We start from the raw sequence: 144,179 nt of genomic DNA, 5'->3' as shown, positions 1-144,179 counted from the left end.
AAAGGCAGGTGCTTCCTATCCAGCTGGATAAAATTCAAGGGCAACCTAATAAACCCCTCTGCATACTCTACGATGGCTTTACTTCGTTTAAAACTGGCACCGGTTTAAACTTCAATATCTCGGACTCTGCTCCGGCTTCTTCCCTGAGATGACAGTGAACATGGCAGCGCTTGGAGGAATTGCTGGCTGCAGCACAAACTCAGGCTGTATGATTTTCATTAGCATTAACGAGCATCAAGCAGCTGACGTCCTGCTTAGGAAAATGACTGTATCTCTAAGTATTTGTCCCAAATCGACGTACTAGCGGAACAACGGGCTCTGCAGCCCTGGCTTTCTCAGCTCTGCAAAGGGACTGAACTCTCCCAGGGTTTTCCTTCTTTTGGTCTGTTTTGGTGATGGTGACATTTGATAACAAGCTTGTGTACCATTTGGAGTCTGCTTTCCCAGCTCCCCCAGTCACGTCAGAAATCTATTTGGTTTTTCATTTTAAAAAGCCCATGGCTCCTGGAGCTCTAAACTGTATGCAAAATCTCTCTTTGGTTTTTAAGATGATTTTATGAGTCTCTCATCACTGCAAGGAACAGCCTGAAAAAGTGAAAAGCACTACACAGTCCAACCCCACGTAGCACAGCCAGCCGGGAAAAGCACCCCACGTATGTTTGTTTTTAAAAAAAAAACCTTGATGGAGATGTTTTTTCCCCCAGTTAATCTCCAGATGCTGTGGGGCCTGACTTACAATTTTGGAGTGGTTCAAAGCTTCTGGGAGAAGGAAGCCAGGCCTGTGAATTGCCTTCTAGTGAAGTTGGGGAGATGACAGAAGGATGCTTCAGTAAAACGCCCAGCAGCGCAGGCAGGTCCCCTGTGCAGCGGCAGGAGCTGTTGCTCTGCCCGCGTCTGCAGGCTGGATACCTGCCCTCACCCCACGGCTGAGACAAGGATGCTCTGCTGACCCTGCAGCTCTCAGCCATCTGCCAGCCTCCTCCTGCACCGAAAAGCCCGTCCCTGCCCCACCGGCGTGCCCCATGGACCAAAGTCCTCAGGGCAGTCACTGCCTGCAGCTTGGCTGACGTTTCGCCCGTTGTAGGAGGAGGTACCAAGGAGATAACTGGAACAAGTGGGAGAGAAAGGGAGGTGGGTTCATCTTCCCCTGTGGCCCCACTCTGGCCACCATCAAGCTTGGTCCACCAAGCTTGCACGTTCTGCTGCACGCATTCAGGGGTCCCAGAAGTTTGTTAATTGAGCTGAATTGAGTGAATTTATTACTGCGCATCAGTGAAAAATCAAAGAACTGCTTAACTGAGAGCTGTGTGAGCTCTCACCCCGCTTTGCGGTCAGCAAAAGTCAGCAGAAGTTCCCTCTGCCCATCCCGTCATCGCCGTCAGCCCTTGCGTCACCCTCAGGGTGAGGGGTGATTCATGGTCTCCACCACGCTCCATCACCACTAGATCTCCAGAGAAAACCTGCTGAGCTCTGCGGGTCTGGCGCGGTTGGTGTTCGCAGCTCATCTCCGCCGGCGGCCACTGACATTAGTTTTCACTGGCAGCCATAGCTCACACTGGAGTCCGGAGAAATGAGGCCATTGCACCTTTCAAAGCAGTGTGGTAACTGCGGGGACGGTTTTATTCTCTCTGTAGCCAAGTGAGCAAGAGGCAATAAATAACATCTCCATCCAGGGAAAAGGCAGACGTTATATGTAACGGGGGAATCCAGCCACGGTGGTGAGTAGAAGGACTGGCTTCTAAGGAGAGACTGGAGAGATGAATAATAACATATATATCTTAGCTAAATGACAGTCATGAGAGGCAGAACTTGAATCTATATGTTTTTCAAGAGCATATCCTAAGATGAAGAATATTTAGTGACAGGCCAAGGGGACAGCAGTCAAGAAACTGATGGTTTTTCAATCTGTCTTAGTAAGAAAAATAAAGTCCATGTAGATATACTGGAAGTGATAAACGCCAAGTAAGGAAATGCCTGGAGAGTCTGAACACAGACAAAGCAGCCAGGATGGAAACAGTAAGTTTGCCTTCGTGGTGAGTGGCAGGGGATGGCTTATCACAGGGTTTTAATCATTCATGTTGAAGTAGTACCAAAGAAACAACCAATACCAGACCAGAATACCAGGTTGTATACATCCTGCAAGGTCTTCCCTGCACTGAAAATTGGTAGTTTAAGGTATTGAATGAAAGGCGAGGGATGGAGACAGGCAGACACCAGCATCTTACGAGGGAGGACCAGGCAGCTCTTGCACTGCAGCAGGCAGTGGGCTTTGCTGTCAAGCCCTGGGTGAGGAATTTAGAGGGCAAAAAATTATTTGCTTGGGCAGATCTCCTTCCTCCTGACAGTGAGAGGGAGCAGGGAAGTTATTTGTGCGATAATCTGAGAAGGAAGGACCAGCATGTCCATTGTGATGACATACCGTCCTGGTTTCGGCTGGGATAGACTTAATTTTCTTTCTAGTAGCTGGTATGGTGCTATGTTTTGGGTTCAGTATGAGAAGAATGTTGATAACACACTGATGTTTTCAGTTGTTGCTAAGTAGTGTTTAGACTAAGTCAAGGATTTTTCAGCTTCTGATGCCCAGCCAGCAAGAAGGCTGGAGGGCACAAGGAGTTGGGAGGGGACACAGCCAGGGCAGCTGACCCAAACTAGCCAGAGGGGTATTCCATACCGTGTGACGTCATGCCCAGTATATAAACTGGGGGGAGTTGGCCTGGGGGGGATCACTGCTCGGCAACTAACTGGGCATCAGTTGGTGGGTGGTGAGCAATTGCATTGTGCATCACTTGTTTTGTATATTCCAATCCTTTTATTATTATTATTATTGTCATTTTATTATTGTTATTATTATCATTATTAGTTTCGTCCTTTCTGTTCTATTAAACTGTTCTTATCTCAACCCACAAGTTTTACTTTTTTTTCCCCAATTCTCTCCCCCATGCCACTGGGTGGGGGGGGGAGTGAATGAGAAGCTGCGTGGTGCTTAGTTACCGTCTGGGGTTAAACCACGACACATGCCTGCACCATACCCTCTCCTTCCAACACTCTGCTCCTCCTCTTGCAGAGCTCAGTAGATGACATAGGGTGAGCTGCCACCCATGTGGGCTGGGGGAGGAAGACCTCAGCCCTAGTTCTGGGGGCACCCAGGCATGGCCCACTTCTCTGGACCCCTTCTTCCATATTCAGGACAATCTTGGGAGCTCAGGATATGTTGAGAGGCCACATTTGCAAGCAAGGAGTTGTTTTAGGCAACAGTAAGGGACCCGACCACATCAGATGAAAGTGCTAGTAGGAAAGACAGAAGGGAGAAGCCATTCAGGAGCTTACAACTCTCTTAGAGAGGAGGAGAAAAGCAAGGGGAATTTGGCACCAGCCATGAACCCCCAAGAGGCAGAAGCCTGAAGCATCTCCTGTGATCGCAGTGAGTGGCACACTGTGCAGGCGTCCTGGACGGATGCAGAGCTAACCTTTTTCTACCTTTTTCCATTCGTTCCCTCCTTGGTCCTTTCACCCACCCATGACCTGCTTCATCACAGGGGCTGGGAAAGAGCTTAGCACAGAGATGTTCTCTCTCCCCGTCTACTGGCAGGACCCACGGTGCTGAACAACACAACGAGCACACCCTGCCGTCCCCAAAACTTCCTCCCCACGGAGCTCCTCTTGAGCTGCTATTCCCTTGGAGATGTCCATGAGCCGCCTCAGCACCGGTAAATCGATGCTGCCTGGATGTGCATGTGACACAGACCGGGCAAAACATCCTTGGGGTGTTAAAGCCCTAGGTGGTGTGCGGATGCTGACCTGCCCCTTTGTGTTATCCACCCTGTCCGGGAGAAGGAGAGGACATATCCTGCTGGGATGTTTCCAGGATTATCCTCTGACTCTGCTGGCAGCTGCTCTCCATGTCCCACCGGCTCTCCCAGGCTCCTGTGTCTGTGAATTTCTAAACCACACACTCATTTGACAAAAATCACTGCACTGCACTAAGCGCGGTTGATGCACTAAGACAGTATCTTCATCTTTAGAGATAAATACCTGCATCCCAAGTGCAGTTTGTATTAGAGGGCACAGTCCAAGGAGCCAGGGTGAAAGTACCCCAATTTCTAGCTGTGCTGCCAACTTGTTACATGCCCTTGGTCTATTCACTCAAATTCTTCATCTCATTTTCCCCATGTATAATGGGGGGTAAGGATACCACCTCCCCTGAAGCTTTGCAGAAACAGGGTCTATGCTGTGTAAAACACACACTATATGGGGCAGCGCAAGCAGAAATGCTTCTCTGTCCTCCATACACACTGAGGGCTCACTTAGAGAAGGCAAAATCATGAAGCAGCAAGTATGGGAGCGAGAGAAATCTAATATAAAACATTTTTTTAAAAGGCAAGTATTTGACTTGTAGAAGCTGTCAGAGGATATTTAATGACAAACTGAACATGTTCTCTGTCCCATGCTGATCAAAAAACCTGAAAAAGCTCTAATCAAATGCTCCTGAGCACTTTTTTCCTACTGTAAAAAATGGAATTTAATTAAAAAATGGAGAGACAGAGATTCAGCTGACTCAGTGGGACTTTGGCCCCTGCCTCACAGAGCACTTGAGGACACGTTTTAAGTCCCACCTGATGGCTCTGGAGTATCAGCTACTGGCTGGCTCCAGGGTGGATTCCCCACCATGTTTAAGGGCTGTGCTGGTGGGGGATGGATTAAAGCATATGCTTAATATTAAGCATGTGCCAAGCATCTTGCTAATTCAGGGCTTTTCTGAGAAGGTGCTGGTGTCATTGTTTCTCCTTGGAGCCTGTCCCTGTGCACGTGGGAGCAGACACATCACAGTCTGGAAGAGCAAATATTTTGCAATGCTTTTTCCAGACACTAAATTCAGGACAAATTTGTTTGGTTTGAATATTTTGGCACTTGGGGATGTAAAATTCCCCCATTTCCATTTTCCTCTGCTTTCCACTTAGAACAATATCAATATCAAACTGCTCATGGACTGAGCTCTCCAGTTTTTGGGTAAAGTAAGTCTATAAGCAGGCAAAGGTATTTGCAATAGCCCAGGGCAGAGTTGGGCCCAGCACATCTTAATACATCTGTAGCTGCACTGCTTCTGGAGCCAGGATGGGTCCAAATCGTTCCCAAATATCCCAACAGGGGCTGAAGGTAGAGGGGCCTGTGTTCATTCTGCTGCTGGAATACCTCTTCCCGGACCTTTAATGGCTCATGCCTGCCAGAGAGGACCTCCAACTGCCAAGGAGGAGATAAATGGAATTAATAACTTGGACTCAACCTCATGAGCAAAGAACCAGCTGCACGGTTGTGCCAGAGAAGACCCCTGGGAGCCTACAGCAGGACACACAACCCGTGGGACAGATGGCAAGAGCTCCAAACAGCCTGCAGAGATTGCTCCCCAGGGTGATGGTACTGATGCCTGGAAGGATGCTTTAGTCCACTCTCTTGTCCTGGGGTGCTTTCAAGCCATCCCTTGTCTGTGGGCAGAAGATGTGTTTAAATCCCAGTTGAAGGTGCTGGAATAGCAGATAGCCGGTGGCTCTGGGACCCAGGGTGGGATACCAGCCTGCATTTAAGGGGTCTAACTAGCAAATCCGACTTCTTCTCCCATGCTTTCTGCCTGCCCAGCCTGATACTGTTCCCCTCATGACCTGTGCTGCTGAGGAGCCCAATGCTCAGACCCAAAACCCGTCACCACTGCCTGTTCCTTAAGGGACACTGGAACAACCTGCCTGACAGGGAATGTCATAATTAACGCTTCCTGTACGCTGCTGAAATGTTAACGCTTCTATTAACACACTTTATTGACTTGCTTTTAACACCACAGGTGGCTTTTCAAGAGCTCAGGCTTGATTTAAATCACATCCACTGCTTATTGCTTTAATTATGGAAATGGCCAGAGCAAGGGAGCACATTTCTGGAGCCAGACTCTCATGAAAAGCAGGCAGGAGGCAAAGCTGCATGGTTTTACTTTCTGAGCGGGTATATGGAGATCAGGAACAGGAATGGGTGTGGATGCCTCTTCACAACCTGGCTCAGTCCTTCCCCAAAGTTTTAGCATGGGCATAAAGAGAATCCACAACTCAGCATTTTCTAGCTGTGTTAAATTGTGTCTGTGGTGGAGCTGGGGTGAGAGATGCAGGGACTCTAACCTCATCCTTTAGCTCAGAGCTGAGGGCTGTGACCCAGCTCTGGCCCCACTACTGCTGACAAAACCTGGATCCCATCAGGTTGGAAAGCCGCTGAGGCATAAGACCAGAGCTCCAGCCTCTGGACACGAGCAGGAGCCTCCTCCCAGTCCGTCTGCAGGGAGATAACCGGTCCCAAGGCTTCACTGCTCTGCTCCCGACTGGAAAACCCAGCCAGGATGAAACAAGACCTCTGCCGTGTCAACCCTCCCTCGTGTTACCTCTTATCTAAATATAGCACTGGATCCTGCAGGGAAGGCAGCTCAGCACAGAGGAGCAGAGCAGGCAGGAGTTCCTCCTTCCACCAAAGGGAAGGGAAAGGGGCACGTCTTCGCTCTACACCTTAAAAACTGCTGCACTGAAGGAAGCTGTAGGGGTGCCTCTTTGCCTTTTCAGGCACAGCATCCAGCATTTCACTTTCTGGGGTCTGAGGCTGGAGCAGCCAGCGTCTGCACAGAGAGAGGGTGGAATACGGGATACCCTTGTGTGACCATCACTGCCTCTGACCCCATCATCCCAGTGCAAGAGGATGGGATTTTCCTACCCCACAGTGCCTGTGGGTTTGCATCCAGCCCTTGGTTTCCATCACACGGCCTCTGACGTCGCTCTTTCTGTGTATCGTCTCCCACCGCCTGCTCCAGAGGCATTTCACAGCGCCTTCCAAGCCTCCCCCAAGCAAGTTCCCCTCCATCCTCCCTCCCCTTCGCTCTTCCACCAGCTCTCGGCCTTTGAGAGAAAGCCTTTCTTTCTCCCCTGTTTTTATCTGCATACCATTCATCGCATTCAGCCCTTGTGCTGTCATGTAAAACTGTGAGGAATGAACCGAGTGATAAAGCAGCCGGATCCAAAGCATGGAGGCTGCAAACCCCCTGCTTATATTTCAGAGCCATAATTTATACCCTTCAGCAATGGGTTAAGTAGGTCATGAAAAAGGGAAAACACCAGAAAAATATTCAAAAAGCAGCACCCCTTCCTCTCCCTCCTCCCTCACTGCAAGGGACCTAAATCACAACCACGTTACCTGTGTGCTGGGATGCAGTCATTTATGCCAGGTATTTTTGGCATTGCCTCAGCTACGGCTGTAAATTTTTATTACTCTGGCTGAGCTGACACCCTGCCAGAAAAGTTTGTTACGGGATAAACTGAGTTGCCCTGGTGTGGGGCTGTGGGGTGGGTGGCTGGTGGATGGCGAGGGGGATGGCAGGGGCTGCATGTGACGTATTGGCTGGAGCTGGAAAATATTTGTCCATAGTCGCTGTCAAGCTAAGGGGCTGCTAGACTGAGGAAAGTACCGTCCCCCGAGCACAAATGTGGGAGGAAGAGGTGAAGAGCAGGTCCTCAGAGTTAACACAGTTAAGGACCAGAAAAGATCAGCCCACGGGTACAGCCTGGTACTTTCCAGAAAGTTAGAGCTTATAAATCATTTTGACAAAATAATTAAAGCGTGTACATGCTATATTTTATAATCCTGCCTCTCGCCTGTAATACCCTGGACCATAGTGCCTCTGGATACAGTGATGTAAAAAACCAAGGGAAAACCAGTCTGAGATACAGCTGAAAAGTCTATTCTTGCCCTTGCAACGTGAAGCCCCGAATCCAGAATGACTCCAGATCAAAGGTACTACTCTGTATCAACGCTGCTGTAGCTTGGGTGACTCCATCACAGCTGAGGTCTGCTGAGATCAGAATCTCCATCACGAGTCAAAAAGTGGGACTTGGTTGTCTGACTGCATCCTCCGTGCTACTTGAGTGGCAATCCTGTGGAAGACAGAATAAAAACTGAAGGCATAAATAGCCACATTCTTAAAACCATACAGTATTTAGAGAGAAATCCTGTTGCTGAGGCAATTACACAAATGCACATATGGATTCAGAGCTTACCTGACCTACAGCTTTCAGCGATGGGCAGACATCGTTATTAAAGTTCATCAGACCAGACTCCATGATGTGGAGGCCAGCTGAAAACATCAGAAGGATGTTTACTATTTGGCTTTGCTCAATACAGTCATAAAAGGGAGAAATAAAGTAACTTAGCACTAGCCTAGTCCCTTGGGTGCAAGAAGAGCGTTGGCCCTGGGGGTTTAACAAGGAGGTGACCCAGAGAGTTTGGACAGAAGGGAATGGCCCCTTGTTAATGTGCAGTGATGAGCCACAGAGGTCTTCAGGAGGTTTTATTTCTATTGTGGCCCCTCTGAGGGCTAGTCCAAAAATTAATAATCCAAAATTATCGTAGGAGACCATTTTACTGGGGAAGAAAGAGGTATACGGGGTTCAGACATACTGTCAGATCTTGTCTAAGGGAAAAAGGTGCAATTTCTCAACAGCTTCATCTAGGCCACCCTAAAAAAAAATGCAGCGAAAGTAACATGAAAAAATAAAGGGAGCAGGAGGAGAGGGGAAGGGGGAGTCAGCCCGCTGTGAACCCAGGACTTGGCCAGGAGATGACCACCACATACCAAATCAGCAATGCAGGCAGAACAGCTCGATAAATGAGGAACTATTTAAGGAGGAAAATGAGACAATTTGGCTCTAAATTATTTGACTGACCCAAATAACAGCAGGAAGACTAGGTTGGGAGCTTGCTTTTAAAAGTTTCCCCTTTTTTTGGTCTAGACTTGATCAGTTCTGTAACATACACATTCACTTCCCTCTCCCCTTCCACATCATCTGCCAGTGAGTGACATTTCAGTGGAGTGGCATCCTACTGGTATATAAATGAAGCTTTTATACATTCTTGGAAGAGGTAGTCGTCTTCTGAGATTCTTGGAATTCAAGTCAAAGATGAAAAAAAAATTATTTTTTTAAACCTGCAAAACTTTTTTTTTTTCCTAACAGATGCTCTATGCAAATGTTGAAATAAGTGTATTAATAACAAGCTCAGCCATCTGTTTAAATAATTTCTCAGGGGGGGGAAAAAAAATTGCAGCAAGAGTAACATGAAAAAATAAAGCTGGGTAGCAGGTTTCAACAGGGTATGTCCCAGCAGATTACATGGACTAATGAATGAGGCGGTTACTGCATGGAGCAGCCCCACATTCAGCAGAACTGACGGATTTCCAGCGACAGTCCCAAGCGCTGCACCTTGCACTGCTATCGCTGTGAGATCACCCTCTATCACGTTAATTGTAATTCCTGCAAGACCACGATGCTACTCAGTCTTCCCCAGTATAAAAGGCCTGATGCAACATCCAAAGACAGCCAGCTCAGCTCTCCATCCCAGCATCCCATCGGAGCCGATGGAGAGCTATAGGCACTTAAAGGATGTGAATCATCTGCCCTGCTTTGGGATGAGCTGAATGAGGATGAGCTTTGGCATGAGCTGCTGGGGCAGGTGTGCGGGAAGGCTACAGGGCAAGGGAGGAGCCTCCCAAATATCCTAACCTTGCTGCTAGGTGGGAGGGAGGAGGGCAGAGCCAGCGGGCATCATGCAGTGCCCTGGAGGCTATGCAAACATTGTGGAGGTCAAACCTTCTCCAAGAGCAAGGCAGGAGGATATGCTGCCTTCCTCCGTTTCAGGACCCTGCATTCCCATAGGGGTCCTCCATCCTCAAGCGGGGCACGGCAGTGATCAAGCCACAACCTGCACATTTGCTCCCCAAACCTGTTGGGTGTCCCCCCCGCCCGCCACGAGCTCCCCCATAGGTGCTGAGCAACGCCAGGGAGCGGAGGGTGAGCAAACCTGCCCGGCAAGAGGGTGCTACGGCACTGCCCACGCAATCAGTGCCAAACAAACCTCCAGCAAGGCGAAGGCTCATTAAAAATAATCAGCAGCCCTTTCAAGCTCCAGGAAGCGGTGCTGCTGAATGGAGCGGCTCTGAATGCGAGCAGATGAGGGGAGCAGCTGCACGGAGTTGGCGAGCGTGCAACCGCGCCGGGGCTGCACATCTCCGGGGCTGGTGCCTGCACCCTGCGCTGGACCTGCTTCCCATCCCAGTCTCTCCCACCAGCTGTGCCCGGACCCTCCACCTCCCTCTCTGTAAGGTGGAGGTGGACTTAAGCGTGCTGATGTCTCCCGGCGACAGAAGAGCTGCAGGAGAGGTGGACGTTAACGCTCCGAGCGCTGCTTTCCTGTTCCCAGCGTGGTTCCCTCCATGTCCCAGGGTTTCGCATCAGGCCCAAGCACTTGTCTGAACTCTTCCCTGATGGCGCTGAAGTGAGGATGGGGAGAAATACATCAGGCGAGGCAAGACAGGGAGTTGAATTGACTTCCATAAATCCTCGCTCTCCAAACACAGACGGAAGGAACAAACAAACAAGGGGACTCTCCTCCCCCATCCTCTTCAAAAATTCTCTCTTACAGAAGATTTTGGGGGCCAGCAGCGTGTGAGGTGGAGGGTCTCACCCAGCCTGAGAGACCGGTCCTCAGCCATGGGAGGGGATGGTGAGATGCACCCCTCACCCGCAATGCCCCAGCAGAGAGATGGCCACACTCTGCCCATCACTGCCACCTCATTGCATCAACCCAACCTGGACCTAATCACCTTATTCCAGTTCTTGTTTGGGTTTTTACGGCTGCCAGGAAAAAAGGTCACTCACGAGACGTGCGAGTGGAGCTCAGCACCCGTGACTTAGGGCATGGGTGGTGGAGACCGGTCCCAATGCAAACCCAGTGTCAGTGGCCACGTCCCTGCCAGGAGCTTCATGGATGGCCCTTAGTCCAGGGGAGAAATTTTCTGCGTGTTTCTGGGCAGATCGGACAAGGCGTTAGGGAGTCTAATGAGGCATTGAGGAACTCCGCTGGGCTTGGCTCCCAGGCTGTTTTTCTAGTTTATTTTTGCCTTGGCTCATAGTTCCCAAAACATCCATCTACCCTCAAAGCCCAGGCAGGTCTGCAGGGGAACGACGCCCTTGGCTCATTTTGGGGAGGGCGTTATTTTCCCACATAGAGCTGAGTCTGCATCCTACATCTATACTAGAAAATAAAATGGGTCAGGGCTGGCTTTCTGCACCTCACAGATCACATCCTCACCCCAAAGAGGGCTGCAGTGTCCTGCCTGCATGTTGGGAATGACGCCGGGTACCGTCTGCAGGAGAATTAATTGGTCTGGGACAACGCACATGCCATGGATCATGCTGTGGATGACCACAGGAGCCCACACTCTGGCCCTGGTCTTGTTTAGGTTAACAGTCCAGACATAGCTGATGTGCTTTTGAGACAGAGACAAAAGCCTTTAAAAGCCAACATCAAAAGGGCCTTCCAGGACTCTTCTCCATATTATCATTTAAACTTAAGCCCTTGTGTTAGGCCAGCACAGTGTGCTACAGCATCAACCTCAGCAAAATTAAGCGGTAGCTGTTGACCAGTCCCTGCTTCACACTTCCCAGTGCTGAGGGGCAGAGCAGAGAGACCCATGGACCTTGTCAAGGTGTCGTGGTTTAACCCCAGACAGCAGCTAAGCACCACGGAGCCGCTCACTCACTCCCCTCCACCCAGTGGGATGGGGGAGAGAATTGGAAGGAAAAAGGTAAAACACACGGGTTGAGATAAGAACAGTTTAATAGGACAGAAAGGAAGAAACTAATAATGATAATAATAACAATAATAAAATGACAATAATAATAATAAAAGAATTGGAATATATAAAACAAGTGATGCACAACCCGCCGACTGATGCCCAGTTAGTTCCCAAGCAGCGATCCCCCCTAGGCCAACTCCTCCCAGTTTATATACTGGGCATGACATCACATAGTATGGAATACCCCTTTGGCCAGTTTGGGTCAGCTGCCCTGGCTGTGTCCCCTCCCAAATTCTTGTGCCCCTCCAGCCTTCTTGCTGGCTGGGCTTGAGAAGCTGAAAAATCCTTGACTTGGTATAAATGCTACTGAGCAACAACTGAAAACATCAGTGTGTTATCAACATTCTTCTCATACTGGATCCAAAACGTAGCACTGTACCAGCTGCTAGAAAGAAAATTAACTCTATCCCAGGTGAAACCAGGACATGAGGCTAGAAGTGGATTTGCACTCGCTCAGTCTAACTTCCAAGTGGCCACCATGCAGGAACTTCCATCTGGTGCTCATGGCTTGTTTGAGGTACAACAACCTCTTTCAGAAGGATAACCTAGCTTGATCAAAAACCAGAAAAAGCTAATTTTTGCCTTCTTTCCTCAAATGTACAGTGAGGTTAAATCTGTAAGTTGCCAATGACCCATGTTGAGGAAGACACATTTGAAGCTGCACGTGAAGGTAGATAAACACAGTATTTTAGTTTGTAAGAGTGGGAAACTGGATCTTTTAGTTAACTGTCTTTAATGTATGTGATAGGTTCTCCCTTTGGAAAGCTGAAACATCTGCTTCATTCTTTGGACGACTCGCCCCGTGGCACCAACCTCAGAAAAGCGATTCCAGTGGTGTCAGATATAAGTGACCTTTAGTTGTGGGGAAACAGCATTAGTGGGACTTCACGTTGTGTCCAGAGCAGTACGTCGGGAAAAATGAGCCTTGCAGCTGAGGAATTCAGCTGACAGTGCAGCTGCAGTGCCATTTCACCCCATGCTGTTGGGAGAAAGTGGCCAGTGCCGTTACTTATGTGTCATCCCGTTGCTGTAGATGCCTTGCAGGTGGAAAGGAGCTAGGATGCCTGCCGCAGCCACCCCAGAGTTTCTCTTTGCGAATGGCCACCCAGTGCTGGATCCAGCATGATGATGAATACATCCCATCAGCATCTTACGGTTGTCTCTAAACCCAACCTCTAAAGCATGGTCCCAGGTGGGACCTACCCCCATGGTGAATCCAACCAAAACAGCAGCAAAGTCCTCCAGACATGGAGTAACCATGAGTAGAAGCCACTCGTAGTCACGAGTGGAAACATTTTAAGCTTCTCTACCCCCTGCCTAATTTGGCGTGTGAATCTATCAATCAGCTTTAATGACACTGCTTGAGTAAGGCCATTTGCATCACCATGGAGGTCCCAAAGGATGAAGATCGGAGCGATGCAGCAGCATATCGGCCCCATGGGTAGCAGCACCCCGTGTGATGCCATGTGGGTGGGATTTCCAGAAAAGTCGGAACACCTTCCCAGCGAACATTCAGGAGACCCGACTTGCCAAGGGAGAGCTTGGCCAAAGCTTTGGGGCCCAGAGGAGCCATGTTACCCCCCCCACCCCCAATATCTCCTGCTCTCTCTCAGGAAATAGCCATTAATTACCAAAATATGAAGGCACGATCCTACCCACATCTGGGTGACAGTCACCTGAGGGAGCCCAGGTAAGAAGATCTCACCCTTCAGAAGGAGGTGCCAGTTCCTCTCTCCCAAAAAGAGAAAAAGCGGAGAGGGATGGGAGCCCTCACAAGGGCCTCAAGGACGTGCCTCCAGCCGGGGGGAGTGAGTCCAGCCCCTGCCATCCCACCCCAGCCACACAGCTGCCCTGCAGAAAGCCCCATCCCATCTTCTTTGCCTTTAGCTGCAGAACACACCTCAAACCTCTAGTGTGAGACCCGGGCTGAGAAACACCAGAGATCAGAGAGGCGAGTGAAGCAGCAGCAAGCAGCTTTTATTTACTGCAAGCACAGGGAATGGGGAAAGATGAAGCTTTCCCATCCAAGGATTTTTTTTTTTTTTTTTTTTTTTTTTTTTTTTTGGAGATGCAAGATGGATGATTAAAGAAATTCCCACCCTGTTTGCAGAGGACATGAGCATTTATGTCCCACCCTCTGGGCAAATCTTAATGCAGGTGATCGCAATTGCCATTCAAAACCAACCCTGCAGTTTCCCTTGCACCCAGAGCCCCTTCTCTCATACCAAATTTTTTCTCATTTACCCTAGCATGGGCAAGAGTGATTCCTTATGAGATAACAGCATAACCCAAGAGGCTCGGCCTCTGTCTGCAAATGCATGTAAGAAAACTCCCCTGCACACTGCAGCTAAACTGAATCACTCTGGGCTGAGACAGAACAGGCTTTCCTCAAATATTGAGAGAAGATTATTCTCTTTTTTTCTCATTTGGAGCTTTCCTGATCTCTGGCCATACAGGTCTGTTCCTCTTTCATCAAGGTGGGGAAGAAGATGCCTAAAATCAGTGCAAAAAAAGGCTCCTTCCAGCTGAGAAGCCCTGGGAAGGAAGATTATTTCAGTGCCAAATCTGCCACACGGGCTGTCACACTCGTCCCTGCTCCTCCCCGAGCTGTCTGCTGCTGAACACAGCCCCAAATCCTGACCGTGAAGCCGCCGGTGTTGCTCAACAGGTCACCAGAGCCTTTACCTCATCACTCCTATGAGTCATCTTGACTCCTTTTTTACAGAGCAAAGGCGAGGACTGCCAGGCTGGAAGCAGGAGAGCACACACAGCAGTAACAGGACCAAAAAAACTCTTCTAACATTAACAGCAGGTGACAGATTTTCATTTGCTGCCTTGTTTTCCCTTTCACTATCACCCCTTTGCCAGTGTGCCTCCCGTGCCCTTTGTTTTGTGTTTCATTGGCGGGGGGGGGGGGGTTTCTTTTTAAAAGCAAAACAAAAAAGCACATTTTACACCATCCGCACATGCAAAAATAGCCAAGGGAGCCTTGAACAGAAGCCACATTATGTTTGGAGCGGGTTCCTCCTGCCAGGCGTGACGTGAGACTCCTTTCCAAGTCTTGGCGTGTTTCAGAAAGGGTCCATCCTTCCTGCAAGCACTCAGGATGGCCAGAGCAGCGTAAGATATTTACTACCTCGGGGTCACAGTCCCTAAAGCTCACAGGTCCCGTGGGGTGTAACAAGCTGCCTGGGTCTGACGATGGACACCTACTATTGATCCACTGGGTGCTCAGTGGACGAAACCAGGCGCTTCTGGAGGTGCGATTCATCTGGCACATTTTGGACACCTGCCTCTTGGCATTCACTAGATCTCCGTGGCCTGCAAAGGGAGATGACATGATGAAATCCAGTGCCGGTGCCTACCCAGGGCATCTCGCTCCCTGTGCCTGGGAAAAGCAAATGGAGACACCCAGACACCAGCTGGGAAGCTTGTTCCCATCCCCATGCAGGAGACCAGACCAACCTACAGACAGCCCAGCGCAAGGGGAAAGGAGACCCAGGCAGCAAAATATCTCAGCAGAGCTCTGGACCTCTGAGCGCATAAAGTATTAGGATATTCCCTAGCATTTGGGTGCATAAATATTAAATAAACCGCAGCGAGGAGGAAATAGATGTCTGCGCTGTTGGCACCCTGGGGCAGGGAGCAGGAACTGGGCCGTAGCGTACATCCCAGTACAGCCTTGCGTGGGCTTGGACAGCAGCACCAAGCATCCTTCGGGGGGTTTCTGCTTTCATACGGCAGCCCCTGAGGTTTCCTGCTTGTTGTCTGGACCAAGACACTTAGCAAATCCCATGTAGCTAATTACACTCCAGTTCAATGCCTCGTAGCCTCTGGTACCATTTCTTACGTTAATTAGCAGTACCCAGCAGGGGAGCACGCATCCCCACCGTGTCTTGCTTGCTTTCCCCTCATCACAAGTGAGAGATGAAGATGGCTGATGGGAGCTCTCCTCCATGTCCCATGTTGATGGGAGAGGGGGACATGCTCCACCACACAGCCAGATTTGCTGCACTCATTTTTTTTTTGTGGTACCAGAAGCAACTGGGTCGGTGGGGTAGAAAATGTCCCTTGTCAAGACCTTGCATGCAGCAGGAAAACTCACGAGATGGGTTATGGCGTGAGCGGCCAGTTAAAGAAGAAACAGATACCCCTTCTCCTTGGGCCAACTCTTCTGGCCACGTTCCCTATGGCATTACCACACTGCAGTGTTAATGTCTGTGCATTAATTTAGTCTAGATCAATATTCTCCTGGTCCTGTGAGGGCTGGCTCAGCTGGCAGCATCTGAAGCCCCTTGACGGCACGTGAAATCTAAGCAGCACTGATGCAGGCACAGGTGGGGGACAAGCAGCCACAGGGTTTGCTGCAAAACCATTACGTCTTGGCTTGGGAGGAGGAGACTGGAGGCAGATGATCTCCAGCTGGCACAATCCCAGCGGTTCCTTGGCACTGAGCACACAGCCGGTGGCATGGGGCATGAGGAAGGCTTGCATACAACCGCAGCTGCGAAACAGAGGAGCCTGGAGCCCTGATGGGCTGAAAAGCCAGGGGAGTGAGTGCGGGTCTCAGCCGCTGCAAGCTCACCTGTAGAGGTGTCTCCAGGATGGTCAAAAGGAATTGGACACACCTCGTGGGGCACCTGCAACCGACACACTTCTTCTTTCAGCCAGGAGACGGTCAGACACTAGGGCTCAGACCCAGGTCGCTTGGCTGGTGGTCCCTCAGGCTGGGTCTTCAGTTCCAGAGAGGATGCTGGAGGAAGCGTGCGGCAGTCGTACCTAACCCCGTAAAGGCACTAGAGGCCTGAGGGAGGTAGAGATGACCTGCAGAGCGGCCGGCTTGGGTGCAGTGTTGCCATGAAAGCTGGAGAGCTGCAGAGCAGGCAGCATTGGTCTGGACCTGTCCTCTCCTCGGCAGCAGGAGGACAGCATCCCCAACTCGTGACCGCCCGTTCTCCAGAAACGCGTCCCCGCGGTGAGCACCTGCAGCCAACGGGAGGCAGGGTCTTTCCCTCCAGACCTCTCCTCCCGTGGGGGTCTGCAGGGACCTGACCATTTATACCAGCTAAAATCCAGCCAAACAGCTGCCGGGGTCCTGCATGGTGAAAAATGCCCAAACTCCAGCCCGCAGCTAGTTAAAACCCATTAATATCCACAGGCACCCGGAGCGTGGGGAGGCCGTGGGACACCCACTCACCAGCGAAGGTGCCGGGGTCTTGTCATGGCTCCCTCGCCATCTGGCTCAGAAAGCTGCGGTTGTTGCCGGTCTCCACCCCACCCCAACAAATTTTTTCTTTTCTTCTTGGATTAAACAAACCCTGCGGTGTTTCCAGCGTGACTAATTCCATAATGACAGCAATATCCCCTGCCTCCCGTGCAGCCCAGGAAGGTGCCAAGCGCCATTAACGTGCTGGTACACATTGCTATTGCATAATCAGCTGGATCTTCCCGGGGGAAAATGAGCTGAATTAGACAGTCTCCTTTGCTGGAATAGCAGGGACCAATGGGGATTTCCACAAGAGATATTGTTATAAAAGGAAAATCCATATGACGCCGTCAGAAACAGCCTTGAAAAACTGCTGTTGTCTGACAAATGCCAAAAAGGAGTCTGTATCTCTAACACACATTTATGTGGCTGTGAAAGTGAAGGGGCCCTTTTCTTCAGTCCTCCCATGCTTCATACGCTGTTACTCTCACACGCTGTGTCGTTCTGTTCGTTTCTTCACTCCAGGACTGAACCTACGGCAAAGGGTGCAGTAGGTTTTATCCAACGCCGCTTGAATTGAATTGAGTTGAAATGTGCCCCGTGTATCTGTTCCTCACCCTGGGCTGTTAAAGGAAAGTCTGGACAGCCCTGGGACCACACCTGGAGAGGCTGAGCACAACCCCCAGGCTCCTGGTGAGATCTCGGCACGATGTTTTGCTCCTCGGATAGCCCATCTCTGCAAGGAGGGGTGGTGATGTGATGTGGTGTGTAACATGCGGCTGTCACATACCAAAGAAAAGGACTGGCCTAGCCTCTGTCCCATTATCCCAAAGCAATTTTGGATAAGTAACTAGGTAAAGAAATGAATTCATTATTCCATTTTGGCAAGGAAGATGCTATGCATAAAGTCTCATTACTGATGCATTGCCACAGAAATGTGTGGCAGGAGGGAGGAAATCTCACCTGCAATACCTCTAACGTAATTCCCTTCCTTGTGCCCAAAACTGAAAGCCAATGACTGGAAATGCAGCTGAGAAAGGCTTTAACTTCCAGCTATTAAGTGTTGAAAACTGACACACCTGATGATGGATAGCAAAGCATCTCTTTAACTTCATTACAGTTGCCAGCAATAACAGCCTTTGCTGGCTCTGAATTCTGGGCTGGCTCTCCTGAATCAGGGGCAGGCAATTCCCCATCCCCTCCTCCTGGGATTCACGGCTCTGGGTACAGCCCTACACCGACGTTCCCGTGTACCCCTGCAGTCCCTCTTTGCTCACCTGCTACATTTCCCTGACTTGGAAGCACTGACCCCTACACAGGATGTATGAATGTTCCGGACAACTCTGTTTATTATTAATAAGTTTCTATACATGTGTGAAAATCCCCGTAGCTCCCTGCAAAATGAACCTCCAGATGCAGATTTTGTATTGCTTCCCTTGGCTGGCTTTCCCCTCTCTGCAGAGCAGAATGCAAACGGGTTTCTAACAGCACATAGAAGCTAATGAAAGAGGGACCAGATCAGCCTTTGGGATCCTTTTTTTCTTGTGACCAAAGGTGTTTTCTAAGTGATGGCCGATCAGTTAATTGGAAGTGTTACACGCATTATGTCCTGCCCACCATGGCTATCGTTTCATAGCCTGAAGAATGGTTTGCTCACATCAGGTTGGTTTGGGAGATGGATGTTGGTTAGGATGTCATCCAAGTAAATCCAAGACTCATGTTTAATAAGAGCATTCAGTGTTTGTCGAATGCTTGTTGAAGAACTTTTCAATGTTTTTAAGTACGATTATCCCCATCTTACAGAGAGGAGACAGTGAAAGGCAGACCACAAGTGGAACAAGCGCAGAACTGAGACTAACACTGAAATCACGACTCCCAGCACGGTGCCTTTCCCTGTGATTCATGTAGGAATCAGGAGTACAAGAAGGTTTTTAGGTGAATCTTTTTTCTGGGGAAACGACAGCCTTCCCAGGTTACCACCAAGACTTTTATTTTTTATTATTTTTCAGCTCAGCCAGGCTGGATGAATTGTCCTCCAGTGTAAGCACCAGAGCTGCCTCTGATGCTGCTCTTTCAGATAGCTTTGATCTACAGCACTGCAGTTGCCCAGGGCTTTTTGTTGGAGTAACTGAGCGCAGAGCTCTTAGTTTCCTCTCCGAAAAAGAAGTCTTCCCCAGGCTTTGGTGTACACATGTCCAGAGAGCCATCACCATGCAGGACACACACACACACACACACACACATATGCTCTGCCCCGCGTTCATGACACCCACTTCCACAGCTCCTGTGCTCTGCTTGACTTGCATCGGGGATGTAAATTCCCTGTCGGGTGTGGAAGGACCCTGGGCATGTTTTAGACTCCTACCTGTTGAAAGAGGAGGGGACGGTTAATACGATGGTTGCCTGGACATTGTCAGGTGGTTCACACACACACACACGTACCCCCTCCTTCTCACAAACGGCCCGTTAAAGGAAATCAGATTGACTTCCACTTTATTTATCGTCACCATCACTTGCTCTGCCTTGTCAGAGATTGATGACTGTTCCCAGTATTTGCCCGCCCAGACCTCAGTCAAGAAATACTATAAGGCCCCGCCGTCTCTTTCGAGAGATGCAATCACAGAGCTATAGGCAATCGGCCAGATTAATTCCTGATTACAGCGCAGAATATATGGCCAGTGATTTCTCAAATCCTACAATCAGCCATTTTAGGCAGCCATAAAATATAATACTGCTCATATAATGACTGAAATCCATCTAAAACACCAGGAGGATTTAGTTCCTTCTCCTAGGGATGACTCTCCACTCCTCTGACCTTCCTCACTGATCTCTTCTGTGTGCTCCGTCGGGTTGAAGTCCCCGTCCTTGTACCCAGGGGACCTGCATGCAGCATTCAGGATGAAATCTTCCAAGCTCTCCATAAGCATGATAGAAACACTGCCCTGATTTCGAAAGCCAGGGTAACTCCGGGTTTTCCTGGCACATTTTTCTGCTGTCTCTTGCTGACTTTGTCACACTTTGTGGGCATGATTAGATGAGGAATTAATTGGTCAATACAGGATTGCCTGGGAAAAGACAAGTGAGAAATGCCTTTCATAGAAAATCAAGCTGGATTCATTATTTGAAATCACAGGAGAAGTGCTGTCACAGGACATATTTGCTTGGTAAGCCAAAGAAAAAAAAAAGAGACGAGGGTGAACACTTAACTGGCTGGCTCCGGTGATGGCAGATCCCCGCCAAAGCCCAAAATGTCAGTGCTAAGGCTCCCTCTGTGCTGCTGGGCCCCTCAGTGTCCTGAAGGAGTTAAACGAAGCCCTAAAATCTCCCTCGGTGCCTTCTCCTAGGGGCTGCCTCTAGCAGGTAGACCTGCTCCCGAAGGATTCTATCTCCCACACCTTCACGCCCTGCCCCAAGCAGTGTTCCCAACCCAGCACCTCCACAAGCGCGGGAGCCGTCATCGCTCCGAGCAGCCCGCCGTCCTCTCGCAGGGGGCACGGTCTCCCCCAAACCGTGGCCAACCCCAAGCCCCTCTCCGTGCGCCGGTGCTCTGCCTGCTGCCAATCCACACCTCAGCCAGCCGGCAGGGTGGCACGCTGCCCGCTCGCAAGAATTCTGCCGGCGTCCCCTGGTCCCCAGTGCCAGCCTGATCGCCGGGGGCTTACAGCTGGGGTCCCCTCACCCAGCCACCGACCCTTCCAGGGGGTCTGCGTCCCAACCTGAGACACACGCGGGTGGCCAAGAGAGGCTTTCTGAGGTCTCTCCTTCCCCCTCAGCCCCTCTCTCAGCACGAGGGATGCTCGCGCGGAGGAGGAAACATATGGGCGGTTTTGCTGGAGAAGCAGCGCGCCGCGTGGCACCTCTTTCGGACATCTCCCTCGCTGGAGACCTTTCCCATCCTTTTATTCCCGTACGTGGTGGAGAGCTAAACCGCTCCGCAAGCATCAGCTATTTTTAGAAGGCTGCACAGCCAGAGACACCCTTTCGCTAGCCAAAGTAAGAGGACACCAAATGGTCCTGACCTTTCTCTCCGAGGCCCCATGTCGGGCCCGTGCATTGAGCAAAGCGGAGAGTGGAAGGAGGGAAGGAAGGTATTTGTGTGTATTTGCTTGGCCGACTGCCCTTGCCTGAGGCTTGAGTTTATATAAGGAAGGTGAGGACACTACACAGGGATGAAGGTTTGTTGGCCATCCCAGGGTTCGGAAGCTCAACTGACAAGGTCATGGGTTTGAAAAACGCTTTCAGAAACCTTCCCAGCAGGTCTCTTGGAAATGCTTCTCCTCATCTCACCCAGGTGCCAACCTGAGCATGCACAGTGACTCTACCTAGAGACTCTCCGATTTTTTTCCTGTGTCCTTATGACACCCCAGTGCTGCGGTAGGAGCACCACTGTGGTTCTGCATGCATCCGAGCCATCATTTAAAAAAAATAATACAAAATAGCAAGGGATTGATCCCTGCGTGCAGATAGGAGCCCTGAGAGGCAGATAAAAGGAGTCCCATATTTGCTCTGCCTTGTGCAGAGCCTCAGTTGTCCTTCTCCCTATTTAAATTACATTTCACCTCATCGAGGTGGGGTGTTTATTTCCTTACTATTTGATGTCACCGCTCCTGCAACTGTACGCTGCTGTGACCAGCTCCGGCTGGACGATGTCTTGGCTTCTGTTTGCAGGCTGGTGTTTAGCAGACAGCCCAGCTCTGCCGCACCAGCCCACCTCCCTTCCCTTCCTACCCCTCGACGGGTGATTGCACGAGGCTGGACGCCGCAGCCGGGGTGGTAGATCCAGATTTGAGCTATCCAGGTCTGGTCCTTGCTTTTCCAATGGACTTTGGAAACAAATCAGTGCCATCCTCTCCCCCTCGGGTTCACAGCTGTCAAGTGGCACTGTTTCGGTTAAAATGATGCTCCCTGGGCACGGAGCAGGGTCCTGCGGTGCTCGCTGCTACACTAACATAAGAAAGGGAAACTCTGGCTCCAACAAACTTGCAAGATAATTTTAAGACAGGAGAGAGCACACCAGTGCAGATTAATAGGGTAACAAGATATCTGCTGTGCCTTTTCCCCCGGCTTTATGACCTCCTCGCCCATCAACGCACGGCAGCGAACACAGCAGACCGCAGGCGCAGCAAAGGACCCAGGCGCGTACCACAATTCAGATAATTAATATCAACAGCCTCTCTATCGGCCCCAGCCCTTGCTTGGATGTGAAAGCCACGCCAAGGAAGCCTTTAACGTGCCTGGAGCTGCTGTAGACAATGGGGAGGCTGGATCCCCGGGAGGGCAGCAGGAGGAGAGGAGGAGTCGATGCTCCACGACCCGTCAGCTCTCCCGAGCATAAGGATGCCTTTGTTTGCTTCTCCTTTAGCCTCCTGTTACCCAGAGGGGGAGAGGCAGGAGACGGCAGAAACCTGGGATTTTCAAACATTTTCTGAGTCAGATGCAGCGGGAGAGGAGGAGGAAAGATTTCCCGCACCCGGCCAGGCTGAAATAAACGGGCTGGAGAACGTGCCGTACTTGCCTTGGCCAAGAGCAGAAATCTTGCCTGATAAACACAAGTGCCCGTGCAAACCCTTAGGGACTTGGGGGTCCACTTGTTTTTTTCCCCCCAAATCCATCACGGGCATCACCTTGCCTGCAGGCAGCATCACCCACAGCCTCGCGTTAGCGGGGGTATCTCAACGGGGGCTGGAAGTTTTCCTCCTCGCAGCCAAGGGATGTGCAAACCAGTCGGCTTCCCACTAGCCCAGGCACAGCCTGCCCCTGAGCTGGGGGTCCCCCCCTTGTCACGCCGTCCCTTCCCCAGCTCCTGCCTGTGTCGGGGCTGGAGCAGATGGAAAAGTTTTCTGGCCCCAGGGTCTGCTCTGAAACAGAGCCTCCCTGATAAGTTTATTCAGAGGTTTGTCAATGTTGGGGTTTCTTTTTCACCAGTTATTTTGGACAGAAGTTTTAAATTACACCAAGCGTCTCCCCCCTCCCTCCTTTTCCTCCTGTGCAATTGTTGTATGGGACTGGAATTACCTGAATGTTGAGATTTCATCTGAATATCAGGAGGAAGAAGGCAAAAATGCCATTCATTATCTCCAATTGCTTTTATTTATCAGGTATAAAAGAGCAGCTGAAAACTAAACAGACACTTGGGCAAGTATGTTCAAAGGGGCTGCTATCATTTAATGGATTAAATGATAAGGAGTTTTAGCATGAGGTTGAATTTTGGGTGATGCTGGCAGACAGCTCCAGGGCTCTTTTTCCAGGTCAGAATGAAAAGCTGAGGACAACTGTTCTGACTTTGGCTAAACTCAGTCAAATATTGCAATGGCTGTTCTTAACTTGTAGGCAGCTCAAAGGCAGCAACAGCAGCTCCAAACCTGAAGGAAAGGATCGCATGCCTGAAATCTTGCCTGATTTTTTCCAACTGTATCATCTAGTCTAATAAAAGACAGTAACTCCTCCTCCCAACCTTGCCTTGCTCATAGCCTGAAAACACCAGAGCTTCAACAATGCTACTATAACAAAGGGAATGAGTCATTCATCAAAGCAAGCATTCATGCTCGCGACCTTCAGAAAAAAAATTCTGCATATTCATTTATTCTTGTATTTAGCTAAAAAGATCTGTTTTACCTGTACCAAACGATATTTAAAAAAAAAAAAAAAAACCAAACCAACCCCCCCCCCCCCCCCCCCAAAACAACAACAACAACAACAACAAAGCTGTGGCTTCTTGAAATTCAAAATCTGGGTGCAAATGGCTGAAAGATATATCTGGGCATGAATAACGTAATTTTTCAGCCATAAGCAGAACAGTGGGAACAAAGGACTTGCCAAAGGATTACAGCTAGAGCAAGCTCTGGGGAAATCATTTCAACAGCTAGACAGATGTAAGGACACCCAAACGTCAGGAAATAGCACCCGAAAACTGACAGTATCCAGATTTCCTGAGCATGCCGGGCAATGAGGAAGCTGCTGCAATTTCATACCGCAAATACTGATCGCCTGCATACAAAAAAAGAAAGCCACGTGGCTTGAGACATTTTCTCGAGTGACAGAGATGTCCTGACCACAAGGTGGGCATGTTGTCAGCTGCAGAAGTTTAACAACACTCCGAAATCCCTTTTAAAAATGGGTTAATACACATGGCCTCTAGTCTACAAGGCAAGCAGATGCTCAGGCTTCCAAGACACTTCCCTGGATCTTCATAAAGCTTTTTTTTAAGGTGGAATCCATGCTAGTTTGTATCTTTAAACACTGGGGTATGCTCCCAGGACCAGCATAGCCCGGAACTGCAGCGGTGCAGAAAGTCAATCCTCTCTGACTGCTGTCTGAACAAGGTGTCTTCGCCCCAGCACCTGAAGAAGTAGTGGGTTTTGGTAGCTTCAGTGAATCTTAATTGCACCCGTCCAAAAGTAGTGACCTCAGCTCTGCTAACCATAAAACACTGCTCACTTCTTGGGCTTAATGGTGTGTGGCCTGCCAAGGAATCTTTTTTCTCCTTTTCAGAGACAATCTGTGGGAATTTATTGGCTTTTTAAAGCTGTCTGATCTTTCAGTGAAGGAAACTAATGGAATATCAATGACACCAGGTATTTGTCACAAGTATCATTTATGCAGGAAATATGGGTCTGGCTCAGGAAAGCTCTCCTGCACATGGTTAACCAATTCCACGTGCAGGTCCAGGCGGCAGCTTGAATCAAACCCATGCTTCTCTGCAGCTGCAGGCTTATCAGTCACTACCAAACACAGAAAAGCAAAAAGCATTCCTAATTCAGTTAACTAATTCAATTTAAAACCTCGATGAGGACAAGGCAGCTTGAATTTTCATGGGAGGTTGAATTTAGGACGACACCTTTGCAGCTGGAAAGAAGAATCTTTGGTTGATTCTAAGCGCCATTTCAAAACCACAGGTCAAAAAATACTTTTAAAAAGATGAAAACATTCATTTTCCTATTTTTTATTGGCATCTCATTTTTTTCAGCTCTAACTTTTCACCGAATTCCACCCTATTTGGTAAAAAATCTGCTCTTTCTTTATCTCTTTCTCACGAGTTAAGAGTTATCTAAAAGAAAATGCTATCTAAGATGTGTCGTGATAGATGTGAGTCTTCAGTTTTTAATAGAATAAAGCTTTATACACATGCTACATGCTTATGGGGTCATCCACCTTATGTGGAAGACTTGAGCCTGCTTTGCCGAGGTCTCGGTCCACAGGGCATCATCAGAACCGTGACCAGGTCCCCAATGCCGAGATGTGCAAACATCCCACACTCAAACTCTGGGCTTTGGGACGCAGATCTGCTTTCAGGTTTTCTTCCCAGCATTAAATCCAGCTTGGCTTTTCAAGAGCCTGATAAGGACCATGCCCAGCAGTGAGCCTTCCCGCAACATGGTGGAAAAGTCCTGCACTTTAAAAACATTAAATGTGCCAGGAAGAAATAAGCAACATGGCTCACTCCTCAAATTTTGTGCAACAGTGTTTGAATAACAGAGGGGATGGAGGCAAAGGAAAAAAAAGGCCACTTTTGTGCTCAAAGACTGCAGAAATGTTTAAGTACCTGAAGCTTCATGTTAAATTAGTGCAAAACATGGTGATCTGCTGCAGGGTTTGGATTTCAGCTACTGCAAACCTCAGGGGAGAGGTGAAAGGGAAAGTGCAGTCCTTATTTGGACCTGAGTCTGAAAACAGTGAATAAATTAAGCCCAGGATCCTCTAACCCCAGGAGCGTGTCAGGAGAAGCCTCCATATGAAGGCAGCAGGAATTTCCTGCAGAGCTTTGACAGTGCAATTAGCAGCGGGACTTGATCGGGCAGGGAACGAGAACAGGAGCGAAAGTAGCCAAGGGGGGATTATTTGCTGGCTCACGTACTGCTGAGCTGCAAAAGCCTCTAGCGCTTACATTCGCATAGACCTCACTTAAACCATGATGCCCTGTCCCCCAAATTTAACCCCCGGTTTGGTGCATCGCTGCTACCGCTTGCATCCGTCCACCAGCCCACGGGGGAACCGCTCCTGTCGTGCTCGGCGAGCTCTTAGCACTTGCCTGATTTCATGGGGAAACGGGGCTGGGATGGGAGCAGGGCTGGCCCGACACCACCGATCCCTTTAATTCCTCTGTTCCTTCACAGGTACCCAGAAATGAGCCGGAGACCCAAATTATGGTGGAAAGAGGGTTCAAAATATAGTTTTTTTTCTGGGGTCAAATGCTGTGACTGTGTGTTCTGTGGGGTTTATGGACTGATCCTTAAAGCAGAGCATGGCAGTGCTGCAGGTTCACGTCTGAGCTGTCTCTAGGTATATCTATGTTAAATGCTGGCAGTTCCTGAAACAGAGAGCAAGAGAGAGAGGGAGGGAGAGAGCGAGCGGGAGGGAGACGTGCTACAGATACTTGCACACTAGGAGATCACATGAACATGTTTAGTATTTTTCCAGTATTATCAGGGGAAAATATCATCCAAGAGGCATAATTATATCTTAGGTTCCCCTTTTTTACCAGGCTTTTTAAGCAGTTGTTTTGTTTCGTTCTTCTCCTTTTTCTATTTTCGAATTAGAGCGTTTGCAGAAACAGGAGGAGGATGACAGTTAACACAAGAGAAAAGCCATGGGTGCTTGAAAGGGAGAGAGAGGGAGAGAGATGCTGCTGTTCCTCACCATTTTGGCAGAAACCAGCACGGTTCCAGCCGTGCTGCTCAGGTTTGCCTTGCACCGAGTGTCCTTCACCGCTCCCCAGACCCTCTAGTCCAAGCTAAATGTCCAAGACCCATGATGCTGTTATAGCCACCAGGTTCAGGTAACCGAGTTCCTCCTGTAGATGGAGGCTTAGGCACCTGGCTCACATGAAGACATCTACACAAAAGCAGCTAAATTTAGGCCTTATTCTGCAAGCTGACTCCCACCCATGGTAACTTGCATAGGGATTCTTGCTTGATGCTGTGTCAAAGGAAGAGAGAACCTCTCTGGGTTCCCACCACCCCAACATACCTGGAGCTCCAATCTCCCTGCACCATCCACAAGAAGTTGGTTAAAGCAAGTCAGACAGGTCGGATATTTTGCAAACCTCCGTCCTGACAGGTGAGACGTTCACCCACGGTCGCCATCGGTCAGGCAGGCTCAGGGAACTGCTCTCCCTTCTCCCTGTTGTCGCTCGTAATCATTTTGTGCTGCTCCACTGGCTCAGTGCCGCAGCTGGAAGGCAGCAGCCCTTCCAGCTGATGCCAGGGGAGCTGGGAACACAGCACATTTCCACAAATTAAAGTGCCCAAAGGCACCTAACATTTCACGCTCGTTCCTTCTAGGCTGTCACCACAGTAACAGGGGGCTTCCCAAAAATAATCAACAATACGATTATGAGCCGCTCGCTTGTCATCTTGTAATTAGCAGCTACTCAACATTTTGGCTGAAAAATGGTACCAGCAGGCATTGATAGTGGATGTTTCAGAGGGGAGTTTTACACGATGCACCTTGTCATTGGTCACCCGTGGGCATCTGTGGTGCGTGGAGGACAGATTCCTTCCCGATGCCAGGATGCTTTCTGTCCTGAAGCATGAGATCTGATTAGAGCAGAGAACCATGAAAGCTATTATGGGTCGTAAAGTCACTGAGGTATAAAAACCGCTATTTACTGTTTGAGATCCCAGCTCCAGCCATTGCCTCCTGTGGCACAGACAGACACCCTCCAAGGAAGAATTTCTCACTGTTTATTCTCAAGGCGTGGAGGGGGGTGATGTTTACAGCAATGTTTTTATTCCTCGTTCCACTGACGGGCTCTGACAGTGTTAACCTCTTCAGTGAGGATGTGCACTCATCTACCAATCTTAGAGAGATGTCATTGACCGAAATCAGCTTTGCACTTTAGGATTTGTCAAATTGCAATTTTACTAAATGCTTTACTGGTTGCAAAAATGACAGTCCCGACGAAGCTAATGCCATGACCCACTGGCTTCATAGCAGTGTGACCAGACCCCTTGGTCCTTTCATCTCCTCAGGATTTGCATCTATTGAGATATATGTCACAATAATTTTTGATTTTGTTTTTTTAACAGCATACTTCTTTTCTATGTTTTCTGAGAACTTCAGAGCTGCGCCTGGATCATGTTTTCAAACTTTCTTCCATATTTACAAGGCTCGGAAGCCTTTTTTTATGTCTGCAATTATTTAGTTCACTGAAGCAGCACTCAGTTTGGGGGTGAGGAACACAAGGACCAGGTATTTCAGGTCTCACAATAAAATCAGGTGAGAGAGCAGCACAAATAAGCTGCAGGGCTGCAGCAAGGACAGGGAGAAAGGACTACTCGTGCCACTCTGTAGAGGGGAAAGAGCCCTGCGAGTGCAGAGGTTTGGGGCCCAGACCTAGCTGGACTAAGAGCCGAACGGGAAAAACGCCTGTTGGTCCAGTAAAGATTTAGTAGTATCAGATCTCCTAGTCCTTACTGCACAGACACCTTGTGCCATCACACAAGACGGTGGTCAGAGCTCGGAGGAGCCAACAGAAGAAAATCCCACTGATTTTAGCTCATAAGGTGTTAAGTCCTATTCATAAACCCACGTGTCAGCATTAGACACTGTAAATTGCTAGAAAATACCAGCCCAGATGCCCAGCAAAGAGATGCTGGTTTTTTGCATGACAGCCATTCTCAAAGTGGCACCACTGGGAGGTGACACCACTGAAGCACACCTGGATGATGAGCATTTGTGATGAATTAAACTCCCACTGCCCTCCTGTTGTCTCTACAAATGTCCCATTAGGATCTAAGCAACAGTCAGAATCAAGAATGCAAAGACAATTACGCACTGGAATTTAAACAAACCATTAATTACCAAGATACTCTGGCAGATGATGGCTCCAACAATGCTTATTACAAGAACCTTCATCAAGTTATCTGCTTTTTCATGTAAGCAGAGGTAATGATCTTAACTGAGAAAAATAATTAAAAAACATATAACAAGATGTTTTATTAATGACACGCACGTCTCCATCGCTCTAAGAAAATTGGGCAATCTGTTCCTACACCACAGCTCTCCATCAAGGGTTTATATTTACCATCACTTCAATAACAACTTGTTAAAGTGCTATCTCATTCCCTTGGGTTGGCTTGAAGGAGGAGGGGACGAAGGAAGCATTTATTTATTAATGGTGCCCATTGAGGAGCAGTTCCGTGGCACAAAGTGGGGTAAAAGAGGAATAGAAAAAAACATTGCAAAGAGGATCCCGGCTTAGCTCATAGGTCTGATTTTAAAGAAGGGCCTCAGCAATGCAATAACAAAATGCAAATTACTTGAAAAAAAATGTCTAGGAAAAATACTTTCTCCCCCCCAGAAAAACACCTTGGTTTCTCTTTACAAATCTAGGTCTGTTCTTAGTTGAGCTGCTGTCAAAGGTCTTCAGTGGGAGCAGGAGCAGACCCATCAGGGAATTTGTAAGGTTTGGTGAACCCGAGTTCAGTGATGGGACCGCAGAGCACAGCCCTGGGACGTGAAACCCATTTTCATTGCCCTTCATAGAAAGCATGAGGTTGACGTGTCTGAAAATTGAGGTCCTCTCTTGATGTCTGACCAAACCCTCAACAAGGCAAGTTTTCTAGACTGGTCCGTCAGCTCGCCTCGGTGCTGCGTCCAAGGACTGCACACGGGAGAATCCGCTCCTCCCGTCCTCAGGCTGGCACTGACAGTGGAGCCACCAAGGAGATGACTCACCAAGGTGCTGAGCACATTCACTGTTCCCACTGAACTCTAATTTGCTTAATCACCACAGATTAAAGCGTGTCTAATTAAGGACAGGCGTTAGATCTGATGGGGACCCGATTCTTGTTCTGTTCACATACTAGCTGGCTGGGCAAGTCCAGTGTCCCTCACCTAGCTTCAGGCTTTCAAACTGAAATGTTTTCTTCCTTTTCCAACAGTTCAAAGCGTACATTTCACCTAAAAGATGAGGGTATAGAAGAACCCAGTTTTCAGATCCCAAAAAATATTTTAGGGGAAATTTTCTCTCTGTCCCAGTTATTTACACAAATGTGCTGGGTCCCAGCAGGGATTCAATAGCTGTGCTTATGAGTGGGCTGAAGAAGCAACAAAATATTTTTATGAGTAATACAGAGGGAAGCTCACTCGCCACAGGCTCACTGCCCGGCATGACCATAGCTCTGCATGGAGACCAGGAGGGACCAGGACCCTTCTCTGCAAGGACTGCTTTGCCCTGCTAACCTGATCCTTACTGAAGGTGCAGCCCTAAGCGATGGGGCACTGAAATCAGTCCCACCTCTTCCACATATTGCTGCGTAGCCTTGAGTGAGTCACTTAACCTCCCTCAGATACACATTGTATGGCTAGGGAGGCATGGATACTCCTCTTCTGCCATCGTTTGGCTGATGGGATTGTAAGGTCTCTATGGTGGCATCCATCTACTGCTAGGTGTGGACACATTTCTGACATTGGAATAAATAATAATAGCAATATTTGGCTTCTCTAAGGCACTTATCACAAGCAGATCTTGAAGCACCTTCTAAAAGGTGTAAAATTTCGTTACTCTTGATTCGTAAATGGGGCCTTAACCCTGGCAGGAGTGTCTAGAGACTACCACAGTGCCTTTCATCCGCTGTTGTCTTTGAAATATAGTAAGCAACTGAATTGCCTCATAGGATCATCCAGGGCTGAGGGCCACAGGTGGTTCCTGACTCTCATTCATCAGAGCACTTTCACAGCCATGTCTCCCTGACCTCCAGGAGAGCCATGCGCCCGCTTAGTTTACAAACAAGCTTCAGAAGGTGTCCGCTGGGCTGGCACGCTGGAGGAGCTCAAGTTTCACTTCCCAAAACGATGAAGCACTTGTTTAGCACTCAATTGGTTGGAAGGTGCCGCGAAGTTTTTTAACCCTGCCAAGGTCTCACTGTGAGAAAAGACAAAATTGTTGAGGTCTAGTATGATCGGGGCTTTTCTGGGTAATTAAACGTAAATAATTCCAACAGAAGAAGCACTTGCCTAACGCTGAGATGAATCAAGGCATGCACAGGACTGGGCAGCACAGTGAGCATCGCAGCCGCCCACCCTCACACCATCATCGTGTGGCCAACCCAGCCTTGAAGACCTGCGAAGGGTCTCCCGTAATAGGTCACAGCACGGATGTGCCAAAGCCTTCCCAAGGGTCTTGCAGGTCCCTTCCAGCATGGGTTGGGTTTGCAGGAGTGACCAGCAGTGTCAGCTTTCTAGTTAGAGGAAAAGAGACTGCTGCAAGGTCAGGCTGGGAAAGCAGGGTGCTGCAAGCACCATCTCTGTTGCAAACGCAGCGATGCCGAGGGAGGGAGAAGCGGTCTATCAGCCGGGAAGAATACGAGCCCAAGGCCAACAGCAGGGATATCTGCCCAAGAAAAAGCAAGAAATCTCTCCCCCAGCAGACCCTGCTGGCTCACGGTCTCGAAGAGCCGGTGATTCGGAGGATGCAGAGACCCGGTGCCGGCAGCGCCCCGAGCCGTACGCAGGGAGCCATGCACAGAGGCGGCCACCGCGGCAGCGGGGACGTTCGTACGTCCCCAAGGCCCACCAGCCCACGCGTGTTACCGCGAGGCCCCGACACTGCGGGCGCTTCATCGGGATGCCGGGCGACGCTGAAACCGCATCCTTTCAAAGCAGAGAAGGAAACAGCAGGGAGCACACGTCTGCTTGTGACCTGGGTGACACAAGCCTGCAGGCACAAATTACATACTTTACAAGTGACATTGGCTGTCATGGGGGGAGGTTTGAGTGAGGCTGTTTAAAATTCAACTAAACTCTGCCTGGAAAGGGGACGGCATGTGGGCTTCTTTTCTTTTTCACTCCCCGGGGTAACACTGTGATGTTTCTAGCAAGGAAATCCCTCTCCTGCTCCTAGATTTGGCAGTGGGTTTTGCCCCAGGGATGGGATTTACATGTTGCATGTGAATCTCTGGCTGCTTTGCAAGCTCCAGGCCAGAATCCCTGTCAGTAAGCATCATGGGAATTGACTTATATCATCAGAGGGTCTGAGTTAGACCAGCTAGAGTTACACAGCTCAGGAGATACTCAGTAGATTTATCCTACCTGCTCCACTATGCAGATGGAGAAACTGAGGCACAGTGACTCCATGTGCCTTTCCAGTGCACGCAGTCGTAACAAGAGGTTATAAGACGTATCTGCTCACCTTGTTCACATCATCTGGAACAGCATCCACCTCCTCTTTTACACTACCTACAGTGAGAATGATGAAAGAAATGGTAGCCATGCACAGAGGCTCCAACTTGGATCAGAGGCACGAGGTGATAGTGAGTAGGGGGTACCTTAGCACTCTGTCATTCAAGGTTTTCTCTTGCTTGATGTGCAATACCCAGCATTAAGGGACTTCCCTCTCACTCAGCTTCGAATCCTACTGACTTCAGGTATCTTATATGCCTGTCATCTTAGCATCTCTCCCATAGGATATGAGGCCAAGATCATGACCAGTGACGTTAGTCATGGTGTTGGGAGCCATTCTGAAGGAGATGAGACCACCTGCTAGCCGCACAATTACATTCAACCTTCCCTCCTCCGAACTTTTCCCATTGCCTCTTCTAAGCTGTTGTGCAGTTTCAAAGGGGGAGGCAGAGAAGACCCAACATCCTGCTCCAAAATCTGAGGTAAAAGAAGGTATTCTGAACAAAGTGCTCAGAACACTTCAAGAAAGGCATCTGTTCTGGGCTATGCTGAAGCAGTTGTCAAAATTCAGAGTTGGTTCCACCAGGAGAAATTATTGTAGGATCAAGATCTCCTCCGTGCAATCCTGTTCATTGAGAAAGTCTTTTTTTCTCTAGAAATGGTGGAAAAGAACTGAAAGCTGTTTCTGAGTTCACAGCTCCAATCCATGTTCCAGATAACTCAAGACATGAAAGTCAAATCTATTATTGCTTTCCTTCTCTCCATTTTCTTAGCAAATGCTAACAGCATTCCTGTGACTACATCCACTGGATATTCTCTCTCCAGTTTTCTGGTCTTTCTGACTCTCTTTGGACATACACACTTTGATATACAGTTAAACTTTCCCATTCATATGTGGCTTGCACAAAGCTTTGCTTTGATTTGTCGTAGATGGCTGTATCGCGATGATGCTGTCAAGTAAGTTATCTTGTAACATGGAATTACTTAATAATTTGCTCCATTTGTCCTCATTGACAGAAACAAGGTGTTCAACCATGTGTTAACTCAGTTCTTAAGAATTTTAAGCGATCTTGCAAGGCCTTGAGCAGCTCCAGCTCTTTATTTTATCAATGGGATGATCAGAATACATGACTCATTGCAGTGCTAAAGGGCCCTTCAATCTACTGAAGAGAAGCGGGACATAAACTCAAGCCAGAAGTTCAAACCAGGCAAATTCAGATGAGACAATTACCAGTCACAGGGAAAATCTACCAAAGGAATTGGTGGACTGCCTATTTCCTGAAGATGCAATTCTTCTGATTAAATGACTGTATCTACAAGGAAAAACCAATGCTGACTCCTAACTTGCTATGCACCTTTCAGACCCTGTAGAGATCTAGTCTATGTGGTCAGGAGAACCAAAGGGTTATTCTTGTCTTCCTAGAGAAGACATCTAAAATTGGGCAGATGAATCATGCGCTTGGAGTGCACATTTCATACCACCTATGGTAAAGGGAGGCAGGATTAGCCACATTAGATATAGCTATCTATATTATGAATGTTTAGTTAGGAAAGAAGAACTCCAATTTTGGTGCTCAGCTCAGTTTCCAAACAGACATGTCTAGTGCCCTTTGTATGTTAGGTATCTGCACACATATCTGCTAGCAGATATGATAAAAGATCTATGGAGACCTGCACCTCTTTGGAATTTCATTTCAGTCTCCTTTAAGTCCTTTGTCATGTCTGCCACTGCAGATGCCATAGGTATCCTAGGTATCAACATGTGGGATAGTCTAAAGCATCTCACATAGCAAAAGGTGCCAATGCTTAGAAAACTGAGTCCCTCCTAATGCGGCCAAAAGAGTTGTTCATCTGACCAAATGAATCACTCTCTGCAGTCCATCGACTGGATGGACAAGATCTCCACTGACTGTAACTCAGACACTCAATGCTCACGTGGACACCATTCTGCAGACACTGGAATTTAGCTGTCTCCATCTGTGAGCTGAACGCTACCCTTCATATCATGCAGGGAGCTCAACTCTGTTGACAACACATAGATATCTCACACCTCTCGAGGGTCTTGGGGGTATCTTGCCCAACTTCCAGCAGCTGCTCCAAGAGGGAGGGAGCCTGTATGCCTGCATCATTTCCTATATCAGACCTGCGTGGATGCCTCAGATTCCCACAGCATCTCACAAAAAAAAACCCCCTACACTTCTATTTAGGCAGCTGAACAGTGCCCTGTATGTTTTCCAGGAACAGACGCATTACTCAAGAATGCATTGCTGGACACAATGCAAAAATACGTGGGTGAATTTTTATGGTGTGTGTATACAAGTGCTCAGACTCAAAGATCAAATGGTGTTTCTGGCCATAAAGTTTCTAAATGCTCCTTACCTAACTTACAGGATGTTTGCTTTGCGCAGTTCATTGGTGTAGACAAGACACTTTTACCATGCTTTATCACAGGATCTCAAAGTGTAAATGATTTATATAAATACCAATGTTTATTCTATCAATGGGAACACTCAGTGAAGTTAAAATACAGTCAAACAAGATGCACTAGGACAGAAAACCACAAGCTGCATTTCATGCATGTCCATAAACAAGCTCAGCTTATCAGAAAAACAGGTCCAAATGTGTAAGGGGGCCAAAGCAAGCTCTTGATTACATAGCTTCGAGTCTATAGCCAATGTGACTATTAGACTCTTTTCAGATGAGCAAGTTGTAATCCATGTTGGCATGTGTGAAACAAGGAATTGGTGGCACTCATTAAGAAAGAAAAGAAATGGAAAAACATGAAAAACAAAGTAGCTTTACTAGTGTTTCCAGTGTTGAATCACTGGCATTCAGGGCTGTGGCCAGGCTAGGGTGAGAAGGCATCTAATTTGGGTGCCCAACACTGACAAATCCTACTAGGGAAAAATGCTAGCCCTCTTCCCCTGGAAGCAGGGGGAGAAGGAGGGTTAGAGCTCAGCTGCCACAAGGAATTCCCTTTCTCCACCCTCCCCAGGAAAGCCATCTCCCTTTCAAGCTCCCCACTCCACCCTGGCCAGATCCCAGCACTCTGCTCCCAGCCCCACGGGGAGCCTTATCCATAAAGGCTGTTCTTAAGATGTTCAACTCCTCCTTTCCCAGCAGAGAGGGAAAATCCTGGCTGTTTGGAAACCAATGGCAATATTCTCAGAGACTACGGGGAAAGCAGAAGAGGGCTTCAGCATTTTCCCCATCTTCCTGTGTTCAAGCCCTTACTGGTGCAGACTGGGAGCAAACTCTGGCCCCTCTCGCCAGCAGTGCTTTCCCCATAAAAATAGGAGTTTCCAATAGAACAAGTTTTCCGTAATTGTTCCTGGCAGGCGTTTCACCGTCAGCTTCTCCATGGGCAAACCGGCTACCAGTCCCTCCACTAAAACCACAGCAAACAAGGTCTGGAGAACAAAACGCGAGATGACAGGGAGAGCCTTAACTAAAAAGGAATAAAGGAAGAAAAAAAAAACCAAAAAACCGCAGCAGGCGCATAATCAAGTGAACCAAGATGCTCGTCCACACTACCAACGGCTGGGTGACAAATCCGCCCAGCCGTGGTGCAAGAGGCAGAGCAAGTGGCTCAGCAAACCATCCAGGGGCTGAAATTCAGCACCCTACGATGAGTCGCTGGGGCCAGGACTTGAATTTGGGATGGCTGGGAGTGAAGAGGACAACCTAGCGCTGCCTGCTGCTCCTGCTTTCTCCGGGGACGTGCCTGTCACCCGGCTGGACCAGCACTAGAGGGTAACAGTGAGTCAGGCTGCTGGAGCCACTTGATGGGACAGGTCTTGCTGATGGAGATGGAAGGGTTGGAAGTGGTGATCCCAGAAAGGTAAGAGCAAGCAAGAGCAAAAGGAGGGGCAGGTTGCATTCCCCTCGCCGCCCTTGCTATGGGGCACTTGTGGGGCCGGGTTGCACCAAGGAGAGAGCAGCGGGTGTGCTGGGAGGGTGTCCCCGCGCGCTGGTGGGAGAAGAAATGAGGTAGCATCAGAAACGGGTCGCTGAGCTTTGCGGGAGCGCAGGGCCATGGGGTGGAAGCACGGGGAAGGGGATGAGGAGCCTGGCGGAAGGCGCTTTCTGCCCCACACGGGACGATTTTGGGCAAAGAGCCAGCTTACTGCTCTGCTTCTGCACACAGAGCGGGACGTGCATCCGCTAAACTCCAGGCGCTATTCTCAAAGCCCGGGTTGCTTGTATTTAGCAGCTAAAATCACACGTTTTTGAACACGTAACGCACCACAAGCCCAGTGTAAGGTGTAAACCCACGGCTTGCTGCTTCTTCAGTTCAGGACCTCATCTTCTGGCCACGGACACGCAAAGCCCTGCCAGCCACCTGAGCTGCCTGCCGTGGCAGGAGCCGGACCCGCTGCCCGTGTCGGTTGGCGTCGAGCCTAAGACCTCATGCGTATGCAGAGCATACAGCAGATCGGCTCTTCTTAAATAGGGCTTGTATTCCCAGAGGGGCTGTGCCCAGTCATGAAGCGCTTGTTAAAGTTGTGGTGAATTATTTTTTCCTTTAAAGCTCCAATATTTTTTGAATCTTTAATCAAAATTGTAAAGCCTAAGAGCAGGTTCTCTAGAAATTGATGTTAGGTATCTAGTGGTTAGAAAGGACCAGCAGTCAGGACTCCTGGGTCCCATTTTCAAATCTCCCACTGACTCTTTGAGTGACCTTGAAGAAGTCAATTAATTTCTGTGTCATTTTCCAGACAGGTAAAAATGAGGAGATAATTCTTCCCCACCTCGCTGGGGGATTGTGAGACTTAATTGTTTGCAGGGCACTTTGCTATCCTCAGATGAGAGTTAAAGGACTGTCACTATACCATAGCTGGAGGAAGGCTGAAGCTCAGCATGGAAAGCCATGAATACTTCAGGACCGAGACTGCAGTGCTCAGAGGGCACATCTGTCTTTACGGCAAGGAGGCAGAACCGCTCGACCCTGCATCCCATGCCCTATACATACAGATAGCAACTTTCCAGCCGAGAAAACCGGCAGTGCTCTGCACTGGAGGTCCAGCTCTCCCCATCTGCCCCAGGCTTTCATCAGCTCTGGAGGCTGATGTCTCCTTGCAGTCGTGTTATGGAGCCAGAGGCAATGAGAAGGAATGAGCTGCCTCCATCCAGAGCCACTCGTACGCGTCCATCTCGCATCCCCCCAGCCTCCCAGTTTTGGCACGTTTGCCGATCCTCACCAGTAATGTGCTGATACCTCACCAATGGGGACACATCACCAGCTGGCAGCCTCTCAGCATCCAGCCACAGCTGTGAAGTCCCATCTGGGCTATCAGCTGCTTTGTGGAGCCTACCAAAAAAATCCTTTAGGGCCTTAGCTTTGCTGGAAAACTGAATATTTTCAGATATAGAAAGAGGTGATCCTTTTCCTGGGATGCTCTGTTGAGGTCAGCGGAGCTGCGTCAGGCTACGGCAGCCTGCCCTGGGGTGTAAATGGCTCCTGTAGGAAAGGATCTCTGAGTTTATATACGTGTACGTTTATTTTTGCCTTGAAGGGAAGCTTGTCGCTGCCCTGTCTGCAGAGCTGATCACTGCACAGGTTTCCCTGGGCAGAAGAGAGGAAGAGGAGCTGCCACCAGGGAACTCCTTCCAAATTAACCTACTTACCAGGCGGCTCTCCTATCTGCACTAGGAGAGCGGCTGTTTGTTTGCTTTAGGCCATTTCTATGCAAGGAGTAACTAGAGATGAGCAAAACTGAGAAAATTTCTGCTCCCATGGGAATTTTCAGCCTTTCAGAGGTCAGTTTGCATCTCAAATCAGGCCAGTTCAGCAAAATGAAATTCTGGTTGAACTCGCTTTAAAAAGTCAGATTCTCCCTGGTGAAAAAATGGAATCTGGCGAAAGAAGAGGGGGGAGAAATGGGGGAAATTTTCTTTTACTTACAGGAAACTTCCCTCTTAGAGAAATTGTATTTTTCACTTGTTCCAGTCCCAAACTGCTCCAGAACTAATGCCAGGAATTCCCTCATCTATTTATACTCAGTTTTGCTGTCTGGGGCTTATTGTACCTGGCATTTACTGTGACATATTACCGTGTTGCAAATAATACCGGGAACATTTACCTTCTGGAAGTATTGTGGAGGGAAGGTTTCCAAAAGCCCTTTGTTAACCTGCTGTCACCAACCTGCAGGGACCGTCCCAGGTCCCTTCCACCCTGCCAGCAAGGGTCCAAAGCCCTGTGGCTTTTTGAACGCTGCAGCTGCAACAGCGTGGGTGTATTTGGGGGGGGCTAAATGCTCTTTGTGCTGAAAAAAAGCAGCAACACTGTGAATTTCTGTCAGTTTTGCCAAATGAATTCATTTAGAATTGAAAAACGTAAGTTGCTTGAGATGGATTTCACTATGAAATGTCTCTTTGTTCAGAGATTTCCTTTCGCTCTGTTTTTCTTCTTAATGTGAAAAATGCTTAAAAACGAACTGAAATGTTTTCTCTGGGATTGAGTGAAACTTTTTTATTAGATCAAGAACAATATAGATGTGTGTAATTATCTTTCAGCATTGCCAGCAAACCAAAACATCTCTTACTCACCTCATTGTAATTGAAAGCGTCATGGGACACCCCGTTAAAATTGAAGCCGTTTGCAATTGGCTTGAATCCAAACAAATAACTTAACTGAAACTTTCGTTTTTACACAAGGAGCCATGAAAACATTACCATAATGAATATCTGTCAGAGCTCACTTTGGGGGACAACTGCCAAATGGTGGTTCTGAATCTTATCTCATCAACACTGCTGTAATTATGAGTAAAATCAGGTCAATGGATTGCTGCTTTCTTTGTATTAAGCTAACGTCAACGTGAGGCAGACCAGATCCGGGATGAGGTTCATCTGCTTGCATGTAAATGTCTATATTTGAGCTCCCTTTGCAGTCACAGAAATCTAGTTATGACAGTCCATGGTGTCTAGGGAAAAAATCACCTCCGCCCGAAACATGTGTCTAAAACTCTGGCTAAACCACACCTTGAAAATATGTCTCTACGCCAACTGCAATAGCAGCCCAGGGTGACCAGCTCTGATAGAGACACTGAGGGTGTAGATATGCAGGTGCCTAAATACAGGCATCTCGTGCCATTTGGGATGCCCTGGTGTATCTCACCTGGCTTCTAGTCGCCACTCAAGAAGAGCCCAGGTCTCACACAGGTCCCATCTCCTATCTGCCAGCCTCATGCAGAGGTCTCTGATAACATGGGACACCTAAAGTGGCACTTCATGCCTGATTCATTCCCCTGAAGTTGCATGAGATAAAAATCATTCCCAAAGTCCTCAGGACATCAGGACTTGGAAATGCAGGATTTGGCAGTGCTCCTGATGGGACCGCATTTCCAAAGATGGATCACGTAACGGCAGCCTGCAGCATGACTGTCCTGCCCAGATTTTCGGGAGGTTACCCAGCTGAATAAGTCAGTCTCTTGCTACCTTACATAAGACACATAGCGAGAGGAGGAACTGCTGTGGAGACTGTATGGTGCTTTCTTGGAAGAGCCCTGCATTAACTTCCAACCTTTTGCCACCTTCCACATAATCGCTTCCATGATTTTCCTGCTGACAAGTCACACCTCTTACTTTGGGGGGGCAGCGCCATGCCAAACTGCCCTCCCTCCTTGCGACGGCAGAGCTTGCTTGCATGACGCTAGGAAGCAGGAGATTTACACCAGTGGGATTGCACAATCACCCCAGATAAGAGGAATGTAACATGTCAGCAGTGTCCATGTCTTTATCTCTGTAGGAAAGACATAGAGGAACATGCAGATTTTTATGGGGTCGACAGAAAAAAATATCCTTCCCCTGCAGTTTTTCTGAACATGAGTGGTGTAGAGTGGATAGCACCATTTGACCAACAGCCCCAGTGCTGTTTATCTGCTATTAGACCAGAGCCGGCACTGCTTTAAATCACGCGTTTCCCTTTCGCTGTCATTTATAATCAACAGAGATATTTTATGTTTATATAGCTTCCTTCATCCTAAGGATCCCACGGTGTGTTCTAAGGCATGATCCAGATGCAGCTCTCCTGTTCTGCAAGTAGATCGGCTCACGAGGACATCATGATGGGCTTTGTCCAGGGTGAGCCCGTCTGGGCTTTCTGCCCTGGTGGCTTTTTTGCTCGTGGGTGTTCTGGTCAGTGGTGGTTTCCCAAGTGGTAATGGAAAGAAGCACAACCATCCCATTCAGATTCCCCTGTTACAAAATACTTCCTAGAGGACGGTTTGAAAAAAAAAAGGTATGCCCCAGGGCAAGAAACTCATGAAAGCATGATTTCAGCAAAGGGCCATATGTGCAGACGTTTTAGGGATCAAATTCACATCCTATCTTGGAAAGAGGGCAAATCCGTCTCCGGAGATGACTGACTGAAGTGAAAATAGACTGAACAGAGGTTTGATTTTAAAACCCTGAGATCCCGTGAAAACTAGATTGTAAATCTGAGGCTCTCTAACCAAATCTGGATAGCTCAGCTGTAGATGTCTATCTCTGAGCTTATTTGCTAGACCCCATTAGAGTGCATGAAGACAACCAGGGTCTTTTAGGGCATAACCCAATAGGGCATGTCTTGCAAATGTCTACTTTAGGATGAGGTAAACTGCTGGACTGTGAAGGGGGTCCAGGATGACTACTCAGAAGTAAATGTCCACATTGCAGATGTCTAAAGTTAAGAGAGATGAATCTTACCAGTCTGTACCTTGTAGCAGCACCTGTGAGCCCAAAACAGAGCAAGGGATCTAAACAGAAAACAAGAGTCCTGCTTTCACCTTGACCGACACCTTTGTGTTCTCTGTCCGACACCATTCAGAGCAATGCAGGAGATCTGGCAAACAGCACTGGGCTCTTTGTTGCTTTCGATTCATATGACAAGCCAGTGAAACAAGCCTTGCCAGACAATCCCTCTAAAAGTAGTCAAAAGGTTGCTTAGTTTAATTACCCAGGCCAGAAGGTGGTATACGAATCAGCAAGTACAGAACCACTGATTCACACATACCCAGAAATAATAATCTTGATATTTAGACCACTGAAATAAAAAGAGTAGGCTGGAGATGGGATGAGAAATCGTAATCTTTAAAACACGACCCATTTTAATGTTTCATTGGAGATTATAATGAGAATTGTGAAATTACAGGATAAGATGCAAGTTTCCTATTTAGCAAATTAAAGAGACGTTTCTAGGCTTTCCAGGAGCTTCAGCCAGCTTCAAAACAGAGTGGACCAAAACTAAACATCACCCACACTAATCACAGTCCTGGTCAGAAGAACAGATCTAAGAATACTCTCTCTGAGCACCTGAGTCACAACTGATGGGAGTCTTTCCACTGACTTCTCTGGGTTTTGGACACATGCGGAGCTTTTTCCCCTTAGACGCAGATGACCTTAGACCCGTGCCTACAGCTGCTAATAGAGGCAGTGTTTGCCTGTCTGCATTCCAGAGCTAATGCACATTCCAGCCCATGCAGAGGACTTTGCCTCACCGCCGATGCACAAGGTCACCTCACCTTTGATACTCTGCGTTGGTGTAAGGCTATCCGAGGAGGGCTGTGTAATGACTCAGCAGCTCGCTGTCTGCTATGTTTCTCTCTTTAACTGGATTTTTTGCTCCAGTGAAGCTGTTCTCAGAATGGCTGAAGCTCACATGCCCGATCTTGAATGTAGCGAGAGCACAATTATTCAGCAGGTGTAAAGCCGGCTAATGCCAGTACAGCACAGCTCAGGCATGCGTCAGGCAGGATGATGTGTCAAATGATTGTTGTTGTTGCCACGGGAATAACAACACAGGAGAACAGCATCACGTAACATCACGGCAAACTGTCACATGTCCGCAGGGCACCTGCCTTCACCTGCTTCACCTCAGCTGGAGAAGGGGACCGTGATTTGGAGACACTGCGTACGTTTGGGAGAAGTTTTCATATGAACTCGATGAGTCCTCTTTGTGCTGCTAAACCAGAGCAGTAACTGATACTCCTGAGCTCATGAGACATGTACCGGCATCTTAAGATGGCCAAAAGCCACAAGACAAGTGACCAATGGAAAGACAAATTGCAGGGAGGTCTTAAGAAATAGCACATAGACCAGGTATGTCAACTGCTTCTTAGCTTCCCACTGTCCCTTGTGGGAAGGGTCTGGCCATCTGTTTTAGTCCCGGGATGGACTCATGACGTCAGCCTGAGCAACCTTGCCACCTCCACTCTTTCCCCAACGAAAGTCTAAATCACACAGCTGCCTCAACAACAGCAAAATGTGAGAGGTCTCCACATAACCTAGACCAGAAGGGGAGATATGCATGAGTCAACGTGCGACTCAACAGCCCTAAGTGGGCCACGCTAGGGACTTTAGTAGAAAACTTGCCTAGAGTCTTGCCTAGTTTTCCTTCACTCCATATCACTGGCACTCCTACAATCACTACTACTAGTAAACTCCCAGCAATCACTGGCCAACCTACCACCACATCACACAGCTCTCTTCAAACACCTTTAGAAGGACATGGCTCTGAAGACACCACAGGTACCCCCAACACACTCGCTGCATTAGTTGTCCCTGAATTTCAAGCATCGTTGACGTACACTAATTAGTACTGTTGGGAACTCTTGAGAAATGCACGGACAAATACTGAGAAACTACTTAATGCCAAAAAGCCTAAAATATCTTGGCTTTACCTAGTTTATACTGTATCATAGTATCCAACTTACAGCACAGGGCACAAAAATAGCTTCCAACGATATTATCACTTTGTTATAATGGGCTAAATTCAGCCCTGAGGGGCTGTAGAAATTAATGGAGTTTGGCCCAACATGTGGTTAATGAGGATGGTCTATTTCAAGCCCATAAGGTACCACACTTCTGCCACTACAGATTGGCTGGGAATAATTCACCTCTTCAGAGACACTGTATTCACTTCCAGCCCTGGCCATGTTTGCTCTAAATAGAGGCAGCAAAAAATAGACATCAAAAACAAAAACATTTCTTTCAAACTCCAAATGCCTCTGGCTCTGATTTTGATCTCGCATGCAGTAGAAGCCCAAGTGAGTGGAGAGGTTTATTTCTCATTTGTGCCAGTAAAAATGAAATGGACCCACTATGTTTAACATTGCTTTAGAATGCAGAACATTTAAGACAGTATCTAAACACTTAGAAAATGTTAACCCTGATTAAACAAGGCTGACCTTTACTTCTTCAGATCTCTTTCTACGGATGATCTCTTTGCATCTTTTGATTTCTGTAACCACCTAGTTCCTAACCTCCCTGCCCATACAGCTAAATCCACCTCCCCAGAAGTCCCTTTGCAGGAACTTCAGAATCAAACTCATTCAGCATCGGATTTCTACTTCTGCACAACCCTGTCCTCATTTCTAGAAAGCACATAAGCCCATGTTCACCTATTCAGACCAATATGTAAGCGTTTATCTGTAAGAAGAAGTGCATAAGGATGCTTTCTTGGAGCGTGCACTGTTGCTCCCTCCTCTTGCATCTTAGTCTTAGCCCCTGGTTTGAATTTGGTCTTTATGTCTTTGCCGCAGCTTTTTTTGTTCTGAAACAGGGCACAGCCAGAGAGGCTCAAAATATACCCTCAATTCTTGTACCCAAATTCTCCATCATGCCCTCTATTTTCCACAAACACGGAAAACCTCCAAAAAAGCAGAATGCCCCCAAAAGTACTAAACTGCTATTCAAGTGGTGTCGGATTCTCCAAACAGTCTTGTCATTTTTAATGTAGATGATTTGCGTAAAAGATCTCATATATTCCCTCTTTCTCTTACAACTTATCTCAGCTATTCTTAGCTGAAAATGTAACTGAGGAAGGATCTCCCCTTCTCCCCTGAATGTCTGAATATAGCCTAACAAGTTACAGCTACACCTCTTCTAGTGGAGTAAATTGTGCCTGGGAGCACTTTATGGTCCAGAGACCAACTACCACAGTCTGGCTGTGTCCATACTATCAGAGTCCTTCAGCCTCCAGAAAAGGCTGACCTCATCCAAACTGCCTATGGGGAAACATCCCTCATCCATGTGAACTTCCAAACAGTGACTGGAGACTGTTCGGGACAGCGCTAGGTGGCCTGGGCCAAAAATTGTGCCACGGATCATTCTAAAAACCGGAAAAAATTAGAAGGCAAATTGTAAGGGGTCAACACCGTTTGTTTCACTATTGTAGATGTGTCCATTAAAACTTTGCCATCATCACCAAAAAAAAAGACTGGATCAATTTTTTCTGGACTACTTGCTTTTAGCTTATGGGTTGTTCTCCTTTTCCCAGAAAGAAAAATGTTCACGGCTGATAAAAGCTGTGCTGAAGTGGAGCACATCCGCATCTTTCCTTTGGGATAAGCATATGATCATTCCTATGGCTCATAACCTTAGCTCCCCAAACTTGCTGTCTTTCAGCAAAATAGCTAAAAGTGCGACTTGGGACTGTAAGTATGGACTCATGTAGACTACAGCTATGTAGATTAGGACTTTCTAGAGAGGCTAAAGAACTAAATGCCCAGCTCCCTTCAAACCCAAACGCTCTACCTGGTCTTCAGTGATACAGACAGTACTTCCCAACAGCACCATGTTCCAGCAGAGATGAAGGGGAGGATAGCTAAGGTATTCTGTTCGGTGTTTTACCACCTCCAAGCATACTCCATTAATTACTCGGATCACAATGAAATAAAGAGCTGAATTGAGATTCTCATCTACTTAGTCATTTGTTAACTTCTGATAAAACTGAGCTTTGTCTTCTTATCTCTCTTTGCCAAACAAAGAGGCCAAGGCCAGCAAGTGAACCTCATCTTTCACACTACTCACCTGATTCAATCAGTCACGTATTGTAGTTGATCATTACATTTTCTAGATAACTACTTGCCCTCTATTCTATGATGTAAAAAATGTTCGGTGTGCTAACCAGCATTTGATGGGAAGGAGGAGAAAAGACAAAGCTCCACGGATACCGTATCTTTGTTATCAGTTTCATTGGTGTAAAACTGGCAATAATTTAGCAATGTGTTTGGTCCATAATCAGCAGGAATAACTCGTCTCTCTAGAGTGAAAACATAATCTTTATCCTCAATATACAGCCATTATACCTCATTCTCCATGGACCATTGTAATACAAAAGTTTCCCAATGAACAAACTTCATCTTATTTTTTATAATGATTTCTGAATCCTCAAAATATGAACCCAGTCTTCCTTCAGGGAGATTTGACTCCACTTACTCCACACAATTCAGGTTGAAGGCCTAGTCCTTACTCATGGATGTTTTATGTTTGTTGGGAACTACCTCTCAAATACAACCACTATCAGCTTTGCTTTTCTGGCTAATGTATCTATTCATATCTATCAGGCCTCTTATTTGGAAGATATTGGGACTTTGTTGAGAACAGGCTGACATCTCTAGCCTACAGTCTTTAAAGTCACAATTCCTAATTAGTCACTAAATTTAAAGGAAAACTTTGAAAATGGACTTTAGAAACTTCACCGTCAATTCTGAAAATCTCAACTTTGGACAGATGCCCTCAAGGTGGAAAGAGATCTGTATTCATTTGGAAGTAGTGATAAAGTCTTGCTCTCTTGTAAAACAGCGTAATTCTGGAAGCAGATTTAGTTAGTCCCTGCAACTATTTCCTTTGGCTAAGCGTAGATTTACACATATGTAACAAATTATGACCTTTCTCCCACCTACTCCAAAGCTTTGGCACCACGTGTATTTATAGCATTATGCATACAGTAAGCAATCACCCTGTAAAATAGGAAGGCAACTCCAGAGAGTGAGTCGTTGCCAATAGCAAAGAACTGGTTAGTTAAAAGGGTGGTTAACGTTCTTAAATACTAAGTGGTTAACAACATGTCAAGTGGCTGTTGAGAGAATGCTTGTATTTACTCAGAGGTCAATTATTCACTCATAAATGTCTTGGTTTAATTTCCTTGTAGTCTATTTCCTCTATTACATATTCATAATCATCTTCTCATAAGTTCTCCTCCTACAGCTACTAATTATTCTCTATGTTCACCACATACTCTTTTTTTGCCATATAGATGGTGAATATTAATTTCTGTAGAGCAGAGATTTTTTTTTAATTAAAGCAATGTTCTTTAGAAACAAATGCAATAACCATCAATTAAGTTTAACAAATAAGGAAAAGTCATTAAACAAGAATGCCAATCAAGATGCTGAGCCGAAATTCAGACGACATCAATCATACTTCCGTTGTTGTTCCAAAAGGTTGATTTAATCAATACTGAGTCCACAGGGTTTCAGTAAGGGAACCATTCACACACATTACTTTTTATTTCTCTGGAAGATGCAGTTACCAGCTCTGTACCTGGGCAATCAAACAGCATCTCAGCTACTCAGGAAAAAGGTGTCCAAAAGATGTGCTCCACGCAATGGGCTTCCAAGAAATCAACAGAGAAGACATCTCAGACTTTGCATGGTGTCTTCACTCCCCCACATGAACAAGACCAGGTACAATGAACCGAAGCATTTGAAATACATCCCTGAAAATAGGGGCTCACATTCTCTGGGGACTCAAAACTATTTACTTCTACAGGAGACAATCAGGTGTCATTCCTTTTTCAATTATGATCTTCCAAAAAAAAAGATGCATGAGCCTTTTAAGGTCTGCAAGGGAGTTTTTCTGCATCAACACTTCCCTATTCTGTTTAATCAAAGTAGCTGAGAGGGAAGCACATGGTCAACAAGAAACTAGAACTAGATTAAGAAAAGTGGTCTGGTGGGTCTTGCAGAATTCAATACTTTGGATCTTGGCTTCAAGGGAACGGGGTAAGAAACGTGCAGGTCTGGACACTGGGTATCACCAAGTGTTTATTTCATACAGCTACAGGTTACATAGGACTGAGCAGTTACACATGGTTATTCATACTGTAGTTACACATAACAAAAAAAAAAGCATACAATAATGTGCACCTTGCCAATTGTGTTTTAAATACCTATTTGGCCCTGAGCAAGAAAGAAATAGTAACTTCTGCGGTAGAGCAGTCTCTTGGTCCAGAAGTTGGATTGTGTCCTAGAGCTATCACATAGATCTGCTTTCCAGAATTGCGGCCAGACACACACAACTCCCATTAAAGTAATTGATTGCTCTGTGAGCTTAATACTTCAATATCCCAGGATCTATAGATTACGATACAATACGCTGTATCATAATATATAGCAAATAGCATTGAAGTCAGTTGGCACGGGCTAAGTAAAGACCAAACAGAAGATGGATGTTAGAGTCCAGAAAGAGGCACAAGGGATATGTTAGAAGCCAGTAGCCAGCTGTGCAGAATTTAACCTGTCTGTGATATTTCTGTGAGGGCTGCAAGCAGAAAATCCCATCCCATTATCTCCAGAGAAGGAAGAAGGATCGTGAAGAAAGAAGGGTGAATTATTAAAGGATAGGCCAAGTATGACTTAGAGCTTATTAAAAAGGGAGGAGGATGGGTAAGAGGAGAAACAGCTTGCTAGGCTGGTTCTATTAAAATCTAAGGCCAGATCCTCTGTGTAAATTAGCATAGCTCCATTGACTCGGGTTGACTGCTTGACTTCTCTGGCTTTATGGCAGTTTACCAGCTGACATTCAAGCCCATTAACTTGAAGCATTGCATGTTTTCCTTTGAGCTTGGTCTTTGTTTGTTCTGCCCCCCACTCTTTTTTTCTGCCAAAACTGACAAAATTCTTCAGCTGAAACATCTGAGGAACGACATCTCATCAAAGATGGACGTTTCCATGGAAATATCTCTTTCAGATGAAATTTTTTGAGTCTTTCACAGATAAAATATAAATAACTGGTTGGACAAGTTTTCAATAAATCAAAATAGAAACTTTGCTGGAGAAGCTGCAATGTTGTTTGGGTTGCATTTTTCCTCTCTTTTCTCTAATAAAGAACATACAACGCCTGAAGAAAAGAAATGACCAAAATGAAAATTTGCTGAAAACTTCCAAGAGGAGACAAAACCATATGTCAGGTTATTCCCCGACAGATGCCCACATTTATAGCCCTGAGGGCAGAAAGAGATGATGAAGAGCTGGTGGCAGTGAATGCAAGGCAGAGGAGGTAGAGGGAGAGATAAGCGCTCCCAGCTTCTCTCTCGATCAGGGCCTTTTCTTTTTTCTCCCTCTTTTCCCTGCTCCTCCCTTCCCACTCATTGCAGCTAGTGCCTCAGACCGTAATCTGCTGGAAAAAAACCCAGAGCAAGCTGTGACTCCCCTGCACCAGCCGTTGCTGATCGAGAGATCCTCTGACATGAATCTAGAGGGATTTTTTTTTCTCATTTTGAGCACTGATTTACCCATACAAATGGACTGACATTTAATCATATTGGGAAATACATTCCAGGGGTGAAGCTGCTGTGGCTGTTTCCCAAATGTGATCCCAAGGAAGAAGAACTGGTTATGGAAGATTATGCACTGAAAATGATTTTACAAATGCATATGTAAAATAAAATGCAGAGTTCTGTTCAAACACATAGAGGAGTCTGACCACAATGGAAGTTGGTTAACTACATTCCTGAGAGTCTCCATTGGAAGTCTCAGCCCAAGAATACTAGAGTGAGTAGGAATGCATCCAGGATCCTGGACATATCCTACCACCTCCACATCTGCTAGTAGTCCCCATGCCCCAAAATAGTGCTGGGGAACCACACTCGGAGGTCTTACCCAATATGTGTAATGACAGCCAAGGCTGTGCTTTACAATGCAAAGACAGTATTGAAGATAACAGATTCAGCTGAGTATTTCCAGGGCTTTACCTTACCACCACTACCCAGAAAACTCTCCATAAATGAAATGTTCCAACTTAGTCAATCCCTGCTTCTCAAAAATGCAGTACCAGCTTCCTTGGCACACTTCAGAACAGCAAAAAAATGTAAGAAGCCTCCTACGACTGGGGAAGAGAGCTAGAGCTACCAGCTGCTTTGAACATTTGTAGAGGAATACTTGGGGACTGGGTTGCAAATACACCAATATATTCCACTTTCCAGGAGCCTGAAGTGTGTTTGGCAATATACAGGAGAGAACTGTTGTTGGTGTGAAACCTCAACTGGAAGGTTGACTAGAACAGTGCATAATCCTACACATGGATGAATATGGTCATGGTATTTTATTGCTGTGCACAAGGTCCCATAAAGAATGTGTCACTTTTCCCACATGAAGAATAAAAGATATGTTTAAATCATTGCTCAGCTTTAAGCAGTGCTTAGCTGCTGACCAGTGTGGATATCCCGTCTGATGGAGCTAAGGAAAAGACATGCAGATTTGTCATCACTGTCAAAGTGGTTTCCTACAGCAAGTGCTAATGCAGAATGAGACAAGAACTACTTTGGTGGAGGCAAACTCCAGCTTCTCCTGTGAGCTAGTTAGGTGAGGGCACCCAGATTAACAAAAAATAGTTTGTTAAACCATAAATGCAATTAAAACCAAAGAGACTGCACTGGGGATAGGTGTTATTCAATGTGTGTGAGGGGGTGCCAGAATCCGGCTCTGAATAGTTTCGATTAACAAACCTGAGTCTGAATTGTTAGAGAACTGTTCATTTCGTTAAGCCATTATTCATGGCCTGTGACTGGTCATAAGTAATGTTCTGCATCCTGATGAGAGGATTGAAGCTTACACTGGAATGATGAATGCCTGACAGCAGATAATGAATAGTGTACTTCCCTCACAATTCACAAATGCTCTAGGGTTTCTGAATTGTAAACTACCAGGCCAACTCACTGAACAAGTACATTGAAATAACATTCTCAAAAGCAGCAGGATTTCAGCTCTTTCTCTATGGGGTAGTTTAATTTCCCTAAATCAAAGCAGTACAGGTCAAGCAGGTGTCCTAGCGCTGCTTGTTGGTTTTGTCTCAGGCACAGGCAGTCTGCAAATACAACCAACCCCTCAGCCACAAATTCCTCCTTCGGGAGAGAGCTGGGGGGTTCCCCACGAGGTCAAAACCCAACTCTCCCAAAAAGTACTACCACTCTGTGACCCAGGCACTTCCACTTGTAGTTGGAGCTGCATGAATACGTGCAAATAATAACCCACACGGTCACATAAATAGCAGCCAATGGAAGCCAAGTAATTCATTTATCAATATATTGGCCAACAGACTGCCTTAATTATTTAACTATTCTGGTAAAAGCTAATGCATAAAGAACTTAAATGCTGCATGGATGTTGCACAGGGCCTTCAGCCAAGGGGAAATTTCACATAAAATGCCAGGCAGTTCAAAGTCTTCTCTGCATGCAAATGGAACAGAGTACACTACTGCTACACAGAGCTGCAGGATGACTAGCCAGGGGCAAAGAATTGCAAATGATGCTTGGACCAACACATTGCGATACTGTTTTCCAGTTTTATCATAGTCTCTAAACACCAGTTTGGCTTGTACCCAGTCATATATATCTCCCCAATGGAATGCAATGCAAGTATGCAAGGAAAATGTTTCATTTACTGACCCAAGGGAAAGTGAAATGTAGAGTAGCTGTCAAGCGAAGCTTGGAGAAAATCACCCAAGAACATCAAGATGCACGTGTTGCAGCTGAACATTTGATAGACAATCACGTGCAGAACACTTTACCCACAACAGACAAGAAAAAAATTGTTTGGCTTAAGATACTTGTACTTCCCCAGTCGATCTTTCAACCAAGCTGAAGAACCAATTAATTGAATTAACATGGCATATCAGTCTCCAGAGCACTCAACACTTTGCAACTGTGTGAAGTCTGTTGCTGTGGCAGGCCTGCCCACACGTCTTCAGCTAATAGCTACAATCTAGTTGCTTCCATGTCTTTGCTAGCTGTAAATGACAGCAATGGCACTCATTAACTTGGTGGCTTGGGACAGGCTTCAAGTTGGGAAAGGCTTATGTGAGAATCTCAGTTCAGCGGTACCCTGCTGGGGCAGCGGCTCCAAAAATAAACAAGCAGAGGCTTCCCACTGACCCACTGACAGAGCATCAGTTACATTTTTACACTTGGCACCTTTTTAACAAATGATTGCACTGCAGTTGCATGAGGCAATAGTACACGCTCTGTGAGTCCTTTGTGTTTGCTCACAGGGCTGAGCTCCTGCATCCCAGGGGCCACTCGGTGCTTCTGTTTCTGATGGGTGGGTGATAGGACCAGGAATTATGGACTTTGCCAATCTTCCAGGAGTAGTACGCAACTTATCACACCATATTCCTTCCTGTGTCTTTACCGGGTTGATTTTCAAGATCTTAAAGGACAGTTTCAGTCTCAGACTGGAGAGGTAGCAGGTAGTCCCAACCCTGCCAGAAATTGCCTATGTAATCTCAGTTGAATTACTCTTTCTATGCTTCGGTTTCCCACATGAAATTATATCTCCTTTTACACTTTAACTGCAGATCTTTAGGCTATGGGTCACTTCCTACTACTTTTTGTACAGACTCCAGCACAGTGAGAGTAATTTTGACAAGATTATTGAGTTATCTTGATCTCACCATCAAATATTTGTATTAACCTCAGTTTCATCCTAGTTATCCTACGTAAGCGCATCTTCCTGATGCTTAGACCCTTCTGTTACTTGTAGATATTTATCAGAGAACCTGTTTCATGGCCCTTTTACTGCAATACAAATTCTACAGCGAAAAGTGTAGGATATTACTCCAAACTGTTTGGGGATGGCCAGTGTCTCCTGCTCTGGGAGTCGCCAGGAACCAGTCAAGCAGCAGCACTTCCATAGCTTTGCATATTCAGGAAAGCAAAGCTATGCGGAGCTCCTGGTGTCCACTGGACTCCTTTTCATTACACAGGCGGCAGAAGGAACACCTGGAAAAGAGAACAATACTATTCCCAAGCACAGCCACAGAACTCCTTTAAACTACCTCTGCTTTTCCAATATCTAAAGCTCCTTTCTCCAACAAATGCCGCCAACTTTCTCTGCAGCTCTCCAGCAACCAGGTGCTGAAGGTCAACCCACATTTGAAATGCCCGGCTAGGAAATTCTCTAGGGGAAAGCCACTAGGATTGAAATGATGAGAGTTGTTAGGAAATCCTTAAAGAAAAGCTCCTATTTCCTACCCTTTCTGTGGTTCATTTTCTTTTCCTCTACCTTACCACTTCCTCCATCTACCCTTCCCCCTCGTAGCTTGTGTACAGAAGACATACATGCCTAAGGCTCCCTTTTGTTACACCTGCAGATACTCTCTCCTCTTTTCCTCACTCAAGCCTACCCACTTTGACTCCAATTTCTCTACTTCCAGCCACACGGACCACCCCACCACATGAGAAATGCTCTTTCACATTCTTGACACTCTCATGTTCCACTAGTGGCCGTCTGAACAAAATTTCAGTCAAATAAATGGTCAGAGTGGCAAGTAAGCATAGCTCCAAAGACTTCAAAGAGTTTGTGGTTTTCATGCTAGCATTTTTTGTGGTAGTCATTCACTGCTAGTTAGGTCTAGTATCAGCCTTAACCAATCAAGCCACTTCACTTTCCAAAGCCAGCCCATAATTAAAAAAGGCCAATAGACTCTCAGTGATGATGCAATGATGTGTTCTCAGGTGCTCTTCTAGGCATGAAGCCAAGTTACCATTTATGCAATTTGAAATGAATGGCATAAAATTAGGCACAGTCTAGAATTTCTCATTGCGATTCTTAATCGTTTTGACTTTATTTTTCCAACAGTCAGCAGGTTTTTCTTCTGAGAAGTCCTTTTAAAAAAAAAATTAGACGGCTACTTACCATGACTATCAGTTGACTCACATGACAGGACATTGCACTTACAAGAACTTTCGTGTTCCTCAGTCCTCCTTTTCTGTTTCTCAATTAGGCCAAATTCTACTGCCTTTATTCATACTATTGCTTTATTTCATAGCTCACACTAATGATTTCAGTAGTGACTCCTAGAATAAATTACCACTTTGGTGTGCCAAGATGACCTGAAGTCCTTGCTGAGGGCTGTTTCAGGCCTTTGTCATGCCTTTCTTATCCCGTTTCATCATCCACAAACCCAGGACTTTCTCACAGCTCATCAGCTGGTTCCCCCAGAATTGGTAGACAAACACCTTCCCATGTTTACTGTGCTTAATGGGAAAGCATAACCGCATCACTAACGTGGCATGAATCTACCATTGCTCTTATTAATTTAGCAAACCCATCATGTATCTATCAGTAAGAATGGCATTTGTTGTCCTGTTTCAAGGACGCAAGTTTTATGTGACAAAGGTTGTGTTGGTCAATGCCTCACTGAATCAGGTATTACATTAGTATTTCCTACATTTGGGGAATAAAATACACAGCTTTAAGAGTGGGTACCAGCAACTGAAATGAGTATTCGTTTAGAAGCACGTAAAAGTATGAACCTCTACGAGTTACCAAAACATCGTGTACCTATCCTATTTCCCTCTAGTGAAAGTCCAGCCAATTCAGCAGATCACTTTTAAGTGCCATGAAGATACCCACCTAAGCTGGTGCACAAGGTAGAGCTTAGTTATGGAGCCTCTTCTTGGAAATCAGCTGGGACATTTGCAAGTATAAATCATGCAGCAAAATCAATTGCTTACCAATCATGTCTCAGAAAGAATACCAAGAGCACAAAGTCAAATCCCCCAAAGATAAGGAATGCCAGAGTTAAGATGATCATAACCTATTCTGGAAAGGACAACCTGATACGCTTGATGCTACGTAGCCTCAGGGGAATGTGCAGTTAACTGGTTACCCCAGTGCCCTATAAAATCTGCTCCCAGGCTTTCCACAGTTGCTATTAATAGGAGTTATAAACAGTCATGGAACCATAACACAAGATTAGCTGTTATTATATCTGTTTCACAGATAAACTATCTGACAACCAGTAAAACTGAAATGGAAACCAAGCCTCTACAGCTGTATCAGTAGGAATGCTACAGCAGGATACCAGAGAAGAGAGTACTCACAATGGGTAACCAGATAAGGGTAAAGCCAAGTTTTAGCCTATTCTACTGCTGCTCAAGTGAAACAGAAGTACAATAAAAAGTGAAGTCCTGCTACTGTTGTCATGTCTCCACGGTGGTCCCTTGATGACACAGAATTCTCACCTCATCTCTCACCAACAGCAAAAAGTCATAGCATGGATACAGTCTAAGGCTTCAGCTAGACAAGCAATTACGCTACTTGAAGTTGCTGTTGCCTCCTACATGGTTGTTTCTGGCCCTGTGGTATTGCTTCTGTAGTTTGAAAGACTCAAAGTAAGCCCTAATCTGGTTTAGGCAGAATTACTTAGGCTAAAGAATTTAAATAGTTGCCTTGAGTCAGCTGGTTTTGACTAAGCGGGAGCTTTCTTACGAATGCCTCTGCTAGCTGAATTCTGGTGGCAGCTCACCTCCAGCTCCAAGATGCTGATGAGCACCTTAGGGAAGCAGGAGACTGTTTAAACTTGACCATATGAAGCAGAAGCTGCAACTAGCACACCCAGTGAATGGGAGACTTTGCCAGCCTTTGAAAAGGCTGGAACATGATTTGGTTGCTTGCTCAAAAAAACCCCAGGCTCTCTTACAAAGGTTTGCAGCTATCATTTGCAATTAGGGAGGACTGGATATGTCACTTGTAGGTCACCAGGTGATGAGCTCTACAGAGCCTTCCACCTGTTGGTCATCAGTTGAATTCAACCCAGCATTTTAATTATAAGTTCACTTCACAGTGGGTTGAGCGCTTTTCAGGCATCATTTCTCATGTGGGTGTCTAGCATCTGGCACAATCAAGCCTCATCTCAGTTGGGTTCCTTAATCAAAGTTTCTGGATCAGGAGTCTATACGAATCTGGGGTTGAACATAAATTCTTAGTGTTAGTAAAAACCCGTTCACCTTATCTTGGGCACTAATTTAATCCAAGCTAAGGACCCACATTCTCCACTATCATATGCGCAGTGAAAAGTCAAGGAGAATAAAAAAAATGAGAACTCAAAATTTGCAGTGTTATTTAAAAAAAAAAAATCTTATTGGGGAGCAAGAAGGGAGACAATTTATGTTACAGTTTTTGGAAGTGGGTTTCATGAATCTTTCTCAGCTTGACAGTAATACCGATTCCTCCCAAACAACTCAGCCTGAAACAGACAACTCATAATGTTAAAGTTAGGTATAGTTACAGTTGACTGAAAAAGGGACCTAGAATGGAAATTGTTATGCAACTGCTACTTTATGTATTGCTGCCAGATCTGAAAATAATACTAAAAGCAGCCATTTTCTTCTGATTGATTTGGTACTCTCTTATCCTTCCGTCGAATGACAATAGTAACCTCTAAATGATAGTATTGCTTGGAGTTCTCATTTCTTTTTTCACAGTCAAAAAGAAATAAATACATTGTATTCAAAGGCACAAAACCTTTGGAACTCACAGCATTTGGTGAAACAAAAAGTGATCAAATAAGTACTAGTTTAATAAATTCTGATATGCACATATATTCCAACAGGGAATATGCTATGTTTTACTTTGGTGAAAGCAGAGTCCCAGCACACTTAATGCTCTACTGTTTTCTCATCAGAATCTCTTATGCTATATCAAATAGGTCACTGCGCTGAAATCACAGCTACATTTTAAGTAGATTGCATTAACTTTATGAATGCATCATAAAATAGGAACTCCATAACTTTGTATTGACACTGGTTTACTGTTGCAATTTACCACTGTAATGGCACTATTTAGGAAACAATGAATGAACTGCAATGAGATAATTAAGGAATAATCTCCATTACTTCGAAGTATACAAAGCAATAAACAGCTGCCAAAACTGATTAATAGCTAAAGTGAAGTTAAGACATTTAATCAATCTAATAAACCGTTTATTGCAAGAATATAGCGGCTTACACTAACTATGAGACATTTATCTTATTGATACATACAAACTGCAGTATTTTCCTTTCTTTAGGATGTAATATCATGAGACCTTGGTTGTTCTTCCATTAAAGTCAAGGATAAAACTCCCATTGTGGGCCCAGGGTCAAGCCTTCACTGAGCTGATATCAATGAAAATAAACGGTTCCTTTTAAATGTAGAACAGTTTTGCTAAAAAACATTTTTTCCCCCATTATAAAACATGCTATGGCATTGAAACAGGGACACATTTTAGCAGCAAGGACAAACGTCAGGAGTCATGACGAAAATCTGGATCTCCTACTAGCTTGTACTGCCATTTCCTGCAAAGTATTGTTTTGTCTGTGCCTCCACCTCCTATCTGTAACATGGAGATGAAACCATTCACTTGTTCCACGGGATTATTTAGGCTTTAGTTTATGCAGCATATAAAGAAACAAGAGATAGAAGATACTGTACACACTTCAGAGTGTCTCTAAAGTAAAAGCAGAAAGGAAACAACGGTGGATTGCTCTTGATTCTGTTACACCTGTCTCATAACCAGTACAGGAATGGGAGTGAGGGGGGTGGGAGAGGCTGAACAACGCTGCTTAGAGGAAGGGACCCGTTTCCTATGTTACGGCAGTGCTGCCCGTACAAGTACAGCTGAGCTTCCTGAACTTCCATTCTGCTTCCCACTGCCCTGCAAGAGCATGGACTGTCTACAGCTCCTAGTGCGCCACCAGTATCCTGTTTTTCTGCTCTCCGCTTTAGACTGGAGGGGTAAGGGAGCCTGCATGACAGTAGCAAAGGGACAAGCACAGGGACAGATATCCCCTTCTGGCATGTTCTCTCACCCTATTTACGCTTAATATATCACCATAAATAGCAGTTCCCCCTCTAAACTGAAGCAAGTACCAAATTCCTTAATAAGATGAATAAACAGCTAGCTGTTCAAATGGAGTTTTACAACTTAAGTTGCAAAAACAGTCTTACCAATATTTAAAACATACATTGGTTCAAGGTGAATATCATATTTGTCAAGCCTTGCAAAACATGCTTTTCATCAGACAAGATGTTTGTATCACCTCATCCCTGCATAGAAAAGAGGCATTAGAGCACACGTTCTCATACCATACGTTATAATTGCCCTTTCCCTGCAAAGAAGTGGAAGATGTTTTTAGTGCTGGATGACTCTTGAACTTGCTCTGAAGCAACCCCTTTGTCTTAATGCTAGTAGGAAGCTACTTTGGTTTTATCCAAATACAAATGTTGATACAGAAACTCATATCCAATAATAACAGAGGTATGAATTTATTGTTTCAGCAAAAGCTTCTATGCAAATTAACCCTCAGATAATTAAAAATGCCTCCAGTGCCTGGGCGGGTAAAAGATCAAGCACTTGCTGGATTACAACATAGCTAGTGCTGTGATAAAGCTTCATAATAGCTTAGGAGCAGGAGCACTCAACCTTTACAGGTAACAGGACTAATTCCATCAGCCAACATGTACTAACTCCTATTCATCTGTGCCCGATCTAACCTGTAAGGGACTGTTTGTAACTGCAAGACTCTTCTCTTGAGAAGCCAAAGCTAAATAGCAGGTTGAAACTTGCACAATTGGATGCAATGCAAGCAGTAGCATTGCACTCATTCCCTGTGCAAGTGTTTGTCATAAGACGGGCAAACCTAAAATACAAGTCCCAGAAACCTGCAATACTGGTATCTCTACATGTATTGCTGTTTAGGGAGTGTTACTTTGTGAGAGAAGACACAGCTAGATTTTGAACAACTTTTTTTACATTGAGCAAATGCAGCAATTTGAAGACTTGCAGCAAAATGTTGAAATGTGTTGACTATAGGAATACACTCACTGAGAGTGAAACAAGGACCCAGAGATTTAAGTAATTTTCCCCAGAAACTAGATGCGGCACTACCGCAGATTAGAAATTCCTCGAGGCTGGGCCCATAGTCTCCCTTTGCAGTAAAGCACTGCAACAAGAACAGGTGCTTGCTGCTCCTGGAATTAAACACAATGGTCATTTCTGCAGTCTAGCTTGGCAGCTGAAATGCCATGTTTTTGCTACTGTTAAGTAAAACTGTTCAGAGGTACATATGTATTTTTATATATATACATTTTAAAAATGGACACAGGCAGTGGCTTTCTGTTTCAGGGCAAAAAAAAAAAAGATAGTTGCAACCAGTATTACTTAAATTCATGTTGCCTGGGTCTATGCCAGCTACAGAAGGATTTTCCCCAATTAGTTAATGGAATTTAAAATGGTATCTGTCCTGTTTGTAGCAAGGTTGCAGTAGAGGCTTGTATATACATTAGAAATATTATTTTTTTCCCTAGGAAAGAAAGGGGGTTGCCATTCCTTATTTACATTAAATAAACCACCATGCTTTCTTAAAGGTTTTCTCTTGATTCTACACTCCAACAGCACCGTAAAAAGAGCCATTATTCTGGGTGGCCTCACCCACCTCCCTTCCCCACCCTGGCTAATGGCAGGTACTTGAGGAAGGCAGGAGGAGCAGGGCACGCACTCTGGAGTCAGTCTCCTGATGCACCAGCAAACAGCAGCATTGGGAATTCCTGGAGAGTCAGACGTGCCTTTTTAAGACGCTCTAAGGAGAGGAGAAAAAAAAAAAAAAAAAAGAGAGCATTTTCTCTGAGAAAAGCTGCCAAGACTACCCTCAGTACCTTCTAGTCACACACTCACCTCTGAAAAACACTTCACGGCCACCTGCAAAAATATTTCACTCCCCACTGGCCTCTCCTCCTCCTCAGACAACTTACACCCGTTCCCGAAGGAAACCGGCCCCCGCTCGGCCCAGCGCTGACGCGGGACAGCCCTGAGGAGGGGAAATGGCGCACAACCCCCTTTCCCGCCTCCCCGAGGCCCCACGGCTCCGAGGGCCCCCTCAAATCAGCGCTGGCCCCGCCCCCTCCCCGTCGCCCCGCCCCCTCCGCGCGGCGAAGAGAAAAGCCTTTTGTACGCAATAACAATAGCCGCCCCCCCCCCCCCCCCCCGCTGCCAGCGCGCCGACTCCTCAGGCGCCTCGCCCCGCCCCCGCCGCCCTAGCCCCGCCCCCGCCGCCCGCGCCGTAGCCCCGCCCCCTTGTTTACCGCGCAGCGGGGCCCGGGCGCTGCCCGCTCCCCGCCTCCATGTTGGAGCGTCCCGCGGCGCGGGGGTGGAGCGGGGCGGGGCGCGGGCCGCGCCGGGCGGGCTGACAGGCGGCGAGAGCGGCGGCGGCGGCGGCAGCGACGACGACGACGACGACGACGGCGGGCTGTGGCGCAGCGCGGGGAGCGCGGCTGGGGCGCGTAGCGCGGCTCGGCTCGGCCCCTTTCCCCTCCCTTCCTCCCCTCGCACCGCGCTTCCCTCCTCGCCCGCGCACGGCGGCGGCCCGTGACCCGGGAAAGGGGGGAGGAGGAGGAGGAGGAGGAGGAGGAGGAGGAGGGGGCGGCCCGGCGTCGCTCCGCCGAGCCCGCAGCGCTCCCCGCGGGCAGGGGGGTGGGTGGGTGGGGGGCGCGGGGATGAGATAAGGGCGGAGGAGGGCGGTGGCGGGGGGGGGGGGGTATGTAGGGAGCGGGGCGGGAGGGGGGGGAACGCTCTGCTCCGGGGGAGGCCCCGCGGGGCGGCTCAGGTGGATGCGGGGGGCGGCGGCGGCGTGAGGCGGGGGCTCGCCGCGGGGGGAGGCGCGGCGAGGCGAGGCTGAGGCGCGGAGGGCCGGCGGCATTTCCCCCGCCTCGGGAGGAGGAGGAGGCGGCAGCTCCGGCGGGGTCTCGGGGGGAGCGCTGCGGAGGGCTTCCCGGAAGGGTGAATTGGATTAATTGTATTTATTTTTTATTATTATTTTTTAAGGGGGGGGGTTGGTTTGCCTCCCCCCCCCCCCCCTCCTCCTCTGTGGAGAATTGGCGCCTGGAGGAGGCGGCGGTGGCAGCGCTACCGGAGGGGCCCCTGTGCGCGGTGCTCCCCCCCCCTTCCCCCTTCCCCCCCCCCTCGGCTTGGCTTCGCTCCTGGAGAAGTTGGGTTTTTTTGGTTGTTTGGTTTTTTTTTTTTTTTTCTTTTTTAAATACAAATCCACATACTGAATTTTAAACAAACAAACAAATCCCACCCCCCCACACACCCCCCCGCACACAAGCCTGCCTCTGGGAGGGAAATAGCCAGGTGGAATCTCACTCTGTTTCCATGGACAACCCGTCCATTATCACCCAGGTGACTAACCCCAAAGAGGAGGAGATCCTGTCCTGCACTCAGGATAAAGGTGAGCTGCCTTCGGTCTTTCTCCATGGTTTTTTGTTTCGTTTTTGTTTGGTTGTTTTTTTTTTTTTCTGGAAATCGCTGCTTAAAAATGCACGTAGTAACAACTTGCATTCTTCAGTGACCGTATAATCCTCTCTCGAGGCTGCTGGGAATAGAGGAGGGCTTGTTGGGTTTGGGTTTTTTTTTTGTGGGATGAAGGTATTTGCATGAAGGTCTCTGAAACTGCTTGCTGGATACAGCCGAGAACTTGTTACAGTGTTTAAATACTGAATTTAATCAGCAGTTATTTAAATAAAATACTCTCGTTCCTTGAGGGTCCGCAAGGTAACTTTGTAAGGTTGTCACTTTGCAGTTAGTGCCCTGCTTCAGGGAAGGGATGCCTGTGCTGGATGTGTTGCAAGGTTTTGAAATCTCAGCTCTGAAGATTTTAATTGTTTTTGCCCCATTTTTTGGAAAAAAGCGTTTCCCGGTTTCTCTCTGCTTTCCTGTATTTCTCCCTGCCTCACATTTAAGAATTTGTGTAGCTTTTGGGTTTGTTGTTGAAGGATACTCATGTGTCTCGGAAAGAAACATGGGCTACTTTTAAAAGCGGGCTCTATTTACTGTCTAGATAAATAGCTGTTGCTTGCATAAGGCATCACACTTACGTTGCCTTTTACTCCAAAATAAGTTGAATCCAGCCTGGCCAAAGGAGCTCCTTCTCCTCAAAAGTCTGGACGTTGATGATTGCCTTTAACCTGCTTTCCTTTTGGAAGCTCGGAGGGGTCTTGGGCTGTAAGTGGTTGTGTCCTTACAGCTGGCGATGAGAAAGGTATGGGTAAGCGGCAGGGTTCAAGTTCTGGGGAGTTCTGTGTGATTGCTCACAGATTTTGGAAGTTACTTGGATGTCGAGTTTATGCTTTGTTACAGGCAGTGCTGGTAAAAAGGGCAGAAAGGACAGAAATTGGAAATAGAGTGTGTGGCGATGGTCCCTAGTAGGTATGGTAATAGACCTCCTAATAGAGTGGTCTTCTAAAAATCGTAGATTGATATATCTCCCCCTAAAATAAATGCTTTTAGTATCCAGAAAGCTTCCATTTTTGTGTGGCTCATCTTCTAAATAGTGAGGGGTCCTGTGTCATTGGAGAAGTTGGTCCCTGTTACTTTCGAATGAAAGGCTGTATGTGAAATCTCTGTCTTCTCCTCTCACCAGTGCTGACTGCAGAAGAAGTATGGAGGTAGATTTTAAAAAAAAGAAATGCCATCAGGGTGGGGGGTGTTAGAACAAAAAAATATTTTTCTGTTTGGTATAGGAGTGCTCATGTAACTCTCTTGAATTCGTATCGCTCGTGAAGTGATAACTTCCACCGTGAGGCCTTGTTTGTCTCAAGAGATTTATGATGTTTTCCTCCTGTTTGTCAATGCTGAGCATGGGGTGTCTACAGTAAATAAGGTGCTGGTGCTGTGCCTACGTTGTCTCCTAAGACCTGGTTTGGAGCAGACTTATGTGATACTGTGCTCAGATGTTGTTGTGGTCTTAGCCTATATTATTGTACATACTGGAAGAGCTTCATTAATGTTGTTAGCAGCTCGTTGAAATTTTAGTGTAAAAAAGCCAGTTGAGACAAGTAGAGGAAAATTTGACAGCTCAGAATAAGAGTAAGCATCCACATCAAACAAGTGTCTTCAGAGTCCTCGGTACAGTGAGCTACTCTGCGTAGCGAAAATATGCATATAACTTGCATAACTATGCAGTAACTTGCATAATATGCATTGTGTTCTTGCTATTGGTTTGTCTTTGGCAGAAAATCATGATGGTCTTAATTGCATAGCAGGGGCTTTTCAGGCTGCGTGTTAGCAAGGGTGGGCTGGGGGAGGGTGGAAGGAGGGTAGTTGGAGTTCGAGACGAGGCAACTTCAGTATGATCTTAATATAGGAGGTGGATTAATGTTTTTTTCTGTATTTTTTTAATGTGGTTAAAGTGCATGCTTTGGATTGACTATGTGCTCTGTGGTGAGACTCTCAAATCACGCCAGAGCAACTTTTGCAGAAAGAGAATTGCAGGTCTGTCCGTCCTGGGCTCTGGAGGGAGAGTGCTGCTTGCTCCTACCTCTTCCACTACAGGTTTTCCCACTGTTGGAGGTACGGCGCTTGTGAAAACCCGTTGCGCTACCTACCTTCCTTGCGTGATTGCATATCGCGTCACCCAATTTTCTGTTAGATTTCTTAACAGTTTTAGTAAAACCTTTAGGTCCGGTGAGCTATGAGAGAGCCCGAAGCTGAGATGGTGAATACAGATAGGTTCTTAGTGGGAGACTGATGTTTAAAGTGAGTCTTCACTGGTAATTCAGATTGAACTGAATGTGTTGGTACAAAATGGCTAACAAATATGTTAAGGCACAATGAATTAACTCTGTATTTAACAAATACAAGAATCACCTGAGCCTATCTTCTGAAATTTTGTAATACAGTGAATTACAACAGCACTATGCTGTGTGAGCAAAGGCTGTCCAGTTTAATGAAAACCTGCTTTTTCCTCCAAGTTTAGCGTATGGCTGCAGAAATATGTTCCAGGGTACTAAGTGGCATGTAGTGGCTTCGGGAGTCAGGGTTTTCTTAGGGTTTCTGGGACCTTCTGTTGGTGTTTCTCATGGAAAAAAAACCAATTTTTTTTGCTGTTGTTAAGCTGGAGAGAAGCGGTTTTACAGTAGCTGAGCAACTGCTAAATAATGCATGTGTATACCTTCAAGTGTTTGATTTTTTTCCAAGATTTTTTGAAGCTTTTAATCAGCTGTGAGTCCAGCATTTCGCTTGATTTATTTTTTTTAAATGTATTCATGTTTTAAAAGGAGCTTGATGTGCAGTATATGCTTATGCCCTATTTCTCTTGTGCAAGGGAGCGCGATTGGCAAGAAACAGAGCTGTTCTCTGGTTGTGGGGCACTTATGTTTTTAGGCAAATACTGTGCTTTAGAAATAAAAATGCGCGAATATTTTCTTGCTAGTCCAGATCTATTAAAAATTAGCTTTTAAGATAAGTGAAGCTGTGACAACTCATTAAAGAGGAATTTATTAATACTAAGATGGAATTGTTAACATTTATTTTTAACAAATAGTAAAAAATTTCAAAGGTGGGAAAAAAACAGATCTTGGTACATGAAGCATTCCCTAATATGTTGCCACATGGTGGTGCACTGTATTTAGTTGTCTGTCAAAATGAAAGCTGAGCATGGAAAGTTGCTACAATCATATTTTATTATTATTGTAATGTTTGTTCTGAAATGCCTGTGGTGGTCATGCTCCTGGAGGATTTTGGTCCCTATCTATGTCGTTAAGTTAGTTCTGGGAAATAGAAACTTACTTTCTCCCAATTGGAAGTGCTACATAGGTGATTAAAAATATTTTGAGCACTAAATTCATGGAGGATTTAATTCCCTGTTAGTTTCTTAAGTAATGAAAATAGTAGTTCTTCACAGAAATATTTTATTTTGTGGTCATTTGGCACTTCTGGAAATTGGAAGCATTAACAAGACTTTTAACTTGAAATTAAAATGGAGACATAAGTATGTGAAAGGGGGTTTGTTACATCAGTGATAAATGTGAGCAACTAAGAAAAAATATAAATAAAAACTACAAAGAAAAACTGAAAATCTAAATCTCTACTGAGTTCTACAGATAAAATCAACTGTTTATTTTATAAGGAAAGTATTACTTATTAATTAGTTTAACAGTGACCTCTAACGTAAAATCTATACAGTTAAATCTAGAGAAAACAGTGCAATGCTGACAAGCCTTTGCACTGAGTGTAATGTAGAGAGAGTGATCATGGATGGGTAATAGGCATTCTGTCCAAAGAAGTGAATTCCCTTTTTTTACCTAAATGCTTTAATTTAATCTTCATAAATGATACAAATTCTTGGCTGTTTCTATGTGCCAAATTAAGTAGTAGCATAATAATAGTCCAGTCCTTCTTCAGGTACTACCTTCAGGCTGTGATGTTGTGTTTTCTCTCTTCAGATGCATCTTTCCTGACTTCTATAAAATTTGTCTGTCAGCTGAGCATCTATTTTCAGTTATTTAGGGTAACTGAATGTTTTAGTGTCCCTACAGAAGTGTATTTTTTTCTGCAATAAGTTCTTTGAAAAAGGTTCACAGTGGAACCTAAACCATTAATTTTTTTTAATGAACAGTGTAATTCTCTGAGGATGTTTTTGCAAACAGGCAAACTTTTTTGCCGCCTTTTCTTTCAAATAATATTGGAGGAAAAAAAAAAAAACAAGCGACGAGACCAGTATTCATTGTCATTTAAAATAAAAGTTCTTAAGATCTCAAGTTAAATGCCAAAATAACTGTCTTTAATTGTGTCTTCAATAAAAAGCATTTTGAAAATATATGAACATATTTTGAATATTCTTTTTTGCCATTACATCACCAGGATTCAGAGTACTCGAACATTTGAACGTATGTTAATATTCCTGAGACACTCTCTCAACAAATTTTTATAATACTAACTTCAGAATTTTAACTTTAAAGTAGTATTAAAGAAAAAAAAAAAAACAGATGTGGAAACCACTCCAGCACTACATTGGAATGTGAATTGCTCGCAGAGGGTAAAATTTTAAATCATTAACTAATGACATAGTTGTTATATGAAACCAGAGTAACCATACAGTAGGTTTTATGTTCCAGGGAGACTGTAGTAACCTGTAGTAACCCAAGATTTGATGTAGGGTAGCAGTTAACAAGCTGAAGTATACTGGCAGTTACATGAATGATAATTTGCATGAATATCTAATATTCAGTCCATGTCTGTAAGCTGCAGCATTATCATTTCTTCGTAGTGCATGTCATGTCAAATTCATTTTTGTTTCAATGCAGTGATTTAACTAAAGTGTTCAGAAGTTTAACATGCCTTTAAAAAACCAAAGTTGACCTACATTTTGTCAATTCAGTATTCAGAAATGCAAATAGCGTTTTCTGACATAATCAGTAAAATGCAGTGTGATCGATGCTACACTTCATCTTTCAGAATTTAATCTGAACATCACAAATAAGCCTTGGGATAATGGGTCCATGTTTGTTTCTTTAGAGAGATACCAAACTAAAATGCTGAGAAAGTGAAAACTAAGAGAAATGAACTCACTTATTTGGTCAGTGTTGGTGAAAGACGTTGTTCCTGTTTGCCTGGTAGACAGGTTTAACTGTGGGAAGCTTATTTTTCCATCACGGAACACTTAATTTATGAGTTTTACTATCTTGTAAAAGTCATCTTTCAAACGTGAAAATGGTTACAGATTAGTTCTAGCTCGCAATTTTTATATATGTTGAATCTTAAACACTCACTCTGTAAGCAAGTGCGCCTTTGTTTTCTGCTAAATTTTGCATTGAAAGAGTTGTTGGCAATGACCACTGTGGTTGGTGCTCAGTATTACATTTTCCATTAAAAATCCAGTTTCAGGCAATCCTGGATATGGAAATGTTAACTTGGGGAGTGACTCTGTCCATTACTCAAGCCTACCCGACGGAGAATTTGCATGGATTACTTTGAATTATATTGGAAGTGTTTCTGTCCGCAAGATTTAACATTTCCCTTTTTTAAAAAAAATAGGAAAAGCAAAGATAGGTCTAACTCCCTGTGTTCTTCCTTGAGTTTTTACCCATTGTGTGGATCAGTAGGGGAAGATGTGGCTCATCCCTCCTTCTCCTCCCTGGCTGGGGTATATATCTTGCTGGGAGAGAAGCTGGGCATGTGGATGTATGCAGGACCAGGAAGAAGAGAGCTGCCGAAGTGCTCCAGCCTATTTGAAGGACAGAGCGGAGGGTATGAAGTCCTGGCTCTTGAGGGCTGCTGAGCCCAAATGGGCACTGATAGTGGGAGAGGGAATAGGTTTAGTGTCTACTATGGACTCCTGACCTTCTCCGGCCCCATCCATCCTCGTACCACTCCAGGCAGTGGGTACTCTCACGATGAAGTCAGTGGGTCTGTGTCCAGCCAGTTGGGTGGTTGCGTGTGTTCCCGTATCCCAGTTCATAAGTATATCCAGAAAGGGGCAGGAATCTTTAAAGCTGAAATAAGAGAACGGCTGATAGAGCTAACGAGCAAGCGCATTTAGCTGTTTAAAGACCACATCTGGATTGCTAGAAAGGGTTGTATACCGTTTGATTTCTTTCAGCAGTGGAGACCTGCTTGGAAAATCTCACAAAAATGCTCAGCAGCATCTCTGAAGTTTTTATGTGTCTGTTCTATTGAATGATATTGATAAAAGCTGTATTTTCAGTGCTCATCTTCCTGGCCAGGAGGCTCAAATAGGATAACATGGTATCAGTGGGTTTAAATGCTTTGCTGAACTTCCAGAGCTTTTTGTCAGGGGCTGTAGGCAGGCACAGGGGAAAGATGCCTTTTGTGCTGTAATGTAGTCAGAGACGTTTTTAAGAGTTTCACGTTGGAAATGTTAATCTTCTACAACTTCTACTTTTGCCAGAGTTTGATGGGAGCTTGCTTTATTTTTTACTTGGAGAGGTTAAGGTGTAAGGTGGACATAGATGTGATAGATACAGAAGGCGTGAGTAGCATCTAAATAGATGAGAGTAAAAATATGTTTTACTGTGGTACCATTTTGGCCTTTTTTGTATTTCTAGAACGTTTGCTACAAGACAAGAAAAATCAAAGTGAATCCTTGACAGTCCAGTCCCTTCAGTACCAGCTACTACTGCATAACATAGATATTAGCAGTAAAAATACCAGCTTTACACAAATGAGCAGAGAAAGTTCTGTGCATGGCATTGGGCCTACATAAAGTTTGTAGGCTTTATTCAGTGTGTCATCAAAATTATCACTTGCATAAAAGTGCCACATCTTGTTTTCTTTGTACAAGATAATGAAGTATGATTTGTAAAAAAAGAAAACCCCATTATTAGAAGTGATAGGCTGTACTAGAAACTGGAATTCCATTACCTAGAAAATTTATTGTGAGTTACATCTGAATAAATATATGGTAGACTTGGATTCTAAGGATGTTGGGGTTTTTTAAATGAGATTTTTTTTTTTCTTCTTTCTTTTTGCAAGGAAGAACTATTACTCTCTTCTGAATGTTTATTAGTATATTTAAAGCTTGACAGACAGGGACAAATAAGATACTGAAGGGCATATTTTGTACAGAAGAGCAACCCCAAATGGAGGATGCCTGATCTGTCAAAACCTACTGTGTCTGTAACTTCTTAAAATGTTTATGAAAATTCAGGACAGTTTTTTAGGAAACATTTATTTCATGAATGCCAACTTGAAGTTACTGTTTGTATATTGATGGTTTTGTTTAAAGTCAAGTCATCTCTCATGAGTAACTGGTCAGCCAGTTCTGTCAGTTGTTTTCTGCTACTGTTGTAGGACCTCCTTGTTTTCTTGGTAGAAAGTGAAGTATTGATTTTTATTCACTGCCATGCTCTTCCCCACCCCCACAGCTCTCTTGCTTCCTGAGTTGTCCTCCAGGATTCCCACCAGAATTTGCAGTAAAACTAATCTTGCTGTTTCCTTGTCTGCTGTAATCAGCAGTAAAATTTTAATCTTTCTTGTTTATTTGATGATTTGCAAAGCTTGGTCATCCTTGGTGTGTAGCGCTCCCTCCTCTCCTGGCCTCTGGGAGTCAGAGGGAGAGATGCATCTGCAGTACTTGGGGATGAAGTCCTAGCCTCAGAGAACATTTTGGGGTAGATGGATCAGTTTCCATCTTCAGAGCTGTCAAAGAAAATTCTGCCACAATGGATGGTATTACAATGGACACATGTAGAAGAATCCAGGTATGTTTCTTTGAAGTAATGTTAGTAAAAGAATTTTTTTTAAAGGTACGAATTTTGTACAAAGTTGTCTGGAGCATGCATTTAACAATTTGCATGCAGGGCTTCTTTATTTTTGTCCACAAAGCTGTTTCGTATATACATGCCTGAATATTTACATACTTGCATTGGTTACCCATGCACGTACATGTGGTTACTGAGGATCTAATTTTCAGAAAGCTTTGGTAAGGTTCAAAATGGTGGGCATAGGTTTTGAAGTTGTTTTGCAGTCTAAGGTTTGCTTGAACTGTGAAGTTGGCAATTATTCCTAGTGATATTTCAGATGGAAGTATTCTGCAAAGGAGTGGTCAATAGTGACACATTCCTAGAAGATATTTAATAATTTATACTTGGTTCAGCCAAGCACATTGAACGATGTAGTATTTACCACCTGGAGAGAAAGGAACTTTTAAGATTATAAAGGATCTCAATAAACCTTCACAAAAGCCTTGCAAATTTAAAAAAATAGGCTTATGGGACTTCTTGTAAATGAAAACTAAAATTGGTTAAAGATACACGTTAACAATTTGATGAATGCAGTGTAAAGCAAAGCATTTCAGGAAAAACAGTTTAAGCATGTATTTTATAGGGATTTTTTTGAGTGAAGCTTTGACCTTTGTTTTTTTTTTTAATTCTCTCCCTTGCTGTATTTTGCTTTCTTGCCTTTTTCTCTTGTTTCTGGATTGTAACAGCTGCCTCTTTGTGCTTTGTGCTGAAGTTTAAGGGGCTCAGAGGTGTTTGGCACTGGTGGCTGCGTCCAGGGATAGTTCTGGTATGAGAAGCTATAGTAGATGTTTGGGGAGTGAGATGGTGCGGTGATGAGGAACCCTGGACCATACTGCATGGACAGATTGGCCCCTGGCAAGTTGGCCAGAATGGCAGGAGCTATCTTATAAGGAGAGACATTCTCTATGTTTCTTAACTCCCTATTAAAATCTGGGAAGATAAAGGTCTATCGTCTTGTGCCTGATGCAGGATCACCATTAACGCCAAGACATTTATTTCTTCTTCATAACAATTGGTTAAAAAACTTGAGTGAATGTTGTGCTGTAGTTAAAGGGAGGAGGTGCATGAAGAATAACAGATAAAATAAAGTATGTCAGGGCTTTTTCCACAGTACAGCACAGCTTCAGAATTAAAGGCAGAATATCCCATTTGGGTAAAAGGAAGTGTTTGCTCATGCATCATATGGTTGACCTGCATAATCCTTGAAGATACGGTTGCCAAAATAGTTTATCTGGGAATTTCTAAACAGGATTAACTGACACCAATTTGCATTTATTATAATAAAAGTAATCTTTTGAAGGTACTGAAAAATAATATTATGAAGGTACTGATAGTATTTCAGCATATGAATTGTGTGTCATCAGTCAGTAGGGGAAGGAAGGGGAAAAATGTCTTTACATAGTGACCAACTGAACATGTCAAGTATCTGTACTTATATTTATTGTGAACTCTCACCAATGGTTTTCCTGTGATGGGTTATGTGTGCTGGAAGATGATTCCCTCCGCCAAGTCATTTGTTGGCCAGTTGCCAGTTCTCATGACTTTTTATGATATGAAGCTGATTTTCTTGAGAATCAGTTGAAAATAATTTGAGAGTTTTGGAAGGGGGGGGGGGGGGGTTATGTTAGTTGGGGAGTTAGAAAAAGAAAAGGAAAAGAGTACTGAATGCAATCTACAGTGCAATTCATTTGCTAATTACACATTGACATAAATTGAAAAGTCCCAGAAGGAGGGGGTTTACAACATGACTGTAAAACAATTTGCATCTGTGTAGAGGTCTGTGCTTATCCACAAAGGAATGAGATTTTAAGTGGATTTGTTTAATCGTGAGTACATAGTTGTGGGACTCCTTTTTCCTCATATTTCAAAATCTCCTGTCTTTCTGGAAGATTCCCTCTTGCGTTGAGATTAAAGATGTCGAGGAAGCGAGTATGGTGAAGTTTAATGGAGAATGAAAGTGAAACCTAAAAAAAAACCAAGAAATGTCCTTCTTAATTTTAGAGTGGATTGAATACTTGAATGTTTCTGGTTCCAGATTATCATGATAAAACTGACAGTTTAATGCAAACTGTGCCCTGAAATTCAAATTCCTTTCTTTCCTGCCCCATAAGAAATTTGAAGCACTCCAGCCAATTCTTGCTGTCTGCATTGGAAAGGATGCTAACAACTTAGACACACTAATTAGTATTACTACAAAGAGCATTCACTGTTAGTATGACGATAGTTTGGGGTGTTTTTTTCTGTAATTCTTTCAGACTGTTGGTGCCCAACATGTTAGCCTGGAGTTGCCACCACTTTTTCTTCTGTAAATATGTTATGACAGGAGAAAGGATAAAAATTTGAACAAAACTGGAAATCAAACTTCGCAGTTTTGAAACAGAAATCTGTTCAGGTCTCATTCCTTTATTTACTTGTACTACTACTGCTGCACTTTATAATAAATTACCTGTTTAGCATCGTTCTGGCAGGCAAGTGAGCTCTCAGAGCACAGTGTTTTTAAAAATGTCACTACCTCAGTTGTTTTAGTAATGATGGATTCTTTTCAATACCTTTAAATCAAACAGTTGTTTATCTTAAACATAATAACTAAATACTGTTACTGTCTCATGTTATAAAACTGTAATGTTATTAAAAGGAGAGTAATTAGCTTTCAGACAAAAGCTGCCCCAGGTGCAAGAAACAACTTCAATAGATTCCTAAGAACCAGGTGCCCTAGATCCATCAGTAAGGTACTGTTTCCATTAGATGCAGAGTAGCACTCAGTACCTGCAGTACCACATCTCAAGAAAAGGTGAGGTCAGAGGGAGGTTTCACTTTATAATTTCTGTTCAAAGTGTCCTTTCAGGAAATGTCCTAAATAGAAAGAATGAAACTATGCTATTTCATTTTGCACTGTGTAATATGCTAGATTAAGGCCTGAAGTGCAAAACTTAATGTTGACCTTGCGCTATTGAGGTTCTGATGCAGTACAACTTCCACAGCAGTTGTGAATTCCCGTTGCACCACACGGTTCTTATTTTTTCACCCCATGACCCAAAAGTATTTCTTTCACCAAACTCTGTTTAAATAACACTTGCAATCTTCCTAAATTGTATATCTAAAAATATTTATTGGAGCTTTGCGACAGAAAAAATAATTCCCCTGTGCTCCTAAAACCAAGAAAACCAAAAAATGACACACACGCACACACACCCCCCGCAAATCAAACAAACCAAAACCAAGCAAACAAAAAAATTCCAGTAATATTACCAGGGGTATAAGCTGTGAAAAGGAAACTAATCATGAAAATCTCAGAAGGCAACGTTGTGATGATGACCAGAAGGGCATAGCAGTATGATTTTTAGCAAGGTAACCTGGCACTTGGTCTGTACAAAACACACTCCAACTCCTTGAGAAAGTGGGATGTTAGTGTACAAGGATATGCATTTGTTTGAGTAGTGTTTGTACTAAAACATAGAAGTAACACTGGTTTTGCTTTGGAAATGTCTTCAGTGGATACTAAAGAAAGATAAGAGTAAAATACAGCTGGGCTGACTCATTGCATAATATGCTCAGATAGACCTAAATTCAACATGTTACAGTTAATATCTGTTTAGTTTAGGCTTTGTTTATCCTTAGTGCTGTGGACGGGGGGATGTTGGAATTCACTAAGTAATTTTAGAAGTCGATAGGAAAAAATTCATTATTTTTTCAGCAAACAGTAATGCACCTACTACTTACCAGAATGCTTGATTATTTTTTTTTCCTTTGCTAATGGTGCAAGGTTGAAGTAAAATGTTTCTATTGACCACTTTAAATTACTGGTTGGAGTCAAGGTGAGAAAACAAAACCAAAAATATATGGTGGTGTTTTTAAACTATTTTCAAGTAATTGTCAGCCCAATACTAGCTGCTCTTCTAAAAAAAATTCTGCAATTTTTTATTGTGAAGTTGATTTCTTAAGTCCCACTGTAGGTGGGCTTTGTATGATAAGCCTTCAAGTAAGAAATGGCTTTATCTTCTCTTCCGCTAATAAGGTCAGTAAAGATTTCTGTTTTGGATAATAATGACACAGTTTTGAATGGATAATTCTGACTGGAAAACAGGTTCACAGTTTCCACATTTTTAATAGCTGATTAGGTGATAGTCAGCTAGCTGGCTGTTACGAAATATTTTACAGGATTAAACAGGCTTTCTTGCTTTAATTAAGACCATATGTGTGCAGCGACTGTGAATGTCTGGGAATCTGTATCCTGTATTTTCAGTTAAATAGCTGATAAAATGTTGCATTTGTGGAAATGACTACCAAGTCCAGTAGGCAGATGTCTTTGAAAGCAGTTTTGGTTTTGCTTTCTCTTTCATCATACAAAGCAACCAAACGTTTCTTGAGGTTTGATGGTCTTGCGCTGTAACAAAATAAATTCTGTGTATTTTCTGAACATGATAAGGTTACTGTTTGGACCCAGTATTCAGAAACACTTTTTTTTTTTATAAATATCAAGTTTACCAAGTGGCAAAACACCTATAAATTCTTATGTTTTCTTTGCAAAGTCTGCATGGGTTAACTTCCCTGTAAACAGTTGTCTTGTGTATTAAATAATAGTAGAAATGTATTGAGCAAGAGAGTTGAATATAAACATGTTAAATTCTTGATTTGTGTTCTAGTGAAAGGTGGCATCAAGTATTTACTGGAGAAGTCACTTTTTAATTCTTCTAGAAAAAATTAAAGCATATCAACTGAATGGAGGACTCAGATGCTTAACCTGAAGATACTTCTTTGGCAATGTTTGGGTAAAACTGACCGCTAACACCTTTCCCTCTGGAAAACATCATGTCTATTCATATCACTTCCCAGAGGTTAAATGCAGCCCTTGGAACAGTCACAGGAAATAATACCAATGTGCTTCTAAACCATGACCCGCCTCTTGGTCGAAGCGGCCAAATAGGCCACTTTTCTTGATTACTGGGAGGACCACATATAATTATTCTCACTCTGTGTGGAGCCAAGGAGGTGCCAGGAGATGTCCAGGGCCCTGCACTCACTGCCCATCCCTACCTCCCTCCCTGCTGGCTGTTTGTTTTTTTTTTGCTGTGTGAATCAATACACAATACACTACCTGTGTATTGATTTCAGCATTTCGGTCCTTTTTGAGAAAAAGCTGAGCCAGATGTTCTGTTGTCCCTCAGCTGAGGATGTGTGACTGAAAGAGATGGTGTGCTGCTCATCTTTGATGCTGTTAGTTTGGCAGTATTTTCTTAGAAACAAGGCTTTCTGCTGTCACTAGTATTTTAAGTACAGTCATTTGCCTTGCTTGGAGGAGTCCTAAATAATGCAGTACTTAAATATCTGGTAGAACTTTTTCAGTCAGATACTCGAGCTGTTGCTAGCAATGCTGGAAGCGTTTTCATGTCTGAAAAATGGAAATGTTGCTGTACCTTACCAGGTAGTCAGGAGCAGAAGAATTTTCCTTCCTTTGGTTGATAAAGTTAGAAGTCAGGGCATCTTCCATTTTGTTCAATGTGTTTGAATATTTTTTCGATTTTGGGGTTTGTTTGGGTTTGTGGGTTTTTTTAATGACATAATCTTTAGTACTCAATCAGAATTAACCTGTGGCTTTGTCATGTGTGCATGTAAATAAGATGGGTTTGTTCTAATAATTGGTGGAGGAAACGCAGGGCCTTGTAGGATGCAGTTGATTGCACTGTTGTAGTTGTCTGCTTTAGGATGACATGAATCATGTACTGGAGACTCCATTAACAGTAAAGGAAGCATGCACAGTTTTTTCACCGACCTCTGTGCTTGGCTGTGTGCAAAGATAGGTTGAATGGAGTTCAAAACCCTAATTTGACAATTTTGTCATGAGCTCCGCACGCTGTACATGCCGCACTGGTGTTTGGCTGCACTGAAATGTAGCCAGGGATACAGATTTGCAGAGTCCTACCGTTTATCTTTAGCCTCTCTTCAGAGGAGGAGGAGAAGAAGAGGGAAAACTTGGCAAAAAAATTTCAGCGGTTGTTGGTGGTGTTCTGCTTCTCTAAGTTTAGCAGTGTTGGGGGTGGTTGTTAAAACGGGCTTTTCAGATTTTGAAACCCGCTGTTCTGAACAGCGTTAGGTAACGTGGTGCTTCAGCGTCCTGGAAGTCCGTCTATGCTGCAGCTTCCAAAGCCAAAATACCTGGCTGGATTTAATCAGTAATGCAGTAAAAATGGAAGAGATTTAAAAACTTCCCCTGTTGCAGACAAGAATTGTGTAGTTTGCTCATCGGTAAATTTCAGCAGCATATTTAAATTGCGATTTGTGGAAGTTTCATGTCACACTGAAGTCATATTGCTTTACTCCATAGAGGCAAACCTGATCTCAGCATCAGCAGGGGTTTGTTGTTTTGCCACTGTAGAGAAACTTCTCCTTGTGTCTGTTGCGCAGCCCGGAGAACAATATAGAGGGTTATGGAAAGGCTGCATTATTCCAGGGGCCTTTCTGATGCTTTTCACAGTTTCTATAGGATGTTAACAAATCTCCCATTGCAAAAAGCTGCAACTGAATTTGATACAAAATCACCTCTGCTAATGCCTTCTCTGATGGATTTTGTAAGCTGGCTTCCTGAGTGAGTACCACCAACACTTCTATATGCTTACCCTTCAGCATTTCCACAAAATCTGTTATAATTATCTGTTTCTGAATTAAATAAGTATACTTGCAAGATCGTGATCCTTTGCGTAGTTATTTATGAAAAGTCTTTGTAAGAAACTTTTAGTTCCCTGCTCTTCTGAAGTCTGTAGCATCAAAGGGAAATCAGTACTCAGTTATGGAAGGGAAAGAGGATTCATCTGGGAGATGACCAAGGCTGGCTATGTTGAAGGAAATGGGATCCTGTTGTGGAAGGAAGGGGAGAGATCACACATACATTAGTATTTTAAGTGGGATTCTGACTGGATTCATCTCATACTTGTTGGTAGTCCATGGTACTGCTAAGGAAAAAAAAGAAGTCCAAAGTGTGCATCCCATTAAAAGAATTTATATACTTCTCTTTTAACATTTATATTCAGGAAGCATAAATTTACTGCACTCATAGCAAAATTAAATTTTCATAGCTCTTTAGAACTAAGACTCTTTATATTTTTTTTTATGAATTTCATTTGACATACTTCCAGTGGTTTGGGTCTTAGCTTCAGGTTGCTCTTATCAGTGGAGGGAAAGCCAATAGCGATAGAGAGCTGCGTGGCCATGCCTGGAATAGGGGATCTGACCAGTGCTCTTCTCACAGGGCTTCCATCTAGTACCCGTCTTCCTCCTTTTGTGAACTTAAAGCTGTAATACTTTGGAATCTTGTCTCATCCCGCAGGTATGTGTGGCTTGGCACCTGTACAGGACTTTGTGTGAGCTTAAGCTCTACTTCAAGGGGAGGCATTTTAACACAGGTACTTGCTATGCGTTTTGGGTTGGGGCGGTTGAATTTACAGCCAACTTTAGACTTCTGTTCTGAAATTCTACTTTAGGACCAGATTAAATCATTCTGTAAACTCAGCTGTATGCTTAGTGGTATAATTTTAATGATGCTGGTCTGTGATACTAAGGATAAAATTTAGCTCGCTGCTGGAGCTTGACACAGTAAGATTCATGATGAAAGTTTGCAATTTGGTAAACATTTACAAAGCGTATAGCAATTAGTGAGATGCTAACGCTTTTCACCCTTTTTCTGTGATCAATGATTAGCAAAATGATGTTTTATTTCCACTGGCAGGCTATGATATTGCTCGCTCTACCTCTACTATTAATGTCCTAGGAAGTAATTTAAGGGAATGAGGGTGACTAAATAGTATGGAACTGGAAAAAGAAGATAGGCTGATATTTCTGGGTTAAACAGAAAACTGAGAAAAAGGAGAATAAGGTAGCTAACATAAAACTGGAGGAAAGATGGATGAAAGCTTTTAAAGAATTCAGTGTGATGTAAATGTCAGTTTAAAAAAAAAAAAATCACCTTTCAGATGTCACACAAGCCCTTTTTAGGTTTTCTTATTTGGCAATACAGTTTTTCAAGATAAAAATACTAAGCTTTAATTTTCTGCTACATAAAAAAAATTTAAAAGAAAAGGCTTATTGTTCATACAAGACTGGCAGATTGATGTTAGAAAAGGATTATTTTTTTTTAAGTCTTCTTTTAACCCATTAGTGGTATTTCAGTCATTGTAAATACTTGTGTAGAGTTCTTTAAATAACTGAGAGTTAGTTGTTACATATGTATGCAGGAGCACAAACTATACGTAAATACCTGTTATCCACCTTTAGGTAACCGGGTTTGTTATTGTGGTAGGTGGTGTCCAGGCTTCTAGCACCATACCATAATTCAGGTTGGAAGGGACACCTGCAGGTCCTTGCTCAAAGCAGGGCTGAGGATGCTCTGAGCGTTGTCCAGTCAAGTTTTGAGTAACTCCAAGGATGGAGATTTCACAGCCTGTCTGGGGCCCTCTTCTAGTGTTCAACCACTGTAATTCCTGATATTTAGGAGGAATTTATCCTGCTGCAACTTGGATCCGTTGCCTCTTCTGCTGTTCTTGTGTACCTCCAAGAGTCTCACTCCATCTTCTCTGTAACTTCCCCCTAGGTAGCTGTATCTGCTTAAAATGTTAATCTAGATATACAGAAGAATAATAAAATGCTTGTTTGTCAGATTTTGCCCTCTTCCTCAAGCAGTTCACTGTTCACTTAAATATCATTTGTCTGCAAAGAGCTTTCTCTTCCATTATGTTTGTAGTGATTTTCAGTTTAAAGCCAGTGCTTCATTCTTTTCTCTTACTTGCTTTGGCTGTATTTTTTCCTGAAGACAGGAAGATACTGTAGCTATAGGTTCCCCACTTTGTGAAATAATACAATTTTGTCATGCTCTCAATTACTCATCTAAGCCATTTTTTGCTTTAGCATAATCACCTGTTGAAAGCACTTCTACTGTGCATGCACAGCTTTTAAAATTTTCTAGAATAAACAAAATCCCACTTTCAACAAAGTCATACTATGTGTCAAAAAAATATCAACATCGTTAAGTCACTTAGGAAAATGGAAGCTGAGTTCATTTGAAAGGGATACTCTTTTCCAGCACTCTCTTGTTAAGGATTTGACCTGCTGGTTCTTGAGACACTCTACCCAAGTTACTGAGTGTTTCAGTAAATACCTACTATTAATCCATGAACTTTTTTTAATTGTCCAGAAAAATATTTGGATAAGGGTGAAGACGAAGGCAGAATCGGGCTGACAAACACTAGTGCTTTTATGCCTATGCGTTGTCCAGTGTTTTATGTCTGAGCTATAGTTAACACCCTCCTGCTCCAACCCCACCGCCTTTTGATTGGGTTAATTTTCTCACAAGAGAAAAGATGGGAACATAAGGTCACTGGCAAAGAGTTCTGCCAGTTTTAGCAGATTGTGTAATTGTGGTTTACATCTTGAACATGTTGGGTAAGGACTGTTTTGTGTTGGAGTTACAGCTACAGCATAAAACTAAGTAAGTAGGAAGCACACTTTTACAGTGTTGTAGTGCCTGTATCTGTTCATTACAGTAAAAGCCAAAACACTTAGAAAGCATAGTCTCTCTGGAGAACAAGAAACAGGTAAGCTCAAGAAATGCTGTTAATAAAAATGTTGCAGTGGTTAGTATTTTAAGTAGAGCAACAGCATGTGCTTTCTTCAAAACCAAACAAAACTCTCCAAAAATGAAGAAGGGGAAAAAAAAAAAACACCCAAACCAAAAAACCCAACCAACCCTTCCTGGCTTTTTTTTTAATCTGTTTTGTTTGAAGCCATCCTACAGAATACCTAGAGATGCTTAGCTATGGTTGTAGACAAACTATTTTTTCTGGATATGTATTTATGTGAAGGTAATACTGGTATCAGTTCACCTTTTCAAAGATGGAAAGGGAAATAATGAGATGTTGTTGATGATGATGCTGTTGTTATTAAATTACATGTGTTTTTCACTCCTTTACAAACATGTTCCTAACTACGTAGTGGTCTTGCTCCTGAGTAGTTTGCTGTTGTTACGCAGTGTATATTCATACTCAATCTTGAAATCAACTTAAGTTTGTCTGGATTTAAAATTTAGATGAGATCCTTTGCCTCTAAAATTCAACTTTCTCTGTTTTAAAACTTGGCAGTTCATGATATCCTGCAGCAATTTGGCGTGGTGGTTTGTTATATTTTCTGTAAAACACACAGAATCTGAGCCTATATAATCTTAGTGGTAGTAGTTTTGATAATGGCTCTTATACAGTGTAGTATGAATGTGAGGAAGCTTGGGGCACTAGTGTCACTGCTCTACTGAAAATTACGACTGAGGACTTTAATGGTATCAGATAGTTATGGTCTCCCTCCAGAAATGACATGATGATCCATAAATAGCTCAGTGTTCCTGAACAAGAAGCTTAAATAATGGGTTGCTTTTAAATAAATTGCCATCTGACAACTTTTTACGTTTTTCTTGTGTTAGTTATTTTTTCCCCAAATGTGTAATGATTTAAAATAGTTTTTCAGATTGTACTGTAACATGTGTGGACTTCATGTAGAGCAGGTTGGGTTTTGAGAGAACAGCAGCATAGACGACCGTAGTGGTTTGGGGTGCTTTTTCAACCCTTCTTTCATTCTGCCTGTTCTTATTTTCTGTGCCAATTATATCTTACGTCACCAGGAAGTTCTGCAGGTCACATAAGAGACGTGAATGTCAGGCTGGAGTTTGTATCCTTCAAAATATTCATCTTTACTCTAATAAACTGTTACCAGCATTTGCAGCTGACATAAGTCCCCTCTTTTCAGGACTGTGCTTCCCTGATTTTCCTCAACTGTAAAAATGAACTGCTGATAGTCATATCTCCACAAAGGTGCAGGAAGAGCAAGGGTTAAAAATTGCAACAAGGCACAACTTACCTCTTGCAAAATGCTCTTCTGAGGTTACAAAAAAACAGCTGTTAACACTAAGGAATTTTTGGTGGTACTAGTGCTGGGGTTTCTTTATATTTCTATTTTAAATTTTTTTAAACTGTTGCGGATAGGATACTCTTTCTCTGCTGCTTGAGTTTAACTTTCCCAGGACATGTAGGATGACAGTGTTTTAGGTACTACTTTTTGCTCTAACTTCTAATTTTAGCACAGAACTTCCAGAGGTGAAATAGTTTAATGCTTCATACAACCTGCTGTTCACACAGCCTCAGGAAGAATGTACATACTTTATTATTATTATCATCATCATCATCATCTTAGCATTTCATCAGAATGCCATGAACATTAATTTTCAGTACAGAAGATTCAAAAAAAATTACAGGGTAGATATTCCTTTAGAAAATCTGTACCTCATTTTAAAAATTCCTCTGAATCCTGTCTTCAAAGAAAAAAAAATATAAAATTCCTTTTGTATCTCCCAATAAAATTCTGATATATCCTTTCCTTATCGTCACCTTTACCTTTTGCAGTGTCCTTTGTTTTATTGCCGTAATACCAGCTAGGCCATAACAAGCCAACTCTTTCTTTAAACAGTGTCATGATAGTAGGTTGTTTATATTCTGTTCGTTCTGTCACATAAAACAATTTGTGTTAATTACTGCTTTGGTTTCTCACATTATTTGGGCATACAACTCTGTTACACTCAATAGCACATTTTCTGATTGTTTGTTTGTTAGTTTGTTTTGGTGACAGTATTAGCATTTCACTCCATTGTTTTGCTTTAAGATTAACATAATGTCAAGCTGCATAATAAGATACAGGCTTTATTCTCATGTAGTGACATGGCAGGAGAAGGCAGATCATAGTTTTGCAGTTTATTCAAGAGAAGTAAAAAAAATACAAATTAAAAAATCTCTGAAAGTAGATTAGCCAATTGGTGCTCTCTGTTACAGGATAGCAAGGCCAAAAGTGAAGCATTTTACAGTAAAACTCATGTTCACAGAGTTGGATTATTTTTCCATCTTTTCCAAATGTTGCAAAACACTGAGTGTTAGTACTGAAATAATCCATGTAGCTAGTTTTTGCATAATTTGAGGGCAAGTCTTCTCTGATTTACCAGCCGTATTTGGTATACTTTCATAATATATTGTGCTGTATGTCTCTGGTATGGGTAACTAGAGGTCTCTAATAACTGCAGTTTGGTAGATTAATGGTTAAAAGAGTGTCTTTGCTTTTGGAGGCAAGAAGTTAATCTTTGATAGCATATTTTTGATGTGTTACTGAAAATCATTTTGTACGCTAGCTCTGCTGCTATTTTCAGTGCTTGTTGTGGGGCTCTTTTCAGCAAAACTGCTGTCAATGATAGCCCTGTGGAAGCAAAAATAGCAGCTAATCAATGTGTGTTTTATCCATGGAATTAAGCGCTTAACTTAAAAGGAAAATAGATTTATAAAAAAAATTAATAAAATTTTCCAGTGTGATGTGACAAGCTGCTGCAGCCTCATCTTCTCTGTTTCCTCGTGTGCGTTTGGCCCCCTTTCTGAACATAAGTTTAAACAGGGGTTGTGTCTGGTGGAAGAAAGGTTGTGTATTTTGGGTTTGTCTTTTTTTTTTTTTTTTCCTTCTTCTTTTTTCTTTATGCTTCAGAGGGCTTTGCCTTTAAACTGTGATTCTGCATGGAGCAGATCATGGTTGTTTCTCTTCTGGTCTTTCATCAATGGCATATTCTCTTCAATTACTATCTTGACTAGTACCTGAAAAATGTAGGACACTAGGTTATCTGCTAGCAGTGCTCCACATAAAGTTTACCATAAATGCATTTGGAAATCCTGTACTCTGAAGTATTTCAGAAAAGTTGCTTCAAAAGTTCTTGAAACATACGGGGTCTCCCTTGGCACGGAGACTTGGGATGCAGTCCCGGTAGTTGTACATCCTGGTCTGCCACTGATAATTGATGGGCTTCTCATTTCCTAAAACAAGTGGTATGTTTGGAGTATCATTAATGTTTATTTCTTACATTGCTGTCCATGAAAAATTGTGTTCTTAACATGCACCTACTTCTTATTAAAATAAGATCACAGCCCTGTTCCTTAAAAAAGGCTCATTAGGTCACTTCTGGAAGTATATAGAGTCTGACCTCTTATTGTCATCTTCATAAATGACACTGGTTTTTCTTACGATTCATCCTTTTCTTCCCACTCTGATTTCATGAGGTGTCTGTAGAGACAAATGTACCAAACAGATTGTTAATTGTTGCGGTTGCTTTTGCTGGAGTCTGTAGTAAGACATCTCGTGATGGAAAGGTGGTTGTACATGTTGAAAACCTGATAGATGAACATGTCACCGTTGACGGGAAACATTACAAATGTGCCTGTAGTTATTTCATTCATCACTACAAATGCGATTCTCTTCATCTGCTTGGCATGCATATATATGTGCAGAACAGCTGAACATTTAAGCATGCCTGTGTGTCAAATGATAGTGTAGATTGAGCATGGTGGTAGAAACATTCTTTGTTACAAGAGATTGTTGTAAGTTTGGGTACCTCCTCTGTTAGCTGTGTTGTGTGGAGCCAATGGTTATTGCTTGAAACGTGATGGGAACATATTGGTGTCCATCTGAGCTATAAGGGTAATTGGTCTTGAACGTCCCTTCTATTTCCTCTTTTATTAGGAGTCCTTGAATTCTGCAGTTCTTTGGTTTTTTTATGTTTAAGCTTCCTATTACATTGAACATTTGGATTTATACAATGCTGATCGGAAGTAGTGTGCTTAAAAAAAAAAAAATCAGCTTGGACAACCAGAGTATAATTTTTATCTGTTCTTGTAAGGATGCTTAATACTGATTAAAGTGTTGGTGGTCAGTTTATATTCTACCTATAAGAAAAACTTCAGGGAAATGCATAGGTGTTTCACTGACTGCTAGGCTTGTGGACTTTTTTTTTTTTTTTTTTTTTTTTTTGTACCAATACTACACACTGTCTTCAAAGATGAATTAAGAAACAGTACAGAATTGCACAAAGTTTGTTTGTTTGTTGCTTGGTTTCTTTTAAACCCTCTCTCCCAGGCATTTGAGTTCAGAATCAATTTAGAAAAAAGCTTAAAACAAACAAACAAAAAAAGCACTAAAAAAAACCCCACCAAACAAAACCACTTCTATTTCAGTGTGGTTAGTCACAGTGGAAATACTGGTCTTGGTGACAGCTTTCTTAAAGGGAGCTGGGCAGCTTTCTCACTCAGGCAGAAAAGGCTGTAGTCAGGTCCTCATTTGATCAAAAGGGGAAATATGTCCTGTTGAGAGGTACTTATATGAGGATTTGAGCAGAATTACAGATCGCTTTTGTGTGTTAGTGCCTCTCTGGCACTTCTTAGACTCTGAAAATACAACCTAAAATTTTCTTGGTAAGAAAGATTCATCCCTTAAGGATTGATATGCACCTCTCTCAAAATAACTTTCGTATTTCATCTAGACATGAAGATTTGTTAGAGCAATTATTTCTTAGAAATATCCGAGATGAGTTGTGCATTTGTGAAAAAGGATCAGTGCGATGCGCCTATTTGCAGCAGACATGGTAAAAGCTGCAGTTGTGAAAGGAGGGGATCTGCAAAGGGCAGGAAAATGCAGGGTCTGTTACAGGAAGAAATTTCAGTTTTGGCCAAGTCCTTCACCTGTGACAGATGACACCTCTTTAAGCCAAACATGAACTCTGGAGATGCTGGAGTTGTCTTTTATGCAGGAAGAGCCAGCCTACAGTCTGCATTCACACTGCGCGTTTTGTAGGATGGACTAAGATGCGCTTTGTATGAACAGGAACAGTGACAGTGATGTAGAGCACATAAATAATGTTTGCACTTGCTATTTGAAGACTGCTGCACTCTACTATGGTTCATCATAACAACACACCTTCAGTGCTGTCCTTGCTCAGTCGTTGTGTGGCAGGACAGTGTCAGCTTCAGGAGTGCTCTCTGTTAAGTGGTGAAGCACCCAACGTCCTTGTGATGGGTCTTTATGACATAGTAATTAAACATTTGAACTTCATTTATGGAGTTATCAAGAAAGACTGAGGTGAAATGTTAGAAATAATAAAACTTACTGTAAAACGGTAGCACCAGACAGCTTCTCTAGTGGCCAAGTTTCGTGAAAACACGTCTCTTGTTAGCATAATAGGTTGTAAAAGTGAGCACTGATGATGATGTCAGTACAGTCACATTGTAGTAGATAGTTTTTCTTGGACATCTTTGTATCCTTACGGTGCTTTCACTCAAGTACCTGATAGCATCTTGCAATTAGCACGTGCCTTATATGCTGTCTAAGAGTCCGGAGTGATTCAAACCACAAAAGATGGTGGTGAAGTGATTTTTGCAACTAGACACTTGAGTACAGCAGGACACATTGTCCAGCACATCTTTCTAGTGTTCAAACAGGCTTTGATGTAGGAAGGGCAGCTGAGAGAGATCTGTAAAGGCGTGACTCTGAAATTATAGGTGAGGAGGCACCAAGATCACAAAAGTGGAGGGTGGTTTGGGAGGGGTGACTGTGAAATGGTGGCATTCTTCGGGGGATTCAAGGGGGGAAGAGGGGGAAAGAGAGCAAAAAAACCATTAAAATCAGTGCACTACAAGATGGCAAACCTCAATAAACTCTGAGAGGTGGGAGACACGACTCAGAGTGTTTTTATAGATGCAAACCTGAAAAAAAAGAGGACCTAAGATAAGGTGGCAGTTTAACAGAATTTTTTATTATGGAGACAAGCACAGACTGTCCCAGTTCAAATAAAGAATAGAAAATATAGTAACTAACTAACTGGACACATTTCTCCAGCATAAGAAGGAAGGAAGCCTGCGGAAAGTCTGACCTAGTTTCCAGTAGGGGTGATTTGAGCAGGGATAAGTATAAAAGAATATTTTTGCTTCTCTGATATTTTTTGTTGTTATTTTTTTTTAAATTAATTTTTTATGTTCTGTGACTTGTGCTTGCCAGAACATGCACCTAGCAGTGGCTGTGGGGAGTACAAAGAATCAGCAAGTATTGTGGTAATGAAAGGAAGACAAAGGATTTGGTCTGCTGCTCAGCAGGAAGAGGAAGTTACCAACTTCTGACACTAAAATATTTTATTAAAATGGGGGAAGGGAAGCTTGTATCAGTCTTTGGCTAAGACTTTAATTGAGAGCAGATGGCAAATTAAATCACTGGATGCTTAGTGGCTGGTGTGAAACTATGCAACTTCAGAGCTGTGAGCTGTTACCTTTGACACCTTGGGAAGAGTAAATAAGCATCTAAAAAAACCCCAGAAGAATGAACATAATACTTAGGCTGCCTTATTCATAATTTCTAATTTCAGTTTTCAGAGAGGAACATGGAAACATAAGAAATATTGCAAGAACCCAAGGAAACTGATAATATCCAGCAGATTTTTCTTTTAAAAAATAAACCACGTCAAAGAAACTGAACTTACGTCTGTAACTTGGTAGCAAGGAAAGGAAAAACCAGTAGATTACAATGAGTTGAAGTGAAGCTTTTTAGACTTTAAACTAGAAAAATGTGGTCTGCATATAAGCTGGTATAAAATGGGTGCAGAAATCTTTGCATAGTGTTATCAGTAGTTCAGGGCCTTCGAAGGGATGTGTCAGGTAGGACTGTGCAGCAGTCTGTTCTAGGTCTGGCACTGGTCTGTCATAAGTGACCTGGATGATGCAATGGAGAATGTACTGAATCTGCAGGTACTGAAATAAAAGACATACTGGGTGTTCCCACTAAAATAGAAAGGGACTGGATGAGCTAAATGTATATCCTGTGTTTTTCATGTTACTTCATCAGACTATTTCAAGATTTTGTGGAATAATCCACTGCAAAAGCTGAGAAGAAAGGACAACTAGTTGTGTTGCTACTCCATAGAAAATCCTGAGATATTTGTAGTAGTCAAATTTTACACGCAGCAGTAAAAAAAAAGATATATGCCTGTTTACGCATTCCAACGTGACAGCTGATTTGTAAGAACGGTGAAGTCGTCCTGCTGTACCCTGTTTTGGAAAGACTTCTTCTGAACTGCTGTGTTAAGCTTTAAGCACTGGATTTGGATTTGAGAGCTTTCCAAGGAGCAGGGAGAAAGAAATCAGACTAGAAAAGCTGACTTGCAGTGAAAAGCTGAACAAATTGAGAACTTTGGGGGGGGGGGGGGGGGGGGGGGGGGGATATCCTGATATTTATTTAATTATTTATATATCTGTCAATAGTTTCTGTGACTGATGTGACTGCAACATTTCAATAGTTAGTTTGCCAACAGAAATCACAGTACTGCTGATATCGGCATAGATTTTTTTAATACAGAAAAGGTGTGTTGGTGTGGTTAATTCTGCGTGTAGTTAATCCATGTATAGTCACTTCTTTTCTTCCCACCTCTTCTTGCTATTACATTATTAAACATTACATATAAATGGCTATGGGATCTCTGTAGTTGAACGTGAAATAAAGGATGAGCGTTTAAAAGCATCAGGTTTATTCATACCACTGGAAGCACCTTGAATCAGCTGGTCAAACGGCCTAAAAGAAATCAGTTCACCTGGCACTTTAAGCAGTAGCTCTTCTTCCCTGCCTTTTGAGACAGTACCTTTTCTCTTAGCCGTATCAAATGCTTTTTGCAGAATACCTTGAGGGACTAATGGTAGGGAGGGTGCTCTAATACATCCTCGTTTTGCGGTGCCCTTTGCACATCCTGCGGTACTTTTGGTGAGTAGCTGGAGTTATTCAGCAGACCACAGGCATTGGAAGATACATCAGCTCCTTTTGATGAGGTTGTCAATACAACAGTCAGTGCTTAAGTCAACTTAAGCTGCTGTGCTGTCTACATCTTAAATGCTATAAAACTATTGAGAGTAAATCCAGTAGAAACCGTAGTGGAGTTGGCTGCTGATCTTGGTCAGCAACTGAAGGAATGGTGAGTCTGGGAACCGGGCAAAACTACCCTTCTTGAGTACCATGTATACAATTAAGCAAATTGCAGATGTCTTTATGTATAGTATAGTAGTTCTACCTAGAGTCAATAATTGAGGAAGTGCCAAAATAATTGGAAAGGATGACAGGAAGGATTTTTTTACTCTATTTTAGGCCATGAGGTTCAGGAAGAAGGATTTGAGGAAGCTGCTGGGAGGGGTGGGGGTGGCAGAGCACACAAATAACCTTACAAAATGCTACATTTCAAGATACAGAAATTTGATGCTTGTTTGTTCGGTTGGTTTCCCCGCCCCCCCCCCCCACCCCCCCCCGCCCCAAACGTACTGGGGTGGTCCTGGTAATGTTGTAATGGCCAAGAGAGAGGAAAAGGAGATTCACCCTCTTAGGTTGAGAAGGAAACAAGCTGTTCCACGGATGGAAGGGGCTGATGGTAGAGTCCAGAGACTGGCATGGAGTGAGCAGGCAGAGCAGTAGAGGAGGTAGATGCCTTAATGCAGAGAAACTGCTTTCGGACTAAAAGAAGAGAAATTAGAGTTGTAGACTGCTCCTTCCTCCCTTTACCCCATCGATCTGTTGCACTGGGTTTCCAGGCTGCTGTAGCCAAGCTCTTCTGCTTGCAACCACATCTTCCCCATCTTCCTACCCGTCTCCCACAACTCTGCTGTTGCTGCCACTTCCCCAACCCCGCACAAAAGCCAGTGAAAGTGCTCGAGCGCAGCTGCATCTGGCTCACATAACGTGACTGAAGCGTAATGCCGAAACGTGAATAAAGATAATAGGACATTTGTGGTTATCTGGTGGTAGTGGCGTCGCAAGGCTTGTTTGTACCTTTGGATTTGGATTATCTGTTCTCTGTCTTGATTACTAATGTTCAGTGTGTTTGTTCAGCTGCAGGAATTTGTTAATCTTTCTTTCCTTCAGTTTTCTTCCAGAAATAGGGAGAAATAATCTCACCATGGAGAAGTTTAGCAAAGATTTGATTGCGAGAGCTTTTGGTGCTTTTTCTTTTTTTTTTTTTTTTTTTTTTTTTTCTCTGGGAGAATACATTTGTAGTGGTAGCTGGAAGAGAAGAGAACTGAATGTGCAGGATTAAGCTTGAGGCCCCAGCTTCCTGTGTAAGGGGAGAGGAGCTCACGAAGCCGAAACGCCAGCCAAAAGGAAAAAGGGTAATGGACAAACATAGACTGTGCGGTTTGCCACGCTGTGTGCCAGCTGCTGCTGGGTGGACTTCCTGCTGTGGGACACGAGTGACATTTGGGGCAGTCACTGTCTGTGCAAAGCTGCTCGTTCCCTGTGCTGAACACAGGAGCTAGATGAGGGCAGCTGGGCAGATCGGCAGTTTCTCGTGGTTTTAACTGTTCAGAAAGCAATAGGGTTTTATTACTGAGAGGGTTTAGGTAAAAGAACTCCTCATAGGAATTTTATTATTTAAGACCAAAGCACATGTTGAAAAGTAGGAAAATAGTTTTTGGGAAAAATAACACGAGGAATTCACCGATCTCTAGGTTGAAGAGTCACAGGTTTGTAAGAGGCTGTCTCTTGAACACTGCAAAACCAAGCGACTTGGGAGTGCCGATTCCAAAAGCTTGCTGGGACCTCACTTCCCTTTGAAAACTCAGTTAGAAATGTGTCTTTGACATGGTTTACAGCTCACTTCTACAATCTCTGATCTGGGAACTGATCATCAAACAATGTTTGCTAGCTAGTTCTCTGCAAGCCAGGCACTAGAGAGTCTCCGTTTCCCATGTCTTGCACCTTAGAATTTGACTTGTAGGGAAAGTGAAGAGCCACCTGAAAATCCAACCCAGAGTGAAATCTTTGAATGCCAATAACTTAATGATAATTTTAAAAGGTTTTGTAATAAATTAGCTAAAGAATAAAACTTTTCGTTTCCTACTCTTGCTGTGATAATGAGCAGAGTATCCCAGCTCGTGTGGAACGCAGTACCTTAAAGAAGAGAAATCAAAAGGTATCTTTAAAGGGTAATTGGGCTGACGATTGGCTTAAACCTGTAGTTGCAGCCCTACAGTTGAGTCCGTAACATTTCTTCCAATCACCTTAAAAAAAAGTGACTCTTTTGCCCTTGATATCCTCCCACATTCTACTCATCCTTCCAGCAGAGATAATGCATAGAAATGAAGACAAAGTTTGTGTTTGTTGTATTTGTCCTTTATTCTGCAGATTGTAGTGCGTGTGCTCCTTTCTCAAAGGACACCTTGTCCAGTTCCTTCAGTGTCGTTAACTTGCTGGTGGCTTCCTGGAAAAGATACTTGAAGTCTCCAGGGAACTGAGCTCGGCGATACTGCCTCCTAACGCAGTCTTGCCAGACGCAAATACCTAAAAATACTTCTATGGTAGCAGTATAATTGGACTCTTGCTTTCTCATTTCTGAAACATCTGGGTTCATACTCCACAGGTTGTTTATTTTTATACAAGCCTAAGAAGGAATAAGAAGCCTGAGGCCATAGCAGAGCCATCAGCCTGCAGAGTCAAGGCTTAAACAAGTAGCATGAGATCGATGCGGCTGCCATTCTTAGAAGGACTCTTCTCTTCCTAGAAGTTCTCATCCCTTTAACAGGCAGTTATTTTGCTCCCTCTGCTCTCTTACATAATTTTTGCTGCTGTAAATGGTTTTGCTTGTGGGATTTGGTTTTATTTACATATACTATTAGTGATGTGGACTACAGATGCCTACTTGAAATCAGGATTCTCTTGTCTCCTTCATGTAAACAAATCAGTTTTCATGAATGGCTGAAAATCTGTTCCACTTCAGATTATAACACTGAGTTATGGACGAAAATGTATTGTACTCCTTATTGTGGATACGGTAAGTGATTATCTTTTTTGATGGCAGTTACAAAGCTGTACAGTGTTGTTTTAGAATTGGTCTGATAAATGGTGAAATATTTTGTTACAGCTTAATTATGGAAAACAGGAGCTTATGGTTTACCCTTATTTAAATGTGACATGAATCTTTTCAGAGTAATAGGGCAAATGTACTACTGTTTCTGGAGGCTTAAAAAGAAGATTTGTTCTCTGATATTAAATTTTTAATGTATTATTCATGAGGAAAGCAAAGCTGAAAGCTTTTTTTTCCTCCCCTCAGTGGAAATGAACTTGAAGAATACATTATCGGGGGGGGGGGGGGGGGGGGGTGTAAAGGACTCTAACTCTTGCTAATACTGGAGTTGTGCGTGCAAATACTATTGGAATTTCCTCAGGGAAAAGAAACCAGAATTTTGTTGAAAAAAAGCTGATAGGATCATTGAATAATTTGTACAATATTACTGGAACTCAATTCCTAAAAAATGTCTAGTTTGAATATGCTTTTTAGAATGACGGAGTGACTGTTTATTGAGGTTGCTTTAAACTCCATGTCTAAGAATTATTACCTCTCTGGTTTGGATACAGGGCTGGGCTACATATTTTTGTTGCTTGTACAACTTTCAAGCTAGCTTTTCCAGATGTTGTGCATATGCATGCAATGTATTCATGCATATATGTATATACTGTTCATTTATTAAGGCAGGCAAGATGTGTGTGAGCTTTTCTGTCTATGGCATGTAAATGGAATTTGGAGAAACATTTAAAGCTATTTAGCATTATGTAATGCACTGAATTCTTTCAATATGGAATATTTTAAACCTGGTGCAAACTTATGTTTGTAATTTTATTTTCTTCTGTACTATCACTATAAACAAGAAGTATAAGCCAAGTGACATCATTTTTTGTGATCTTTTTCATTTGTACTTTTCAGTGTACTTTCTCATTCCTAGACCATGCTTTGTTAAGTCGCCTGAAATGACTCAAGGACAAAAAAAGAACCCCAAGTTGTATGTTTAGACAAGAACTCTCAAGATACATTTTTCTATTGCCTTACTAGAATCTTGCACAACAATTAGTTTATTAATAGGAAAAATATCTGTAATTAGTAATATCCAAACACCACAATTCTATTTTGTGGAAGGCATAACTTAAATTGTTACTTAAATGCGAAGTATTTCCTAGATACGGTTAAAGTAATTTCTAGATGTTGGATAAAACAGTGTGTGATAGCACTACAGGAATTTATGCTACCTGTGATAAGGGAATAAAGTCAGGATGTTACAAACTAAGTACTCCCCTAGACCTTACTATTAAATTATATGAGCACCTCTCAATTTTTAATATATATTCAGCCCCAAGCTCCTAGTGAAAGGCTGTGTGTGTGCACCTTACCTAAGAATAAAAATGAAGCAGGAAATGTTTTGTAGGTGTTTTTCACTCTGGGTTTAAAAAGCTGTTCTATAGACAAGGAACTATGGCACGAAACGTATGAAGCCACTTATCAAAAAAAAAAAAAAAGGGAAATGCAGAGTGGAGCAGAAAAGTGAATCTAGTTCTCTTTAGACTTTAACTGGTTGTCTTAACTGGTGGGGTTGACCTTTTTCTCTTTGCTTTTCAGTACATCTATCCTATTAAGAAGTACAATACAGTATTGTCTTTTGTCACTTGATCCAAAGTTTTAAGGAAACCTCAACTCCATGTCCCCAGTTGTCACTTGCAGCAGTTAGTACCTTCTGGTATTACTTGGATTTTTGTATTGTCTTTCCTTTTAATGGGGGTATCCAAAACTTGCAGTTGCAAGAGAAAGTACATATTTCTAGCTCTTTTTTTTTACATATTCACTTCCAGCCACATTCCTTAATGTTTGCTATGAAATTTCCAGTGATACAAAGCACAGGCTAATACAGATGTTTGTACCATAAGCAGAGGAGTAGGAGGAATGTCGGAGCTTTGTAGAACTTGCAATTTTTTAACATTATTCATGAAGATACACCTATCTTTGGGATTGAACAGAAGACTTGAGAAGGTAGTGGGAAACTTAAAACCTGTGGCCAGAAAGCAGGTACAAACATTACATGAGTGTTGTAATTACCTTGCATTGTTATCGGATGGTGGTGAAACGTGTTTTAACGTGTGGCTTGTCGAAGAAGGTATTTGGAAATTGTGCTCATCCTTCATTAAAGGAAGGGATGAAACGGCCTCTTCAGCGCTTGGGCTCACCTATAAATGTGCACTAGCTGATTAGATAAGATCTTTGAAAAATTGAATTTTCTCAAAGGAGAGGGGGAAAAAAAAAAAAATACGTTTTGTGGATAATGTGCTTGCTTAGGTACTGCGTAACTCAGTGTCCAAGGCATCCTCTGTATGAAAAAACTTTCCATTTTCACCTCTTGGCAAGAAGAGGGAGGAAGAGTGGAGAAAAAAACTGCTACGAAAGTCCATCCAGAAGCTTTGCCCTGTTTGTGTAAGCTCTTTCCCTTGTGAATTGTGTTGTGGTCTTCGAGCTGGTCCATGTAATATTTTGAGCAAATAATCTTCCATGAAATGTTGTGTCATCAGACTTTTCTGTACCATGGCATTTTTGTTGCAGCATATCACAGGAAACTTGGTGGAGTCCCCAGGAATCCTGAAAGCTGGGGTACATTCAGCAGCAAACTGTGGGGGCAGGAGGCTGTATTTGGTGTCCAGTGTTCCTGATTCAGTCTTGTTGAGGAACCTCGTGTTAAGCCCTAGTCCTGTGTTTTGGTTTGGTTTTCATAAGAACAACATTTTCCGTTTGTATTTTGGATATGCAGATTAATAGTTTGGGGTGATGAGGAAATAGTTGCATTGATAGGGGTAGAGGAGCAGAAGGATTAAATGAGGGAGCTGTTTTGCAGCATTTTTAGGATAAGCAAGCTTGATGGATTGTTTCTGGTCTTGGCCAACTCCACTGACTTACAGGAAAGACTAAAGCAGTGATATGAGTGAGGGATGGTGATCTTTCCCCTAACTGTAAATATTTGCAATATAAACAGCTGAGCTATTCATCAGCAGCTCTCAGAGGAGGGAAGAAAAAAAAAATGGCATTTTTAGGGTGGGTTCTAGTGTAGACAAATCAGATGAATTATGCCCTGCAAGTGCTTATCAGCTTGGCTATGTGAATACTGCCTGTGGTCAGCTGGGCTGAATGACTGAGCTGCCAGGAGATTAAGGAGACTATCCACAGAAATTACTTCAGAGCTATAATGATGTAATTAAAACAAACAAACAAAATAATAGTTCTGTTCAGTGTGGAGACCCATTACCACCCAGAAATTTCCCACTACCAGCTCTCTGGGTGTTGGCAGGAGTTTTTTGGCAGTGCGTGTCTTAAACACACCGGACCTTACTTACTTTGTTTATTTTGTAGTGCTGGAGTTGCTTGCTTGTGTTGGGACCGTGGGAGGGGACTCGTGCCTTTGTTCTTGCACACATATTACTGGAGTAGAGTTCTTTAGCATAAAGGAGAATGTCTGTGTAGTACTGCAAAAGTTAGCTCCAGATTTGTACTGTTGATCTTTGTTAAATTTTGGTCTGGGAAAATTGTGTTTGGTCACGCATTTCTCCTGTCATGTTTTCCTATGTCCCCAAGAAAAGTATGAATCCATACATAAGAAAGGCAGTAATGAAGCCAATATGCAGCTATTTGTTCTGCTCCTTTTGGTTATGTAGGAGTGGGAGAGGTGCCAGATATTTATCTTGTTTTGCAGCAGGCATGCAATCGCATACAATGCTATTCTGCTTTAGCTCTGTATAGCTTCGGGAGATTAATTCAAATGCAGAAGTCTGTTTAGATTTTAGTAATTCATTGAATGTGCTGGGGCTGGGCAGAGGGAGCTGAATGGGCAGGGAGGGGCTCTGCCCAAACTGATAGCACTCATCCAGTGGCCAGAAGAAAGCTTTTAAAATCGCTTATGCTGTGTTACAGTACAGGACATAATACTTATTATTCTGGGCAAAAGAGACTTTTAAAGCTATTAGGATAAACAGCTCACACAGCTGTGGCAGGTGTGACTGTCTTAGGCAATGCTTTTCTCAATGCAAGTTTTGCTGCACACAGCCGGGTATCCTGGAGGCACCCGTACAGTTTTCGGTTAGAAATTGTTGTTGCTGTCCCCTCTAACGTATCAGTTTGAGTTACAACCCACATAGAAGGGGGGTTTGTTGTGTGAACACCTGCTTGCAGAGCCGGTGCAGGCATCTTAACTGCAAACTACCAAAGTCCAACTCAGAGCTGCGCGGAGAGCGTGGAAATAACTGAAGAGGAGCGATGCTGAGTGTCGGTCCTGGCTGGGGCTCTGTAAGGTTAGAGCTTATTATTTTGGGGAGAAGGGGAAAATCCTAAAGATGGCCTTCTAAGTGCTTGAGTAGATACGTAGACATAGACTTAATATGATTTAACATTTATGGGTCCATGTGCCTGGGATTTTCCATCTAAGCTAAGTGCAGTAAATGTACTGGATTGGTCATCTGGTTTGGGCTCCTGCATGAGATCATCAGCTGCTTCTCTCCCCTGAGCCTAATTGGGACCTCTGCTATTAGAAGTGCTGGTAATAAGACAAGGATCCTACCTCCCTAAGAGGTGAAGAGTAAGTGCTCTGCAAGACCTGGCTTTGTTTAGTGCCAAGAACAACAGGACAGTAAGATCTGTTTAATGTAAATGGTAAAAGTCTGGCTCTTTTATTCCAAGAAAGAAAAGGATGCAAAGGAGCAGGGATAGTATTGTGTCATTATGTACTAAATAAACTGCTCACCCTCGCCACTACATCAGTGATGAGGGAAAACAGCTTTTTTTTGCCAGATTGGGCAGAGACCAGCCGATCTGGAAGTGTTCTGCATAAACAGCTTGGGCAAGAATGTAGGTGGAGAGAGGCTGGGACCTGGGTGAGCTGTAAAATTAGAGTAATTTCTGTTGCATCATGCCTTGGTTATCTCTTACAATTAGCACAAAGGCACATCCTGAAGAAGCAAGCTAGGAAAGAGTTTTAATTTTGTTAATGGGCGCAGGTGCTATTTTTACCTTCTTTCATTCTACCTTTGATAAGACCAGTATATGGCCTTTGTTTGGGGATAGAAGGAGTGGGTTTTGTAGAATTGTTGTCGTTTAATCCCAGCCAGCAACTAAGCACCATGCAGCCGCTCACTCACTTCCCCCCACCCAATGGGATGGGGGAGAGAATTGAAAAAAAGGTAAAACTTGTGGGTTGAGATAAGAACAGTTTAATAGAACAGAAAGGAAGAAACTAATAATGGTAATAATAACAATAATAAAATGACAATAATAATAATAAAAGAGTTGGAATATACAAACCAAGTGATGCACAGTGTAATTGCTCACCACTCACTGACCGATGCCCAGTTAGCTCCCGAGCAGCGATCTGCCCCACTCTGGCCAACTCCCCCCAGTTTATATGCTGGGCATGACGTCACATGGTCTGGAATACCCCTCTGGCCAGTTTGGGTCAGCTGTCCTGGCTGTGTCCCCTCCGAACTTCTTGTGCCCCTCCAGCCTTCTTGCTGGCTTGGCATCAGAAGCTGAACAATCCTTGACTTTAGAGTAAACACTACTTAGCAACAACTGAAAACATCAGTGTGTTATCAACATTCTTCTCATACTGAATCCAAAACACAATGCTGTACCAGCTACTAGGAGGAAAATTAACTCTATTCCAGCCAAAACCAGGACAAGAATGTATCCGTGTAGTTACAAATGTCATCATTTTTGCTCCAGTAAAAAACAAAAAGTTACTATACTGGGTTTTTTTTTGTTTTTGGTTTGTTGTTTGTTTTTTTTTCTGGTAGAATTAGGGAAACAGTTTATTTTTAACTTCTCCAAACTTGCAGTCCTGAAGACCCTGGTTATTTAACATCTTCAGTTATTACACAGTGGTCAGTTATTCATGCTTTCTCATGACTTATATGTAAAATAGCAAGTGGGTAGCTTTCTGCTTTACAGGATTGTTAGAAGTTAAAGCATGGTTATTAAATTGTGTGCATTCCTTTTAGTACAAAGTTTAGGATATTTCAAATAGGTCAAAAGTACTTGATGTTCTGGGTGTTTGGAGAAGCAATTAAACGTGTCTGCAGCTGTTCCAACCTGCAGCTGAACTATCAGCTTGGTAGAGGCATCTAAGTACTTGTCTAAGGCCCTGAAATGCTTTTTAAAAATTCCCCTCCTGTTAAGCTTAATGAAATAAGAAAAATTAATTTATTTTCATTTTTTATCATCTGAATTTCTAAACAGGCAATAAACTGTGGTTTTGTTCTGGAAAGGAATTGCTGGAAGTTGAGCAAGTTTCGCTGCTTTTTTTGTCAAAACTGTAGTAACTTTATCATACAAAACTTGCAGTTTCCTGTATCTTTTGTTTCATTCTTAGTCTAGTTTTAGCTTTCTGAGAATCATATTTCCAGGTGGGAATGTGCTGCTTTTAATGGTCTGGGAATGCTGAATGGGTAAAATACTCTTGAGTCCAAAGTACAGAAGAAGCTAGGAATGAGTATTTTCCTATTTATTTCTTGGGATCAGTTGAAAAGACACTTAATATCAAGCAGTACCTGCAGTCCATGCTGTTACACTTGTTGCTGATATTGGTTGAATTACCTTAAGGACTGTTGAGTTACCATTTCAGGCCTTTTAATTCTTGATGTGAAATACTACTTTTTATTTAAATTATGGACTTGCTGAATGAGGGAAGCTGAATGTTTTCTTAAAGGTGGTTTTGTTATTTAGTTCAGCTTTGTGTTTTGGTACAACATGCATACCCAGCCACTGGGGCAATAAAAATCTTTGTATCAGACTACTAAACATTTTAAAATAATGTCAGATGTATATTGGTTTTGGCTGTTCCTTCCTCTGTAGTCAGGGGTTTTTTTGTAGTTGATCAGGATTCGGATAGACATTTAGATGTTTTAAACTTAATATGAGTACATTACACTTGTCTTTCAAAAATGACAGCTTGTATCCTACTGGCCTTTTTAAATACACCCCAGGGAAGAGGAGTTTGAAAGCCAAGGAGAGAGGACTCATACTTCACCAGGCCAATGGTGAAGTATTTTAGCAAATTATTAATGAGAATTTGCAATATGCTTTTATGTTTTTTTTTTTTTAATTGCCTCTTAGGAGTGTAACAATAGATGCCCTGTTACAGAAAGATGAACTACAGCTTAAAATTTTTGTCAGAGATACCTAGCAGTGCTGCTGTTCTGCAGGTGACACTTCCATTAATTGGAAACCTGCAGTGCTTGATGTTGTAATTACTTTAGATTTAATATAGTTACTGAGTATGTGTAGATCTTACTGAAAACTTAAATTCATCAAAATTCTTTCTGGCTTAACTGGTGAGGGTACGTGCAACAGCTTGAAGAAAAAAAGCAGCAAATAAAATTGTAAACATTTTTCTCTCTGTAAGATGGATTTGTATTACATGTCCATAAATATTGCAAGTATTTAAAAAAAAATGAATTTATGAAGGGTAATCTAAGGTTGGGTAAAATGTACTCCATGAAAGCTAAAGCTAGAAGAGAAATTATTTTGGCAACAATTTCTCTAAGTCAGATTCTGTCCCAGCAGATACACTCAAGTGTCTTCTGGACTGCTCCTTGAGAAATCCCTGCAACTAAAGATGCAACAATTAAATTTATAATCAAAATCTGATGTTTTAATTTTGTTCCCAGAACCACTGGATTCAAATAACCTGCTAAAGTGATATTAAAGGTATGCTGGCTGTAACTTGATTTCAAGAGCAATTTTAGTTGTTAGAAACAGCTATTGGTTTTAGATTATATTAATGACTGAAGCACAGATGATACAGTGATTTAGAGAAAGTTTCCTCTTCCAAATGAGTGGGGTTCCTCTTTCTTCTTTTGTATCTGGGTTTCATAATACAGAGAAATTTGGGGAGGGGTAGGGAGGACTGGGGAAAAACAATAATTGGTCCAAATAACTACATCTCGTATTAAAGTCAATGTCTCTTTGAAGTTATGCAACTTCTGTTTTTCTTCCAAAGAAAGAAGGTAAATATTTCATAAGTAGCCATGCATGTTCCTTACTCCATTAAGACACAGTCTTTTCCAGAAATTACATGATTTAATTGGCTTTGGTTCTATAAAACATGTTACCAGAAACACCATTGTTTTAAATGTGTACTTTCTCGCAGAGTGGATGTTTTATGAGAACTGCACTCAATATCCACAAAATAGCAATGGGTTTGGAGAAATAAGTGGTAATTGGAAATAGGCATCAAAGGAGCTACAAAAAAAAAGGGTGTCCTAGCTTGATTTTTACTATTAGGGATGTATCTTTTGGGGAGCAAACTTTGGATGAGCAATTTCCCTGGCAGGAATGAGAATTGTAGCCTGTCCCAAAATATCCCTAGGGAGTGAATGAAAAATTCATACGGCAAAATGGAGAAACAAAACTTTTCCTTGCAAGGGAGCACCCCTTAACAGTATTTTTGTTAGATGAGTCTGTTAGAGAAGAGCTGTACTTAGGAAAGAGATGAGAAAGCCTGCAAAAATAGACTAATACTTTAGATTTGATGTCTTGCTGAAGTATTTGCTGAAAAAAGTACAGTTGGGAATGTTGCTATCTCTATGGGAATGTCTTACAGCTATATTTAGGAAAAGTAAATTAAGCTTACTCTCCTCAGATGAGCAAGGTTTTGGTAAGGCTTTGGTTTGGAGGTATGGTAGTATTTTTGAGAGGAAAGAGAGCGGAAGAATTTCTTCTACATTTGGGGTTGGTGAACCACTTGTCTCATACTTTTTACAAGTCAAAAAAAGAGTACCAAAACTGTCACCTATGTTTGAGTCAACCTGTTTGCGGCAGGAGGCAGAAAGAAACTCAGATTTATTTCACAACCTCAGGCTGTGAATTTGATCATTGGGGAAAAAAAAACCAAACATCTATTTATTAAACAGAACAAACTTGAAAAGGAAATGAGCCGATCGTAGATAAGGTGCTCGACAATATTTTTTCAGTTTGGATCACGCTTTGACTTGAAAAATTAATGGATTGGAGAAAATATGTGTGGCAGACGGGTGGCTTGGTGTTTTGTACACTGCACGGTGCCTGTAGAGCACAGAAGAAGGGGCTTTTACAGCTCTTCAGTAACTTCATACTGATTTCGTGGTATAACTCCTTAAGGAAACTGCAGGCAGGGGTTGCAGAGACTGTGTGTGTGTGTCTGCGCCACGTGTGAGTGTTCGTCTGTCTGTACATTCATGCCATGCATAATAAGAAAACAGGCTCTGCAAAAGTGCTTTTCTTTAGTTTGTTTTTCACTCTTTTTTGTGTAATCAGCATTGGTTCAAAGACTGTTTTTTTTATTATACCAGCTTTGAATTAAATTAACGTTTGGGGAAAACTGTTAACTGCTTTGGTTGTGTGATGGCTTCAGATGCCCGTGCATTGCTTGCTTGTATCTGCTTTTCCTGTGTTTTAGCTACTTGGCATTTGGTGAGTTGTTCTTTTCTGCCTTTCCCACCATGTTACATGTAAGCACAATCCAAGGCAGAGCAGATCGGATACTGTACATATTTTTGCTCTATAAACACATGCTTGTTTACATTTGCTTCATTGCCGTTTTGACTCTAATCCTCTTCCAATGCCAGAGGGTATCAGCCATGACTAACAAACTCTGAGATACTGCCATTTTGACCCCATGTGCTGCTCATGTTTCCATTTGTTTGTTTCTCCTTTGCCTTCCCTCCCAAGTATTTAACAAATTATTATTAAATGTCTTCCAGGATTTAAGAGGCCAACCTGGGAGCAATTCAAAAGAGTCAAGATACACGAACATATGTTCTGGTTATTAATTCTGTTTGTTACTTCATGGTTGAAGACAAACTTAAGTGCTCAGTCCTTGTTCATTAGTGCTGCACATAAAATGAAATAAGACAATCCCCCTTTTTGTGAATAGGTCTTTTTGCTGTACAAAATTCAGTTCTGATTGACTGTTGCAGCTTGATTGTAAGCTGCTACTAATATTTGGCAAAACCTTCTTAAAATAAACCTTCTGACATATGTGCAATTACTGCTCACTTACAGCACCCAGCAGAAGCTCAGCATTGCAGATTTTGCATCTTTAAACTTCCAGGTCTTTGCTGATGCAGCTTCAAAAAACCGTGACGTTACACCAACATTGCAAATGCATCAAATTCTTTTTATCAGCAGAAAAGGCCGGTTTGGATTCATAGGTCACATCTGCTGGTGAACTTTGTGCAGTCTGCCTTTTTTTTCCTCTCTCTCTTTTTTTCTTCCCTCCCCCCCCCCCTTTTACTAGAAGAAAGGTTTGTTTGTTGGCCGCCTGCTCGGGGTGGGACAGGAATGTAATGCATGCACAGACTGCGCAGTATTTCCTGTTCAACTGCCGCTCCAAACCTCGGCGCTGGGAAAATCTCCAGATCGAGCAGCTCAGTCCTTGCTCAAACAATGAAGAAATGCTGCAGCTTCTGAAATGCTTTGATTTTTTTTTTTTTTTTTTTTTTTTTTTATACAGAAAATGTATTTTTTAAAGTGAATCTTCATGGTGTGCTACTGCTTTAAATATATCAGATTCTATGGATATTGCTTCTACACTATTTATAGATTACTGTGGCCGGGACTAAACATTAAACTTGCTGAAGCACTGTAGGTATGGAGAGATGGCTCCACAATGTCACTGCAAATAGTTACGTTTATTTTGTAGCATAGTATATCTCCATAATGTTGCCTGCGGGGTTCAGTTAGCTTCGTTTTCCATCCAGTTAAAAACGGTAGTAATCTTTTGGTACTGGAGCTACTTTTGCGTTATTTGCTGTATCTTATTTTGCCCTTAAGCTGTTTTGAAGCATCGCTTTTGCATTGCATGAGTTTTACTTCAGAAGTGAAATACTTTGTTTTAGCAAAAGGAAAAAAACTTTGATCACTTCTGCCAACGAACACTAAACTCCAGTGCCGCAACCTTGCCTTGTGTGAGGTGTGAAAGTGAGATGAGGGGGTTTATTTCTTTTAATTTTATCCTTTTTTTTTTTTTTTTCAAGTGGTTCTGGTCCTTTGTATGTGGGGCAGCTCTGTTACCATTTCAGACCACCATCTGAAGGAAGAGTGACTGTGGGGTGCGGCTAGTTATTTATTTTATTTACTGATTTTATTTATTTTTTTAAGCAGATGTATGTTTTGAGATTTTATATCCATAGGCACCTCTGGAACGTATGAAGTGCTGTGGCTCTTCTCAAAAAAAGCCAATACTAGGAAAAGGTTCGACTGTGAACTGCGTGCGTATGCATATACGTGTGCATATACACATTAAAAAAAAGGCCGTATATCCTTGTAGCACATTTTTTAGTGTGTTCAGCAGCTACTTAGTCCTATGTGAAAAGGAAGCGAGCGTGCACAGGTCAGCCTTGAAGACCAGGGCACCCCGTTATGGGCCTTTGGTCCTTGGTCCTTGATGCTCTCTCCCACGATGCCACGTGCTGACCAGGTGGATGGATGCCAGCGCAGGACAGGTACTGAGCACAGCTCGGGCTCTCCTCTGGCTCAGAGGAGAACCCAGGTAAGGCTGGATGGGCACATTTCGCCTCCTGTTTTAATGATGTCCAGCTCTTTACATATCAGGCAAAGGTACAGCAGCTCCCTGGCTCATTTTGCTGGAGGAGTTACTGGAGTGCCGCTGGAGGTGGACATCTCCTAACTTCTCCTTTGTGTTCTCATCCATCTTCTGTCCCTGGCTGTTCCAGTGGCAAGCGATACAGGCACAAAAATGAAAGTGCTAAGTGTTAATTAGTTCCTTCCTGGATCACAAGGAGACCTACTTTTCAGTCCTTTGGAGATACAGATCTACATGTGCTGCTTCTCGAAATTGGAAGTGGTCTTGGTGTAGCCCTGTTAGCTTGTCAAGCACTGGAGCAGGAAAGGAGATGGCCAAAATCTGAGCTGTTTAATTTGAACTTGAAGGTATTTCACTCAGAATGTAGTTCAGTAGGTTAATTAGGTTGTTAAAACAGTTTTTAACTTTTCAGCTTCGTTTGGAAATGTGGATGCCCCTGAAGCAGTGGATCTGCCTTCAGTCTTTGAGCTGAATAAATGCAAGGAGTTGGGCTCTGACAGATGCATTTCTTTTAACGTAGTATTTCCTAGTAGTAACCCTCCTGGCTTTTTGAATTCTGCAACACTGCAAGACAGCACAGGTGTTTAAATCATGGCTTATGAGAGAAGCTGACACATATGAAGGTATAACCTCCATTTGTATGTATGTCCAACCAAACCTCAGTGTGCAGACTGAAGTGTACCAACTGCTTTATGGTTTTGGAATTTGCCTTGGGATCCGTCAGGTTTTTGTGCTGTTTTGTGCTTTTTCATGGTTTCTTATCCCTGCTTGTCAGTTAAGAGGCTTCTGTGTACAGTTGCTGTTTTTAACATTTACTAGCTGTATCTCATGATGCATCACAGCCTTGTACAGAGAGCAGTGCTGAGTTCTCAGTCGTGTATTAAAAAAGTGACTTCAGAATTTCACTACTTCTGATCCTTAGAAAATGAGCATCCAGTAACCAACAGCAGGTATTTAATCCACCCAGATTTGAGGACTGTAATAAATAATTTATGTAGGGCAAAAGAAGTTTTTTGCTTTAAGCTGCCGCAACAAAAATGTTTCCAAAGCTTTGTTTGTTTAGGTAGAGGTCTTTTTTTCTTCGTACAGCTTTAGCTGTCTTGAATTAACATTCATCCTGATGATTTTTCTCCTTTTGTCCTAGGTACTACATGAAAGTATATTTTTATAGGACTTTCACAGGTATGGAAAGCAAACTGTAGTGTTCTGATATCCACTAGATAACTTCTCTTTGAATGAGACAAGCTGTTCTTGTGTAACCATTTGATCTTAGCGTACAGGTGCAACCTCTGAGCTTGTTTTCCAAAACATCATGGAATGGGTTATTAAGAGTAACGTTCAATTTTTCCTAAAATTCCTAAAAGTTCATAAATCATATTGACATTTTTTCAGATCCAAGTGCAGTGACCTCCTATAAATAGATTAAAGTGAAATAAAGAGATTATCTCAAAAGTAAAAATAAGCTACTTGGTTATTTTTCCTCCATGTCCACACCTGTGTTATATATTTAAGCATTTATTTCTTGGCCCCTAGCCATGCGATGAGCTCCATTCAGAGCAGACTACTAATGCAGTGTATGGGAAAGGGTTTTTTGGGGAGGGGGAGTTAAATGTTTTGGAAATATTTTTCTTTCACTAAACTAGACTGGGATCTCTCCCTTCAAAGAAATAATGCAGTGGAAAAAACAAAACCTTAAGTTTATTTAATTATGTTTTTTGGGGGAGAGAAGTTGCCAGCTTCAGTTGAAATGAAGATAATCTGGGGTATGTCATGCTGAATATAAACAGAACAATTTGCTTGGGTTGTACATGTTTGAAGCTTAAACCAGTTGTGGGCGGTTGTTTCAGGTATGTGACAGTGCTGTTATTCCTGTCTTTTCTGCAAAGCGTATGTGGAAGATTAAACCTTTCGATGATAAACTGCAAATGGCATTTGAAACCGAAGTTATATAGGCATCACGTGCAGATTTGGCACCAAGTATTGTAAAATAGTTTCTATCCTGGTCAATACATCACAAATATAGGAGATGTAGAAGTAAAGTTATAAACTGTTTCTAGCTTAAGTCGTGTAGGATATAAAATTTTATTTTTCTAATAACATCAGATACAGCATCTTAAGAAGATTGAGAAATTGTGCATCTCTAATCATGTATAAATTTCAAAACTGCTTCCTTTTGAGGAAAGGCTTTGTTTAATACTGCTTTATTCTGACTTGCGTCTTTCCATTCTGTATTATAAACAAACTTGTTAGTAGAGAGCTCACGATACACAGATGTTCATTTTATTGCATTTAGCAAGTTCATCTGTAAGCGCACAGAAAGTCTCTTCATTACCCAGTTTATGTTATTTGGGAGAACTGGCTATTGCATTCATTTAATTAGGAAAAAATCAGCGGTAATTAGCTCGCTCATGCGCTGCAGAGGGATGGGCTGGATTAGGAGCCCTCCAGTCGTCACACAGTGGCTTCCTGCAGCAGCAAGGGGTTTATTGTACAATGGCTGCACAACAATCTGTTTTTGTAATTTCACACAACTACAGCAAAATTTGATGAGAGAAGCCCTGAACTAAACTTTTTTCTAGAATACAGGGCATGAGGGAAAAGCTTTTTCTTTACTATGTGACTTGTGCTCCTGTTGAAACTGTCCTGGTGGGAGAACAGCAGCGCAACCCTTCTGCCTCCAAAGGATGGTTTAAGTGAAAGGTTTGAAAAGATGCTGTAGCATGGTCTTGTATAAATTTCTATTATAACATTTGTCTGTAATATTTGGGGTTTGTTGTTTAGGGTTTTTTTTTTCTTCCTGTTCTATTCGTATAACCACCCAGTATGGTTGTGTATCTTCCATTTAAGCTTACGTGATTGCAGTAATTTATTTTAAAACTTGCCTTTATCTTTAGCCGTGCGCCCCACCCCACCCCCAGCTTAGTAATGCTGTGGGTTCATTAGGACTTACCAGAAGAGCTCAATAAGCACAGTTCTGTGGACCATCCTTGGATTCCAGAAACTTGCAGGCAATTCAACAATTAACTTACCTGCAAGCAGCGGGTAGCACACAGGTTACAAGCAATGAGGCTTGTCATTAGAAATAGCATCTGGAAATTATTGGTGAGACTCTGTGTTTTCAGATCGGGGGAGATCTGCACCAAAGGGACTTCCCTCCTAGGTGGGAAGAGCTGTGCTCCCATTTCTGACCCTGTCTGCAGATAATCTTTTACAAATTCAGATAATTTGACAAACTGCTTTGCTGAAGGCTCTTGCAGACCTCCATGAGATCCCTGGGGAAGAAGTTACACAGGGATCTGTGCAGTCTGCTCTTCAGTGTAGCATTAAACCATATGGAGACGGGAATAAGGAAATAAGGTGACAAAATTTGTAAGGGAAAGGGGTGTGTATTTGTGCATGTATATGAATGTGTGTGCATATATGTGCATCTGTATATAGATTTAAAACTTAACTGTGAAGAGTTGTAGGAAGGCAACATGATTTTGAATGACTGGCCTCTAAAGTAGCAGATAAAATTAAGTGTAGGTAGGTGTGAAGTTTGCTTCATGGGAAGAGATAAGAATTCTTGGCTTATATTTGCTGTGATGCCTGAAATACCTGCTAATGAAGAGATCTTGGTGTTACTGATAAGATCTTCTGAAAAATTACATTAGCCCAACATTCAGTTGTTGTAAAACTCAAATAAGATATTAGGAATTATTAGAAAAGTAAGAGAACAAAGCATTACGTGGGTGTATAAATTCATGGTGCTCTTCTTTCATACCGGATATTGTGTGTGGTTCTAGTCTCTCTCCTGCTCAAAAATGTGAATTAGAGATGGTACAAAGATAAGACACAAGGAGGGTCAGAGTTATGAAACAGCTAAACTGTTGACCGAGCTGTGGACCTTCTTGCCACAGGATACTTTTGCCACTAAAAGTTGGTGGAGGTTCAAAATGCGATGGGACAAAGTCATGAAAGAGGAATTTGTTGCGGACTGTTAGATATGCAGTTGATGCCTTCAGGTAAGGAGGTCCTTGAAGTGCAGTTAGAGTGTACCTGGGGTGGTGGTAAGGTAAAGCATCGCTCCAGTCTTGTGTGGTTCCTTTCTTCAACTCTTCTGCAGATACCTGCTGGTTACAGTCTTCTCTGCTTTCATGGATAACATGCTTTTGTATTGTGAAGTTGTTTTGCCTGGGCTTTTTTGGTACGCAGTGTTTATATGTTTGGTATGCAGTGTTGAAGATGTAAAAGGTCACTTGAAGTTGTCTTTGGCATTCAGTGGTGATAGGGGTAATGAGTATAGTACTTCTGTGGATGTCATAGGAAGTCAAGGTTGTAACTCCCAAAAGATGGAGGGGAAAAAAAACCAAAAAGTCTTCTCAATTCCTTATGCTGGATACTGCTCAGACTTGGAGTTTAGATAGTTCAGCTTACCATTCCAGTTTCATTACTGCCTGGGCTTACCTGTAGGCTTTTAAGGAGCGCCAGGTTTTGTCCTCTGCAGGTTTTTTTTTTTTCTCTTTAAAATTTGCTGGCATCCAGAATACCTAAATTTATAGTAGTGATTCAGTATGAATGCTTCTTTACACCTTTAGAGTTATAGTTGTTACATTTGTACTGTCACTGCTTCAAGAAAAGCAAATCTAGCAAACAGCACACGTATTGCATGTGGTCCTGTGTCACGAAGGAAGGAGAAACTATTTTCTGTGATGCACAACACTGTCATAGTTGCTAAAAATGAGATATGGTGCATATCTTTTCTACGTATGCAATACCTGTGTGTGTTAATACAGCATGGCATATGAAGCCACTTGAGAACTTCTGTTCCTTACTGCATCCGAAATTATAATTTATTGAGTCACAGTAAAACCTCTATAATATATCATTTAAAAAAATGGATCTCTTTAAAATAACATCTATTAAATTAGTGGAAAGACCTATTTGAACCACCACCGCATTATGAATGGCAAAATTGCCAAGATGAAAAACAACATAAAGGATTGTTTTTCCTAGAACAAATATTTCACAAAGTGGAAGTGAGTGGACATATTTCAAATGTAGAGTTTTATCAAGCAAAACAAGTATTCTTAAAAGATTTGAACAAAGCAGCTTTTATCTGAGAGTTTTGAATGTTTATTTAGACTACTTACTCTGTTTACTGCCTCTTTCTATCCTCTAGGTAGAAAAGATACAAATGTTAGTTCTTAAATGGTTGTGTTGTTCTGTTGATCTGCTGTGTAGCTGAGGCTGTAAGTTATGAATTTAAAAGCACTGCTGTAATTCATACCTGATGGAAAGGCTTGCTCCACGCAGCAGCTCAGAGCAGCAAGATGCGAACAGATTTGAGGAATCACTAGAGATGAGGAGTTCAAGCATCTCTCGGCCACATGCATCTTTATAAAGCCATAGCCATTGGAGCCCATGCAGCATCCCTGCTTTCACTCCTCTCCATTAAATGCTGTAGTTGTTACTGGGCAGAATTTCTCTTGAAAATTTGGGACTTTATCCTGTAATGTGTTAATATGGCTCTTTGCGAGTCCAGACCATCCATTGTCTGATCTTCAGCGTTACGAGGTTTGGGGACAAACATGATGTGGTTTAGGTAAATTTTTGCTTTGCATGCTGTTTGTATTCATTAACCTCCCCAAGACTAAGCTCAGAAGTACTCTGCAACATTTCTTATGCAAACATTTGGTAATTAGTTTTTCTTGCTTAACACGAACTTTTTATTAACTTTATAGAAATGGATTCAGTGTTGAAGACCTACCTTAGACCCAGCCTAGAATATAAACTGGACTTTATTATAAACTGTAGTCTTGGCTTTGGGAGGACTATTTTATGCATAAAAATTGTTTGCAGAATGAAGTTTAATGTTACATTCTTGTACCTTACAAAGTCCAGGAAAACAAAAGCTTATGATAAATGCTGTGTAAGAGCATTTCTATTTTAAGCATTCAAATGTGATTATTTGCTGTCATATTCTTAAGCAGAGGCTGAAAACAAAATACAGATTCTTAGGAAGGTTTTGGTGGCACTAGCTGTAGGGAACAGGGCACACAGAATTGTGCTTCCCATTCTAAGTTCATCATATTTCAGTGTTTAAGGTCAGAAAGGAGTTCTCCTTGCCTGGATGATATTGCAACAAACTTGTTTGTGCTTGCTTTCTTGAGTGCTGTTTTGAAAAAGTCCTTCATAGCTGCACAAGTATCCTTTGGGGATTTCTAAAGGCATGTTTCTTCAAATTTGTTGCAAACAGAATGTGACATTTTGAGAATGAGTCTTTTACTGTAACTTACACCACCAATGGCCAGAGTTTTGCATATGTTTTCTGTTTAACTGGAGTATTGAAAAGCAGTGTTTAGATTGGTTTCAGTCTTTAAAGTAATGAAACACTTCCTTAAACACACAGACATGCACAAAACTGTGCACAATTCTGACTTTATTCTGTTATCTGAGCACTTTGTAAATGGTGAATGTTTATAAAACCCATTTAGTTTTTGATACGGGTATACTTTCCTCTTCGTAGCAACTAACTGAACCTGAGCATTGCTCACTCCCTTAAGGTGGAAAAATATTTTGGTAAATGTGGAATTACATACGATACGGAGAACAGAAAATTACTTTTGGACACTTTGCAAGTGCTTTGAGAGGAGAAAGTATTGATGTCTAGCTTATGCTGACTCTATAGAATTGGAGGATTTTGTTTATATTTTCAGAGAATGGTCGAAAGTTCACTCAAAATCTGCACCATGAGGCTTTCTTGTCAAAGCACATATGTGTACCTGCACACCTTCTGACTTCAGACTGTGATGGTATCCATTAAGTCTTCCAGGAGAGATGTGTTCCATTTCATACACAACTCTTCTTTCACTGAAATTTTCTTTATATATTAATAATTGTATTATTTGTATTTCTGTTGCCAATTGCCTTGATGCACTTGATATATTTGTAATATCAGGAGGAAGGTAGATGTATGTGGCAGTTCCCTAATAATCTGAGAGAGGAGGAAAGATGGGGAATTACGTATTGATGTTTGTAGTGGGACTTAGGAAGATTTCACTTACCCTCTAACTTTGGGATGGCGGGAGTGTTTTGTTCCTTCTAATGCAGAAGGTAAATAAACTATGTAGTGCATGGATAGCTATTAATCTGCTTGGTGCTACAACTTTCATAGCATCCTTTTTTCTCAGTGTAATCCAACTTTTAAAGTTTGCTACCTTAATATGCGCTGCTGCATAGCTGTGAAAAAAGAATAAAAAATAACTTGTTCGGGCTTGTTTGCATGTATCTTAAATTGCATCATTTGTTGACTCTGAAAAGGAAGCCATTAATCTCTATAGTGTAAGATACTCCTCTGCTTAATGGAGAGGATAAGTTGGTCCTGGCTAAGGTAAGGCAATACAGCAGAGGGGAGTGCCTGTCTCTGGCAGGGGGTGTGTGGTGGTTGGTTTCTTGCAGTATTCACGATACTAGTTGTGGTAAAGCAGTTATTTACAAGATGCAGGTGACATGGTTGTCTCTCATTGTGTTGCTGTGTGATGTTAACAAGTTGAGTATCAATAGCATTCAGTACCATATGTTGCAGTGGTATAGATAAACATCAAAGAAAAAGGGCTGCGCGACAGGCCCAAGATGAAAAGGGGTGCACCTGTCTGGCCCTGCCCTGGAAGAGTGCTAAATCTGTCAGGTATTGCACTCCGACATAGGAAACAAATATTTCTAGCTAACAACAGAACATTAAAATATTTGGTGGTCAAATCGAGGGTTACTTAAAATATTCTAAACTTTTTTCCAACTTTTTTTTTTTATGTCCGTGTTGAAGATCTAATTTTCAGGAGTTTGAATCTTAGGGAAATCACTAGATATCTTATGTGCATTTCTTTTCTCCAAACTGTTGCTTTTATCTACAGTTTTTAGTCTTTAAAAATGCTACACTTGTTTTCATTGAGCTGTATGTAACTTTTTACCAGTTTGGTTTTTTTTTTTCATGCTGGTAGACAAATAAACAAATTGAAAAGAAAGGCCAGGACTCCTGTTTTATTTAGTAACACCCTCTCCAGACTTGCTGCTGCATTCAGTGTTGCAGCTCACCGTGCTGCCTCTGTGTGGTGTCTTTTGTCTTCCAGCAACGCTGTCAAGCAGTAACAGAGGAAGCTTTTCTGACCCTTGCAGCAGTTTAAATGTTCCACATATGGTCGTGTATTTGGCTAGAAAATATGCCTGGGCATCAGTAGGCATTTACTGCGTCTCTTCTGTTTTAGATCAGTCCTGTTTGCTTCCTCCATCCAGAGACTTATTTTAGCAGCAAGGTATTTCATGTCATCTACAGTACCTACTTCGGATATTTCTAGGAAAACTCTCAGTGTAGTGTCTTAGTATGGCAAGACCTTTGATTGTGCGGAGATCTAGGTTGGTTAGTAATAGGCTAATGTCACCGTGTGAGTTTGACAAGGAAAAAATGTGTTGAAATGGAAGGAAGCGTGTCTAAATATGATGGAAAATTTCTGTGAGGTTATCTTAAGACTTGAAAAGGACTTCTGAGGTAATAACCGTGCATCTTAAATTCAGTCATTGTGGTCTGGAAAACTAGGACTGTGCTACATGAATTTATTTTTCTGCTGGTTTGTTTTTTTTCCTAGTGTCCCAATGTAATATCAGCTTGAAGAAGCAGAGGAGTCGAAGTATCTTTAGCACCTTATTCTGCTGCTTTCGTGACTACAATGTCGAACCACCATCTACCAATAGCACCAGTGCTCTTCCTCCTTTGGTGGAGGAGAATGGAGGACTTCAGAAGGTCAGGCTTTTATCTTATTTTGCTCTCATATGGATCTTTTGTAACTAAGATTTAACTCTGCACTTCTGAAGGTTTGTCTTAATAGGTTTCCCACATGGGGAACACATTGAGTTACAGAAGAAATTACTGTTTTGATGGTGAATTGCTAATACTATCTATTCAGATGCAATTTAAAACTAACCTTTCCATGAAGAGTATTGGCACTATACATTTTGTAAGCAAATAACATTTAAAACCTGAGTAAGACACCAAAAAAACATGGACTTCTCATAAAACTTCAGATGCTGAGTTGTCTCTAGCATCTGGTTCTGTTTCCCAGCTGCAGGAAGATTAAAATCTGTCCACTGGAGCGTAGTGGAACCTCTTTGAATGTCAGTTGAAAGGGTTTTCAGTGGCATAAAAACAGTTCAAAGAGGGGGAGAACTGTAATTCTTTGGACCTTTTTTCTAACCCGTTCACCTATATTTGATGCACACTGAGTCCAGAGGTATCAGCTTTTGGCCATTTTTCCAGGTTATTAAGTTTTGTTTACTTAAGTCAAATTAATTGATATAAACTTTCAGCACTTCAAAGCATTGTATGTAAGAGCAGCATATTACTTGCATTGAGTTCTAGTAATTACATTGCTTTGCCATATTCATAAAATCGCAACACAAATGATTTTATATGTTCTTTTTAAATCTGATAACACTTGAGAGCATTTGCATTATGAACTGAAGAATTTCAGTTCAATATAGCAAACACAAGAATACCATCTTTTCCATACCATGTCGTTTTTCAGCACTCTCAGAACTCCACTAGTGCTAGTACTATACTCTTAATTGAAACACCATTCCCCTTGCACTTTTCCAGGATGTTAAGAGATCACAAACATAGGTGTATCCATGATGGGGAATAATAGCAGAAATGGAAGTGTCTCTATCTTTTCACCCTTTTGCACTTCACACTAATTTTTCATATTTGATGCAGCTGATTTCTTACCTACCTTGTCCAGTCCATTTTATTTTTTTTTTTAATTTTGCTGGTTATGTTTGAATTCTGAAAAGCTCAGGAGAAAGATTAGAAGAGCTGTTTGGTGGGAGAGAGGAAAGGAAAGCAAATTAAAGTGAAGGAGACTTAAGAATACGTGTGGAGGTAAAGTCTGAACTGTAACAGTTCATGCTGAAACTGCTCATGCAGAGGTAAAGTGCACTGAAAATTCCTCTGCCAAGAGGAGAAATTGTATGTGTATTTTTAGACTTCTTTTGCTAGCTAAGGTACGTTTTGACTGAAATGAGGGAAATCTAGCCTGGATGTGCTGAAGGGAAAGCTGAGTAGTGTGTAGCATGTATGCGCACGTTCCCCTGAGAAACAAAAGGAATGGGAAACTAGTAAAATTTCCCTTTCCACGATGGTAGGGAATGGAAAGGAGGCAAAAGTGAGGCTGCTAGCTGAGAGAAAATGGGAGTTCATTGGAAAGAAAAACATAAAGAAAAGAAGAGTTTGTTTTTTCTATAGAAAACGTGAGTTAAAATGGTCTGGAGTCAGTAGTTTTCAGATTGCATTCTGTAAAACAATTGCTTTCTAAATGCATCTTACTCCTTGAGCAAGTGATTGCATGTATATACACACAAGTTCCCATCCTCACTCTGTGCTATCTTAGTGAGCAGTTTTGAAGTTGTGCAATACTTGTACAAAAACCCAAGACACAAATCACACAATCCATAGAATTACCAGACTACAGTTTAATAGAGTAAAAAAGGTCAAGGAATATGTTAAAAAGAATTATTAAAGAGTGCATTTTCTTCAAATAGAATGAAAGGCACTCAGATGCATACAGATCTTTGTAGAAGAAATCAAGTATAGTTAAGCTTTTGGGTAGTTCTTCAGTGAGTGCAAGTAAGTCTGTGACATTTCTATTTTAAATGCAGTATTAAAGACTAATAAGTTTTGTGTGTGTTTTTATATGCTGTTTTTATTTTGAGTGCTAACATTGTTAGTTTAAGTAGGAAATTACTTTAAAAAAGAAAAACAACATTGAAGACTTGGATATATTTGTATATCATTAGGCTGTCAGGCTAGTGCTTTTTACCAGGAGAGCTGTGTTTTAAAACTGTGCAGGCTGGTTGAATTTGATCGAGTTACACTGAGCATCTTGTCTAGATTCAGAAGTGATAAGTAAGTTGGGGAAAAGTACATTCAACAGTGGGCCTCAGTTTGTAAATTGGTGAAATCAAATGTCCAGGAATGACAAAATTACCTGTTTTAGGAAAGAAAAGGCCTGACAACACACTGCTTAAACTCCTCTTCTGTTTAATTAAAGCTCTTTTGGCATTATTCTGCCTGCCAGGTTAAAATAGTTTAAATTATGTTGAGCTGCTCTTCAAATGGTCACTTACTTATATCTGCTATCTCTTTTGTATGTTTTATTAATTATCCCATCACAGGTGACCTCTGACTGTGGCCCAGTCAGTTCATGTGTTGTGACCCTTTCCTTCAAAAATAGAAAAAGAAAAATGCACAATGATGTTAAATAGTTCCCATTAGAAACTAGTATAAAATTACTTGGATGTACTTTCCTTCTGTCTTTACTGTTCAGTAGAGTTGTTACATGAAAACTGGTGACAAAAGACTTCAGAGGAAGGAAAGTAATGGAGAAAGCTTCTGCTGGTCTTACAGGAATTCAGTGTTTGTTCTATGTTGCTTCGGGAGTATTCTTGAAGGTGAAGTTGATGTGACAAGCTAACTTCCTTCTAACTAGGACTCTCAATTCTTTAAATGCTAACCTGTTGTAAAGAAGGGAACGCAGGGAAGGGTATTTTATAAAGTAATTGAAAACACAGTTCTGAAATTCTGTTCAGAGTAATTGCATTGTACGGGGTTTATTATTATTATTATTATTATTATTATTATTATTATTATTATTATTTTGCTGCATTAGAAAAAATTAATTTGGTGCTTCAAATGAATCAGTACTTCATTTAGTATTTTACCAAACGATGTGACTTCACTATGCTTGGCAAGTTAAGTGTCATGTCACTTCTTCATAGGATTGGAAGAAACACCAAACTGAGCATGGTTTTGAATAAACAGGGTCTGTCAGCACTGACTTCTGTTCCATTAGGGAGCAAAAAAGCCCAAAAACTTCCTTAAAGTATTGAGTTCATTTTTAAACCTTCTACTCGCAGTGCAGCTGCTTGTCCAAGTGTGACTCTAATACTGGTAATGAATGGGTCCATCCTGTCTCTGTAGTTTCAATACAACATTTTTCAATAATAACTTGTATTTACTGAAACTATTGTATATTTGTTTTTCTTAAAATGCGACGGCTTTTTAGTGCAGCACAAAGATGTATTCTAAGATGTAATATCTATTACAGTGGGTATATCAGCCTGTCTGCAGCTTGGATGCCAAGCCAGATGTGTCGTTGGGAGCACACAATGTTCAGCCTCAAGAAATCCTTGCTAATTTTTTCCTGCCTCCTCAGCAGCAGGCAGCTCACCAACACCTTCCAGCTAGTTCTTTTTTTAGGGGCCAGAGTGTTGGGAGAAGGGAGTGTTTTTTGTTTTCTTCTGAATAAATTAAAATCTCAATTTCTGTTCTTCAATTAGCGACTTGACTTATTTTGTGTATTTTCTGGGTGTGCTTCTGGGTGTAAGTTTGGTTTTGTTTTTTTTTTTTTCTGGGTAAGTTTGTTACCCGAGTTTTGAAGTGTTTGCAGATACAGATTTCATCTGCAGGCTTCAAGGAAGGATCCAGATAGAGGAAGGTGAGAAAAGCTAGATGCAAACTAGCTCTTTCTTCCCCTTGCTTTCAGTCGTGGTGGGTGAGAGAGCTCTGACACTATTGGCACTTTGCCATTTCACTTACAACCCACTTCCACTAGAGTCATCTTTGCTTTTGTTTCACAGTTAGATCCAAATCGGGCAGATGGCTTGTGTTCAACAAGATGAAGCATGAATGAGGAAAAGGTTTTTTATACTTCTTGGATTAGAGGAGAAGGTCTTGATCCACAGTCAACAGGGAAGAAGACAGAGTTAGAAGAGGGTTTATTCTGGGGGCAGCAGCTGCCCCCACAGCCTTCCCTGTAACAGGAATGAAGCCAGAAAGGTCAAGTCCTTGAATTTCCACCTCACCCATCCTAATCACTACAACAGGTCTCCTTCTCCCCGCTGCTTTTTGCTGCACAATGTCATCTCCAAGGTGATGCTGGAAAGCTGTTTTGATGATCTGTTGTCATGTCTCCAGCACTCTTGTCTGCTTCAGGGATCTCTGTTTATAACAGTGCAGGAAGAAGGATCTTCTTTATGCCATGTGAATATGGTTCACCAGAGTGAGAAAAACAGCTTGTAGAGAGCACGTTCTTGAGGTCAAAAGTAGTATCTTCTTCATACAAGAGACCTAGAGGAGCAGCATGAGCATGGAGTCTTTGATGGGGAGACTATTAACGGCATGCTTTCCAAACAGACGTGGAAACCAGTCTCACTCTTCAGTGTGGAGGAAGATAATTGAGATTAATGTAAATTATAGTACTCTTTCTCCTGCTTCACCTTTGCTGATCAGAGCAAGAAAATTCTTGGTGTTTGGTTCTGTTGGTCACCATCAGCACGTGGTATGTCAGGTCTGTTTAGAAAACAAGAATCCCGTCTGCATAGCTATGTTTGATTCCACTCTCTCTGCCTACTCATTCTGACCCCAAAAGTCTTCTATATTAAGAGACAAAGCTCGATATTCCAAGTCAATGAAAGAGTCAGATAGTAACTATATTATCGTTTTTGTAAAATATTGTAAAGAACCTATCATGGTCTAGTATAAGCTTTGTGTTAAAGAAACGAATGTGATAAATCTGTTCTTTTGATCAGCTTCTTCTCTAAAGGGGTTATTCTTTAAAATGAAACAGCTCCTTATCTTTGAATACAGACTGTTCTCAAAAAAGCTAAATAGTGTGGCCTGTAACTTGATGCTCATTGATCCTGTACGTGACTGTAGACAGACAGCATTAATGAACGGACGCAGTATTGAAAATGTTGTGTCTCTCAAACTAAAATTACATAACTAAGGAAAAAGGTAGGATTTATCATTTCAGCTGTATATATTGTCCCATGAAAAAAAACTGATTTCAGTGGTTGCACAAATGAGTTCCTGGTTTATCTTAGTGATACAATGGAGAAATTTTGGCATTCTAGGAATAGCTTTGTCCTGTTACCAGCATCAGGAGCTCATGGAAAGACTTCAACAAATGCAGTCATCTGTCATCTATTTCAAACGATACCATTATGACCTATTTCCCTTCCTGTTCCAAGGCTTCAGGAAATGAGACAGGACACTTTCAAAAAGTTTCCCATGGCAGGCTTGTTTTTAAAAAGCATTTGCCTGTTCATGAACACTTATGCTTTACCAGCAGACTCTTTTATTTATCTTTCTGCTTGTTTTTCCAGTTGTTATCATTACCATTTTGATTTTTGCATAGGTACTTTTAGGGTTCCTCTTAGGAAATTTGTTTGGTTTTATTGTTTTTTGATTTAAGAAATTCTGCAAGAAAAACAAAGCAAACAGTAATGCAAGTCCTTCAGCAACTTAGATTCTGGATTCCCGTGAAAGTCAGGCTTAACAGTAATACCGTGGGGTGCAGCTCTTTCTTCAAGAGATTGCTAAAATAGAAAGGAAGTTACACCACGGTGAGTGCCTCTTGAAGTCTGTGGGAATACCTGATGTGATACACAGCTATATTTGTGTCCACGAGATCTTGTACCGTAACTGTGGATATGTCTCTACCTCTCATACACTGTTCTTGTCTGTTGACAGAAGAGGAGCTGCAGTTGTGTTTTATTCTCTCTACCAGTGAAGGCAAAAAAAGTCTTTAAAAACAAAGCAAAACACAGGTTCACAATCTGTGCTCTGCTTGCCTAGCCATATCCTTGATAACAGTTTGATCGCAGGTCAGCTAACCCAGCTGGCACCTACTCAGATTCGCTCCTTTCTCAAATGCCCGTCAACTTCAGATGATGTCCCACTAACAGAACCTTAATGTGCTGAATTATACTTTTTTTCTTTTCTTTTTGCCATTACCTTGATGAAAATTTGGATTTTGGATCTTACCAGGTTTTGTGTGTGTTTGTTTTTACAGAAATCAGGTACTTTTTAATAAAGCAAACTTCTTGATAGTTCATGATAGTTGCTGCTCTCTAGCTGCTTCATCAGCTTCTCTGGATTTTGGTCAAACCGCAGTAAAAAGTTCTGCTGTTATAGCAATAAAAGAAGAGGATTTTAAAAATAAAACTGAATCAATTTTATTTGTCAGTGAGGTGTCAATGTTATGTTAGACTCCAAAACAAGTGAGCACAAGACTTTTTAAGCTGAAAGAGGATGTTCTAATGTTGACAACGGCCCTTTCAATAGATAATCAGTCTGCTGGTAGTCAGAGCCTGTGTTGTCCGAGTAATTAAAGAATAAAATCATCTACCGAAGCAACATCCGTCCTAGAAGGGTGAGCTTCCTTTTTTTTATGTGCTGTGCCCACCAGAAAACAAATACTTGTTTTTGATATATTAGAAAGATTAGAAAATACAGTTCTTACTTCCCAAAAATCTCTTACATATTTGAGTTGGTGACTCTGTGACCACGCTTTCTCCATTTGGAAGCTGTAAATGGAAGTGTCTTTGTCTCCATATGTCAGGTCCCAGCATGAGAAGAAAAGGTCGAGTTGGCCAAGACTGTCTTGCCTTATCCCAAGTACAATACGAAAGTGAGACCATGGGAAGAGCACTGATACTGTTGCCTCTTTCTGGGTGAAGAAAGTAGGATTCCTTGGATTAGTTTATCATCATCGTGTCCTTCTTGGACATTTTACTGTTGCCTAAGTGAAAAAAACTGTTTTTTCTGAGACACTTGTTTCAAGTGAAGTCAACTTCAAGGAGTGGGCTTCTGCCCTGCTACCAAGGTCTGGCTGAGCCTCTTGTCGCTGCAGTGAAAATAGACAAATATACCCATTAGTAGGTCTTAAAGCTGAAAAAGTTACAGTAAATACATGTACTTTCTTACTATCATCTCTTATTAATCATAGCATGGGTTTTACCAGTCCAGCCTCCTAAAAATCATAAATGCCGATACACTAACCGGTCATTTCAGTGACTAAAATGCAAGATCCTGGTTTTATTTTTTTTACCCTGGTTTCTTGAATACTTTGAACTTTTGGTTTAAAATGTTTGAGTGCTACATTTACTGCTTCAGACCTTTGTTCTACCCTTAAAAGCCATTACCCTTACAGTGATTTTTTTTCTTTTTCCCCAGGGTGACCAGATGCAGGTCATGCCTATACCAAGTGTATGTATTTTTATCCCTTTTTCTTTTAATAATTTTCATAACTTTTGCTTTGATTCATCTTATGTTGCAGTCTAACAGGTCTGGTTTGTGTTGCATGTTAACAAAAGGATTTTACGTTCTGTCTGTACTGTTGTATACTCAAGAGGTGAATTGAACTGCACATGTTGTACAGGGACTAAAAGTAGAGTTTCGGTTTTATATGGTTCTCATCTTGCATCTCAGATAAATTAGTTTTTGAATTTTTATCAGTTTGAAAATGCATGAAGTAGTCTGAAAGTTGAAGTTACTTAAATAGAGACAAAAGGTGACTTACCATCACTATGTGAAACACGGTTACAAAAAACTTTTCCTCTAATTTTTCGCTATATTCCAGTTGCAAATAAGAGTTAGAAACTGCATAATTTCTTTGAAACAGGCCACTTCAGGAAAACAAAGAGTACACTGACCACAGCTGCATTACTGCACTCGTTCGAGATGATGTGCTCAGTATCAGCCGCTGTTTTATGGGCCTTAATATTTCTGCTTATCTTCCCTGGATTAAACTTGGAATGCCATTTGACATCTGAATTATTTTCCAAAACTAAATAAAAGGAAGGGGAAAAAAAAAAAAGTTCTTCAAACTGAAGCTTTTCATTTAATTAAGTTTAACCTTTTTTGGTCAAAAAGCTGTTCTTTTTCTACTTGTTTTTTATGTGGATGAAGACTTAGGCTTTTTAAAGCTGGAAATACATTTTTTGAGGTCTTTTGCTGTTTCTAATACTATATTATTGCAAAGTTTTCCAGGAAGTAGCAGTGCTGTTTTGTGCAGTTACTGACACAGCCCTCTTTCCTGAGATATTTGATAGCCCCTAAAGACCTGAATATTCCCCGAGATACCTTTTTTTTCCCTCTTTCCCTTCCTTCTCATGTAGTCCAACATTACAAGACCCATCCTGTAAGAACCCTGTCCATGCTTCAGTACAGTAGGGTCAGGAGATTGCTATAACTGAGTGGATCACTTCACTTCTTCACCACTTTTTCTTGGATTTAAGAACTGTTAGTAATTACTTTTTATTGCTTACCTATTATTTCTAATATGAAATTACTTCTAATTTGGCTCATGAATATGTTTGCGTGCATGTGTGTATGTATGTATATACACACATGTACATGCATGTAATTTGTATATGCAAGTGTGGGAATAGAAAACTTCGGATTTATGAAAATACTGATTTCTAAATTCCTTTTCCTTTTACATACCTGCCAGATTCTGTTTGGTCACTGTAGTTACTCTACTAATAGTTATTTGAATGTAAAACATGTTCTGGCTGTGCTCTGACCTGTAATAAAATTTTGCCTTGGAGTTAGTGTAGGTATTAATGAAATAAGAATTCAAACAGAACAAAATTTTGAAATGACAAATGAGTACAGCTTTTTCAGGTACAAACATGAAATGAGATACTTTGCTAGAACACTGTCTTTGCAACGTTAAAGCAGTGCTCTGTTAGATTTGGGTAGTGGTAGGAAAATGAATGATTCAAGAACAGGGTTCTTTTTTTTTGTTACTTTTTTTTTTTTCCATAGCTCAACTGTAATTTTGCTGACCTATATTCCCAGCACTTTAATAAGGCAGTAAAATTAACTTATCTTTGCAATCATGACGTAGAGTTCTCAGTGAGCAGGTGACTTTAAACACACTCATTTCTCTTCTCCGGTGCCATCCGATGCCTTCTTCCAGCAGGACATGCGAGTGTTGTCAAGCAACCGTTGCCCGCAGGCAGTTGTGTGACATTTACTATCTGAGTATCAGAGTGCTTCTGGCTGTCAAACAGAAGCCAGCAAGCATTAGTACGTAATAGTCTAAATAAAGACAGAAGCGAGCTGCCTATGGATAAAGTGGTAGGAATGAAGATGCAACATTATATTAGAAAAATGCCTAAAATTAAAGCAGTCCTCTTTGCCAGTCTTGCAAGGGCTTTTTGTCCTGAGTGCTGGAGGACACCTGTCCTTAATAGTGTGATTAAGACCCACTAAGGGTCATGGATGAGAAATAGGCTGTTTCAACTGTATGTATTATACATGCCAGGAGAAAAATCTTCTAAACAGACACAGCGTGAGCTTGGTCACAATTAAGTTGCAGATTAACTTCTTATAGGGCTCATTGCAAATATAACCACTTCAAGTGTTTAGAGAATTCCTTAGTGACTCTGAAAAGAGTACGGCCCACTCCCCGCTCACTAAACTTCCAAGTTGAAGCCTCCAGTCAAAATATTACGTTTGCGGGAGCTTTATTATGCATGTATAAAATCTGGCAGTCTGCTGAGGTCACCTGTTTGAAAACTTCCATTGCTTTATGTACATATGTGCAGATGCTTTATGTACATATTTATGTGCAAATCAGTGAAGTATATCTTCTGCTCAATCAGATTTTTCCTGCATTAATTGCACTTAATTTAAAGACTTGAATTAATATGAATTTTCACTTGGTTATTGATAGAGATAATTGCTAAGCAAGAAACATGCCAGCTTCAAGTTCGGTTTTTCAGAAAATAGAAACAGTGTGACTTTGTTTTTTTTTTAAAGATGAACTTTATCCTGTTTGTATCTTGTATTCTGAAACTGTTTCCAGATAAGGCATAGATTAAACAGCAGTGTAACTGATTTTTTTTTTCCCTAATGCTGCAAAATGATTTATTTTTAGGGCTGAAATAAACACAAACAAATTTAGACAAAACAGTAGCAGCTGACACATTGTGATAGACCTGACTTAAAAATATATTAAGTATAGCTCAGGATGCCTGTGCTTTCATGGGTTTTTCTCAGCTTTGTTTGGAAAGGAGTATGGTAGAGAAATCAAAGAGACCCATAGCAACTTCAGCACCTGCTTTCATTCTTTTGAACAAAAAGGTAGATGGAAAAAACAAAGCCATACTCATGCACCTTCTTAAATGAGTTGGAGTGTCCATTTCTTTTGTTCAATTTAAAATCACAGTATTAAGGAATGGTACCAAAATTAGTCCTCAGAATCCCTGCAGAAGTTAAATCTTAGCACTGGGATACTGTTTTTTCACTTGTCCTTACCTACATTTAGACAACTTCTTGTTACAACTTTTTCTAGAAGAAATTTTGTTAACTGCCCGTTTCATAACAGGAGCTAGCATTTTTTGGCAGCTGTGTTTTAAGTGGGAGTAATTTATCTTCTATTAGAGTATTTTGGTGCGTAACTGCTGGGAGAAGCTGTTAACTATGTAGAGTGCAACCAAAAGTGTGAATTGAAGGGAAAATGAACAGCAAATTAATGTGCTGCACTTAGGCTAGACAACATTTCCAGTATACAAAGAGAGGGCTTATTAATTCTGATACTTGTCTCTGTGGGAAATATGGGCCTACAGGGAAGAAAAGTTATGATTGTTTTATACAGTAAATTTCTGAAAGGTTTATGTTGACCAGCTGTTTATGCTTCAACCAAAAGTCCTGTTTTCTTGCCACCACCACCCCATTTTTTTTTTTTTTTTCTTAGGGAATATACTATTTCCACGGGACTGAAGCAGTGCAGCAGTCGTTTCACTACAAGGTCTGTTAAGCTGATCAGCCATGAGACCTAGCTGGAATGCATAAATCCCAAACAGTGACTAGTTTAAAAGCTTTAACTTGTGTACAATTTATGTCTTGTTGGAATTGAAGACCAAGCTAGGACTTACAGTACTGAGATACCACATGTTATTTTTCTGCTGAGTTCTGTGGAAGTCTGCAGTCTTTTGGAGAGTATTACATAGTAAATATGAGTAGCTGTTAGCCGCAATTAAGTACTCTTAATCATCTTAGATAACTTTAAAGCTACTATGTTTTAAAAAAAATTATCAAAGATCCATAACTATTTGCTATTAACTATGATGGAAATCTGGTATTTGGAACTCTTCTTGGATATGTCTCCATTAGTGAGGAAATTAAAATACAATATTGAGTAATGCTTGTTTCTGCCTAAAAGCTTTGCTGCTCTTGGCACGTGGAAGTTGCTTTAGATCAGAAAGCTTGAACAGCAAAACAAACGGACTGGTGCCCTACGTACAAATCCTTTAAGTTCCTAAAGCCTCAAAAATGTCATCTTTGCTCCAAAGTCCTACACCAGATGTTTAGCAGTCTTGCAACTTGTAGTGCCTTCAGCTTCAGAATAGCTTCCTTATCCCTCTTAGACTATCAGATGCCAAATGTGTTTTCAAAGTTGAGGGCAACAGAGATACAGGTTTTGAAATACAAAATTTATTTCTTCTGATCTTCAAATGTGCAAACTGTTGACCAGGTGTCTTTGAAAACAGGATCAGATTGAATTCAAGAAGCTGAAAGCTTGTAGGAAGGTTGGTGTGCCCTAGTGGGAGACTTTCCCCAGGAAAAACCTTGAGCTGTAGTCTTGGTAGATAAAGTTAGATCAATAATTACACATTATCTCCTAAGGCAATACTGAAAAGGGAGAGAAACTGAGTTCAAGGTTCTCACATTTTGTAGTTCTTGGTGTATGTCCATCTGTTTCTGGATGACAGGCATACTAGTTTCCAGATAAAAACCAAAGATATCTGTGATAAGGCAGTGCTCATATTTTACATATGCATATTTTTATATGAAAGAATATCTATTTCCATATATTTTCCATATATATAGACATTTTCAGTTTGAAAAAGAATTCACATGGCAGAAGAAATTGCTGGCTTTGAACTCTTTGTGCAGATTAACTTAGTCAAATATTCGAACTAAATACAGTCTTTAAGAGTACAAAAATGAATGAACCTATTCTTTAAAAAAAAACCAAACGGTATGCTTAAGGTTTCTTGGGATGTTCCTACCTTTTTCTAGTTTTCAAAGACAAGAAATCAGTATCAGAACATGGGTTCTGACGATTATTGTCTTCAAATGGGTTTGATTTTTCTTTCAATAAGCTTTTAGTCTGTTTAGGTTGCAAGTGTTTAGGTTGCAAGTCTGGATCCTTCTTACTCAGAAAAATTGAGGTGGGGTGCCTACATACCTTCTGGATTTTGAAACAGGAGTGAGAAACCAAAATTCTTTAGATCTGGTTGTAGTTGCAAACAAGCAGAGGTAGAGCTCAAGCAGTTATTGAAGTAATGTATACATGGGACTGTCTATCACCTAGACAGGCCGTCCTATAAATTTCGGCCTCGCTAGGCTACTGTGATGGATGGGTACTTTACAGGCATTAAGCAGAAGTTGTTTTTTTCTTGAAGGTCATTGTTAGATGTGTGCTGAGAGAAAATGCATTGAGACAAGTGGCTTCTAAGCAAGGCAGCTTCCATTTTGGTAGCTGAAAAAACTGTTGTTGATGTTAATTGTAAGGAACCAAATCAATTTCAGTGAGCACTCCTAAAAATCCCCCAGTAATTTATACTTTAGCTAAAGACACTTTTATTTAAGTCCAGAATCTCATTTGTTAGGTAGTTCATTTAAACAGGAACTTACTAGGCATCATTGGCCAGTATCTGTTAACACGACGTCTGAAATCCATCAGTGGTTAATAATCTGTACTTGCTGCTGTAGGGTGTTCAGAGGGTGTCTGACTCATCTGTTTGTCTCCCACTGTCTGCAAAGGGATGGCCTCAGATCTCTGCAAGAACTTCTACAAAAAGCTATTGAAAAGAACAAAAAGCATGATAGGTGCATCCTTACCAAAGCAACATTGTCTGAACAGATAAAAAGATAGCAAAAGAATGAAGTTAGAGTTCTGTATCCAATTTTTAATTAATTTAATTTCCTCTCAGTCTTGAGCTTGTCCCTGTTGATATTTTTCTATAAAGCTAGTCCTTTTCCTTCATCAAAAAAACCCAGTGTTTCAGCACCAAATGGAAGGGTTCTTCCCCATTTCTGTTATGTCAGAAGTATCCAGTACCGAAGTCTAAAGTAACATGATTGTATTGCAAATTGGGATGTTAAAGTGGGGAATGAGCCATCGGAAGTCTATGTGACTGTCTGCATTGCTTTCAGAAAAATTGTCAATTCATGTAATTGGTACCATTTTTTAGTAAGGGCACTGTACTGTAGAAGAGCCTAGTTTAGGTTTTATACTGCAATTTTAATACCTTGATTGGGAACGTAATCCACATGAAAGCTCTTGGTCAGCACCCTCACAAGTGGTAAAAATGAGAGTGGAGACATGTCCTGGAAGATAAAATTAGTAATGCTGTCTTCCTTCAGGATTGATTTCTCCACTTTAACATCTTTCACGGCAAACAGAAATAGCAATTGGTGTAAAGGTCCATTGGTGTGATATAGCTGGAAATGGCATTGACTATAAATAGGATAACAGCAGCAACTAAAACTGAGGCATTAGGAGGAGGGCCACTGGAAAAAGAAATCATTGTATCAAATGTCCTATTTTTCTCTATTGTTTTTTAGCTAGTGGTGGTGTTTTACCATTTCCATTTCCAATGCTTTGGAGATCATTCCAAACAAGTCTCTCATTTAAAAATAAGAAAAAAAAAAGAGAGAGAAAGAAGAAAAGTCTGTATGGGTATTGCATGAGCCATTAATTTCCATACATGTACTTGCAATGAGCCCAGAAAAACATTCAACTTTGAGTCATGTATTTCAGTTCCCAGTAGTTACTAGGATAGTAATGTTGGCAGAAGAGTGCCCCTTCAATAGAGGTTTTACTTTTTTTTGTTGTCTTCCTCTTTTCTTTTTGTTTTTAGCCACCAGCTAAATACCTCCTGCCAGAACTGACAGCATCAGACTATGGGAAGAAGTGTGTGGTCATTGATTTAGATGAAACTTTAGTGCACAGTTCATTTAAGGTAAGTAAATTCAAAAGCAATCTCTTGCAACTTGAATCTGTCAGTGAATGTTACAGGAAATGTTAAGCCTTTTAACGCATTAACTAGTCTTACAGGCTCTCCCAGGATGCCTGGTAGTTCTCATTGTTACTCCTATGATTATTTGTCCTAATTTAGCTGTAAAGGGAGTAACATAGACATTGCTATTTTTTTTGATTCTGAGAAAGTCATACTGACTGCAGCAAGGCCTGGAATAGTATTGACTTCATGGCTTTAAATGGTAACTATTCCAACGAGGACCTGTATTTTAACAGGTATAAAACTTCTTACTCTGAAAATATGGTTTCGTTTTTGATGTTTAAATGATGCCATGGTTAGACTAGGGGAACAGAAAACTCAGCTCAGCTTTATGCTAGGTAGATGTACCTTAAACCAGTAGATTTTGGGCACCAGTGATTCCTGTGCTCTGTGGCTGAGAAAATTGCTTTCTGTGTCAGACTGCTGTCCTAATCACAGTTAAGTGTTTTTAAGTATTTAGCTTTCACAACAGGAAAGCAAATAGCATTTAGCTGTCACTGATGAGTCAGTCATCTTCTAGAAGCAACTTTTATAACCCTTCAGATTTCAGCATGTGGTGGAAGTAGTGGTGTTTTTCTATTGTTTAAGTAGAGCTAAAGTTAGAATAGGAGAATTCAGAAATACAAATAACCTAAATTGGCTCCGAGTACTGGTAGCATTTCTGATTAGCAAATGTCAGACATGATAAAGCATCTCCTAGTTTTATACTTGGATTGGAGAATTTATGAGAATCAATAGTAAGTTTCCTTAGTAGTAGCAAACTAGAGTTACCATCAACTTTATAGTCTTCTAGTTTTGGTTGCACTCCATTTTTCACTGCTAGCATAAACTCAACATTTTAATCCTGCAATATTTAGCTGCCAGCATTTAAATATGCAAACCGTAATTCATGTTGTGGTTAGAATTTGGCAACAGCCTGTCTTTGTTGACTTAAAGAAGACCTTATATGGAGATACTAGAACAAATATTCCTGTGCCTCAAACTGAAACTGAGATTCTTCTCTGTCTTTATTGTGCCTAATGGTATATAACAATTTGTGGTGGCATACAGAAACCCCTTAACCTCAGTGCCAGATCCTTGTCTTCTATACCCAGACTGAACTTGTGCTTGAGAATTTTTCAGGGAGATTAGAAACACAGCTGGATTGGGACAGGAGGGACCATGCCTTCCTAATTAAATGAGAGTCAAAAATAGGAAGAGAAAGCTGAATTTAAAAGTCTACATTTACATAAAAATAATGAAGTATTAGGCTTAGTGTTACCTGAAATGTAAAAATGAAAGTTTGCTTTCTGAATGCCTTGGGTAACTTTGTACTGTGATTTGTCTGGTTTTTGAAACAAAATGAGATTCAATTTAGGTGTTTGGTTTGGGTTTTTTTAAACTATTTTAAAGAAATACAAGTTTAATGGTTGACACAGTATAAATCCTTTCTTGTAGGACTGAGGTTTGCCTTTATTGCAGAGTGCTTTCTTAGGGGGCTCATCTTAATCATCCCACTTATTCAAATGATATTTAATGGGTATTTAAATGATGTTAAACAGATATTTAAGAAAAATCAAAAGATTATTCTACTTAATATGAACACTGAATAATGTTTTCTGTTAGGAAAAGAAAACTGGTCCTTTTTTGTGTGAAGTAAATAGTGTTAGGAAAATGTTGGAGTTTCTGCAGTATTAGAGTCTTATGGGTATGATGGTATTATCTTAATGTGAAGCCCTGTGATGTGGTAAGAGCAAACCAAGTGTTGGAGGAAATGGCTTTAGTTGTTCAGTGGCTGGCACTGTCCAGTGGTACTGTTTGGATTTTGTTTCACAAAGGGAAATACTTCAGCTGAAGTAAACGCGTTGTGGTCATCAAAAATAACAATGGATTTCCATAAGAGCAGGGGGTTTAACACCTCTATGCGCTGCTCTGCCTGAATAATCAAGTTACTTCTGCAGTTTCTTTTAGTTGGGGTTTTGGGGGGTTTGGTTGTTTGGGGTTTTTTTCACTAAAACATGTCTGCTCTGCCCAGGCAGGTCCCCACTTAAAAGCTGTAAAAGCATACATAAATTTGTGATTTTTAGTACAAAAGGCTTTATTTAAAACACATGATACTTTAGAATTCATAATTCTGTTATAAAATAGGCTTCATATTTCAAATGCAGATAATTTTTTTTAACACAACCAGAAAGGCAAAGTATTTAAAGTGCTCTTTTATAAAGCAGCAACATCTGAAGGAGGGTAATTCTTGTCTTTTTATGCCCCTGCATATTTGTGAAGCTTTAAGGAGGTACTAGTCTTTCATGTTACGTGCATATTAAAGGAATAAAATTTGGGGTGCTTTGGCAAGAGTAAAAAAGGAACAGATAGACATTATAGTTATCATTCCCATCATAAAACAATAATAGAAGCAAAAATCTTAAATTATTAAATCAAGGAGATGTAAACATGGTTTTGTATAAAATGAATTAAACCACATGCAAGTCTAGAATGTAGTCATATTCAAAACTGGCTGTGAAACACTTTTAGAACATGTAAAACTCTGAAGCTCTTTATTAAATAGAAGCAGTTCTAACTGAAGTAAAGATTTTCAGTGGAAATACATTGTCTTCTTTCACGCTCTGTCTCTGTGGTTCCCACTCGAGGCACGTACGTGTTTCATGTGTGCGACCCTAGAAACCTGTATCCAGCAAATTGTTGCAGACTTCTCTCCTGTCTTCCCATCATGATGAAGCACAGAACCCCAGTCCATGCTCTCTTCCTTATCGCTTGTGCCAACAAGAAAGCTACGTAATACCTAAAGTATAAGTGGGGGAAGCAAATATGTAGTTTAGAGTAGTTTGGTTAGTGTTACAAAGTCACAAATGGTGAGCTTTATTTGTTAGCAAAAATTAAGTTGTCTAAACAGAATGTGGTTTTCTCTGACATCTGGTTGGTGTTGCTCCTGTTAAGAAAGTTTAGTAATAGCTGTAGTTTTATCAGTGGGCTTCAAAACCTTAGCAACTTGAAATGACCTATTCTTTTTCTGCTGCTACAGACTATTTATCTTGCTTAAGGGAGTCATGCATATATAAATTCTTCAAGTGCGTGCAAGTCTCTTCAAAGAATGCAGGGAGCTGGCACCCACTTGAAAACTGGTGGCTGAGTCTTACTGACAGTTCATTTGGGATTCTTTTAAGGTGAAGCTTCATAACGTTTTTGTGTACCTGTTCTGTGGCTATTAGAGATGCTGCAGATATCTTCTCTGTCTGAGGGGCTTCATGCAGATAACAGATGGGACCCTCCCCTCTGTCTTTTTCAGGAGCAGAAAGGAGAATATATCTTGTAAATTGCTTGATGTTGGCTAAAAAAAAAAATCTAGATTGTATCTGTGGGTATTTGAGGAATTCTTTAGCTCATACTAGCACAGTGGTCATCAACAGGATGTTTTCCAGCATCAGCTGGAGGTTTGGTTGTCAATACTGGTTGGTCAGGACAGAGTCAGTGTAGCTTTTCATTTGCCCTCTGACACAGCACTTGCCGATGTCGGATCAAACCATCTTCCATATTAACTTTGCTACAGAGAGAGGGTGTTGCCCTCCATATAAATTCTTATGGTCATTTGACTGTGGAATTAGAATCTCGTTTTTCCAGGGAATGGGATCAAAGTGATGCCATCAAGTTAATACTGCAGGATTCTTTTCTCCTACCATTTTTCACAGAGCACCCGTTTAGGCTCACCAGTTTGTGATCTGCTTCTCAGTCTCTTTACCTAGGCTGCTTCTCTGCTTTCTTGGCAACCCCTTGCCCCCCCCAAATGGGTTTGAAGACTGCTTCTAGTCTCGCAGATTCTTCAGGGGCACCTCCTTGGTGGTACTTGAGATCAGTCTATTGGCTTATCCAGAAAACCAGATGGGAAAGTCTGTACAAGTCTAGTAGAGCTGAGTGAAGATGTTTTCCAGCCTTAGCTTAGTAATGCCATACCAGTTACCAGCCAGACTACTCCCAGCCTTTGTTTTAGGCTGTTATCCATGAAGCATGCTGTCTGTTAATCAGTTGTGTTAAAACTGTATTTGGCAGCTCTGTGTCTCAGCCATTTCCAAGCTGCAGATAATGGAATGAGTTACAAACTTCAGCCAGGCATGTTTACGTGCTTTTTTTTTTTTTTTTTTTTTTTTTTTTTATCACGGACATAATGCATGAGCTGTACCAGAGGATTCTGCCAAATTTGATGTCCGTTTGAACTAGTAAACACTGTTAGTAGTGTGTTCCCCAACTACCACTATTGCCTAGCCAAGATTAGACTATGTACTCTTAAACTGTCTACAGGGACACTTTCCTGCTTTCCAAAGTAATTTTACTTGACCAACAGTTTTTTACAGTAAGTCTTAAGAAATAAGTTGTATTCAACAGACTAGAAAAATGGATTCAAGGACTTGGACAGAGTATGCCTGCTCTTCCCTTTTGAATTTAAATGCAGTTTTACATGATTAATTTGATTGGTATAGCATGATCTTAAGGTATCACCTCTTGTGAATCATTTAACTATACGACTTAAGTCTTGTTGCAGCTTGTTACAGCTCCTGATTCAAATATAAATCTTAGGTATTACTTTTACCACTGGCTTTATTTTTCATTAATTACTAATTGATGACCCAGAGTAGAACATGTGAAGTACATAGCTGAATTTCTTTGTCATCATCCACACGGACTTGATGAAAGCGTTACCCAAATAGATATTTTCCCTGGTAAACACACTCAGTGGTAGTGAGGGTTATTCAAGCAGTAAAGCCTATTACATTGTATGAAGCTTAAAAACATGAGAGAAGAGGGAGGTGCAGTATCTGGTGAATAGAGCTGTGTAAGGCTTCTGACTTGCGTGTGTAAAGGGCGCATACACAGAATGGATCTGTATAGTCAATAATGCTTATTAACTTGTTCCTGAGAACTAAGTACTCTTCTCTTTTATGCCTCTGAAATATTCCCTCTAATAATCATATTTTTAATGTTGATTTATATCCTTGTCATTCTTTCTAGCCAATTAGCAATGCTGATTTCATCGTTCCTGTTGAAATTGATGGAACCATACATCAGGTAAGTACTGTTGTTCCTTTAGCGTTGTTCTAGTAGTGGAAGTGTCCTCAGTGTCCCAGGGCGTTATCTTTGTCTATTTGCTGCTTTCCATTCAATAACTTGTCCTTTTGCAAAATACAAAAGCTGTGTACTCTGGAATATATCATCCAGACAGGCATCCCTGTTTGATCAGGTATGTAGTTTCTAACTACTAAGTCTCAGTTTTAACTTTTTCAGTTCTTCAGAATACCTCTCTCAGGACCTCAGTACTTGACTCTGTCAATTTTAAAATGTTTTCAAACATTGCTAGGCCCAGAAAAAACTACTTGAATACTGCATTTCTCATTCCCTCCACAGACAAACAGGACATAAGTTGGCTTTAATGTCTGTTGGTAGTTCGTATGGACAAAGCCTTATAAAATTATTAAGGAAGAAGAGACATTTCTTCAGGTTTTGTGACAATCTGTGTTTAAGTTCTGTCCCCTTTTCTTCCTGTAAGTACTTTAAGTTCCTCTGATAGGACTTTTTAATACACTTCAGCATCTTCAAAAGGTCTGGACAAAATTGCAAGGAGACTAATTTTTTGTGTCTTATTCTTTAAGAACTTCAGTTAAGACTCTCTGAAATGGTTTTCAGTAAATGCAAAATAGCCATAATTTGAAAATCAGTCCCCTTCATGTATCTTAGCTTGGTGTCTTTAATCAGTAGTCATTTCTGAAAACATTGAATGAAATAAATTACAGTGCCGTAAATTTTCCTCTTCAGACAGACATTAAAGTTCTTGCTGGAGACAGGTTATACTGGTTAATGTGAAGCTGAGCCTTTCTGATATATGAATCTTGCAAATTCTTTGAAACATCTTCTGTTGCATGTTGTAGGTTAAAGACAATGCAGTTATTGAGTTGCAAATCTTCCCTGGATATGATTTAATGGAGATTTTAAATACTTCAATTTTTGAAATGTTGTCTTTTATATGGATTATTTTTACTTGGACAAACACGTTCATATTTTGATCTTGGAACAATTGATAGATCATAAAGTTAGTTCATGGTTCTGTTAGATTTCCTGTTATGAAAACCATCCATGTAATTGTTACTCTTAAAATAATTACTAAATATCAGTCAATGGACTTAAATGTGTTTTAAAGTGATAGTTGCTTTGACAATTTTTATACTGTGCCTGTTTTATGTAGAAAAATTCAATATCTAGGGTATTTAAACCTGTAATGTTCACCAGAGCTGAACGCTCATCACATAAGTGATGCTTTGGGAGGTTTGTATTGTGGTATTTTTGGTCCTCATTTGTTGTGAGCTTTAGTTGTGTTTGTTGCTGTAACGTAGACATTTTCTCTTGTAACACTTTCTAGAATGCTTTTGAAAAGGAATAAAATAGGTTACCTAACAATTTTGAGTGGCTTAGGATTGTGATCACTTAGCTTGTCAAGATTATATATTTACATTTTGAAACAAAACCCAATAAAAGACTGGGCTTTACACTGAAGCACTTCAAAGCCTGTTGCTTTTCCATTCCCCGCTGCAAACTTTCAGATTCTTCACCAAACGTAATGCAGTTAGGCACTCAGGGTGACTGCATATGGGAAAAAGAAAACCAAAACCAACTGGTCAAAGGAAGTGGATTTGTCCATACCCTAAACATGAACAGGAGGAAGGATGCTTTTCACAGAGAAGGTCAAATGAAGTTAGTCTCTGACTGGTTTGCTGGAGACTTCCTCGATAATTTTAAGGAAATTGCTTAATCCCTTTGTATTTCAAGTTCTTAATCTCTAAAATAGGTAAATATCTCAGTCCCATCTGCATGGTAGAAATGAAGTTAATTGTAAGGAATTTGTGATCCTTGAAATAAAGGTAATTTATATGGTATGCAGAATAGGCAAAGTCTTGGATTCCTGTGTTTGTAATACCTCTGCAGGCAAAGTAATGTACTGTCATCTAGCAATATTTATTTATTTATTTATTTTTAAACTGTGATAATCTCAAGGACGAAAGTGGATGTTCTGGCTTAGTCCGATGTGCATTAACACAAACTGTAGAGCTTTGACAACCAGTTCCCACTTCACACCTGTAATTTTTTATTCACTTAGAGTGTAAACAAACCAATAACAACAATTTTTGTTATCTGTCAAAATTTGTCATCTGTATAATGTTTGTCCATTTTCTTAAGCAGTTTATATACTCAAAGATTAATCATTGGCATTGGGAAATACTTCCACCTGTTTAAAATATCACAGGATATGTGAAATGTTGTGGAACCATACTGTCTGTAGTGCGTATCCCTACCTGCTTTACCAATAAGCGTGGTATCCTATCAAGCAGGAGATTGTCTGTTCAAGTTCTTTTTGCACTTGAACTCTGCCTTAGACAGAGCCCCATGGAAAACAAATGGAGAACGCCATTTCAGAAGTGCCCCTTCAGAAAGAAATTTGAAATTATACAAGATACTTCAGATCTCTTATACCAAAAATACAAATTGTGGCAAATTCAGTTGCTGTACGTTTGAAAACTGACTTATCTAACAAGTTTTGTTCATGGTAGATGTTGTGATTTTTTTGTTGTGCAACAGAGGTACTCAAAAAAGGCTGTCTTTAGTTTGCGAAGTTGCATTTTCCCTTATGTCATTTATAATCCAAAGGTCAGAAAGACTCTTGTTCTTCTATAGGGAGGACAATTCAAATCATCATCTTAAAGGGTGCTTGGATAAACCAGCTTCCTTAGATTAAAAAAATAGCTTTTCTGAACATCCCTTGACCCTCTCCCATCTTTCTTTCTCTAGCTTAATTTACCTTGTCTTTAGAAAGGATTCGTCATTTTATTTTACAAGGAAATAACTCGTGTGCAGGTACCTCTCTTTCTTTCTGTTATGGGTCTTTCATTGCCTGCAGAGACTGTGCCTGTCTACAGGGCAGCTAAAGTTACAGGAGATGAATCCCACGCTTTGTGTTGGAAATGATGGCACAGATACAAAAGGGCAGTTCTGATGCAAGCTGACACTCTTCTGGCCAGTTCTCTCATTTCGCTCTCATTCTCTGAATAAAAGGAAATCAGAGCTGGTCCCCTACTCTACCAAATTATAAGTGAGAAACTGTGGGAAGTCCAGCGAAATGTGTTGCAACTGAGAGGGCTTTTTAGAGGAAGCTTTTTGAGGGTGAAAGTAGTGGCTGGAGAAAGATGTTCAACCTGTTTGGTACCCTTGACGTAACTTCTGCAAGAACACGTCCACTGTTTTGGACTGTGCTTCCCATTTAACGAGTGCAGAGCAATCGCAACCCCCAGATTAGAAACCATGTGTTAAATATAGCTTTAATTCCCAATAAGTGAAGATTTTTAGAGTATGGTGGTCCTTTGTCTTTTATCCAAATAGACTTGCAGTGCCTTTGTGCATTGCTGTCAGTGTCAAAGAGTAAAGAAGGCTGCCAGGAAGTTTGATTTGGTGTTACTTGGAATTTCATTCTTGAATGTGATTTGCTTAAGTGAGTAAAGCTAGGTTTTTTTAAGTGTGTTGTTTTGTGTTTTTTTTTTTAATTCAATGAACAATTGCTTATTTTTAGTTGTTGAAAGCTAAAGAAATGTTTTTTCATGTATACTTTGAATGCAGTGCACAAAATGATTGTTATTGGTGGGGGAAAATGCTGTTCGAGTAATAAAGTTCCTTGCTATAAAGGACAAAATTCATTGATTTTCTTACAGAAGGCTGTGGCCTGGTTCAAGTAATCCAGGATAGGCTGTATCCATTCTAGCTGGCCTATTCTTGGTTACTTGCACTGGGAGGCAACCACAACTGTGTGAACCAGAAAGACGGAGGCTCCAGGACACATGTTATTCTCTGCTCACTGTTAAGAAGATGCACCCAGTCCACAAAACAGGAGATTACAGGAGCTTGAGTTGTCATGGGCAGATTTATTTGTCATTCCTTGAAGATTTCGTTATTGTAAAGCTGATTTTGAAAGGCAATTCTTTGTGTCCTATTTAATTGATTAAAATTGAGCTGGGTTTCTCTTTTGGTTTACAAATACTGAGTCTTTTTAGGTTAAGACTGCTTTGAGGTATAGAAAATGTGTGTGGAAATACCAAATGCTTGAAAACAATTAAAGATAATTACTTGGGTTCTGCCATTAGCAGCTCTAAGTACAGAATCCTGTGAAAACATGTCTAGTGCCTGATTTGTGCCATAACATTTTAAGAGTAGGGTTCATTTTTAAAAAAAAAAGACTGTATTGCTCTAAAATCTTACTGTGATAAGTAAGAAATTAGCAAGCATACAATAAAGAAAAACTGGAGGGTTTGGGTTTTTTTCTAATGCCCTGAAGACTGTATATAAATCTCAGAAAAATGCCAGGAGCCAGTCAGTCTAGAGACTTAAACTGAAGACATCAGGCAACGGAGGAAAAAGCCAAGCCACAAATAACCATGCAGCATTGAGATTCAAGTCCAGCCGCTAACAAAGTAAAGGGGAAAAAATTCCAAATGAGGAGGAAGAGGAGAAAAGAGCTGCACTGTCAGCTGAAGAAAGCTTTTTATGTGAAGTAAACCAAAGAGATTTTGTAGCCCAGGATACCAGTGCGCTTGCAGTTGCTTCCAGGATCTAAGTAGGACTTCTCAAAAAAACTTCAAGGAGAATAACCATCCAGTGTATTAAGATCTGTTGTTCTGCAAAAAAAAAAGTGTTGTTTAAAAAAAAGAAAAAAAACAAACAAAAAAAAAAAACCACCCACAAAAACAGGTGAAGGAGTTTGGGCTTTTTAGAGAGGGGGAGAATTAAGGGGAAAATATGGTGAGACCTCATCCTAAGAGATCACATTTATTATTAATAAGGCATTTAACATGAGAAGCAAATCTGTTGGCCAGAGCCCAATAGGTAAGATTTAAGGCAAAACAGCAAGAGCAACTCAAGTAGAGGAGGTTGAGAGTGCTCTGTGGTGGAGAGATCAGGAGATCTAAACTGCAGAAGGGAGACAATACATCTTAAAACACTGTGTACTTACAGCTAATACTGACTAGTTGCAGTATTAGGAGACCTAGGAATTGCCAAAAGAGCACATATTGCAAATACTTGCTTTTATAAGCCCACTCCTGTCCGCAAGCCTGTGGTTAAGCAGCTCTCAGTCTGTAGCTACTGGGTTGATTTACTGTATGCTGTCTTTATGGCGGAGGTGGGTTATGTTGCAAGCAGCAAAGTTCATATCCTTGGCTTGGAGTTTGTAATTACATTCCAAGTGGAAATACTTGACCGACACAGGCGTAGATAGGGATTGAGAGCAAAGAGGAGACTTCCTTTGCTGTGGCTGAAAACACTAGGTTTTAAAAGGGAAACTAATAGTAGATTCCATCACTAATTATCCAAGAATGAATTTAAGACTTTGGGGTGTCCCTTTTGTGCCCTCAAAAATAAGTGTAGGAGTATAATTCAAGGCTAAAGAATTAAAAACTTCTTATGAACTGTAGAGTTAAGGAGTAACTTGCATCCTGCTATCTTTCCTCTTAAAACTGGCAAGTTGGATAGTCTCTTTCTGCATACCCAGATGCAGAGAGACTGCAACTGTCTTTTGACCTGTGTCTTTAAAAATTTGAAGATATAATTTGGAAAGGAAATACTACAGAACAACTTCATGTAGTAAGATTTAAGTGAAAAACTAACTGCATTTTTGTAGGAGAGGAAATTACTTGGTTTATGCCTAGTGTAATATGGGAAACTTTGCTGTAGTTTTGTGGAAACAGAGTGGTGTTGAAGTACATCTGTGAACTGCCTTTAATTCATAAAATGTCACATTTATTTAATCGATTGGTTAAGTGCTGCTCTGGTTGTTTAAAAAAAATAAAAAATAAATCTGGGTTACAAATTGTTATCTGTATCAAAGTTTGAATGTATTGCTTGAATTTGAGGAGCCAGAGACAGTTTAACTAAACTTCATAGAAATAACTTAAAGCAGATCATGTATTCATGCTATTAGCTGAAGTGGAAAAGTAACTAACATTTCTGCTTTGGTCATTAAGGTACAGCTCCATCATACATGTTTTTAATAAAACTTTGCTTTCAGATTTAGGTTTTCAATTTCAAGTCCCTATTATGCAGCTTTTTTTTTTCTTTTGCTAAAGGGTTTAATTGTTACACTTCAGTTCAAGCTGCCATTTCCGTATTTTTCTCCTTCAGGCTTTTTCTCTGGGTGCCTTATGTTTTTTACTTCCTTATTAATATGAATCTAGAAAAATACATACAATTAATCTAGTTCTATATATCAAAGAAATTCCTGAAATTGCATCAGTCTTGCAATTCTTCCTGAGTTCAGTTATAGGCCAGACTGTTCCGCTTGAATTTTACCAGAATTAAGGATTATTTGCCAAATGAAGAAGATAAAGTGCTGCCAGTGTTTACTCTCAAACTTTTAATCTAAGTGCAAACAAGATAGAAAAATACTTTTCAAGCAGACTCCCCTCTTCAGCTTCACAGTATATTATGAACTACTTGTAAGCTTTCTGAGCAGCAGTTATCTTATCTTGGTATTTTCTGTGAATGCAAATCATCTTCCTCGCTCTGAAAAGAGAGGCAAGGAGGCTCTAATACCTATTAATCAGGTTGTTGACAGTAGGCAGCCAAGCTTGCCTGTATGGTTGTCAGTGCAAGAAGGCAATATAGCATTGCTGAAACCAAGCTGCTCAAGAGGAGAGAGATCCTGAGTATTTGCCATCTTTATGCAAGGTCACGGTAGAAGATGCTGTAGACTTTGCCACCAGATTTTGAAAGCAGCATTTGGTAGACATTTTGCATGGTGCTATGAAGATTTTTGGTGAAAGCTGTCTGCAGATCCAGATGACTGATAACTATCCGTAGTAAGATATGGTACTTAGTGCCTGGAATTTAAAAAATGAAAGAATTAGCCACAGGAAGAAAACAGTTCCCTATTGTGCAATTCCTGTCATCATAGAGGCTTCATCAGATTTATTCCTTCTGTGAAGCTCTTCAGGACTGAAGACACCAGCACCGAAATCATTTCGGTCAAGAGATCTGAATCCTCACTTCTTGAGAAGCCCTACTGTCTCTCTTTGCCTTTAATGAGATTTTTCAAGAAGCATCTCTCCAGATGATGCACAGTATTTGCAATTGCATAATCAGCATGGGTCTTGGCAGCCCATGCATTCAAATTTCTCATTATTGGGTGTCTACTTTTATCTTGTATACTTTTTTTTTCTCCCTTCAGTGTTTCGTTTGAACTGTTTCCATGTTAACTTTTATTTCTTCAAGTGTTAGGATTACAGGAGTGTTTGGGGTTTTTTTTTTCCTTCCCTGTTACCTTAAATACCATTTAACCTAAATAGTCATTATCATTCCAGGTTTATGTATTGAAACGACCACATGTGGATGAGTTTCTTCAGAGGATGGGAGAGCTTTTTGAATGTGTACTCTTCACAGCCAGTCTAGCCAAGGTTTGTTCCTCTCTTCATCTCGTTAGCCCTTACAGTGCTGGTCAGTGGACTTTTGGTTGGGTTTTCTATGGATAATTATTTCCACAGTTGGTACTATCTTAATTTTTCCCCTTCTTTTCTGCTTCTTTGTCTGACAGTGTGTACTTTGTCTGCTAGTGTGTGGGTAAGTGTTTCCATGGTAACACCATCACATATGGGCTTGTCTCATAATGTAGCCTCCATGCATTGCTCATAATGCCAATATGAAAGGCTTACAAGTTACCATGGTTATAGTGAGAAATTAGAACAAATAGCGTGCAAGTAAAGCTGTATATTAAAGCTGGGCATGAAATAAAATACACTGTATTTAACGCTATCAACATGATCAGCCAGCGATTCAGAAATTTACTGCATCTGAAAATTGGGAACACGTTTTTGTTCTGTCAAGGTGCAGTTGCAATCTGGAGTTAGAAAATTAGACATTTTGTAAAGCTTGAAACATCAACAGGAATATTTTGTGCCCTCTGGTCTCCAGTAGCAGTAGTACCTCGTAGGTAGTTTTGTGGTAGACATTACAGTAGTAGACATCTTAAATTCTTCACTTCTTTCAATGTACTGTATTTGTGGTGTCTTGTTTGTAAAATTACACTGATTATTTCTAAATAATACTCTGGCATAGTAAGCTTTTACTCCAGCCTAGGGTAGAGACGGTGGAAGGGGACAGGACCCTGTTTGATCTGCGCTAGTGCCCTCTTATCAGAGGATTCTTCCCTGCGCTCTGTTTACCATGTTCTGTTCAGTCACATTGTGAAAATCCTAAATAATGGAACAATTTCATACTGCACTTAGATGTCTAGCAGTTTTCATAGTCAAAGGATGATTGATTTCAACATCAGTTTCGTTTCTCAGTTTAAAATACAGGAAAATGGTAACTCCTGTCCTGCAAAAATAAGTTACAACTACCATTTTCAAGTACATGGTTATTTCATGTTCTAGTTTATTTGGATACTTTTCCTTGGACAGTTTATTTCAATTGTTGGACTCTAAGCTGTGCCTCACTGAAAGTATCATCTTATATATAAAATAAGAATTTCCCAGTATTGTACATGGGTATTTTTCCTAATAACGTCTTTGTCTGATCTTTTATGGCCCAATTATGCAGTTTGGTAATCTTAAGATTCTTACTGACCCAGTCACTCCAAGGGCATCATTTGAAGAAGCTACATCAAGCTCAGATGCGTTTATTGCAGTTTATCTTCAGAGGCACATGGAAATGAATCAGCTGTGGAAATGGCTTCATATAGATTTTCTGTTAGCAGTGGCTGGTTTTATGGTAATGTTAGGTGAGATCCCTGGATCCATCAACTTCTAGGTAACTCCTAGGGTAACTATAAGTTGGCCCTAAGAATAAAACGTAATCAGTAAATCACAGAAAACATTAGAGTGCAAGTTAGCCTTCCATAGAAAGATAACCATCCTACTTTTGTGTTATCTATTAATTACTTCAGGTTTGCAGGCATGTAAGTTAATTAACAAGGAGCAGGGAAGAAAATGAAGAACGGGCATTTTATCTGAAATTATTTTGGGTCCCTTCTTTGTATAGTTCTGTGAAGTAGCTTTACCTGCACATTGCTAACTTCATGTTTCTGACTTGTATTTTTAAGTACGCAGACCCAGTAGCTGACTTACTGGATCGCTGGGGTGTGTTCAGGGCAAGGCTCTTTAGAGAATCCTGTGTTTTCCACCGAGGAAATTATGTGAAGGATCTGAGTCGACTGGGACGTGAGCTGAGTAAAGTCATTATAGTAGATAATTCTCCTGCATCTTACATCTTCCATCCTGAAAATGCAGTAAGTATTCTTAGTATTCAAAGTACTCAAGTGTAACTTTATTTTTCTGGTCGTTGCCCAGACTTTCTGTTTCAGAAAATAGCCTTTCAGAACGCTAACTAGCATTAGTTTCTGTGTTTTCTTAGACTGCAGGTAGGTTTGGGTATTCACTGCCAAGTGGTGAAGGACTGGGCCAAACTGATCTCGACAGCATGTCGTAGTCGTGACTGTTCATCTGCTCTCAGTTTTAGTTTTGGCATGAAGTCCATCAGTTTTGAGAAATACCGAGTGGAGTAGAACCTGCATAACTAACCTAGCTCTAAAAAGCAAAGCTGCCCTCCAGCACAGTTTCTGTTCTTTGGAGTGGTGTTTACAGAAAGGGTGGTTTACTTGAACTGTTTTTGGTACTCCATCTTTTTTCATTGTGTGAATGAAAATATTTTATTAGACAAGATAATTAATGCTTTACTGGTTACTATCTGAGTTCTGTATTCGTGGCTAAGGGGAAGAAAAAAATCAAGATCCTATTGTGTTGTTATGCTTCTCCTTTTAAGTATTTTTGTGATAACTCACTTCACAATTAGAAATGTTAGTCAACATGTTCACCACGTTTTAGGAATAAGGATAAAAGCCAGGCAACAGTAGTTCAAGGGAGAATAATTAGGAGCAATGTGTGTTTTCACTGTGTGTTTCGCATTGGCTCCAATAGCTATGATGGAATTGCTCCATCCATTGCTGCAATCAGTACAGGTGCTCGCATCCGTTTTGTAGCTGCCAGGATAGCAAGCTGGAACTCCCCTTAGATCTACTGACTTTTAAACAATCAGGCTGTGCAATGTTTTCTTTGATGTTTTTAGGCTGCCTTTTTTGTGAGCTGTTAAAATTAACGTAGGAAATTTTTATTAGGGACACTGTTTTGCATGGTCCTGCCTCTCCAGAATAGCATGTTTAGGTTTTTGGGTTTTTTGGTTGTTTTTTTTTTTTTACACGAGCCATTTATCTTGCAGCATTCAGCTTTTAAATTCACATCTCAATACTGCAATGTTCTAACTGATTGGGTGAAAACATTTTTCTGGTTGGTGCCACACATGGTTTAAAGTTGCTATTTATAATAACCAGGAGCTGTAGCTCTAATTTATGTTCATGGTTAAAATTAAAAACCTGATCCAGATCATCATTTGGTATCTCAGAATTCAGTGCCAAGAAAATAATGAGCTGTAGAAATTTGGGAGATGAAATTAAGGGCCTTGTCAGAGTGGTTTAATCATGTATAGAAAAGTGCTGCTAGCTAACTGATATTCGAGTCTCTGCAGAAACCAGAGCTTGTAACAAGATCCAAGATAGTCTTTAAAAGACCTCAGTATACTTCCATAGTGAAGATACACAAAACTCCTTCCCTAAACCCAGCCCACATATTTAAGAAGTGTTATTATGTTATTATCTGCATTATTTTCTGAACCTGCTCTCAAGGTCTTATATTTTAATCAGAGAACTGTTCTGTACTCGCTGTTTAAATATTTGCTCTGCAACCTCATGCCAGAAAGGGTTGTTGCTGCATGCCTGTGTTTAGTGACTCACACTGATAATACTTAGAGGGGAAAAAAAGACTTGCCCATAAATGAAGTGTCAGTACATCTTCATAACCTGTATGTTTCTTCCAGTCTATTCTGAATATCAAGGAGGCAGAGCAAATTGAGCTGCCCAGTGTTGGGTCATGTAGGTTACCTGGACATGTAGGAGAAGGTCAGCTGCATGTCAAATGTTTTATAGTTGGATTTGGGATTGATGTTGCATAATAGAAAATGTGGACTTGAACGTGGTACTCTGCTTGAATGCTAACAACTAGCAATTTGCCTTACTGTGATGGCAGTGAGTATTACATGACATTTACATAAGCAAAACTCACATGTTCTTCACATCATGAAGTCGTCTTAGTATTTGTTGGTTGCTTTGTTTCAGGTGCCTGTGCAGTCCTGGTTTGATGACATGACAGACACAGAGCTGCTAGATCTTATTCCTTTCTTTGAAGGACTAAGCAAAGAGGAAGAAGTTTACAGTATGCTTCATAAACTCTGCAACAGGTAGCCCTTAACTTTGACTGACTTCTGCTACTAGATTGCAGTTGCTAGAGGCTGTCTCCATCTTTTTCAGCTCTTTCAAATGTAAGCTTTGGGGAGGTCACCCCTGTCAGAAGTGCTACTCTTGATCTTCCTGTTACATTGGACACGAAGGACAATCATGAGTGATGCTATTAAGCCTTCAGAAGCCTGACTCCTAAAGTCATGTGTTCAGACTACTTTTTTAAAGGAAAAAAAAAAAAAAAAAAAAAAAAAAGAAGCTATTTTAAATGGGACTCTTTTAATGAATTTCATAAATGGACATCTTTTACTGGATCAGCTTTTCTTAAAACATGCCAAAAAAGAAGCTTGTATTTCAGCAGTTGAATTTCTCTCCCTTTCTTCCCCTCCCACTATGCAGACAATTTTACCCCCCTGCTTAGAGCAGTTGACCTGACTCTGAATTTTTTCTTACAGAATGAAGTGCCTTTTTGAATGTTATTTTAAGATAAAAATTCATTTTTGTATAAGACGTATTTCCAGACATCTTTTAGTCTTGTATTGTCTAAATGCTTTAAAAGGAAAAAGGAAAAATTTTATAGAGCACTGTAATATATAACAAAGGAAAAAGTTGAAACAAAGATGCTGGGTTCCTGTCTCCACAATGACATTAAGTTGTATTACATTTTGTCATGCTCAGAAGGTTTAAGCGTTTGTGGGAGGGGTGATCTGGGTTAATTACATGGTTGTTTCACTGATACAATTTTGGGCACAGTTTTGAACATATCTGCAGTTGTTTGAGTATTACAGAATGATGGAATTGAGAAAGTAAGGTGGCTAATAGATCTAAAGCACCTTTTATTCTAGACAGATGAAGTTCTATTGTCTCTGCTTACGCACAACTGCCATGCCTCTTGTTTTTTGGAAAACCATTATCTTGGGAGAATGGGGAGGAGATCTATTTATTAGTTTAAGATTCTTTTCTTAAAAAAACCCATCTGGGTAAGCTGGATCTGTATTGAGCTGTTTGGAGTACTTTTTTTCTTTTCATTGCTGCTACTGTATACTCACCAAATGGAGTTGACCATCGGCTGTTATACTGTTTTTGCCACTGTGCCTGTGCTATGAAACATGTTCTGTAAGCTGCAAACTTGGGCAATAAATAAAATGTAGGCTTCATAACCCACCCCTAGGTATTAATCCTATGGTATCGCGATATACCAGAGAACTCAGTTAAAGGTGACCTGTAAAGGACTTTATTTTTTTTAATTATTTTTTTTCAATTGGGATGAAGCCCTCTCCTTTCTTTGGTGTATAAAAATGAAAGAAGTATTTTTCCCACATCTCTGATTTGTATTTCTTCTTCCCCAGGGTGTAATGTACAGATTGGGACCTTTATCGAGTCTTGCTGGCAGGGCAGAAGTTACTAGCCTAGACTAAAATTGGTCCTCTGGCTTTGGAGTTGAGTAAGTCTCATCTCTGAATCTGAGAACCTGCTTAGCATCTTCTGTAGTGTCATAGGTGCCCTTTCAAACAAATAACTTTTAAATATTTTAAGCCTTTGAAGAACAAGGCACGGGGTTTTGGGTTTTTTTTCCCCTTTCCAGTGTCACCTTTTCATTATTACCCGCACCGTAAGTCTACAAATGTAAAAATCACAGCTATGTTTGGCTGTCATCAGAGAAAACTAAATGGAGTTGTTGGTGCTTCTAATTAGCCTAGTGCTAAATCCTGAATAGTAGATCCCCTTTGCCTTTTCTATTTTTCTCAAAAAGTCGTGACGACTTCGGAAAAAAAAAATTTGCAATGGACTTGGATTGTCATCCTTGTCTAACGCATTGGTGAAGCAGCTTAAATTCATTCATAGAAGGGCAGGCCAGCCTACACAGGCAGTGAGTGGATTGTCGTAGGTGCAGTATAAAACTGAAAGATGACTTGCCCCCTTGCAGTGCAGCTGTGCTCCAGCTGCTTGCTCTGTCTCGTAGCGAGGGATGTTAGAGGCAGTCCCATGACGCTCATGAGTCTGTACGGCATCACCGTTTTGTTTTCTTACCAGTTGGCATTACCTTAGTACTGTATAATTCTGTGCCACAGCAAAAGACAAAACTGTCAAATTTAAAAAAAAAAAAAAAAAAAAAAAAAAAAACACCAACCTATGTTGTTTAAAAAATAAAAAAACAGGACGTATGGATTCTGGTTAGTCCATTAACGTTTACTTTCAGTTTAAGATTGTTTAATTTTGTATTTGACTTCAGAGTAATGAAACTGTAAGCTGCCAAAAAGTTGTTCTCTGAGCAGTATTTTCAACTGTGTTTGTAGCTTCTAGGCTTCAAATACAGTTTGCAGGGAAGTATTCAGGTTGTAGTTAGTTGTGCAGGTATGATAGGAATGGCTGAAAAAATTCAAAGACTTTCTCACTAGCATTAGACCAAACAATCTTTCAATTAGACAATAAATAACCCCACTGAGACATTGCCATTTAACGGTTGTGACCTGTTGTATGTGAGACAAACCATGTCATTAGTTTGCATTTATGAAAGCAGCGATTTCATGAACCAGTTGCCTTAAGTCTGTGAATGAATGTTGATTATTAAAGTGTCTTGTATTGTTTTAAAATCCGCATATAATGGACAACTGAACTTCTGCACCAGCTTCTGGAAGAATGGTTCTGATGATGTTCCGTACAACCATACATGTTCTGTATTGTTTATTTTGGCTCCTGAAATCCACAAATTTAAAAAAAAAAAAAAAATTATTTTAACTTAGTACAGCATTAAAGTGACACTTGATGATAATACAAAGGTGAAAAACTTAGCAACATTTTTGATCTTTGCTAGTATCTTAAGAGTATTTTCTATAACTTCTGATGAAAAAAAAAATTTTTAACTCAATCCCATTGAAATAAAACTTGGAGCGCTCTGCAGTCAGGTTTGGACTTCCCTGGGTATTCAGATTTGGCCAAAGGGATCAAACTGTCGTAGTTGTTTATTTTGACACTATCATTGTACTTGAAATTTCAAGTGTTAAGTTTGCGTGAATATACATACGCTATATATTTAGAGTTTCTAGATTTTAACAAAGCAATATAGTTCTGTCCATAAAGTCAGATAACGAGTGGAATGTTTGTAAAATTTGCAATACGGGTATTTGATTGTATTTTAAATACAAGATTTTAAAAGTTAAAATGGGAAAATATACTTGTTTCCTAAATCTCTTGCATATTTTGAAGTGCAGTTACTGCATGCAGGTCACCAGGGCTGTTATAAACCCTGGTTTTCAATTCTATTTCTGGATATTATAGAAGTATTAAAAAGTCTTCTCCCATTGGTCATTCTGTTCAGCTAAAGAAATGCTGCCTGGCCTGAAGTTCTGTTGTCCTTTTTATGTCGGGTTAAAAAAGGTTTTTTGCCTGTATAGGTATTTTTAAATTAAGCTGTAAGGCAGAATGCCTTAGATTCTTGAAATTCAACTGAAGTGTTACGATTAAATTGCCATTTGTAAACTAGGGCTGTGCGCAGAATACTTGTTAACCACCAGGAAGCGTGGCAGGTTTTGAATGGAAGATCGTAGCAAATGTACAATATTGCTGTGTTCATTTAGGTAGCTTTGGAAGAATAATTTGTCTATTTGTTTTGCCCTTTAATCTTTTTTAAACAGCAAAGTTATACATGGAAGAAACTCAACACCTGAAGAGATTTGGTTATCAGTGTATGCAATCACTTTATCACAGCATGATTTTGATTAGACTGGTTGGGGACAATAAAGTATCTAAATGACACTGGTGTGTACTGATGTTGCAGCTTTTGAAATTTCAGTGTAAAAAAATCTGTAGCTATATAATTTACAAACACATAATCCTATGTTTTACAGATTCTTTTTAAACTAATAAAACACAGTACCGCACAGCCCTATTTGTAAAACAAAAACAAGTTTGTGCCTCTGATTTCCAAGGTGCTGTGATGTTTTGCCTTTGTGGGGCGAGCAGGGCAGGTGAGACTTGCGTGGGGCAATTGCTTGAAAATCTCTGGGCTAACTATGCAAAACCAGCTGTCAGTTTTCTGTTTCACATTATATTGTAAAAATCCAGCTGACTTTCTTTCTTGTTAAAGATCTATTGGGAACTTCGTAACAGAGGAGTAAGCAATGGCAATGTTTCTTTCTTTTTTCTTTTTTTTCTAATAATGGAGCTGTTTACACTTTAATGCAATGAACAATCCAGCGATACTTGAGAAACACTACAGATACCATATGAGTGTTTTCAGGAGAGAGAAGTGTTGTCAATCAGGTATTGAATGGTTTCTTTACTGTCACAAATAAAAAATTTTAACAATATAGTTACTTGTGCATGTAATACTTCTCTGGGAAAAAGAATTTCTGCACTTCTCCTTCAGTAATAGTCACTGCCCTAACTTGACAGGGACTTTACTCCTGCTAATGCACTTCCATGTTAGATAGTAAAACCACCCTTCTCTGTTCCACCCTCCTCCCTGTCTCCTCTTTTTAAGTCATGTATAGGACTCCTTATTGACTGCCCTGGCACCTGCTTGTGCAAACAGAGCTGATGAACTACTGATGAACTCTGCTAAGTAAATTGGTGGTGACTCTGGCAGATGTTCCAGCTATTTAGATCTCTTGGATGAGATCATACAATAATTTGTTCAAGTCTCAAAGCTGTGTGACTTCTTTTGAAGGGCTTACTTCAGCTACTTGAATAGCTGTTCTTAACATCACTGCCATATCCAAATGAATATCTGAATAAAACA

General features: G+C 41.8%; 1 protein-coding gene across 4 annotated transcripts; it reads left to right on the top strand.

The window, feature by feature from the left end:
* Window positions 1-59,473: 59,473 nt before the first annotated feature.
* On the top strand, window positions 59,474-143,748 carry CTDSPL (CTD small phosphatase like). 4 transcript variants are annotated; one of them, XM_030007927.2, is made up of 9 exons: window positions 59,480-60,066; window positions 108,792-108,946; window positions 116,216-116,248; window positions 119,748-119,801; window positions 122,923-123,024; window positions 128,080-128,136; window positions 135,459-135,551; window positions 137,195-137,380; window positions 139,319-143,748. In XM_030007927.2, the coding sequence occupies exons 1-9, from the start codon at window positions 59,991-59,993 to the stop codon at window positions 139,442-139,444; spliced, it is 882 nt and encodes a 293-aa protein (XP_029863787.1). In that variant the 5' UTR covers window positions 59,480-59,990; the 3' UTR covers window positions 139,445-143,748. The 4 variants fall into 4 exon arrangements, with proteins under 4 accessions (XP_029863791.1, XP_029863787.1, XP_029863789.1 ...); XM_030007931.2 differs by lacking the exons at window positions 119,748-119,801; window positions 139,319-143,748 and adding an exon at window positions 135,689-135,714 and having other exon boundaries at window positions 59,474-60,066; window positions 137,195-137,325; XM_030007929.2 differs by lacking the exon at window positions 119,748-119,801 and having other exon boundaries at window positions 59,481-60,066.
* Window positions 143,749-144,179: the final 431 nt, after the last annotated feature.

The sequence above is a fragment of the Aquila chrysaetos genome, chromosome 3 (genome assembly GCF_900496995.4).
Source record: "Aquila chrysaetos chrysaetos chromosome 3, bAquChr1.4, whole genome shotgun sequence".
NCBI classification, from domain to species: domain Eukaryota; kingdom Metazoa; phylum Chordata; class Aves; order Accipitriformes; family Accipitridae; genus Aquila; species Aquila chrysaetos.
The sequence above is the reverse complement of the archived record's forward strand: the minus strand, read 5'-3'. Positions and strand labels throughout refer to the sequence as shown.

Bases quoted from the DNA above. Each gene is read 5' to 3' on its own strand.
- CTDSPL (XM_030007927.2), top strand. From the start codon at position 59,991: ATGGACAACCCGTCCATTATCACCCAGGTGACTAACCCCAAAGAGGAG. The intron at 128,137-135,458 runs GTAAGTACTGTT...TTATCATTCCAG, and splicing joins TTGATGGAACCATACATCAG to GTTTATGTATTGAAACGACC. The intron at 137,381-139,318 runs GTAAGTATTCTT...GCTTTGTTTCAG, and splicing joins TCTTCCATCCTGAAAATGCA to GTGCCTGTGCAGTCCTGGTT.